The sequence below is a fragment of the Gobius niger genome, assembly GCF_951799975.1.
Source record: "Gobius niger genome assembly, chromosome: 10".
Classification (NCBI taxonomy): domain Eukaryota; kingdom Metazoa; phylum Chordata; class Actinopteri; order Gobiiformes; family Gobiidae; genus Gobius; species Gobius niger.
Window position 1 is genome coordinate 6,106,491 of NC_136861.1, and position 142,363 is coordinate 6,248,853.

The 142,363-nt window shown below is 41.9% G+C and overlaps 8 protein-coding genes across 10 annotated transcripts in view; 5 read left to right on the top strand and 3 right to left on the bottom strand.

The window, feature by feature from the left end:
* foxj1a (forkhead box J1a) overlaps positions 1–5,484 on the bottom strand; it is a 16,804-nt gene extending 11,320 nt beyond the window's left edge. Inside the window, exons 1-2 of one of the 2 annotated variants that reach the window (XM_079564509.1) lie at positions 5,313–5,484; positions 2,087–2,606 (exon numbers count right to left, since the gene is read on the bottom strand). In XM_079564509.1, coding sequence (XP_079420635.1) covers positions 2,087–2,596 — 510 coding nt within the window. In that variant the 5' untranslated portion in view covers positions 2,597–2,606; positions 5,313–5,484. Of the gene's footprint in view, positions 1–2,086; positions 2,607–3,158; positions 3,213–5,312 lie in introns of those variants that run through there. The other variant, XM_079564510.1, reaches the window with a different exon arrangement.
* A 14,072-nt stretch (positions 5,485–19,556) lies between these two features.
* Positions 19,557–27,037, top strand: ubald2 (UBA-like domain containing 2). The gene is made up of 3 exons (XM_079564263.1): positions 19,557–19,830; positions 24,376–24,429; positions 26,274–27,037. Exons 1-3 carry the CDS (start codon positions 19,702–19,704, stop codon positions 26,526–26,528), a joined length of 438 nt encoding a protein of 145 aa, XP_079420389.1. The 5' UTR covers positions 19,557–19,701; the 3' UTR covers positions 26,529–27,037.
* A 3,487-nt stretch (positions 27,038–30,524) lies between these two features.
* On the bottom strand, positions 30,525–58,762 carry LOC306969110 (uncharacterized protein). Its single transcript, XM_079564712.1, has 18 exons — positions 58,373–58,762; positions 49,912–50,019; positions 49,754–49,825; positions 48,662–48,745; positions 48,412–48,571; positions 46,984–47,185; positions 46,932–46,942; positions 46,680–46,765; positions 42,647–42,769; positions 41,834–41,902; positions 40,069–40,233; positions 38,546–38,664; positions 38,405–38,470; positions 37,072–37,173; positions 34,763–34,925; positions 32,057–32,162; positions 31,774–31,866; positions 30,525–30,672 (listed from the first exon to the last, which is right to left on the bottom strand). Exons 1-18 carry the CDS (start codon positions 58,631–58,633, stop codon positions 30,596–30,598), a joined length of 2,067 nt encoding a protein of 688 aa, XP_079420838.1. The 5' UTR covers positions 58,634–58,762; the 3' UTR covers positions 30,525–30,595.
* Positions 58,763–64,997: 6,235 nt separating this feature from the next.
* Positions 64,998–84,177, bottom strand: mfsd11 (major facilitator superfamily domain containing 11). The gene is made up of 14 exons (XM_079564504.1): positions 83,964–84,177; positions 82,033–82,175; positions 80,987–81,042; positions 76,578–76,685; positions 75,193–75,272; positions 75,016–75,112; positions 74,868–74,926; positions 73,448–73,610; positions 71,005–71,048; positions 70,864–70,929; positions 68,753–68,878; positions 67,225–67,399; positions 65,519–65,654; positions 64,998–65,194 (listed from the first exon to the last, which is right to left on the bottom strand). Exons 2-14 carry the CDS (start codon positions 82,126–82,128, stop codon positions 65,033–65,035), a joined length of 1,368 nt encoding a protein of 455 aa, XP_079420630.1. The 5' UTR covers positions 82,129–82,175; positions 83,964–84,177; the 3' UTR covers positions 64,998–65,032.
* A 1,833-nt stretch (positions 84,178–86,010) lies between these two features.
* Positions 86,011–96,188, top strand: srsf2b (serine and arginine rich splicing factor 2b). Of its 2 annotated transcripts, XR_013793298.1 has the most exons (4): positions 86,011–86,666; positions 88,537–88,834; positions 95,314–95,368; positions 96,037–96,188. XR_013793298.1 is itself a non-coding variant. In XM_079564665.1 (3 exons), the coding sequence occupies exons 1-2, from the start codon at positions 86,263–86,265 to the stop codon at positions 88,811–88,813; spliced, it is 681 nt and encodes a 226-aa protein (XP_079420791.1). In that variant the 5' UTR covers positions 86,011–86,262; the 3' UTR covers positions 88,814–88,834; positions 95,314–96,188. The 2 variants fall into 2 exon arrangements, 1 of the variants encoding a protein (XP_079420791.1); XM_079564665.1 differs by having other exon boundaries at positions 95,314–96,188.
* A 2,138-nt stretch (positions 96,189–98,326) lies between these two features.
* Positions 98,327–99,923, top strand: LOC306969030 (eukaryotic translation initiation factor 1b-like). The gene is made up of 4 exons (XM_079564640.1): positions 98,327–98,521; positions 99,292–99,455; positions 99,536–99,637; positions 99,715–99,923. The coding sequence occupies exons 1-4, from the start codon at positions 98,491–98,493 to the stop codon at positions 99,757–99,759; spliced, it is 342 nt and encodes a 113-aa protein (XP_079420766.1). The 5' UTR covers positions 98,327–98,490; the 3' UTR covers positions 99,760–99,923.
* Positions 99,924–102,397: 2,474 nt separating this feature from the next.
* On the top strand, positions 102,398–110,834 carry LOC306968583 (uncharacterized protein). The gene is made up of 4 exons (XM_079564000.1): positions 102,398–102,542; positions 105,600–105,710; positions 109,282–109,419; positions 110,678–110,834. The coding sequence occupies exons 1-4, from the start codon at positions 102,534–102,536 to the stop codon at positions 110,762–110,764; spliced, it is 345 nt and encodes a 114-aa protein (XP_079420126.1). The 5' UTR covers positions 102,398–102,533; the 3' UTR covers positions 110,765–110,834.
* Positions 110,835–135,163: 24,329 nt separating this feature from the next.
* Positions 135,164–136,257, top strand: LOC306969111 (4-galactosyl-N-acetylglucosaminide 3-alpha-L-fucosyltransferase 9-like; the record flags this gene model as incomplete). The annotated part of the gene is made up of 1 exon (XM_079564713.1): positions 135,164–136,257. The coding sequence occupies one exon, from the start codon at positions 135,164–135,166 to the stop codon at positions 136,235–136,237; it is 1,074 nt and encodes a 357-aa protein (XP_079420839.1). The 3' UTR covers positions 136,238–136,257.
* Positions 136,258–142,363: the final 6,106 nt, after the last annotated feature.

The window sequence follows — 142,363 nt, forward strand, 5'->3', positions numbered from 1 at the left end:
CCTGTAGGCCAGTGTAACGCCTCATTTGTAACTTTTTCGTCAAATTTTTCGATTTTTTTTTTGTCAAATTCTTATCACTTTTTTGTCCATTTTTTGTCACTTTTTCGTAAATTTTTTGTCAATTTTTTCTCGCTTTTTTGTCAATTTTTTGTCAATTTTTGTCGTTTTTTTGTAAATTTTTTGTCACTTTTTTGTCAAATTTTTCTCCATTTTTCGTCAAATTTTTCTCACTTTTTTGTCAATTTTTTGTCAAATTTTTGTCGTTTTTTTGTAAATTTTTTGTAAATTTTTTGGCACTTTTTCGTAAATTTTTCCTCACTTTTTTCACATCTTCATCCTTGTTTTCGTCTCAGTTTTGTTGCTATTTTCACACCTTTTTTCCAGAAGCTTTTGGCCTGGGGTAAACCTGGAGAAAATGTGCTCGGTTCAGGCAGAGGTTAAGGGGTTAAACAGTATTTACAGCCTTTTCTGTCAGCGTAGTATTTACTCTCACCGAAAATTAATGAGTAAAAAAAACACAACATGCTACGACACCTGCAGTGGCGCTTATGGCCTCTAGGGGCAAGAGTTACAAACCACAGTCTTTGCATTAGTGACGGATCTATGGTTCTTCACAGATCCAACGTTACAATGGGACAGTGAAGCCGCGGTTCCATAAAACACGCTTATATTCAGCACGGGTTTCCACTTTCAAATGGACCACATGCTGGAATACACATTACTGAAGGAAAAACAGACTTTTGTGAGGCGCGAACAAAACAATGCTCCCACAAATGCTGCCTTTTGGTGGAATTGGAGTTATTCAGAGGCGCAAAGGCAAAAACTAGAGGAAAGAAGCAGCTAAAGGACCATTTTGAAGGAAAGCTACGTGCTAATGTTATGCTAATAGCAGCTAAATCGATGTAGCTTAGTGCTTATTTGAGGTCATTTCCCATTCCTCTGTGCAGTTGTCAGTGTGAACGTCGATTAAAGTTTAAACATTTGAATCAGGGTCTTCTGAAACTGGGATCTTTCTCCCACATGGTTCGTTCTGCCTGAAAAAGCGGCGACCCCTGAACGTCTGTTAAACATTACCGGCCCCACGCGACGCTCGGAGGAAACTAACGGCTTCATCAATCATTGAGCGGACCAAATTAAACTTCTCTGGATTCCTGCGAGGGACCGGGGGGAGCACATGCCAACGTCCGACCAGCGCAGCAGCAGAACCCACAGCCTACTCAGCCTCTCCTCTGCCCGGGACGGTCCAAAACTTAAAACACACGGCTGAAACGAGGTCCCAGGGACGGAGAGCGGGGGGTTTAGCGACCAGCGAACTGTGGGACGACCAAATACACAACTAACCTGAGGCTTTCCTTCGATTAAACTGTCTTGGAATAAAACAGATATTGAGCATCGGCACGAAACAAGATAAACATTGGGTCTAATGAACGGAAACACGACTCAACTGAGCCTGTGTGTCTCTGACTGACTCCTGGTGTTTGTGACTCCTGGTGTTTGTGACTCCTGGTGTTTGTGACTCCTGGTGTTTGTGACTCCTGGTGTTTGTGACTCCTGGTGTGTCTGACCCCTGGTGTTTGTGACTCCTGGTGTTTGTGACTCCTGGTGTTTGTGACTCCTGGTGTGTCTGACTCCTGGTGTGTCTGACTCCTGGTGTTTGTGACTCCTGGTGTTTGTGACTCCTGGTGTTTGTGACTCCTGGTGTTTGTGACTCCTGGTGTTTCTGCCTCCTGGTGTTTCTGACTCCTGGTGTTTCTGACTCCTGGTGTTTCTGACTCCTGGTGTTTGTGACTCCTGGTGTTTGTGACTCTTGGTGTTTGAGACTCCTGGTGTTTGTGACTCCTGATGTTTCTGACTGTGTCCTGGTGTGTCTGTCTCCTGGTGTTTCTGACCCCTGGTGTTTGTTACCCCTGGTGTTTGTGACTCCTGGTGTTTCTGACCCCTGGTGTTTGTGACTCCTGGTGTTTCTCGTGGTGTCTCTGACTCCGGGTGTCTCTGACTCCTGGTGTTTGTGACCCCTGGTGTCTCTAACTCCTGGTGTGTCTGTCTCCTGGTGTGTCTGTCTCCTGGTGCTGCTGTGTGGCTGTACCTGCCATGTGGGGTCGGCGTGGCGATAGTAGCAGAAGTTCTCGGTGATCCAGCCGTAGATGGCGGACAGTGTGATCTTGGGCTTCTTGCTGGCGTGCATGGCCATGCAGATGAGCGTGGCGTAGGAGTACGGCGGCTTCACGTGAGGGTTGGTCTTATAGTCCACGTCGTCAGGGCAGTGTCCGTGAGCCACGATCCCAGGGAGGGGCATCCGGCAGTGGGCGGCGGCCGTGGGTTTGCCCGGGGTGAGGGGGGCCCCGACGCAGGCCGGGTCTCCTGCCAGGGGCGACGAGGGGGCGTCGCTGTGGCACCCGGCCGCCGCGTGACCGAACAGCGGCGGCTGTTCCCGCGTCGGGCCCAGGATGGAAAACTCCTGCAGCCACTGGAGGCTGGTGAGGCTGTCGTCCAGGCAGAGAGAGCCGCTGTGGGGCCCCCTCTGGTCCCGCTGCTCCACCAGAGCCGCCGCTCGCACCAGCTCCTCCTCCGGACAGCGCTCAGGGCTGAGGGACATGACGCTGCCACTGGGGCACAGAGGAGAGAGGGTCACACTTCACTTTAAGGACAATAAAAACAAGTTACTTTTCCAGTTAGTCCGAGCTGGACGGTCTCCCCGCTATAGTCAACTATGGACAATTATTGGAGCATTGGGGCAACATAGATGTCTTGCTCAAGGACACAACCACAGCCTGCCACAGCGCTCTGCAGGGCTTTAAGTGTAATCATCAGTTTGTTGGAATAAAGCCTGTGGTAAATATTAATCGTATCTTGCACTGAAGAGGAATTTTTATGAACCAAACTTGAGCCATTTTTTTTTAAACATACCACCTCATGAAATATTTGACCTTCCAAAGAACCACCAGGCCCAGATCAACACCAGGGCTTAACCGGAACCAAAATAGACCTAAACTGTGTCTGAACAGAGTGTCATAAGGCAGCACTACATCTGTCATAAGCACTTCAACAAAAGAACGTGTCAAGGACCTTTGTGCTCATGAATTAGGTTGTTTTCAAAAAGGATGAAAACAAGTCAAACAATAAGTTCCTCCCAAGTCCAGCCTCAGTAATGCTTTTACCTGAACAGATCCTTGTCTTCTGATGACAATCCAACACAAAGCCCTCTCTCTGCTCCTCTGCCTCCTTCGCGTTTCATTTTTTACTTTTAACTGACCCCCAGCGCGCTTTCCCTCCCCGCTGTATCCTCTGATAACCTGCTAACACTTCCACGCCCCTCCATCCCCACAGTCAGCGCGCTGCGTAAAAGTGCCAAAGCGCATTTGAAAACAGAGCCCCTCGTTCCGCTCCAGCGCCTCCTTCCGCGTCCTGGACCGGACCGCGCGAGCGAGGCCAGACGTGTCGAGGCGCAAAGTGAAACCTCCTGGAGCAGTCCATTGTTTTCACGTTAGGACGCCCATTGTCCGCGAAACGCCTCAGACAGAAGTTTCCCGAAAGGAGCTCGTCTCAAATCAACTTTTACTATCGCAGACAGTCTCTCCCCCCCTTCCCAGGGACGCCTTCGTGGGTGGGAGCCATTACGGACAGAACAATCGAACAAATCACCGTATAATGAGTGACAATTTTATAACCCGCACGTTTGTTTTTATCGTTTTATTTAAGGGCGGTAAATATGCAAAGGCGCGGGGCTCAGCGGGAGGCCGTTACGCACGGAAAGGCCGACTCAAAAGTATAAATATAAATCAGTCTTGTTTGTGAACGCTCTACAAACGAACACACATCAATGAATATCTTTTAAAAAAAAGGTTGTTTAATTAATGCGAAATGCTCTGACGATGTAATTAGCGTTTACGCAGCGGGTCGATTGTTACCAAACTGTATAAAGGCAGCACAAATCCTCAGACTTGCTGCGAAATCAAGGACTTGGCGTCATTTTTGTTCACCGACGCTGTTTTGCGTAAAGTCGCGTTTACGCTTGGACTAAAATGACGCTTAAAAGAGATATTACGCAGCTGCGGCGCGCTCTCGTGACACCAAACCGCGCACCTTGAATGTGTTTCTGGTCAAACGAACCGACATAGCCGAAAGCATTTCTCTAGTTCAGCTTTACCCAAATCTAAAATGGCCATACACTACAGGCCAGTGTGACGCCTCATTTGAAAGACCTACAAAACTGATCTGAAAGGATGTTTTTCCTCGCGTCGTCACTTTATCGACACTTTTCTGTATTTTTTTCAAGAAGCTTTTAGATTTGGGTAAAGCCGAACTGGAGAAAATGCTCGGTTCAGGTGGAGGTTAAGAGGTTTTAACCCACAGACCAAACGGATGAGCCTGTATGATTCCACCTGAACCGGTCGACGCTGTGGGCCTTTACGCACCTGACGCGCGGCACGGGCTCCGGTTACGTCCTCTCGGTGACGCGTTGGTGCTTTTCAATTATTTATTTCCCCCAAAGCCTTCGGGAAATTTAACCCTTTATTGTGAGGAGTGAAGAGTTGACTAAGGGCTTACGATAAAGTGTAACTTGGCACGGACGGTCATTACGCACGAAGATCTAGACCACAAAACAAACAGGATAATGCGAAAAAGTGTGACGTGTGTGCCATTTTACGCACAATATATAGTCTCCAGATTGTTTTTCTGTGATATGTTTTACTTTAGATTAAAAGCTACAAACACGACCCCTGGGGTATTTGACAGTGAGCTTCGCGAATATTCCGTGTGAAGGAATGTATAGCCTAACCATTGTCTCAAAACAACCACGAAATCCCACAAACCTTGCCATCTGCTTCTTGGCATCACCTTTTCACTCATGAATCCGTGCAGATACTAGAATAAAGCAGCTTCAGTCCGTTTGTTTGTGAGAGGCAGTTACGCACCTGGCACAGTGATGGAATGTGGCCTTTTACGCACGGAGCGTCGTAAACGGAATACAAAAAAAGGCGCTCGATCTTTCGCTTTTTATGAAACAGCGCGTTTGGTTATTAGTTAGTTCTAGTTCAGCTTTACCCAAATCTAAAATGTTACAGCCTATAGGCCAGGGTACAGCTAAGACCTACAAAGCTGATCTAAAAGGACGTCCAGTTTTCTGCTACTGTTTTGCGTCACTTTTTCTGCCCGGACAGATACAGAGAAAGAGTCACCCAGTTATTTGGCTAGCATGGCTTTCGTATTTTTCTTAATTTAACGAGCTAATTATCTGCTACAATGGCGTCCTACTGCGGCGCTGGATCACATGAGACGTCGTTAATAATAAATGCGTGGTTTTAGCTCACCTTTTATCCACTCGCTGTCAGTTTTTTTTTTTTTTTTTCACTTTTCGCTCGGTGAAAAGTCCGTAAACTCCAGCGTTCGCTCTGCCCTCGCTGAAAGTCTCACTCCGGACGCGTCTCCTCTCGAAGATGCGGCGCGTTCGAGCTGTGCGTAAAAGTGTGACGGCGGCTCGGGTTAATACCTGGAGGAGCGGGACCGTCCGAGCGCGCAGGGGAGGGAGGGAGGGAAGAGGGAGGGAGGTGGGCGCCATGGCGACGACGCAAACAGCTTCCTGTGCGTCCTCTGGCCTCGGCGTATCCACGGAGACGGGACTTTTATCATTCCACAGTTTGGGCTTCTCAACGCGAGGGCCGCGGCCTGGGCAAACAGGAGCGGAGTGGAAGAGTACTGGCTTCATTTGTTCACGGCGGCTTTCATGGTTTATTACTTTGATTTTGGTGTCTTAGTTTCGCACCAGTGACGCTGCGATTTTAGGCAAAAGAGAGGGAAAAAGATGGATTCAAAATAGAAAAGGGACCAATGCATGTCAGTGTTTGTATAATTGGTTTCACGGAGAGAGACATGGGTATGAAGTGGACCCTGCCGAGCCAAAAAGTGTCCTCCAGGATCTAACTAACTTGATCTGGGGCTGCTGTAGTTGGTCAGGTCTAGGCTTATATGCAACATAAAAAGTTCCATAATGCACCTTTAAGGTTGAGAGAAGGGATTTTTGTTTATGGTTAGAAAAATGTAAGGGGTGGGCTCTAGAAAGACGCTTTTCTGATGCACCCAGAAACCTTACAAAACAATTGATCCTGGAACATTCTGGAAGCCTTGAGGGAAAGCAAAGGCACCTCAGACACAGCCGCTGGGTCACTGAGAGAGGACCTTTCACTTAACCTCTTACCACCCACCTTTGAAAGCTAAGATCTTTTTCCTCGATCTTTTCCAGCGTTGTTGCTGTGTTTTGTCACCGTTTTGTTTTGTTTTTTTCAAATTTTTGTCAAATTTTTTGACACATTTTTTTGTCACTTGGTTGAGTTTTTGTAGAATTTTTGTCACTTTTTGGTTGCGTTTTTGTCTCATTTTTGTCTCATTTTTGTCACTTTTTGGTAGAGTTTTTTGTCACTTTTTTGTTGAATTTTTGTCACTTTTTGGTTGCGTTTTTGTCTCATTTTTGTCTCATTTTTGTCTCATTTTTGTCACTTTTTGGTTGAGTTTTTTGTCACTTTTTTGTTGAATTTTTGTCACTTTTTTGTTGAATTTTTGTTGAATTTTTGTTGAATTTTTGTCACATTTGTGTTGAATTTTTGTCTTTTTTTTGTCACATTTGTGTTGAATTTTTGTCATTTTTTTGTTGAGTTTTTGTTGAATTTTTGTCTTTTTTTTGTTGCGTTTTTGTCTCATTTTGTCACATTTTTGTCTCATTTTTGTCACATTTTTGTCTCATTTTTGTCACTTTTTGTTGAATTTTTGTCACATTTTTGTAGAATTTTTGTCACTTTTTTGTTGCGTTTACATCCTTGTTTTCTTCTCATTTTTTGTGGCTGTTTTGGTGCTTTTTCCCCAAGAAGCTTTTGGATTAGGGCAAAGCCTGGAGATAATGGGATCCGTTCAGATGGGGGTTAAGAGGTTAAAATGTGCAAAAGTCATGTGTTCAAAGTTTATAAACCAAACGCCACTTGACATTTAGAAAAGTGTTGTTATCATAAAACAAAGGAGCAGGAAAAAAATGCCTCAAAGCACAAGTATTGGAAGTATTGCGATTGCCTACTTGATAAATTATCGGTATTGCAGGATAAAGTATTACAATCCGATATTTTGTCCCAGCTCTACAGATGAACAGAGGCCGTTCACAAGTTTGGATCGATCCGAGCCACTCCTTTAAGCGTCTGTGTCGGCTCTCAGTCGTACAGGAGTCGTCCATCTTCAAAGAGGGTTCTTGAGTCATCATCTGTACTCTGTAGTTGAAGTGTGAGACGTTTCGACTCTCATCCGAAAGGCTTCGTCAGCAACACTAACGCTTCCAGCTCAGATTGTGGGTTAGTAAGGCTTCCCAGTGGTCTTTTCTGCTGAAACGTTGATTATAATGTATTGACCTAATTAATATGAATTAATAACATGCGTGAAAGTAAAAATGTGTTTGTCACAATCACATATTAAAAAGGAGCCAAGTTGTGGGATGTTCTGATGAGGGAAAGAATTCAGAAAGTGTGACAACCAGCCCCGGCGTCCCCCAAGTCTACAAATCAGCCCCCCTCCTCTTTCCCTCTCAGATTTACTGTTTGACGGTCTTTGTTTGAGCTAATGCAAGTCTATGGACCGCAGCAGCTTTGTGTCTGACACATTCTTCCACGACAGAGGACGGACTTCACCGGGAGAAGCCATTTTCCTTCTGCATTTGACCCGTCCTTCAGGAACACGTCAGCAAACCAACATCCACGTTAACAAGTTTGCAATAATCTGGCACATTCCATTGTTCTTTAAAGTGCGCTTGCATGTTTTCTAAGACGCTGTAACTCTTGGATTTAAGACTAGGCTCTAAGTGTTCCTCTTAAGTTCAGGTCAGTGAGGAGCAGCTCTGACCCACAGCCCGACGCTGGGGGAAGTACGGTACACTGAGACGTATCCTCCAGCTCTTCTTACTGCATAATATACTTAAGCGTTTAACTATGATACAATATGTCCTGTATCTGCTGTGAGGCTCCAGCAACAACTGACTGACCGGACGTTAGTATCACACTCTTCAGCCCTATCCACAGTGCAACCCCTCCCCAACAGGGGAACTGGACCTTCTTACACTGTCACTAGTGGTTAGAGTCGGCATAATCTACATTTCCAGAGCGGAAGTGTGAACTGAATTTCAAAAATCTCTACAGTAGCCAAATTTCCCTGTATGGTAGACAATCTGGAGAAGACTGGCTGGAGCATTTGTGCTTACAGGAGGAGGTAAGTGAAGCCAGGTGTGCTCCATAATCTCCGCCCACACATACAGTACTAGGGAAACACTGATGCTGCGTCCGAAACGAGCAGATTGGTAAGAGGAATAACACCAAACCGGATGTGCGTCAGCGTCCGCCATGATAAGAAGCTTCCGAATTGGGCTGTCAGTTAGGAAGTAGTTAGGAAAAGGAGCCTCAATGTTAACTGTCATAGCCACTTTAGCATAGGGACCTCTGATGCTAACTAACCGGCGATTAGGAGCTATGTGCCATCCCATAAGCCACTGCGCCAATCCCCCCACCCCCCTCGCCCCACCCTCGAGTGATTCAAGCGCAACTGTTGATTGACAGAAGCACATTTAATAATACAAATAATAATAATTAAACATAAGATTCTGCACAAGCCAAACTTATGACAAAATCCATGTTGTCGTCCCCACAGCTCAGTCACATGTCAGTGTTAAAGAGGAAACTCAGGAAACGGACTAAATGCTTTTGTTTTCATTTAGTAGAAACTTAAGCCACATGGCTCATTTGCTGTTGTAGCTTTATGAAACAGCTGTTGAAATAAAATAACACTAAAGGGAAATGTATGGCTCATTTGGATTTTTTTTTTCTTTGTTTGGACACTATGTTGTTGTTGTTGGACACTGTACAGTAGGGGGCGACATGCGCTTTTGTTTGGCCTGCACTCCACCAATAACTTTAAAGAAGAAGAAAAACAGCTGTTGGTGATGTCACGTCCCTTTCCCTGTTTAAGGACGAATGGATTGTTCAAAATGCTGCTGAAGCTCTAGTTCACTAACTGCACAGATCTAACAGTCGACCCCATGAAAGGTTAAGGATCAGGAGCTAGTGTTAGCGCATAGAGGCTATAATTTGATGGTTTTCGGACGCAGCCCCACCAAAAATACTTCTCTTTCCTTTGCTCAGCTTGTTCTACTTCCTTTCTCGCACAGGTGTCAGTCAGATCTTGTCCTGTGGCTCTGTATTTGCATTAAGTTGGATTGATTTCAGTCTTGGCCCTGTTTGTTTAGAGACTCCCATCAGCCCTATCATGGGAGTGGATCTCTCTCTCGTTCCTGTGGTTCTCTCCTCGAGGTTTTATGTTGTAAACATAGTGAAGCAATGTCATGATCTTTCAAAAAAGTTACATTTAATCCCAGTTGATTTGAAATGTATGCTTTTATATTTAGAAGACAGAGACAGAGTTCAGAGAGAGAGAGTTCCTGGACGAGTGTGATTTGTTTTGCTCCTGGTCGGTCTGCGTTTAGTCCGACCTTAAGTCCCCGCAGACGATCGGCTGACGTGACCTCTGGCCTTTGACCCCGTGGCATCGCGCCGTTGCTACATGACCGTGACCAACAGAGGAGGCAACAAACGTTTGGACAAAACACGACACGGCTCCATTGTCCCGACGTCAGATTAAAGTCAGACCCAGGAGCCAGAGTCAGGGAGAATCAGGAACACAGTTTGAGAACCACCGATCTTAATAACACAGGCTTTACACGGGTAGCAAGAAGTCAAAGGTCATATCTGTAATGCCACAAAATCAGGGACATTTTGACAATACCTCTAAAAACATGTGCAATAGGCCCGGATGAATGATGTGAGTGAATGGAGGTGGTCAGAGGGACCGTTGGCTTCTGTCAGTCTCCCCCAGGGGAAACTGAAGCTACACATGTAGTTTACCACCACCGGGTATGGAGTGAATGTAGCTTTATGACCCTGTCTGTGAAGGCGCTATATAAATATAGCTCTACTTCTTCTTCTTCTTCTTCAACAACAAAACCAATACATTGATCTTATTGTGGAGACGCCGGCTAGAGAGCAAAGGTTCTTTCAAAAGTTTGTTAAAGGGATATTACAGGATTTTTGACATAGGGCCTCATTTCCTAGTTATCCAGAGTGTTGCTGATACCTGGAGATATAGTTTGTTATTCATGCAGTTCTTATATTTGAAGAGTTTCGTGGCGCTAGGCTAATGCAAGGCTGGCGCATTTCTATGGTATCAGCTAGCCTGCATTAAAGACGGGGTATTATGCTTTTTTCAATCACACAGCACCAGTCTATATCACACTACAATGATGACCAAACCTTCTGTTGGTCTGTAAATGCAGTAAATTAGAATAACTGCCTTGTATAAAATTGCTCTCTCAAAATGGCTGTAGTGAATGTCTTGAAATAGGCCTCTGTCTCTTTAAGAACCTCTGAGCCTTTCCGACACGCCCCCTCCACACGCTGTCTGTGGCATCAGTGGGGAGGGGGTTCTGCTGAGGAGCAGTGGTTGGTTACTCGGCTGGTGACGAAAGCTCGGAGGCGTCTCCAGGAGGTGGGGGCGTTCCTAGGAGGACTCAGGCAAACCTATCCCTAAAATGGCCGCCATCAGAGTATTTACAGATTACTCAAAAATACGTGAATGTGCCAAGGCAACACTTCAGGCATGTTTTTAATGAGGGAGTGACATAATAACATGATGTAAAGCTTGAAAAAGTCAATTTTGCATAATACCCCCCCTTTAAGAAAAGTGTGACCCGCTCCACAGAGCACCTGAGGCAAATCACTTATAACACCAGACTAACCATATAAATGCCTGTGTCCATGGAATAATTTTAACCATTTTGCATTTAAAATACCTTTTATTTGAGCAGCATCAGCTTTGTGGTTGTATAAGCTACGCAGCGGCAGAGTGATCTGCTAGAAAATAGTCCCTCAAAATGCGATCATGTTTCTATGGACACAGACATTTATATGGTTAATCTGGCGTTATAAGTGATTTGCCTCAGGTGCACTGTGGAGCGGGTCACAGTTTTTAATGCAGGCTAGCTGATACCATAGAAATGCACTAGCCTTGCATTAGCCTAGCACCACGAAACTCAAGAACTGCATGAATTACAAAAAACATATCTCCAGGTATCAGCAACACTCTGGATAACTAGGAAATGAGGCCCTATATGTCAAAAATCCTGAAATACCCCTTTAAAAGTCACTTTCGCTGAAGCTTTGGTGATCTCTCACATACTTAGAGAATAATTTTGCCGAACTTATGGAGTAAAAATAGCCCATGTTATTATTGCCAGGGAGCCAGTTTGACTCCGAGGGGTCAGTACTGAGGTAAATCTACTCAAGTAACACCTCTACAGCAAATACTTCAGTACTTTCACTTCAGAAAAACTTGACTGAGCGACTTTGATCTTTTGGAGAAGTACTTTGCCCTTTCCTGTGACCCCGGCTGTGTGTGTTTATTTACTGTGGTTACAAAGTGCAGGACAATGGAAGGCGAAACTCCGCGAGCTTCTATTGTTCCGCTGTCGGATTAAACTCAGGTTTAAGTTTCTGCGATGGATTCCACACAGGCAGGAGATAAAAGCCCGTCCATCCTCCTAAACCCCGGCACTGAAATGAGGAAATGAGGAAGAAATATATAGAAACCATCCCCCAAATGTTTGATTAAAATGAGCAAAGTCTTCAAAATTATACGGAGCCCTGGAAGTGACATCAGATAAAAAACATTTTGGGGGTGAAAAGAATATTACGATAATTATCTCGGGGGAACGAGATAATTGAGAGATATTTTTCTCATTCCCTGAGATAATTTGTGGTGTAAAAAAATTGTGAGCATAACTGATTTCAAAGGGTTGGTTTATGGAGAACCAGAGCTGCGAGCATTAGCTCCAAATGCTGTTGTTAAATTGTAAGTAAAATGTATATTATGTTTATGCACTTTTATGATCAGGACACAATGTATATCCCTATATGGACTTGTTGAGAAATAAACTATTTCATACATGAATGTACGTGTTTGTGTGCTACTTTTACCATAGACTGAAATCCGTTTTACACCTTTGAACTGGATTAAAAACAGATTCTGTGACACATGGCCAGATCCAGATAGGATCCGTCCCAAATATGCTAAAATCAACACTCATTTCACGAATCTGCGCCAGACCGGTCCCGGATCTATATAAAAATAGCCTCCGTTTTGAACATCTGCACCGGAACTGTACCGGATGAAGCAAGTTTTTGAACGATCTGGGGCAGCTCTGGCCCGGCTTCTCTCCGGATCCGTAAAACGGATCCATGCCAGTATTGGGCCATTGGAAAAAAAGACAAAGGTCCAGGTTGGGATAACGGAGTTGGGCCAGATCTACTGCTAGGTCTGGCCCGGATCCGGTCTGAATGTATTTTGCTGTCTGGGTATGTACGGGTGAGAATATTGCTGTGTGGCTTTTACATGATGATTGTGATGATGATCATCTTTGCTCTCTCTGATAAATAAATAAACAAACAAACAAGCAAAAAAAAATTATATATTTTTTTTACACCACAAATTATCTCGGGGTAAAAATAATATTTTACTTTTTTTTTTTTTTGATGTCACTTGTTAACCTCTTAACTCCCACCTGAACCGAGCACATCTTCTCCAGTTCGACTTTAACCAAATCTAAAAGCTTCTTTAGAAAAACGACAAAAACTGGCACAAAAAAGTGACAAAAAAGTGATAAAAAGTGACAAAAAAGTGAGAAAAAAAATGATAAAAAAGTGATAAAAATCAACAAAAATGTGACAAAAAAGTGATTTCAAAAAGTGATAAAAAGCAACAATTATCTGACAAAAAATGAATGAAAAAGTGTTTAAAAAGTGAGAAAAATCTCGTGAAAAATGCAACAAAAAAGCTATGAAACAAAATGTCAAACATGTGAATAAAAAGATCCTTCCAGATGAGTTGTGTAGGTCTTGGCTTTCAAATGAGCTGTTACTCTGGCCTATTGACTGCAACCTTTTAGATTTGGGTAAAGCTGAACTGGAGAAAATGCACTTGGTTAAGGCGGGGGTTTTAATAACGGGCTCCTGCTGAATCCTGCGGGTGTGCAGCAGCAGCTCACGCGCAGCAGAGGGCGCTGTACAACACTGAATATAGAGCTTAGAGTGAAACACAAAAACGTAAAGATTGGCTCAAGAAAACTTTAATTTGGAACTTATTAATTGGATTTCTTCCCAAAGGATAAACAGAGCAGTCATTTATGTGTATCCCGCAGCCTGATGATAGAGCTCATATCAAACAGAAGAGGTTTTACAGCCACACTGGAGGACCCTGTGTGTGTTATAGTTACTGAACATCAAGTTTAACCTCTTAACTCCCGCCTGAACCGAGAGGATCTTTTTCCTCACGTCATCAGATTTTTTTTCCATAATTTTTTTGTTGGGTATTCAACTCATTTTTGTAACTTTTTTGTCATTTTTTTGCCATTTTTTGTCAGATTTTTGTCATTTTAAGTCACATTTTAATCACTTTTTTTGTCAAATTTTTGTCATGTTTTTGTCATTTTTTGTCACATTTTAATCACTTTTTGTCATTTTTTAAAATCAAATTTTTGTCATTTTTTTTCACAATTTTGTCACATTTTTGTCATTTTTGTCATCAATTTTTTGTCATTTTTTGTCACATTTTTATCATTTTTTCGTCAATTTTTTATCCAATTTTTGTCATTTTTTGTCACATTTTTGTATTTTTTTGTCACATATTGTCATTTTTTTGTGTCAATTTTTTGAGACATTTTTGCCACTTTTTCATCAATTCTTCGTCACTTTTTTGTCACATTTCCATCATTGTTTTCGTCTCAGTTTTGTTGCTATTTTCACAGCTTTTCTCCAGAAGCTTTTGGACTGGGGTAAAGCCAAACTGGAGAAAATGTGCTCGGTTCAGGTGGGAGTTAAGGGTTTAAGGAAATATTTAAGACATAAAAAGTCAGGTCAGTGTTTAACCTTTGCGTATGAGTGACTCTTGCTGAGTTTATACAGCAGCAAGTCAGATTTAATGTAATGCGAAACGACCTGCACATGTTTTTGTCCCCTGAAGATTTGTGGGCTGTAAATGTAAAGACTGGACACGAGGGGAAGTAAAACAGAAACAAAATGTCAATCAAACCGGCAGCTGAACTTGTACTGGGCTTTACATGTTCTACATTCACTGAATTTATGAAGTAAAGTCGATTAGTCACATTATTTTCAAAGGAAATATAGATACTGGATTCTACTGTAATGTTTTCACGACATTAAGTATTAATATCGGGGCAGTTCATTAACAGAACAAACCGAAAGTGAAGAATAGAAGAGTAAAAGGTTGAATGAAGCGCGAGGCCTGGCTCTGATCCTTCCAGTTTCTCTGCGCCTCCATTTTCTGTTCATGGCGCTGACACATGTGCTCTGTAATGGCTCTGTTTACTAATATCGGCTCGTAAAAACCGACCTCCAATCCGCTGTATGAATCACCTCCAGCCAATCACAATCTGCGCTTTGGTTTACGGCCCCTCGGTGCGTGCGCGCGGGTTTCTACCACCCGCACCTCTCGGCCGGGCGGTGTCACTGCAGCCAAACAGCAGACGAGTGTCACTTTTAGCTTCGCTTGAGCACACAAAGGTGTCTTTTTCACTTGCTGGAGGATGAACCTTTCGTACATGATTGTGGTGGTACGGGAAACCAAGAGCACCCTGAAGAAACCTACACAGAACTGGCCTTGTTTAACCTTTGAACTGTCCCCGCGCCGCCGTGACACTGTGCTTTCCCTTCAACAACCAAAACATATAGTGTTTAGAAACTAGGGCTGGGACAATACATATCACGATACTCCGGGGGAAATCTGATACATATTAGAGGACAGTAAGTAACTATGATGTGTTTGCCATACAATCATGGCCGCTGCAAGCCATTTTGGTGCCCTAAGAGAATGTTTAATGGTGGGGGTCTCATGCATTTTAACAGAACAATAGGTACATATTTATTCCCAGTGTCAACTCAATGAAAACGGTGCAAACCTTGTTTAGTCCTGGTTTAGTTTCGGGCAGGGGCGGACTGGGACTGAAAAACAGCCCTGGACTCGGACCAGCCTAAAATGTATATGTGCATTTTCTCCAGTTCGGCTTTACCCAAATCTGAAAGCTTCTCGGCTGGAGAGCAACAATAGGTGTGTTTAAGATGCCGTTGGGGCTCGCCTGGATGATCGGCGAGAGTAGCCGACGCAACGGGGGCGGAGAAAAAAAGTCTGATGCCAATCCGACCGCTCCACATCCAGAGAACAGCGAGAGCCTCAGATCACGCAGCGTCTCGTTCAGATATCGCGTTCATTTAAAGTTTATCCTAAATAAAAGTCATTCACCTCCTGCTCTGTTTCCTTCACTCCAGAGACATCGTTCTTCATCAGAGAAAACTTTCCCATTTGTTTGTTTGTTCAAGTTTGTGAGATAAAACACGTCCTTTTAAATCATTCGTTTGTTCTGAAAAGCATCAAACATGAGCTCTATTTTAGGGGCGATGCAGAACTTTAATAGTTTCAGTCATAGTTTATTTGTTCAGATCTAAAGAGGAGAGAGGAGGGGGAGGAGCATGTTTCTGATCATACCGGACTGGTATCCAATCACCTGAGCGTGAGGACAGGTGGGCGTTTTCCCATCATGCACGGGGCCGTGGAGCCGCTGCAGTTGCCTCTGGAGAGATGCAGCGGCTGATCCAGTCGGCTGCTCTCGTTGGGGTCTCACGATCTTTCCGTGCCCCACGTGCCCGTGACGTCAGAGCCCGTCTGGAGCAAGTCGGACAGAAATCTAACCGGCACCGAGAGTCTGCAGTCGGCTGTAAAACTGCGTCCGTCTGGCTCATCTCAAACACACCTAATGTCACGCCTCATTTGAAAGCTGAGACCTACAAGAGTGATTGCAACTTTTTGTCAAGTCGCCGCATTTTTTGTCATAGTTTTTTCATTACTTTTTGTGGCTTTTTGTTGTGTTTTTGTCACATTTTTTCTATCATTTTTTTGCTATGGTTTTGTCACGTTTTTGTGGCCTTTCCGTTGCTTTGTTGTCGTGTTTTTGTTGACTTTTCATCACATTTTTTGTCACTTTCTTTGATGCTTTTCCGGCACATTTTTGTTTTGTTTTAATCCTCTTTTTTGTCACTATTTTGATGCTTTTCTTTTTAGCTTTTAGATTTGGGTAAAGCTCGGTTAAGGCGGGACCGGTGGCCCGAGAGCCAGTGGCCCTTCTGTGCTCTTCCAGAATGGACATGTGGCCAGTCCGCCCCTGGTCTCGAGTACAAAGTCATCTGATAAAGCCTTACATGTGAGGGAGTCTCCTTATGCCCATGGGCCCCTCAACCTGCTGGGCCCCTGGGCTTAGCCTCTGTAAGCCCCTGCATAAATCCGGCCTTACAAGTGTTTAGATTGAAAAATGCATTAACACACAATGTAACAAAGTGCTGTGCAGGTGTTGAAAATAATGCGATACTGGTATTGTGATCCAATCCGATATTTTATCCAAGCCCTGTTAGATCTTTTTTTTGTGCTCAAAGTACTAACAAAGGACACTTTTTATGGAGTGAATCGGACACTATGAGTTAAGTTAACACACAAGGAAAAAGCACACAAACAAATATCTTATGTCTACTTTCACAATGTACTAATTTCAACCCAGGTACATGACCTTTAAGTTGAAAGCAAAGAGTGTGTTTAAATATACTATAACGCTCTTATGTACATCTAAATCTAACTGTTGTCTGCCTTATTAGAGAGAACCGCAGCCTCACAGTGTTTAGTCCTAACTCTGAGTACCAGCAGAAGACCATTACCAAAGGTCTAAACCAGTGGCAGGCAACGTCAGGCCCGGGGGCCAAATCTGGCCCTCCAGGACAGAACCTCTGGCCCCTAAGATGATTTTGAGAAATATTATTATACAAATCAGAACTTTAATCGTTTTAGAGTTTAATCTTAACCTCTTACCACCCGCCTAAACCAAATGCATTCTGTCCTCTTTGGCTGTTATATAGGCCTGTGTTACACCTCATTTGAAAGCTAAGACCCACAAAACTGATCTTTTTCCTTGTGTTGTTGCTGTGTTGTGTCACCCTTTTCATGTTTTTTTTTCTTTTTCTTTTCTTTTTTGTGACATTTTTGTTGGATTTTTGTCATTTTTTGTTGGATTTTTGTCATTTTTTGTTCAATTTTTGTCACTTTTTGGTTGAATTTTTGTCACTTTTTGTTGGATTTTTGTCATTTTTTGTTGAATTTTTGTCACTTTTTGTTGAAATTTTGTCACTTTTTGTTGGATTTTTGTCACTTTTTGTTGAATTTTTGTCACTTTTTGTTGAATTTTTGTCACTTTTTGTTGGATTTTTGTCATTTTTGGTTGAATTTTTGTCATTTTTGTTGGATTTTTGTCATTTTTGGTTGAATTTTTGTCACTTTTTGGTTGAATTTTTGTCACTTTTTGTTGAATTTTTGTCACTTTTTGTTGATTTTTTGTCATTTTTTGTTGAAATTTTGTCACTTTTTGTTGGATTTTTGTCACTTTTTGTTGAATTTTTGTCACTTTTTGTTGAATTTTTGTCACTTTTTGTTGAATTTTTGTCACTTTTTGTTGAATTTTTGTCACTTTTTGTTGGATTTTTGTCATTTTTGGTTGAATTTTTGTCACTTTTTGGTTGAATTTTTGTCACTTTTTGTTGAATTTTTGTCACTTTTTGTTGATTTTTTGTCACTTTTTGTTGAATTTTTTCACTTTTTGTTGAATTTTTGTCACTTTTTGTTGGATTTTTGTCATTTTTTGTTGAATTTTTGTCATTTTTTGTTGAATTTTTGTCACTTTTTGTTGAATTTTTGTCACTTTTTGTTGGATTTTTGTCACTTTTTGTTGAATTTTTGTCACTTTTTGTTGAATTTTTGTCACTTTTTTGCTGAGTTTTTGTCACATTTTTGTTGAATTTTTGTCACATTTTTGTTGAATTTTTGTCACTTTTTGGTTGAATTTTTGTCACTTTTTGTTGATTTTTTGTCACTTTTTGTTGAATTTTTGTCACTTTTTGTTGATTTTTTGTCACTTTTTGTTGGATTTTTGTCACTTTTTGTTGATTTTTTGTCACTTTTTGTTGAATTTTTTCACTTTTTGTTGAATTTTTGTCACTTTTTGTTGGATTTTTGTCATTTTTTGTTGGATTTTTGTCATTTTTTGTTCAATTTTTGTCACTTTTTGGTTGAATTTTTGTCACTTTTTGTTGGATTTTTGTCATTTTTTGTTGAATTTTTGTCACTTTTTGTTGAAATTTTGTCACTTTTTGTTGGATTTTTGTCACTTTTTGTTGAATTTTTGTCACTTTTTGTTGAATTTTTGTCACTTTTTGTTGGATTTTTGTCATTTTTGGTTGAATTTTTGTCACTTTTTGGTTGAATTTTTGTCACTTTTTGTTGATTTTTTGTCACTTTTTGTTGAATTTTTGTCACTTTTTGTTGAATTTTTGTCACTTTTTGTTGAATTTTTGTCACTTTTTGTTGATTTTTTGTCACTTTTTGTTGAATTTTTGTCACTTTTTGTTGAATTTTTGTCACTTTTTGTTGGATTTTTGTCATTTTTTGTTGAATTTTTGTCATTTTTTGTTGGATTTTTGTCATTTTTTGTTGAATTTTTGTCATTTTTTGTTGAATTTTTGTCACTTTTTGTTGAATTTTTGTCACTTTTTGTTGGATTTTTGTCACTTTTTGTTGAATTTTTGTCACTTTTTGTTGAATTTTTGTCACTTTTTTGCTGAGTTTTTGTCACATTTTTGTTGAATTTTTGTCACATTTTTGTTGAATTTTTGTCACTTTTTGGTTGAATTTTTGTCACTTTTTGTTGATTTTTTGTCACTTTTTGTTGAATTTGTGTCACGTTTTGTTGATTTTTTGTCACTTTTTGTTGGATTTTTGTCATTTTTGGTTGGTCACGTTTACATACTTGTTTTCTTCTCATTTTTTTGTGGCTATTTTGGTGCTTTTTTCCCAAAGAAGCTTTCTGATTAGGGTAAAGCCAAACTGGAGAAAATGGGATCCGTTCAGGTGGGAGTTAAGAGGTTAAATGAGGCGTTACACCTATAGGCTGTAAGCTCCAGTTGAGAAGCTTTTAGTTTTAGGTAAAGCTGAACTGGAGAAGATGTGCTTGTTTAAGGCAGGGGGTTAAGTACTGTAAAAATGTGAGAAACTGTCAATTACTTAAAACTTTCCAAACAGGAAACACCAAATGAGGTCATAAATGATGCACAGCACTGGCAATTGTAGAAAATGGTGCTTTACTTTAGGTTCGGTCCTTGGTCCTTTTACAATAAAGAAAATCGGCCTCCACGACGCAAACTTGCCTACACATGGTCTAAACTCACCACTGTAGTCTTTCCCCCATAACTCCGCCCGCCCCTGCGCTCCGGGACCCGAAAACAAACCCCCCCCATCGTATTTTTGAACGCTCTCCCTCTGTGGCCAATGCGCGCTCTCGTAGTAGCCTTCCAGGAGCCAATCAGCCCTCGCCCTGCGCTTTGTTGTTGGTGACGGCGACATGAAAATATTTTGTTTGTAGACGACGCACCGTGAAGAGCAGCTCCGCAGGCGCCTGGAGCAGGGGTTCCGTGTGTGCCAGACGCCGCGCAGGGTGACGCCGATCTCGGGATTCGCAGCAGCCGAATGGAGAACATGTCCGTGGATATGGAGGAGCTGAAGCGCCAGGTCATGGTTAACCAGTTCGTGTTGACGGCCGGCTGCGCTGCGGACCAGGCGCAGCAGCTGCTCCAAGCGGCCCACTGGCAGTTCGAGGTGAGCTCTTTATGCGCCTGATTTAGCCCCTAATCTCCGCCCGTGATCCCCTCGCTCCGTCTGTGCGCGTCCCCCGTGGGCCCGGCCGCCCTAAACTTTGTTTAATTCGGGTTATTGTGGGTCGCGGGTTCATGTTTCCCTCGATCACGACTAGCTCTGTGCGTTAGCGGACACCACAACAACACACGGACATCACAAACGGGAAACACGGCTCAGACTCGCTCCTCGTGCGGCAGCGTGAAGCAGGACCGCACGATATATCGCTTAAAAAAAGTCGTATCGCAATTTTAGGGCATTCCGCAAAATCACAAAAGTCTTCCATCCGACAGAGATCGGCACTTTTTTTTTGCAAACTCACCCCAAAACAAACATGGGTGGAACTTGAGTGATGAGTAAAAGTTCTCGTTTTAGTGTTTTTTGAAGTCTTGACTTACGATTTGTTCAAATTACATGGATGAGTTGAAAAAGTTTAGAGAAATATCGCAAATAATATCGTTCTAGCAAATGTTTTGTTTGTGAGTCACGTGAAAGAGCGCCACCCAGGCGGCTGCCATATACGTTTGTTAAGTGGTGACGTCACAGCTCGACTTCCGGGTCCCGAGATGTCCGAGAAACTACAAAAAACTCTTAAAAACAACCATCAATATTTGTGAAACTCACCAGAGAGTTACTGAACAGACTTATTTATCAGGATGAGCCAAAAATGCTGCTATGAAAGTAATATTCACCAAAATCGGTACTTCCGGGTTCCGAGATGTGCGAGAAACTACAAAAAACTCTTCAATACCACAATCAATATTTGTGAAACTCACCAGAGAGTTACTTAACAGACTTATTTATCAGGCCCATGAGCCAAAAATGCTGCTATGAAAGTAATATTTACAAAATCGGTACATCTGGGTTAGCGGAGATAAATGCTAGCGGTGCAGCAGCTACGCTAACCCCGGAAGTAGTGAGTAAAAGTTAGTAAATAATACTTTAAAAAGTAGGTGTGGCATTTTTGGTTAATGAGTCTCAGAAATAAGTAGGTTCAGTCACTCTCCGCTGAGTTTGAGAAATATTGAGGGTTGTTTTTAAGAGTTTTACATGATTTTTTTTCTCGCATATTTGCCGGTCTGTGAGGACCCGGAAGTCGTGACGTCACACTTAACAAACGTATAGATTCTGAACTTTCTAGTGTGTTTACAGTGAATAACGGAACTTAAACCACAATTAAACCAAGTGTAAACTGTCACTAAACAATTTTACATTAACAAAGCTTGTGTAATACGTTCTGTTTCAGTCGTAAAGGCAACGATGTAGAACTGGGGCCTATAACTCACCACTATGGACGGTTGTCTGTGTCTACAAATGTTGAACCGTATGATTTAATCTCGTGGCTTTTGAAACTACTACAATGGTGTTGGAGAATAATACCACAGACTCGCAGACTCTGGGGTTCAGATTTAATGTGTGTTTATGTAGAGTCGAGCTGACGCACACCTGACGTACGCCTCAGCCGACGTGTTTACACCGGCCTGTGCGCCTCAGCCGATCCTCACAGGGAGGGAACTGCTGCCTAATGTCAAAACTATGAGGCTCCAAAGTAAAAACTCAATGTGTTTTGTTTATTTTTAAGGCCTTATCGTGCACACTATGATTACGATATGATTTTTTTGGTGTATATTTGAAGCTACAAACACTTCTTAAACAGGTTTCCATTCGCTTTTGTTGTCGTCTGAGTCAGATCGAAGACGTCAGTGACTTTTGCAATAGTGTCTTGCAATGTAGATATTGCATCATACAATATTCCAGCAACAATAATCTGGTGAAACTATATATATGATCGTATTTACTAATCTAAATAAACTCATAAAGTGGTGTAAGTGTTGCCAACTCTGCTCTATGATATCTGTACCTTTTAAAAAAAACTAATTGATTTGAGGATTTGCTACATAAACGAACTCTTTTGTCCGAGAAGGAAATCCGAGTTCACAAAAACACATGTGACACAATGAAGGCGTCGAATGTGGAGAAAGTGCGAGAACGATGATTTGAGGAAACCCCTGGGCGTGCGGTGGAGGAGCTTGTGCCGAAGTAAACATCCCGAGGCCCTGTTCATGCGTGTCACGTGTGGGAGACATTCCTTCCCCGCTGGGGGAGGGGCCCCAGGATCTGGGAGAGGAGGATGTATTATATTTGTCTTTCAAAGGTAGTGGAGTCAGAGTAATACGGTCTCAATAAAAGCACTGCTCAAGTTAAGTATAGATCCTCAAAAACTCAGTGTTTTAGGGGAGGCACTGCAGGCAGAGTCAGGTCATCCATTTTCAGGTTTCAGGCTAATTTGATCTTTTAACATGTAACACTTTCACTTGGAAACAAAAACTACACTGCACATTCCTTGTTCCTTGATTTATTGTCTTAAATCCAGCCAAATTACTTGTTTTGAGCATTATAAGCTAGTTTACAGTTTCATGTGTTAGATGATTAGACTTGTTTCAATTAAATATAACTTTTTGTTCTCCTGTAGTCTATAAGTTTGCCATTTTACTTTATTTCAAGCAAAAATAGTTTTCAGATGGCATTTAGAACAAAAGTCTTTCTTCATCTTTCTTTACCTTGAAATAAGACAGTCAATCCCATATCATAAATTTATTTTAAGTTTTTAAAGCAATGACATCTTCAAGGTTGTATTTTGTCATAACATAGACCAGGGGTAGGCAACGTCAGGCCCGGGGGCCAAATCCGGCCCTCTAGCACGGAACCTCTGGCCCTCAAGATGATTTTGAGAAACATGATTACCCAAATTAGACAGTACTTTTAACATTATTAGAGTTAAATGGGAGAAAGAAAGGTAGAAATACTGTCAATGCACCCAGTTAGCTCATATATTATGTACAACACTGGCATTTGAAGGAAGTGCTCTGGAAAAAGAATAATCGTTTTAAGGAAGAAATGGCATAAATCCACTTGAATTAACAGATTAAATCTAAGGTTTGAGTAGATTTGGTCTGGTCTTGGAGGAGATAAAACCTCTAGTCGTAGTTATTCTCTTAATTCAGATAATTTTGTGTCATTTCAAGTGAAAAACAATTATTTGTCTGATTTCAAGTCGGTCTTATTCTTGTTTTATGGCGCTAGCGTTTGTATCTTGGATTAGTTCAAACCGACTCAAATTCAACATAGAAGAACTTTAATTCAAGCAATTTTAAATCATTTATCTCATTGAAGATAGTAATTTTTCCAGTGTTGTGCTTTACTTTGGGCTAATAATCAGCGGCTTCGGCCCTCGGTCTATTTACAATAAAGAAAATCGTCCCTCCGCCAAGAAAACTTGCCCACCCCGACATAGACACTGTTTCTGAAATTGACTGGGTAGTATGACGTATAATCAAGTAGGTTTTCAACATCAGCCAGTTCAGTTGCTTGGGAAAGGTCAGATATCGCAACTTCATAAGCAAGAAAGTCTTAAATACACCTGGTATTCAAAGCAATACAGCACACGATTAACAACGATAGTGTTTTTATAAGTCTAAAGGTAGGGTTTGAACCATTTGCTGAAAGGAGAATCAGAAACCTGTCACAGATGTATTTTCTACCATGTAAAATAAAAACTTTACTCTAACAGCATCTTCAGTCCCCCAAAAATCTACAACCTTTGATTGTAAATGCTCAATATTAGCGACCTCTGATACAGGACCGAGTTCTTTCTCATGCAAAAAAAATCGGAATCTCAGTTCCTGCTTCACTTTGACAAGACTCCAGCAGCTGATTGTGGTTTTCACTAGGGTTGAGTTCCATTAAACAAAACCAGAAAAAGAGTTTAGGTAATACTGGTATCATAGTTTTGATGCTGTAGGTTTCAGCTCAAATAAACGATTTTTTCTTCCATTTTCCCCCTTTGTTTTTGTTTTTTTGCCCAATCTTTGCCACATTTTTTGCACACAATTTATTTAAAAAAATCCTTACTTTTCCCCAATTTTTTTCTCCTCATTTTTATTACTAATATTTTTCCATTTCCCCCACAATTTAGTCCCCATTTTCCCCTGTTGTTGCCCAATTTATATTTTCCTGACATTTAGATGAACCCAATATTGTAAATTAGCATTTCTTCCACACATTATTGTTCTGTTTTCTGGTTCTAAATGACAAATATTTTCGTATAGGTATCGGTAAAAAGCATCGTTCAGGTATCGGTGTCGAAAACCACATATCGTTACAGTATTACTATCAGAAAAATGTAACGGTGCCCAGTCTTTCTCTTCACATTAACATGTTTAATTATGTTGCAACAATATCTCCACATATCATACAGACTAACCTTTCCATACATCAACAAAATAAACCTGTAGATTTAACCTGTCTCGATCTATTATTCAGATTTTGTTGTTGAAGATATGGGCATAAATAAGAAATGTCTTATCCCTCTTGACCTGCAGTGTCTGGCCTTAGTTAATTCACCTTCACTGACCGGCTCTGGGGTTTATTTGTAATAAGATCTCATGGAGACACAGTGACTCATAATATAGTCTCTGCAGGTTGTGACTCTTGTTTGTTTCTTTGCAGACGGCGCTTAGTTCATTTTTCCAGGAGACGAACATCCCGAGTCCTCACCAAATGGTCAGTTCATCATCATCACTCCTGCACCACAGTTCAAATGAAAGACCTAATCTTCAGTTTCACTTTGTGGCCACACTATCTCCACTTTAGAAGCTCCTACAGGCGCCACCTTTTCCAGTCTTGTATATACATATTGTATATTGTATATTTCTTGTATATACATTTAAACACGGCTCTGCCCATTTTGTACATTCTGGTAATTTGGGTCATTTTAACATATAAAATACCTTATTGTAAATGAAAAATAATTACAGAAAACGTCATTGGTCATTTACACATTTACACATTTATTATTAACCCCTCACCACCCGCCTTAAACGAATGCATTTTCTCCAGTTTTACCCGGCTCTAAAAGCTTCTGAACAGGAGCTCACAGCCTATAGGCCAGTGCGGCGCCACATTTGAAAAAAAACTGACCTAAACAGAACTTTTTCCTTACGTTGTTGCCATGTTGTCATTGCTCTTGTCACGTTTTTTTTCCATCCATCTTTTTTTTGCATATTTGTCATATTTTTGCGACCATGACCATATATGGGCGATTCCAGAGATGATGAATTAAGGCTCATTCACACTTCACAAGACGCAAGAACTTCTTGTTCTTGCACCCTGAGCTGCAGAACAAAGTGTGAATGAGCCTTAATTCATCATCTCTGGAATCGCCCATATATGGTCATGTTTGAACACGGTTAAGGGGGAAAACAATTCTAAAAAAATAAATAAAAAAATAAAAAATAAATCTAAGCTTTCTCTAATTATTCCAAAACTACTTCAAACGCTGAATTATGAATATAGTTTTCTACTAAATAAAAATACAAAGACATGGAGAGGAGCAAAGTGGTTCAACAGCCCATAAATACATAAACAACAGAGAATGCTAACATGATGCTACATGATAGCATGCTGACGACTGCAGTTTTTTCACTTCTACTGAACAATCCGCTGTGAATAAACATCCATAGACTTGATTAGACTTGATTTTATTTGTATCTGATAAATAAGTTTATATTTCGGCTAAAAAGAGTGAAATTGTGTTTCCCAAATGATTCTGTTTTCCCCACTCGGCGAGGCCACGCCCCCTTCAATGACGCGACGCCGTCCATATCTATAGTAATATTTTGTACTAGTAAATGTGTACATGTTTATTTCATAAAGGCATGAGCACCTTTTCCACTTAATCATTATCCAATGATTTGTTTCTAAGATTGCCATTTGAGCTACTTGTTTAATCCTCATATTTCTGTCAGTAATCTACAGCAAGTTTTCAAATAGATGGTTAATAGGAAGCTAATCTAAAAAGTCCGTATTCACCGACATCATGTTATTGTGTCATTCCCTCATTAAAAACATGCCTGAAGTGTTGCCTTGGCACATTCACGTATTTTTGAGTAATCTGTAAAAACTCTGATGGCGGCCATTTTAGGGATAGGTTTGCCTGAGTCCTCCTAGGAACGCCCCCACCTCCTGGAGACGCCTCCGAGCTTTCGTCACCAGCCGAGTAACCAACCCCTGCTCCTCAGCAGAACCCCCTCCCCACTGATGCCACAGACAGCGTGTGGAGGGGGCGTGTTGGAAAGGGTCAGAGGTTCTTAAAAAGACAGAGGCCTATTTCAAGACATTCACTACAGCCATTTTGAGAGAGCAATTTTATACAAGGCAGTTATTCTAATTTACTGCATTTACAGACCAACAGAAGGTTTGGTCATCATTGTAGTGTGATATAGACTGGTGCTATGTGATTGAAAAAAGCATAATACCCCCTCTTTAACACAACACGAGCATAGATGGAAGGGCATCTGACACAAAGCATTTCTAATCATAACGTCCCTCTGTGTTTCTCGCCGCAGTTGCCCAGGAACACTCCGGCCACTCCGCCCAGCTTCCCCGACGCCATGGCCATGTTCTCCAACCTGCGGGCGTCGGACTGCGGCTCCCCTCCCCCCCTGCACGTGCGCGCCCCTCCTCACACGCTCGTGCACGCCCCTGCCCACCGCCACGTGCACGCCCCTGCCCACCTCCACGTGCACTGCTGCCAGCCCCAGTGGCCGCCCGTCGCCACGCAGAGCGGCCCCACACAGCAGCCTGTTCACGGGCAGAGATGAGACACGCCCCCTGCTGGTACGCGCCGGGAACGGACTGCACTTAACGCTGAAGCAGAGGATCATGGGAGGAGCGGGAAACCGAAGCCGTGACGGGAAAGGCGGCGTTTTTTTCGAACTTGGATTTTGAAAATATTCTGGGAGTTTATCAGGAGTGAAGACGACGCACTGGTTTCTCCGAGTGGGCACTTGTGGTACTGCAACTGAGTTTTTCTTTTCTATGGGAATAGAATATGAATTACTTAAGCTTTAAACATTTATCAGGTTTTTTGGGTAAAGAACCATTTTGGAAACAATTTCTATAAAGCACTAATGGACTTCTTTGTTTCTTAAATCAGCAATAAATCATTTAAGCAGTGAATTGTCACTATCATGGGGCCTAGAGCGAACAAAAGCATCTTAATAAGGCTTTAACCAAGATGATGTGAGACTTTTCAACATTCTTTAGAGCCTTTGGGTTTCAGTCAGATGTGTTTCTGTTGAGGACGCCATTTTGTAGACTTTTCAACCATTCAAAACGATATAAATATTTTTAAAATTTAATTTTTCTGCCACATATTTCATCATTTTGTTCTCAACAAAGACAGGCTCCAGGTTTAATGCTTCTTCTGTCTAGTCAAATAATCTGAGGTGATATCGACATTTTACCACTGATCTACTGAACCGTGAAGCATTTATACTGAACAAGGAGCCACTTTGGGTGTATATTTTCACTTTTAAATTGGAACAAACGGCAACTAATGCTGGAAAATGATTTTTTATTCAAAATACTCTGACTTTAGCCATTCAAAATCACTTTACTTTGAATTGTAAACCATCTTGGTTAAGCTAAACTGGAGGCTGCTTGTCATAAGGAACAATGGTTTTGAATGGAAGAGGCTACAACTTCACTTTTGCACATTTTTCAGTACAGGTGTGTTTTGGTTTTAGGCTGTGTTGGCAAAAAAAAAGGTTTTGTGACATTGTGGATTCACCGACTACTGCAATAATGTTCAACACTGCCAGAGTGAAAATAACAACTTTCACAACCATCCACACCACCACTACTTTAAGAAAAATATTGAATTATGGATGTATTTTCTACCAGATAAAAGATACAGAAACATGGAGAGGCAAAAAGTGGTTCAGAAGCCCATAAATACACAAATAACAGGGAATGCTAACCATGATGCTAACTTTAGTTCCATGCTACAATGCTAACCGCTGCTTGCATCGAGTTTTTCCACTTCTACTTGACTATATTCTTGATTTTTTGACAAAACAAATCACAATACCCTACTTTGACTTGACTTTATTTGTGTGTTAAATATGTTTATGGTTCGCAAGAAAGTGTCTAAAAAGAGTACAAAATTGTGATTCCCATAACAAGCCGACTTTCCCCTTGTCTGTATCGAGCCCATCAGGATGTATGGATGTTATTTTTAGTCAGACTTGTTAAAATACTTGAATTTCTCTGTTTCATCTTGCTGCTGTGCGAGATTCGACTCTTTACAAGGTGTTTCTGTTTGTTTTTTGTGACGGCGGTGTTTGCAGTACCACGAGTGTCCACCGGGGGAGCAGGCATTAAACGGGTGGAGATATCTTTGTAATCTCAGCTGTACCTCACTTGGAGTGGCGTTTGTTTGAGCGAGATGGAGATTCTTCTGTTGCGTTTGGGGACTTTAGTATTTTCTTATTGTCTGTCACTGGAGCCATGTTTAGTTTTGTCTATTTCAGGAAATTTCTCTTTAATAATAATAATGATGATGATGATGATAATAATAAAGCCATGAGGGTTTTTTTGTTTTTGGAATAAATGTTGTTTTGTGTTATTTTTTTCATGCACACACTGTATTTCAGACACGATGATCAGCCCGACACAGACGCCGCCATTTTTTACAACATTTAAATTTGTCTTGGAATCACAGGGAAAAGTTTCAAAATGATGATGTTAAATATAGTGGGTAAATTTCCGTTTGTCAATTTAGTGATCGATAAGCTATGTTGTACCATCAGATCACTCATTTAAAAAAAATACAAATAAAGTTAATTTAGAGGCATAGCCTATGTGTGTACGTGGATCTCTGGACACAATGGGGAAAAAAAGATTTTGTTTACTGTCCACCTCCTTCTTGACAAAAGAAAATGATGTTTTTATTTTTCATTCCAGTTTAAATGTCCTGAATTGACGCCACAGTTTCAGACCCTGGACTTTGTCCAACAGTCGCCTTCAAGGGTCAGAAATGTTTCTCTCACATAGTTATTCCAACTATGTGAACAAGGACTGGTCGTCACTTTTGAAGCAGCTCTACATATGAACGGCCGTTCAGTTCTTTCAGTTTTTTAAATCAACTTTCCAGCAATTAAAACGGTCCAAATCACAGCTTTCTTTGTTGCTTTATGCTAACTATCAATATTGTTTGGTAGCCAAAAAAAATCCATTAACTTATTCTTTTGTGAAAAACCTGGAGCTTCGTTTCGATCCACCTGTGCATCTTTGAGTGATCTTTGGATCTTCCCCAGTGGCTGTTCTTGCAACAGCAGCCGAGAGAAAGCTCCTCCTGAAGTCCTATGTATCCAGGAAATGCTTTTCTCACCTCCCATCTCTTGCTAAGCTTAATCCTTTCATTGTGGAGTAAAAACCATAGACATATTATCAATAGACGGTCATTTCTCACTCCTCCCCCGTTTACCACAATGACCACGGTCAAGGGGGAAACATGGCTGATTTACAGACTCCTGCTCCCCAGCTCTGACGAGGCATGTTCCTAAAAAGGGCATAAGGGCGGGATCTTCACTGTAGACTCCGCCCTTACGTGACGTGTAGCTCACGCAGCTCCAATGCTAACAGTCCGACTCTCATTAGTACGAGATTTCAAAAATTCTTCTTACGAAAACCAGCCTGGTCTTTTTAATTGTAACTAACCCAGCGTCATCACGGGAGGAATATGTAGCTGTAGAAAGTAAAAAAAAGTTAGAAACCAGGCTTTTAAGTTGTTAAGTGTCTAAAGTGCAATGCATTCCAATGGGAGACTAGCGGCGATATGGAGGTACTACAGCAAAGGCAGCCTCTCGTGTCGTCGTCAAAAAGCAGAGCAGCCATTGGGAAAAACACTCGCCATAGCTTCGCTACATCCACACGGGGCGAGAACAGCTGCGCAGCAAAGGGGAGCTAGAGGAGGAAGGTGCGAGGAGCTTACGGTGAGATTGCTTGGAAAGTCAGGGAGTGAAACTACTGGGTAATTTGTTTCAGTTGTTTTAGATCAATATTACATTTTCTACCCAACAAAGTGTAAGATACTGATACAGATGTGTTAGACAGCATTAGCAAAAAGCAGGAAAGTAACATTTTACCATTACTTTATGCCTTTTTTAATTGAATCAAAAGCACAAAACACATTTATTTTCAAAAAGACTCCTTTGTGGACATGCTGTCAGTAAATTTAAAGCTGCAGTAAAGTCGTTCTGTCATTCTGCTTCATATTATTATATTGGTTAAGAGTTTTTTTTAAACTCTATTTTTCACGAGATACTTCTACTTCTTTCTTCCATTATTAGCAGAACATTTCTGAGAATATTTGAAATGCAATTCCAGAAAGGCCTCCACATTAAGACATTTCTTAAAGCGTTATTAACACATTTACCAGGGTGGCTGTGGTACAGGGTGGTGTGTGTTAACACCAGTCGTAGTGAGGGTAATAATAGCAGCAGAAGAAGTTGAAACACAAGTGGTTTTGAGAAAATGAAGGCGCTGTGGTCGAGGAAGGAAGTGGTGAAACTTCATGAGAAAGGAGTTTTCACAGCTTTCACATGAAAACGGGCGAGTTTAAAATTCTCTGAGAATGAACAGAATCTGCCCCAAAAGCTACCAAGATATCATTTTGTATTATTTGTACAAAGAGCTTGTTCAGAACGCTGTGAATTTGACAATTTACAGAATCAGAATTAATAAGATAATACAACATATAAAAAAACACTTTCAACAAATCCAGAGTTGTTTTTAGTTTTATTTTCCCAGGCCAGTCTTTACCTGTCTCTGGTTCTGTTCGTACTGGGTCAGTGGCTCACGGTGAGCCCCCCGCTGCGTTCACTCACATCGGGACAATGGAGCTCTGAGAGGTGCAGCCCAGAGCCGACACGGGCCAGTCCCGCCCCGGAGAGCAGGACCCTGGACATACAGAGGAGCGAGTCTGAATCAGATATACACTCAGCCCTTTACGTCACGGCAAACGCAAATGCTAATTGCTAAAATGCTAAGATAACAGAGAGGCTAAAACCCTTCCAGGTCCACCATGTCAGGGCCGACGTGGTCGCTCACCTCGCAGACTTTAGTGAATATCCCCGCGAGTAAATGTCGTAGAGACTTGCATTTTATTGCATTGGGAAGAAGAGGGTTGGGGCTTTAAGACGAGCCCATCCATGCCCCGCTAAGCCTCTGGGAAGCGATGTAAGGTCGTGTTGAAAATGTGTGCCGTTGCCGTGACAAACTCGCTAATGTTAATATATAGAGTATTTGTCCACGATTTCTATTATACAATTATGTGATCATGTGACTACGATTTGAACAAGCCCATTGGATTCCTAGACACCCAAAACATGGGGTTAGACACCAAAATGACTTGTCTAGGATGAATAATAAAGGAATAATGGGCATTTTAAGGATCTCGCCACCCTCTTGGACGCCATCTTGAAAATTAGACCTTTCCAGTGGTCAGATTTTGGTAGACTTTTAGTATGTCAATAAGCACACCTGATACTACAGAAAACCATTGAAAAACCTTTAGTAGCAATTTTTTTGGGATTAGGCGTTTTTTTTTTTCATATATGCAGCCGCCTAATAGGCATTTGCAGAAAATAGTTCTTCACTTTAGGATTCAATGTTGAGGTTCGGCCCTTGGGTGTTTTGGCAATGATGAGAAGATCGGCCCTTCCACGACGCAAACTTGCCTACCCCTGTTGTAGATTCTCTAGTCTGAAACATCTCTTAAACAGTGTGGAAGCATTAGGTTGTGCACCTTGAACATCACAACTGTGTTAAGATCAAGATATTCGTCTACTAAGAAGTGGATTTGTTGGACTCTAATTGTTCTGTTTTGTAGTAAGAAAATGCCTTAAAGTCGTTTCATCATTTTGAATATTGTCTCCACTTTCGGACGCCTTTATGAGCCAGTCATGTGACCTCAGTTCATATGGGCTGGGAGAGAAGTATATATATATTTCTATGGAGAGAAGATGCTGGACTTCATCGCTGTTACAGAGAGAGTGGTACCTGAGGGGGGGCTGGGCCGCCGCTGGCCTGGGCTCGGAGCGCTCTCTCTGGGGGACGTGGAGCTCCGGGATCGGCCTCTGTTTCTAGAAGAACCTGACGAGACAAAACCAACTGCACTCTATTTACCACGGGGAGTTTTGACATCCTCCTTTCTGCATCTGCTGCTCTTATTTCATTTCTTTAGGCGCTCATCAAACAAACCAATCACGGTCACATGAGTTGCTTAAAACATATCTTTATTAGGCTTTGATTTCCGCTTTATCCGAGGGACGGTGTTATTTACCGTCTCTGGTGGCGATGGTCGGGAGTTTGGACTCTGCGTTTCGTGACGCGTTCAGGCGACCTTTGTAAATGTGACCGTCCAGTCCCACGATGTCCACCTCCTCGGACTGAAACAGAGGGGAAAATGTCCAGTGATGATTAAAGGTTTATGGTTCAGGAGGTGAAAGGTGCAACAGGCAAAGAAACCAGCAGAGGGCAGCAGAGAGAAGAGAACGGAACAGTCATATAGCTGCTTTATTCTGACTGTGGACGCCTTAGCCTTGATCATTTTGCAGTAGTGACTTTTTACTTTCATCATTGCGCGTTTTTCAAATACAGAGGAAAAGGAAATTGGACACAACAAACAATATCAGCCAAAACTGCAGCTGAATGAGTTTTGGTCCATGAATTTAGTCTTTTTTGTTTAACTTGAGCAATATAAATAGTTGTAAAATGTATATTTAAAGATACCTAAGATGGAATTAAATTAGGTTATACACTGTACATAGATACAGACGGCATCTCTGGAATCACCCATATATGGTCATGCTTGAAAACAGTTAAGGGGGAAAACAATTTTGAAAAAATGTAAACTTTCTCCAATTTTTCAAAAACTGCTTTAACAAACGCTGAATTATGAATATAGTTTCTACTAAATAAAGATACAAAGACATGGTGAGGAGCAAAGTGGTTCAACAGCCCATAAATACATTATTAACAGATAATGCTTACAGAACGCTTCATGTTAGCATCTGGCTAATGCTAACGGTTAGCTAGCGCTAGCTACAACTGCCGTTTTTTCACTTCTACTGAACAATCTGCTGTGAGAAAATATCCATTTGGGCCTGATTTACACTTGACTTTATTAGTATGTGATAAATAAGTTCATATTCCACCAAAAAATGGCTAAAAAGGGTGAAAAAATGTGTTTCCCAAAAGATTCTATTTTCCCCCTAGGCGAAGCCACGCCCCCTTCTATGACGAGATGCCGTCTGTATCTATACAACAGCAGAAGTCGATAACTTCCCCATTGTTCTGAGGTGACAAACTCTAGAGCTAATCTGGCGTTTAATCACAAATAAGTTGTTAAAATCATAAGCCCTGCTTTAACACATTTTCTCCAGTTTGGCTTTACCCAAATCTTAAACTTTCTTACAGCCTATAAGCCAGTGCAACGTCTCACTTGAAAGCTAAGACCCGCATAACTGATCTAAACAGATATTTTTCTCACATTGTTGCAGAGTTTTTGTCTCATTTTCGTTGCCTTTATGTTGCATTTTGTGTTTTTTTAGGTGTGTTTTCGTCATATGTTTGTCGCTTTTTCCCTTTTGTTTTGTTGTGTTTTGCATGTTATTGTCGGTAAATTTTCATCTCGTTTTTGTCGCTATTTTGACGTTTTTTCAAGAGGTTTTTATGTGGGTAACGCAAAGCTGGAGAAAATCTGCTCGGGTTAGGAGGGGGTTAAGAGGTTCATTTTAATTCCCAAATTCTACATTTTCAATGCCACAAAAGCAAATATTTCAGTCAAGACTCCAGTTAATAATAATAATAATGTCTTACACTTGTATTGCACTTTACAAGCCTGTATTACCAAGTTTCTCAAAGCGCTAAACTGTCATTATTCATTCACTCTATACTCGGTGGTGGTAACTCAAACTCAAACTTTATCAAACTTTATTTTAAGAGCTTTTCATACTGAAAGGTATCACAAAGTGCTTTACAGATTACAACATTTAAAATAATACGCCTGGCACAACCTCCCATATGTATATTTTATAAATTAGGTTTAAATAAATAGATTAGTCAGTTAAAGGCTAAGCTAAAAAGGTGGGTCTTGAGCTGCTCTTAAAAACATGAACGTTCTCTCCTCCTCCTCCTCCTCCTCCTCAGGTCTGAGCTCCTCCTCAGGTCTGAGCTCCTCCTCAGGTGGTTCCAGAGGCGAGGGCCGTTACATTGAGTCTTTTTGTTGACTTTAGGATTAACTAGGAGACCCCTGCCGGAGGAGCGAAGGGGCCGTGAAGGTTCGTAAGGTAAAAGCAGTTCTGAAAGATCAGAAGGACCAAGACCATTAAGACATTTAAAAAACATTAAAAGAACTTTAAAATCGACCCTGAAACACACGGGGAGCCAATGCAGCAATTCTAAAACCGATGTAATGTGGTCCCGCCTCCTGGTCTTCGTCAGGACACGAACTGCTGAGCTTGTAAGCTACTGCTATAGCCACAGCTGCCCTGGGGTAGACTGACGGAAGCGAGGCAACCAGTCTGTGCCATCGGCCCCTCCAACCACCACCAACCACTCACTCACCACATTCACACAGGCTTCCTGATGTTTCAAAAAGGGTCTCCCATCCAAGCACCAACCAGGCCCTTCCCGGATTGGGCAGAGCACAGGTGGTAGGGCGGTGTGTTGTAGAGCATAATCTGCATTTTTGATTGACTTTATACAGTAAAAGAAAGTGAGCAATGTCGTTATTTAATTTAATGGCAGCTTGAACCCAGCTGAATTTGAATTTGAGCACAGCGAATTTAATGACGTATAAAAAGTGCTTTTGACTTAAAACAACAAGGGCAAAACATTATAACATGGCTCAAATCTTTTACATAATGTAGGGCCTTTAAATTTGCCGTGGGGCTTTACAGATACAGATAGTGCAGGTCCGGACTCCTGAGCTGCAGCGTGTGGTTCTGTGGAGTCCAGAGTGTGGAAGGTAAATGTGAGTCCGCACCTGTCCGAGGGCGTGGTCGAGCTGGGCGTGCAGGCGGCTCTGGGGGGCCGTGTGCTGCACTGTGCTGCGGTGGCGCTGGGTGAAGGGGGTGGTGGTGTGGCTGCCCCCACAGCTGCGGGACACGGAGTACAGGCTGTAGTCGGCCACCTCCACCAGGCGCTCACTGCACACAGACCAAAGGCAAAGGTTAAACAGAGTAAGGATATCTGACGATATTTGGTCACATTATTACACTTTATTAGTTAGAAAATGCTTTATTGATCTAAAACTTACACAGCCTTTCCCTTGGCAATACTCCCTGGTTCAACAAGCCCTCCCCCTCCCTCCACTCGCTCCTCTTCACAACTAACCTCTATAGCTTACTTATGTTCACCCCTCAACCAGCACTCACATCCCAGTGGGTACAGGTTATCCCCATCACCAAAACATGTACAATAGGGAAAAAAGAGTAAGCGTTTGTTTGAGATGGATGGCTATAAGTGGTTACATGCACTTTGTCTTTATTTCTTCAGAAATATCAGAAATATATAACACTTTAGATTATCGTCCGCAACTTCCATGTGTAGGTACAGGTAACAAGAAAGTAATTACACATTTAACCTCTCAACTCCCACCTGAACATTTTCTCCAGTTTGGCTTTACCCAAATCTAAAAGCTTCTTAAAAATAAGCGCCAAATTAGAGATGAAAACGAGATGTAAACAAGGATGAAAAAGACAAAACACTTACATTAAAGCTAGAAAAAATGGTCTATAAAGCAGGAAAAAATGGTTAAAAAAGCAGAAAAAATGGTTAAAAAAAGCAGAAAAAATGGTCTAAAAAGCAGGGGAAAAAATGGTTAAAAAAGCAGAAAAAATGGTCTAAAAAGCAGAAAAAACTGGTTAAAAAAGCTGAAAAAATTGGTTTAAAAAAAGCTGAAAAAATTGTCCTAAAAAAATAAGAAAAAGGGTCAAAAAAGCAACTAAAACCCAACAAAAAAGCTGCAAAAATGTGACATAAACAGAGCAAAAAAAGTGACACTGTGAAAACGACGCAGTCTAGCTTACAAATAAGGCAAAGAAGCCTATAGACTGTGAACTCTCCAGTCTAGAAGCTTTCATATTTGGGGAAAGCTGAACATGGAGAAAATGTGCTCAGTTAAGGCGGGAGATAAGAGGTTAAGTACAGGTAATATTAAAGTGCAAGGTTAAATAACGAGTACAAAGAGTAATAAATATGTGTAGGTGTCTGTGCAACAAAGAGCTACGGCAACTCCATGTACACCTTTGTTACTCCTTGCACTTCAATGTGTCTGAATATAAAACATATTTTGAGTTATTTCACCCTTTTTCTGTTTCCTGCGTAATCCCATGTGTTTATTTAATGTCTGCAATGAGAATCACACAAAGTGAATAGTGTTGAGAAAAGCCGATACAGAAGAAGCGGCTCCAAACCTCTTTCTCCTACACAGGGAAATCAAAAGTGTTGCCAAAATATCTAAACGCAAAAGCCTGATTATCCCACTAACATTTTTCAACCACATCTAAAAACCTGCAGATGAACAATAAGTTAACTTCCCCCACGTCATAACTCTGTCTCCTGACCCACATGTTGCCCCTGACTGCTGGGTCTGTCCCTGACTCACGGCGGGCTCTGGCCCTGGTGCGGCCCCTGGCTCTGGCCCTCGCTCCTGACGCTCCTGTGGTCCCCTCTCAGCCTGTCTATCTGCCGGCACATGGCGTGGTAGCTCCTCTGCAGCTGCTCCCTCCTGCGGCTGCTGCTGGTCAGGTTGAACATGAGCCGGTTGGTCCCTGGAGTCAGGCTGAGGCAGAGACACGGGTTTCTTTTTATACGATTAAAAAAAAGTTGATATTTGTACGTATTTGACCTTGTAGTGACCCAGCGGCTGTAGGAGTGTTTATATTAGCTCCAGGATCAATTGTTTTGTAGGGTTTCTGGTGAGAGGCTTCGTCATCAGTGAAAACCTTGCAAACACATGATCCTGGAGCGTTTTAGAGACAACTGTGACCACTCAAACAGCCGCAGGGTCATTACAAGGTCAAATATACACAAATATCAACTTTTTTTTTCTGCATAAAAAGTTGCATAATGCACCTTTAAGCACAGTGCTTAAAGGTGAGTAAACGGAAGTAAATTTACATTGTCACTGATCACTTCTGGTAATGAGTCTTTAGATCTGAAAATGTAATAATGTCTGACAACAATGTTCGCTTTTGGCTCCCCCTGCTGGAAATAATGGGTATGTTTTATATATTCACATATATGTTCACAGAATGATAATGTAGTTTGTAGAGTAATAAGGGGATCGACCTCCTGTAGTGCTGTCGGATCTGCTCCAGCGCGAACACAGAGAACGGCCTCATGGATCTGTGCGGCTGCAAACCCGGAGAGGACGGCAGCGTCAGCAACTGCCTGTAACAGAAAACAAGACGTCGCTTCACAGGAGAAACTCACTCCAGAACACCAAAAACCGAATTATTCATCAGGATTTTGAAGCCATCCCTCATTATGACAGGATGAAAAAGTTGTAATAAAAACTAACTATGTTTCTGAGCACGGGCTGAACTCCTCTCAAAAAGGCGCACCACTGCAGAGCTCACCTGATACTCACTCACTCTGGGGCAGAGAACTTTGACTTAGATTATAAGATGCACAGAGAGAGAGGAGAGACGCTGTGCAAAAAGGTCACGGACCTCATGGACGTCATGTTTTTTAAACATGAAATTAAAACTGAGCAAATGCATTAAGAAAAATTATTCATATTATGATACATTTATTAAAGGGATCTCCTGTTGCCAAAAGAAAACATGCTCCTAATGAGCAGCGCGACACAGAAACGTCTAGTTTGGCGCTAGGTTATCAAAGAATGGATTTGGATGAGGACCTTCCATCCATTTTCTTCCACTTGTCCGTTGCCGGGTCGGGCAGCTGTTGGAGCTGCCTGCCCCTTATGGCTCCTCCTGCAGGTGGTGGGTCCACAGAAGGACGGTCTCATGGTTCAAACCGGGCCTGTTGGTCTCTCATAAGGGGCTTCTGAACTGCTCTTTGTCTGACCCGTCACTTAGGACCTGTTTACCATGGGAGACCCTACAGGGGCACGAAGTCCCCGACAACAGAGCTCCCAGGATCATTCGGGCTCAAACCTCTCCACCACGATAAGGTGGCGGTTCCAGGAGCGGTGCATGAGGACCTAAACTATTTTAATCTGATATGTGGCTGCCTTAGTCACAGTAACAGTTACAGTCAGGTCTGAGGAGCTGAGCCGCTCACAGCAAACACACGTTTGTTTGGGTAGTTATTAGGGATTTTTCAACAATACAAATATCTGTAAGAATTTAAATACTTGTACTTCATTCTATTTATTAAGTGAAATGTCACGCGGTGTGGTTTTAATGACAAAACAGTTCATGACTGCAACAACGTACAACCCTGTCCATCAAAATCAAGGAGATAAATGATCCAAAACCACTGAGGGAGGGTTTCCATCTGCTCCGTCGGCCCCTCCCATCACCAGTCACTCATTCACACACTGCACTCATTCTCAGGGAGGGTGAAGTGTCGGCTTTGGGTCTGCGGCTCAAAGTAACCGGACAGTGGGCATTCCTTTGTGCAGTGAATAGTTGCAGTGTTTGTGGAGACTCACGGTCCAGGGGTGTGTTTGAGCACCGGCCGGTCACAGGACAAACAGTGGAAGCGCTCCACCAGCTGCCTGCAACAGCAACACCACAGTTAAAGACTGAAGAACACGCTCACTGAGCTCATGTGTAAAGCACTGGAGTCATACTTTCGAATCCCGGCGGCGTCATCCTCCTGCAGCGCCCCCTCGCTCTTCATCCGCTCCTGGATGGACTTCCACCGAGCCTCCAGCTGCTTCTTCACCGAGTCCAGCTCGATCCGGTTCAACTGAACACACACACCAGGTTTGGATGATAGATATAACGCTTTTAAAGATAAGAAGCCATGGTTTGTAAAGCACTATCCCTCCTCTGCAACATTTATATCGAGTTCTCCACGAAACAGCAGGTCACATTTAAAGCATTTTTAAAATTACGTTTGAGTGAAAACTACTGTACACAAATACCCAAAATTCTAGGGGTATTACAATTTAGCCTTTAACCTCTTAACTTCCGCCTTAACCGAGAGGATCTTTTTCCTCATGTCATCAGATTTTTTTTCCATCATTTTTTTGTTGGGTGTTCAACTCATTTTTGTAACTTTTTTGTCATTTTTTGTCAATTTTTTGTAATTTTTTCGTACATTTTTCATCATATTTTTGTCAATTTTTTTGTCATTTTTTTGTCAAATATTTGTCAAATTTTTGTAATTTTTTTTGTCCATTTTTTGTCAATTTCATGTGACATTTTTGCCACTTTTTCATAAATTTTTCGTCACTTTTTTGTCAAACTTTTCTCACTCTTTTGTCACATTTTCATCATTGTTTTCGTTTCAGTTTTGTCGCTATTTTCACACCTTTTTTTCCAGAAGTTTTTGGATTGGGGTAAAGCCAAACTGGAGAAAATGTGCTCGGTTCAGGTGGGAGTTAAGGGGTTAAAGGGGTATTACAATTTAGCCTTTAACCATGTTACGATTTTGTTTTCTCATCAAAAAAAAGACCAGGAGTTGTATGTGCACTCGCACATCTTTGAGATATCTCTGAATCTTCCCCAGTGGCTGTTCTTTGCAGCACGGCAGCAGCTCAGAGAAAACTCCTCCAGAAAACGCTTTCCTCACCTCTCCTTTGCTTGCTATATCACAGTGCACTCACCATGGCTTCACTACAGCCACAAAGGTCACAGTTATATACAACATTTCCTCTTTATTGAAATAGCTGCGCAGCGAAGGAGAACAAGAGGAGAGGGTGTGATGCACTTATAGTTAGATCGCTTGAAATCCAGGAAGTGGCGTTTTAGATTAATACTGCATCTTGTAACAGAGTAAGATTGTGAGTTAGTTTGAGATTAATAACAAATACTTGCAAAAAGCAGAATACCCACGCTTTAGGATAACATTTCTTCAAACAGAGAAATGAGGTGAAGCTTCGATATTCTAAAGCAAACTGGACAAAACAGACCCTCAGGTGAACCTGGAGGAGGACAAAGATGCAGATGAGAAGGAGCGAGAGGAGGTGGCAGAACGAGGAAAAGGAAGGAGGAGGAGCTGACCTGAAGGCAGTGACTGAATCCTTCCAATGATATAATGTTCAAACTTTCTCAATCTGGCCTCACATGAAGTGAAGTCGTCCTTTTCATCATGTCCACATCATTCCCAAAGACAAACACAAACCTCTCTGCTTTGAGCCGCTGTTACCTTGCAGTCCATCTCGCTGGACAGCTTCTCCATGACTTTGCCCCAGTCCTGCTCCTGGTCCGTGATCTTGGTGAGGAGCTCGTTGAACATGTTGCTGAGCTGCTCCGTCACCGAGTCGAACTGCATCCGGCTCACTTTGCTGTCCAGGGCGCTCTTGTCCGCGCGCTGCAAAAAACACATTTCATTTACACACGGCTCTGCTTTTGGAGGTTTCGGGAGGATTTTGAGGTCTCGTATTTGATGATAACAGAACGTCCCAAAAGGGAAATCATAACAGAAGCAATATCTTGTATAGTCATCTCTGCACAGTCAAGACATTTGTATGAAAACTGCTTCTTTATTTGACACATAATGGGAAAACCAAGCAGATTTAGAAATTGTGGTTTGAAAATGCAGGTTACATGATGAAAGTCTGGTCATATAGAGAATGATAATCAAGTATGGACAAACCTTTGATGCAACAAAAGTCTGTCCATACTTTTGAATTTGCAAGGAGGAAAAGGCAATTTTTAATGCCCAAATACTATATTTTAAAGCCACAAACAACCAAAAAATAGGGAGAAAATTCAGCCAAAACTGCAGCTGAACATTTTTTAAGACCATCATTTTGGTATTTTCGATGAACTTAAACAGTAAAACTTGTTGAGCAATGTCAGAATTTTCCATAGAATCAAATTGAATGCTTTTTAATGGCATTTAAGGCCTTGATTTCTTTGTATTTAATGACTTTTAGTGTTTTTTAATCAAAAACAGCATTAAAAGTGCAAGCAACCCTGGCCTGGGGGCGTTTTAAAGTACAGTGACCGGCAAAAGTTTGGAAACGCTTTGTTATGTATTGATTTTTGGCTTAGACGAGTTGATGTGTACCTGTCTGATCTTTGTGTGTTCGCTCAGTCACGCAAAAAGACCAAAGATGTTGTTAGCATTTGGCCTCTCCCAATGTATTTCTATAGCTCCAAACGGGGTGAAGTTAGAAGCGACCACGCTCTTCCGCGGGCACAAAGATCAGACCGACAGGTACAGATCAACTCGTCTGAGCTCAGGTAAGAACATATCTCAGTATGGAAAAACGGTGGCCTGTTCATTTGATTCAAGACAATTTCCATTGTAGATTCTCATTGAAGGCGTTCATTTTGGAATTAATATATATGGAATTATGTTTTAAACAAGGTTACCTCTTCTAAAATCACCTACTTTTGCTTTGATTATGATATTTTTTCAATAAGCTTCAGGATGTGGTCACATGTTTTTCACTTCACTGACGGTTAAACCATTTCAGCTCATTGAGAAAAGGCCAAGAATAAAGGGAATCTAAAATATAAAACATAATCCCACATGTTCATTCATAGTTTAATGTCTTCAATGAGAATCCTACAATGTAAATAGTGTTGAAAATAAAGAAAAGCCGATGCATAAAAAGTTTTTCCAAACTTTTGTCGGGTACTGTACAAATCTCTAACAGACTAATTGCTTAAACACATTACACAAAAATAGCAGCAGTTAAGTATTATTTTTCATTATGTCAGTGAATGCATTGGTGTTGTTCACCCTATTTAGAGGGTTCCTATTGGGCAAAAATGTTGTTTACCGATCACTGGAATAAAGGGCTTTCATTGTTTGTTCCACACTCGTCACAGAAGCACACTCATGAAGTCTGTACTGATTGACTGGGCAGAAAAATGGTCTGCACACTGTGGGTGAGTGAATACTTTTGGTAATGGCTGGAGCTTTAAAGTGAAGAACAATGTAGTGTCACGACACTTACGATCTCCGTTTCCACCATGTTTTTGTCGGCTTTCTTCAACTCAAGCTCCTCTGTCGTCTTGTACAGCTCCTGTCAAACAAACTCGAGTATATTAATGCATGTGTAGCAGAGTGCTAACTACTCTGCCAGTCTCCTGAATCTGTCCAGTCGACCCTCGTGCTCTTTGTTTTCATTAACCCCTTACCTCCCACCTGAACCGAGCACATTTTCTCCACTTTGGCTTTACCCTAGTCCAAAAGCTTCTGGGAAAAAAGCTGTGAAAATAGCAACAAAACTGAGACGAAAACAATGATGGAAATGTGACAAAAAAGTGAGAAAACACTGACAAAAAAGTGACGAAAAATTGATGAAAAAGTGGCAAAAATGTCACAAGAAATTGACAAAAAATTGAAGAAAAAATGACAAAAATGTGGCAAAAAAATTACAAAAAAAATGACAAAAATGTGACAAAAAAATGACAAATATTTGATAAAAAAATTGATGATAAAATGACAAAAATGTGAAAAAAAAAGACAAAAAAAATGACAAAAATGTGACAAAAAAATTACAAAAAATTGATAAAAATTTGGAAAAAAAAATACAAAAAATTAATGAAAAAATGACAAAAATGTGACAAAAAATGACAAAAAAGTTACAAAAATGAGTTGAACACCCAACAAAAAAATGATTGAAAATAAATCGGATGTCGTGAGGAAAAAGATCCTCTCGGTTCAGGCGGGACTTAAGAGGTTAAAGGTACATTGAAATCTCTGACCCCGTGAGCATCATCTCCTCAGTGAAGCTCCTCTTGTTGCAGCTGCTGTAGTGAAATACCTCGATGTGTGTCTGCTTCTGCCGGTTGTCCTCGTGTAAACATCTGGTGGTGTCGTGCAGTTTCTGGCACTCGCTCTGAAGATGGAGGATGGCCTTCTGCACGCCGCTGACCAGCTGAGCGCTCTGACAAAACAAGGCCCAGGCAAAATCAAACATGGCTGACTGTACAGACCTTCCTGCAGAGGGTAATTTGAGTCAACATCCGCATGGAGTTGAGCAGGAGACGTCCCGTCAAAAAAATAAACCTAGATTTGTAATAAAATAAAATGTATTTTGATCTATTCATTGGGTGAAATGGTGCACGGTGTAGTTTTAAGTCCCCTTATTATTTCCCTTAGACGGCACTTTGACGAACCGCTGTCACATACAAATACTATTCACCTAGTTCAGACCTCTAAATCCCTCTCCCTCAGCCCTGCTTGTCCCTGTGCCTTGCCTGGCCTTCGCTCCCTGTGGCAGACTGTTGCTGCAGAAGTGCGTTGACAGCGTCCTGTATCTGCTCGTGTTCCTGGAAGAGCAGGCTGAGTCGGGAGCCCAGGCTGAGCGCCGAGTGTCTGAACCCGGACAGCTCGGAGCCCTCCTCCGCGGGGCCCTCCTGGAGGCTCAGCTGAGACGTCAGCGACACCATCATCTGCTGCAGCATCCCGCGCAGAGCGTCCAACTGGGGCAAGAACACACCGCACTGTCTACACTGCACTTTACATCCGAGTTTAACTGGTCATAACACGGATCAAGACAAAGCAGCAACTACAGCAGCATCTGACACTGATGTGCATTCATCTTAACTCTGGAAAATGATCTAATTTTAGTTTTCCTGCATCCTTGTCTGTAACTCTGTTTGTCTCTGGTCAGACCTGGTCCTGCAGGCTCTGGTTGGTGCCCTCAGCCGCTGCCTGCACTCTGTCCCTGAGCTCGTTCACACTGGCCTCTACAGACTGGAGCCGCGCCCTGAGACAGATACAACACATTCTCCAAGGTGAACACAATCAATGCATAAAAGGAAAATGGAACTCGAAATTAATCTATCCATTTGCTCCAGCTTTATCCAGGGCCCCAGGCATTTCTTCCAGCTCTTGTTTGTTTATTTGTATACTTTATTGTCCCCATAGGGAAATTTGTCCTCTGCATTTAACCCATCCTTCAATGCCGCTGGGGCAACCCGCAAGGAGCAGTGGTCGACGGCAGTGCCGCGCCCGGGGACCCATCTCCATGATGTGGAGCCAGACTGATGGTCAGAATCACCTGGCAGGAGGATTCACCTATTGCACATGTTTTTAGTGGTAGGGGAAACCGGAATACCCGGAGGAAACCTACTCAGACACGGGGAGAACATGCAAACTCCACACAGAAAGGCCCCGTCCTGGTGGGAATTGAACCCAGGACCTTCTAGCTGTGAAGCAGAGGCGCTAACCGCTGCACTACCGTGTCTGCTGGGGGGTCCTGGTGCGTTTTCAGGCCACAGAGAGACACAGGCTCTCCTATGTGTCCTGGGTCTCCATGGGGGCCTCATCCCAATAAGACATGACTGGAGCCCCTCTCCAGGGAGGCATCCGGAACAGATAACTGAGCCACCTCATCTGGCTCCTTGATGTAAAGGAGCAGCAGCTCTACTCTGAGCTCCTCACCCTGTGTGTCACCCTATGAAGGTGAGTAAGTGCAACCGGTAGATCCACGTTCTTGTTCTTTCGGTCATGACCCAGATCTCATAACCATAGGTGAGGGTCAAGAGCTTAACCTTCTGACTCAGGTCCCCCTTCACCACAACAGTCAGTTACAGCAACCGCATCACAGACAGTGAGGGGATGAGGCGGCGAGGAAGCACCGGGACGCACGGAGGGGAATCCAAAACCAACACAGCTGTCATGGTGACAGCTATCGCCACAAACTATCGCCACTAACTCTCCTCCGTCCGCCGTTTGTTTCCTCTGAAGGCGAGATTTCCCGTCTGACCTGGGATTGTTGGTGAGTGACATGGGTTTTGTGTGTGATGTGTTGATTTTGTCGTATGTGGCTGCACACCACACACTGTACGATCAAAACTGTTAGACCCTTGATTTTTTTTCGCTATGTGTGGTATCTCTAAGGTATGGAAAAATGTCTTCCCACAAAGATCCACAAACTCCTGTGACCCCTGAAGCACCCGATGGAGAGTGTAGAGCTCTTCGTGGCTTCTAATTCTTTTAAATGTAAACTACTCCTCTGGGCCTGTGCGTTACCTGAGCTGGCTGACCACCTTTTTGAGTCCGTTCACTTCGGTCCGGAGCAGATCCGGGCCTGCGCTCCACTGTCGTTCCATCTGTGGCTCATGACCCGAGTCCAGACTTGGATCTTTCTCGAGGCCTCTCTCTGACTTCTTCTTCTGGTCCATCCCTTGGCGACTCTCCAAACCGCTCTTTACCTTCTTCTGGTCCAGCACCGGGCTCTTTTCAGTGTCCGTCTGCAGATCCTGACCTGAGACCAGACCTTCCTGTTCCTCCTGGTCAGTCTCCTGGCCTGAACTCCCCTCTGGGTCGCTCTGTTGGTCTGACTCTGTCTCTTCTGTCCACTCTGCTCCCTGCTCCTCCTCCTCACTGTCCCTCCACTCTGAGCCCTCACTCTTAGACACAACGAGAACAAAAATCACTCAACCTCAATGTGACTAAAATGGCTACAAGTTTTGCTTTGTTGAGACTAAATAACTTTCACATTTGCTGTTACCGGTAGTGGAACTGGGCAATATTCACAACTATTTGCCTATTTATTTTTGATTACTTTGTAGACATCGGATACTCATTTTTTACATAATTAAAGCAGAAATATGTAACTTATGTAACTTTAGTACGTTAATAAATCCTTTTCGTTGTCACTTTGAGGGTAATACAAGTGTTAATGGTATGATTGGGTGGTCTTTCACCTCCTCCAGTGTCTCTGGACAGAAAACCACACTTGCAACTTTCCCTGTCTCCGACCTGGCAGCCCCAGTACACACTAATGAAAAACATCTCCCTCGCTGCACTGTTGCAATTGTCTACAAAATCATTTTTGGCTCAAATCTCTGAGGCCATGGCGGACAGGTAAGTCCTGACTGTATTCTGTCTACAGCAGGAGTGCCCAAAGTGGGACAGCGGGCCAAATATGGCCCGACGGGACAATTCCATTGGCCTGCCAGAGAGAGACCTACTTTTGCGCCACATCTGGTGAATACTAATACTAATACTAATACTAACGCTCTCCCATTCATTCTCAATGGTAAATATGGATGCAGTACACTTTTTGGCCACCAGCGTCAAATCTTTTCGCAAAGTTAAGGTAACACTGTTGTGGTTTCTGGGTGTTGTAACACATCAACTTTCCCAGTTTTCAACTTTTACTGGAAAAAAAAAAACTTATAATTGAATTTATGCTGAACTGACACTTCCAAAATTATCAAATGTGGCATTTTCTTTGAGTTAACAAATGAATGAGGTAAAGTCACTACTTAAGGCTACTGTAAAACTTGTCTACATTTTGCCCTATATTGCTACAATTGTTGATTTTATTCAACTAAAACTAGGATTTTGCCATAGTTATTTGTGTAGATATGATCAAAAGCAAATATATAGCAAAACATTTAAATAAAGTAACTATTATAATTTGCAGTTATTGTGTTTCACGCTGGACATCGCTGTGCTTGCCCCGTGACCCACAAGCACGTTTTTATTTTGGCCCTCAAAAGAGACAAAAGTTTGGGCACCCCTGGTCTACAGCTTTCAGGTTTTATTTGGCAAACAAGCAAAGCTAACTGTGGGCTAGCGCTACTTTAGCAGTATTTACAGCCAAGTTTGCGTGAAAAAAAAAAATCTCCATTGTATAATTGGGACACCTGCAGTGGAGCTTGTGGCAAAAGTTACTTAGTTCTGCTTTAAATTTGATCATTTTCCCAAGCCAACTGCATTGTCAGCGTTTTAGTTAGCGGACACCGTCTCCCCCCAGAGGTGAAGCACCCACGGGACCTCACAGACCTCTGGGACAGTCCGGAGGTACAGGAGTCTGTAGAGCGTCTCCTCTGACTGACCTTGTCACGCTCGCTGAGCAGGTCTCGCACCAGCGCCAACTGCTCGTCCAACTTCTCCTGCACTTCGTCAAACCTCTGCTCAGATCCTGCAGGAGACAAAACGACGGTGCTCATGACAATCTGGAAGACTTTTGACCCAACTGACGCCATTTAGAAATTTTACAAATCCTGAGAACTTTAGGGAAGAGAATACCTCTGTTATGGAGCAGCATTGTGAGTGAATACCTCTGTTACAGTATTGTGAGTGAATACCTCTGTCGTGGAGCAGTATTGTGAGTGAGTACCTCTGTCGTGGAGCAGGTGCTTGAGCTGCTGCAGCTCCTGATGCTCCCGGTTCCTCTCCAGGTCGAGGGCTGTGAGGCGCTCCTCCAGCTCGTCACAGCGCTGCTTCAGGCGGCCGATGTCCCTGAGCGCCTCCATGGTCTCCTGGCGCATCGAGGAGCTCCAGGCCATCCGGGACAGGCTGTGCAGGGGCGGGACAGGGGCGGGGCCGGAGGCCTGTGAGGCTGAAGGACAATCACAGTCACACAGATGACGTTCCTCAGGGGTCGGCAACATCAGGCCCGGGGGCCAAATCCGGCCCTCCAGCATAGAACCTTTGGCCCTCAAGATGATTTGGAGAAATATTATTATACAAATCAGAAGTACTTTAATCGTTTTAGAGTTTAATCTTAACCTCTTACCACCCGCCTAAACCAAATGCATTCTGTCCTCTTTGGCTATTATATAGGCCTGTGTAACACCTCATTTGAAAGCTAAGACCCACAAAACTGATCTTTTTCCTCGCGTTGTTGCTGTGTTGTCACCTTTTGTATGTTTTTTTTTTCTTTCTTATTTTTCATTTCGTTTTTGTCACTTTTTGTTGAGTTTTTGTCACATTTTTGTTGAGTTTTTTGTCACATTTTTGTTGAATTTTTGTCACATTTATGTTGAATTTTTGTCACATTTTTGTTGAATTTTTGTCACTTTTTGGTTGAGTTTTTTGTCACATTTATGTTGAATTTTTGTCACTTTTTAGTTGAGTTTTTTGTCACATTTTTGTTGAATTTTTGTCACATTTTTGTTGAATTTTTGTCACATTTTTGTTGAATTTTTGTCACTTTTTGGTTGAGTTTTTTGTCACATTTATGTTGAATTTTTGTCACATTTTTGTTGAATTTTTGTCACATTTTTGTTGAATTTTTGTCACATTTTTGTTGAATTTTTGTCATATTTTTGTTGAATTTTTGTCACTTTTTGGTTGAGTTTTTGTCACATTTTTAAAAAATGTTGTCACATTTTTTGTTGAATTTTTGTCACATTTTTGTTGCGTTTACATCCTTGTTTTCTTCTCATTTTTTGTGGCTATTTTGGTGCTTTTTTCCCCAAAAAGCTTTTTGATTAGGGTAAAGCCAAACTGGAGGAAATGGGATCCGTTCAGGTGGGAGTTAAGAGGTTAAATGAGGCGTTACACCTATAGGCTGTAAGCTCCAGTTGAGAAGCTTCTAGATTTAGGTAAAGCTGAACTGGAGAAGATGTGCTTGTTTAAGGCAGGGGTTAAGCACTGTAAAAATGTGAGAAACTCTGTCAATTACTTACAACTTTCCAAACAGGAAACACCAAATGAGGTCATAAATTATCCACAGCACTGGCAATTGTAGAAAATGGTGCTTTACTTTAGGTTCGGCCCTTGGGCCTTTTACAATAAAGAAAATCGGCCTCCACCAAGCAAACCTGCCGACCCCTGCCCTACCTTCTTGGGTTATTTCCGCTGCTGCCACCGAGTCGTCAGCAGATCGTGTTTTTGATGGAGAAGAAGAGGAGGAGAAGGAAGTGTCTGAAGAATCCAGAACCGTATTTGGGTCGTCTCCATCTTTCTTTTCTCTCTTTACGTCTTTGGTCAAAACGAGGCCCTGGAGAAGCGACATTCACAACATGAAAGACGACCTTCCACATCTGGAAAAACCACAGATCCAACAGGGTCTGATAAACTCCCTCCAAACCTGTTGTAGGTTCTCTCGCTCTGTGATCAGGGCAGACTTCATGGCCTCCCACGTCACGTAGCGCTCGTCCTCCTCTGAGCCCTTCTGCGCGGAAAGAGCAAGAACATGAGCGGATATAACAGTTTATTTATGTCTTCTGATGCTACTTTACACATATGAGGGATGATATTTTAACCTCTTAACTCCCGCCTGAAACGAGAGGATCTTTTTCCTCACGTCATCAGATTTTTTTTTCCATCATTTTTTTGTTGGGTGTTCAACTCCTTTTTGTAGCTTTGTCATTTTTTTTGTAATCTTTTGTCACATCTTTGTCATTTTTTCGTCAATTTTTATCACAGTTTTGTCACATTTTTTTGGTCATTTTTTGTCACATTTTTTTCATTTTGTCGTCAATTTTTTTAATCAAATTTTGGTAATTTTTTTGTCACATTTTTGTGAAGCAGAAGATTGTCAGAATGTCTCTGCTGAAGTCATTTCACTACAGAGCGCCTGATTTTACGATTTAGATTTCCAAATCATTTGTTTTTAAAAGCAAGAATTAATTGAATTAATTTGATTTATCGCCCCCTCCTGGAACCGCCACCTTAACGTGGTGGAGGGTTTGAGCGCCTGAATGATCCTGGAGCTCTGTTGTCGGGGGCTTGGTGCCCCTGGTAGGGTCTCCCATGGCAAACAGGTCCTAGGTGACCTCTCATGAGAGACCCTCATGAGAGGTCCTTGGTCTCTCATGAGGGTCTCTCATCAGAAGCCCCTCATGAGAGACCAACAGGCCCGCTTTGAACCATGAGGCCGTCCTTCTGTGGACCCACCACCTGCAGGAGGAGCCATAGGGGCTGGTGCAATGTGATATGGGCAGCTCCAACTGCTGCCCCCACGACCCGGCAACGGAAAAGTGGAAGAAAATGGATGGATGGATGGTTGGATGATTTATCGCCCAGACCTAGTCCTGAATAAATCAGCCCGTTGCCTCTAAAGCGCCCCCTGCTGTCACAGTTCAACACTGACACATTTTACAGTTTAGAAGCAGTGCATTATGGGCATCGGCCAATCAAAATCCTCTCAGGTGGTGTTTGAGAGTGTGGCTGCACTGACCTGCTCCAGAGCCTCCACTCTTTGGCTGAGAACCTCCACCGTTTTGACGCACTCAGACTGGACGGCAGCCGCCTGCAACACAGCACAGGCTCATGACTGTGAATCTACTGGGATTCCTGTTTGTTTGAATGATGTTGAGGTGAAGTAGCAGTTCTGACCTTGTCCTGTTGGTGGCGCACTTCCTTCACGCTGTCCTGAAGTTGCTCGCTCTCTTTCTGAATCCTGTGAATCAGCTCTGAAAGCTGTCGCTCGTCGCCCACTGTCTCCTGAGCGGGAAAGTCCACACATTATTTATGAGTTATTGGACAAAAGTGAATTATTTAAAGCCTCAGGACGTTCCTGTCGGCAACATCACCCCATTCACACAAAAGGAATTTAAACTTTTTTGTTCAGCTGGGAGAATTTCAATATTCTAAAGCAAATTGAACACAATGGGAAACTTTTGAACAAAAAAAATGAGAAAAATTTAAACCAAAACTGGAGCTGTATTTTTTTACTACTTTCACTGGACTTTTACAGGAAATTTAGGAGGAAAGCCAGTGGGAATCCAATCTAATGTTGGTTTGTTTTTAATTTGATATAGACTTTTTTTCATTGTATGTGATTTTGATGTGATGAAACAGATTAAGTTGTTTATTTAGTAGTAGAAAGTACAAATAAATGTGAGTACGTGCTACTAATAACATAAAAAACGTGATAGATCGTTCCTACCTGTACGGCAACACGGTGGGGGCAAACCCTCTTCTTGGTTGTAAGTCAGTTTTATTGACTGTACATTGATACAGCGCCACCTACTGTTCTGGAGGGTGAGTTATTAGGCTTAAAATGGGACAAAATATGGGGCCAACTTTGTCTTTGGCGCCTTTATCGAAATGTAGTGGAGTAGAAGTAGTAAAGTAGTAAAGTACAGATCCTCAAAAATTATATAGTGAAATTAATATTATTTTATATTATACTATACGTCTTAAAACACTTTGAAATTACGTTGTAAATGACGTAAATGTCCAGACAGGAGCGCTCATTTGCAGACTGCACATGAGAAAAGAGAATTTAAAAAAGAAAATATTTCAAAAAGCTCTTTCATTTCCTCTGCTGTGTGCGGAGTCAATAAACCCTTTTGCCATTTCAGGCTCGTCGTCGTAGAGACTCGCTGACCCCTGACCCCGGTCTCATCTCATTAGCTCAGCGTTAGCTTAGCGTTAATGACAAACCGTGGGCGGGACGTGTCGGGGCTTGTGCGCTCTGGGAATGGCTAACAGAGGGTCAGTGAACGCACCACGGGCCGCGCTACGCAAACACAGGTTCATTCAGTTAAATAACCATCACAGAGGAGTGTGGACAGCTGGGTCTTAGCTTGTTAACCATTCAAAACAGCGATAAAAAAGAAAAAAAGAAAATGAGGATGTAAACACAACAAAAAAGCGCTAAAAAGTGACCAAAAAAAGCGACAAAAATGACAAAAACTCAACAAAAAGGTGAAAAAAGGGAAGCAAAAAAATGACAAAAATCCAGCAGAAAAAGACAAAAATCCAGCAAAAAAATGACAAAAAATCCAGCAAAAAAGTGACAAAAATCCAGCAAAAAAGTGACAAAAATCTAGCAAAAAAAATGACAGAAATCCAGCAAGAAATGACAAAAATCCAACAAAAAAGTGACAAAAATCCAGCAAAAAAGTGACAAAAATCCAACAAAAAAGTGACAAAAATCCAGCAAAAAAATGACAAAAATCCAGCTAAAAAAAGACAAAAATCCAGCAAAAATATGACAAAAATCCAGCAAAAACGTGACAAAAATACAGCAAAAAAAGACAAAAATACAGCAAAAAAAGACAAAAATACAGCAAAAAAGTGACAAAAATACAGCAAAAAAAGACAAAAATACAGCAAAAAAAGACAAAAATACAGCAAAAAAGTGACAAAAATACAGCAAAAAAAGACAAAAACACAGCAAAAAAATGACAAAAATACAGCAAAAAAAGACAAAAATACAGCAAAAAAAGACAAAAATCCAGCAAAAAAAATGACAAAAATCCAGCAAAAAGTGACAAAAATCCAGCAAAAAAATGTCAAAAATCCAGCAAAAAAGTGACAAAAATCCAGCAAAAAAGTAACAAAAATCCAGCAAAAAAGTAACAAAAATCCAGCAAATAAATGACAAAAATCCAGCAAAAAAGTGACAAAAATCCAGCAAAAAAATGACAAAAATAAAGCAAAAGAAAGACAAAAATCCAGCAGAAAAGTAATAAAAAAGTGACAAAAACACATAAGGGAAATAAAAACTGACGACAATGGCAAAGAGGAGAGAATGCATTTGGTTTTGGCGGGTGGTAAGAGGTTAATGGGAATAGTGAAAAGAGAAAAGGTGCTGAATTGTCCCAAAGCTGCCATTCCAAGTGTATGTCCTCTTTCAGGAGGCAGTGAAGAAAAGAAATCTGCAGTGAAAAGATATCAAAAGTGAAAAAGTTGACACCAGTGCGTATTTGATCTTTCAGTGAAACATTTATATGGTTAGTCTGGTAAGTGAGTGATTTTCCTCAGGTGCTCTGTGGAGCGGGTCACACTGTTTTTAACCTCTTAACTCCCTCCTGAACCAAGAGGATCTTTTTCCTCACATCATCAGATTTTTTTGTTGGGTATTCAACACATTTTTGTAACTTTTTTGTCATTTTTTCTGCAATTTTTATCACATTTTTTGTCATTTTTTTGGTAATTTTTTTGCAATTTTTTGTCAATTTTTTTTTACTTTTTTGGTCAATTTTTTATCACGTTTTTTGTCATTTTTTTGTTACATTTTGGTCATTTTTTGGTCCATTTTTTGTCACATTTTGTCACATTTTTGTAATTTTATGGTAATTTTTTTTATCACATCTTTGCCACTTTTTCATCAATTTTTCGTCACTTTTTTCACACTTTTTGTCACATTTCCATCATTGTTTTCGTCTCAGTTTTGTTGCTATTTTCACAGCTTCTTTCCAGAAGCTTTTGGACTGGGGTAAAGCCAAACTGGAGAAAATGTGCTCGGTTCAGGTGGGAGGTAAGGGGTTAATGCAGGCTAGCTGATACCATAGAAATGCACTAGCCTTGCACTAGCCTCGCGCCACGTAGCTCTTCAAACATAAGAACTGCATGAATTACCAAAAAAATATATCTCCAGAATCAGGACTGAACTGAGAGAACACAAGCCATAAGTAACTCCAGGGGGCGCAGTGTTTGATAAATGGAGGAAAGTCCCTGTGGTTCATGACCTGAGTCTGCAGATGATTGACTCACAGCAGGAGGCCGACACTTCACTCACAGTGGCAAGATAATGGGCTTAAGCTAATGCCTCAACCATAAACTAGGAAAGGTTATGCACAGACGGGTAATGGAGCTTCCTAAACTGTTCCCAATATCATTTTGATGATGATGATGTAAGGAACTATCAAACAGCTCGTCTGAGGAGTCTGTGGACTGAGTGAAGGGGGTCGCGTGAGGTCAGGGTTAATCCGCCGCGGTGCCCTGAGTTTTGTCTGACAGGACATGAATGATTCAGGCGGCACCACTGTGGACCTGCGCAGGCTATTCATGCGGCGCTCTGTGGGGGGCGGATTACTCATCTCTGCCCCGACAGTGCCACATCTCTGCTTTGAACTTGTTACTGCCCCAACTATGCCCGGTTAATGCCTCATCTCTTCCCTTGTTACTGCCCCAATCTCTGCCCTGTTACTGCCCCATCTCTGCTCTGTTACAGCCCCATATCTGCCCTGTTACAGCCCCATATCTGCCCTGTTACTGCCCCATCTCTGCCCTGTTACTGCCCCATATCTGCCCTGTTACTGCCACATCTCTGCCCTGTTACTGCCCCATCTCTGCCCTGTTACTGTCCCATATCTGCCCTGTTACAGCCCCATATCTGCCCTGTTACTGCCCCATCTCTGCCCTGTTACTGCCCCATATCTGCCCTGTTACTGCCACATCTCTGCCCTGTTACTGCCCCATCTCTGCCCTGTTACTGCCTCATCTCTGCCCTGTTACTGCCCCATCTCTGCCCTGTTACTGCCCCATATCTGCCCTGTTACTGCCCCATATCTGCCCTGTTACTGCCCCATCTCTGCCCTGTTACTGCCCCATATCTGCCCTGTTACTGCCCCATCTCTGCCCTGTTACTGCCTCATCTCTGCCCTGTTACTGCCCCATCTCTGCCCTGTTACTGCCCCATATCTGCCCTGTTACTGCCCCATATCTGCCCTGTTACTGCCCCATCTCTGCCCTGTTACTGCCTTATATCTGCCCTGTTACTGCCCCATCTCTGCCCTGTTACTGCCCCATCTCTGCCCTGTTACTGCCTCATCTCTGCTCTGTTACTGCCTCATCTCTGCCCTGTTACTGCCCCATCTCTGCCCTGTTACTGTCCCATATCCGCCCTGTTACTGCCCCATATCTGCCCTGTTACTGCCCCATCTCTGCCCTGTTACTGCCTCATCTCTGCTCTGTTACTGCCTCATCTCTGCCCTGTTACTGCCCCATCTCTGCCCTGTTACTGTCCCATATCCGCCCTGTTACTGCCCCATATCTGCTCTGTTACTGCCCCATCTCTGCTCTGTTACTGCCCCATATCTGCTCTGTTACTGCCCCATCTCTGCCCTGTTACTGCCCCATATCTGCTCTGTTACTGCCCCATCTCTGCCCTGTTACTGTCCCATATCCGCCCTGTTACTGCCCCATATCCGCCCTGTTACTGCCCCATATCTGCCCTGTTACTGCCCCATATCTGCTCTGTTACTGCCCCATCTCTGCCCTGTTACTGCCCCATTTCTGCCCTTTTACTGCCCCATATCTGCCCTGTTACTGCCCCATATCTGCTCTGTTACTGCCCCATCTCTGCCCTGTTACTGCCTCATCTCTGCCCCATTACAACCCCATCTCTGCCCTGTTACTGCCTCATCTCTGCTCTGTTACTGCCTCATCTCTGCCCTGTTACTGCCCCATCTCTGCCCTGTTACTGTCCCATATCTGCCCTGTTACTGCCCCATCTCTGCCCTGTTACTGCCCCATCTCTGCCCTGTTACAGCCCCATATCTGCTCTGTTACTGTCCCATCTCTGCCCTGTTACTGCCCCATCTCTGCCCTGTTACTGCCTCATCTCTGCCCTGTTACTGCCCCATCTCTGCCCTGTTACTGTCCAATCTCTGCCCTGTTACTGCCCCATTTCTGCCCCATTAAAACCCCATTTCTGCCCCATTAAAACCCCATTTCTGCTCTGTTACAGCCCCATCTCTGCCCTGTTACAGCCCCATCTCTGCCTCATCTCTGCCCTGTTACAGCCCCATCTCTGCCCTGTTACTGCCCCATTTCTGCCCTGTTACAGCCCCATTTCTGCCCTTTTACTGCCCCATCTCTGCCCTGTTACAGCCCCATCTCTGCCCCGTTACTGCCCCATTTCTGCCCTGTTACAGCCCCATCTCTGCCTCATCTCTGCCCTGTTACTGCCTCATCTCTTCCCTTTTACTGTCCCATTTCTGCCCTGTTACTGCCCCATTTCTGCCCTTTTACAGCCCCATTTCTGCCCTTTTACTGCCCCATTTCTGCCCTTTTACAGCCCCATTTCTGCCCCATTACAACCCCATCTCTGCCCTGTTACTGCCCCATCTCTGCCCTGTTACTGCCTCATCTCTGCCCTGTTACTGCCCCATCTCTGCCCTGTTACTGTCCAATCTCTGCCCTGTTACTGCCCCATCTCTGCCCTGTTACTGCCCCATTTCTGCCCCATTAAAACCCCATTTCTGCTCTGTTACAGCCCCATCTCTGCCCTGTTACAGCCCCATCTCTGCCCTGTTACAGCCCCATCTCTGCCTCATCTCTGCCCTGTTACAGCCCCATCTCTGCCCTGTTACAGCCCCATCTCTGCCCTGTTACTGCCCCATTTCTGCCCTGTTACAGCCCCATTTCTGCCCTTTTACTGCCCCATCTCTGCCCTGTTACAGCCCCATCTCTGCCCCATCTCTGCCCTGTTACTGCCCCATTTCTGCCCTGTTACAGCCCCATCTCTGCCTCATCTCTGCCCTGTTACTGCCTCATCTCTTCCCTTTTACTGTCCCATTTCTGCCCTGTTACTGCCCCATTTCTGCCCTTTTACAGCCCCATTTCTGCCCTTTTACAGCCCCATTTCTGCCCTTTTACTGCCCCATATATGGATTGATCCTGACCCTGGACCGGCGTCAGCTCAAACGGACCAGTTTAAACGTGAGTAATTATCTTTTATCTTTGTGAGTGAAACCTGAACGTGGCCCAGGGGCGATCTGAGAGAGGCCTTTGTGCTGTCATCAGCGGCTTAACACCGCCATGACACGTCTAGAGCTTCAAAGACCGAGACGAGAGAGGACAGGGACCGGACGGGGGACAACAACTCCATGACACTCCACACACTACTGGGACAATCCGCAAAACGGTAAAAATGTTCAGCATAATCTCTGTGCGTAAAGTCAAATTATTGTCCTCCATAAAGGTGTGCAAAACAGCTGATATTACACAGTGGAATGCATAAGTACACCACTTTAACTTTTCCACATTTTGCCATACTATGGACCATAAATTTAAATACATTTAATTGAGTGGCTAGAGCAAGACATTTTTTAAAGAAAGCCATGAGAAATCCCGTTTTGCTGTTTGCAAGCAACAGAAAACAGGACTTCTTATGGTTTTCTTTTAAAAATGTCACTCTGCCATGAGGCCAGATGTGTGCAGTGTAATAGTTTCCCCCACCTGAGCTGTGTCTCTCTGCAGTTCATCCAGGGTCATCAGAGGCTTCTTGGTAACAGCTGTGATCAGTGCTGTCCTTGTTCGGTCAGTGAGTTTAGGAGGACGGCCGGGTCTTGGTAGGTTTGCAGTGATGTCATACTCTTTATGGTCCATAATGTGGCAAAATGTCGAAAACCACTGTATATAAAATCATGTGTGTGATGTTGGTCAATGGAAATATCCGGTTTGTGAATCCATAAGTACAGCATTTGTCAATTTTCTCAAGTTTCTCTCCCTATAGAGTAACAAAGGTTGGGTTAGCGTCATTCTCTAATGTAGGTGATGATTTCAGTTGGTAGAAACACAGTTTCAGACAGATATTGTATGTCCAAAAATAAAATGTCCAAAAGTGATTGGATTCACAAACCTGACACATTCATCTTATGGCTAAAAATAATTTAGTCAATTTGAACATGTCTGCACTGGACGCCTTTAGGACTGTTTCTGTCTCTTGTAATAATAATGATGCATCGGTTTTATATAGCGCATTTCTGGACACTCAAAGACACTTTACATTGCATTAGTCATTCACTCCATACTTGGTGGTTGTAAGCTACTATTGTAGCCACAGCTGCCCTGGGGTAGACTGATGGAAGCGAGGCAACCGGTCTGCGCCATCAGCCCCTCCAACCACCACCACCACTCACTACATTGGCCAGGCTTCCTGGTGTTACCAAACGGTCTCCCATCCAAGCACCGACCAGGCCCTTCCCTTCCAAAGGCGGTGTGGTTCTTGTGGACAGGTCCAGCCGTTACAGAGATATTTCTGAGTAAATCTGCTTTAAGAAGAGTTTTTGAAGATCTCTAGTTTACTTGAATAATATTTGTGTAGATATCTCACTCTAATTCATTTTAAAGACAAATATAATACTGTCTACTCCACTACATTACATTAGTAATGTGTTTTGTTCATTGTAAAAGTCTTAAAATGCACACTCCAGAACAAGAGGTGGCGCTGTGCTGATGCACTGCCAATGTCGTGGATCACCAACAAGGAAGAAGGTTCGTCCCCGCCGCGGTGCCGTACGAGCAGTGAATTCGGGCGAATTTGACAACTTTTTACTTTTCACCAGTAGCATCTGTACTTTTACTCAAGTAATAAAATCAAGTACTTTGACAGTACTTTGGTTAGAGCCTATTTTTGTTTGGTTTGATTCTCTTTTAATACAATTTTAGTCATGATTTTTCCCTTTTAGACAAGTTTCAGCCCGGTCATGTTATAAATCTGGTTTTACTCAGAGAGCTGTTTTCTAAGGCGTTTGACCAAGATAGAAGTGAAAATCGAGTGCTGTATAAACCTCTTAACTCCCGCCTGAACCGAGACGATCTTTTTCCTCACGTTATCAGATTTTTTTCCATAATTTTTTTGTTGGATATTCAACTCATTTTTGTAACTTTTTTGTCATTTTTTAATGATTTTTTCTCATGTTTTTGTCATTTTTTTTGGTCAAATTTTAATCACATTTTTGTAAAAAAATTTGTCACTTTTTTGTCACATTTTTGTCTTTTTTTAATTTTTAGTCTTTTTTTGTCAAATTTTAATGACATTTTTGTAAAAAATGTTGTCACATTTTGTCACATTTTTGTATTTTTTGGGTCATTTTTTGTCAATTTCTTGCGACATTTTTGTGACATTTTTGCCACTTTTTCATCCATTTTTCGTCACTTTTTGTCAATGTTTTCTCACTTTTTTGTCACATTTCCATCATTGTTTTCGTCTCAGTTTTGTTGCTTTTTCACAGCTTTTTTCCAGGAGCTTTTGGACTGGGGTAAAGCCAAACTGGAGAAAATGTGCTCGGTTCAGGTGGGAGTTAAGGGGTTAAACACCTGGTTGAGCACCTACCTGAGCAGCGCCTGGCCCGGTCCCGCGGCTCTCCCTGCCCTCTGGGTCTCCTGTGGCGGGCTGACCCTCCGCTCTCGGCCGCTCCAGGCTGCTCTCCTCCGGGTTCGTGTCGCTCCAGCACACGGTGACGTCGCGGAGGTCCATCTGCCTCAGGAGGCTGAGGAGCAGGGTGTACATGGCCCTGAAGTTCACCGCCCCCTGCCCGGGAGAACTGATGGACAAGTTTAACAACTCGTACAGGGTGATATTTTCAGTCGCCATTTTGGTATTTACGGGGAAAAAACTGTAATAACTGAAATAAAGCGATGTAACGGCCGGGCGGTCACCGGTTACTCCCTGTAAATGTCCGCAACTCTCCAGGAAATCAGCAGAAAAATCACAAAAACGATCACGCAAAATTAAAATAAAGTGATGAATGTTCAGTTATTCTTCAAAAAGGGTTGATAAACACTTCAGCATCTTAACTTCTCGCTGTTCTTTCTCCAGTGTTTGAAAAATTGTGTCCAAACTAGGAAAGAAAATGTTCTCAGTAGCCGCGGTCAAGCTAACTGTTGCTACCGGAAGTGAACGCTTCACAATAAAAGCCCGATTCAAAATCACTAAAACTAATATAAACCGATGTAATTTCACTATTGCAGCTCTTGTGCGAGTTTTGCACCAAAATGAAGGTGATATTTATATTATATATATACATATTGTAGTCGATCCAAGCTTCAAAGAAAAAAAAGGAAAAAAAAAAGAAACCAAAAAACTAAAATTTCATGTTGCATTATTCTACAAACGAAAATTGCTAGTTTTTGAACCCTCTTGGCTTATAACTCCACATGAGTTTTACTGTCTTCGATATCTTATTTGAACTCATTTTATTTAATAATTTTTCTATCTGAAGTGGGCTTTGTTGAAGGCAGCTGTATATATTGGGTTTATTTTATTTTTTGTTGCGATTACTGTTTTGACTTTAACTTTTTTTTTAACTAGTTTTATGTTTCAACTGCTTTTCTTTTAAGTTATTGCCTTGGAAACTATTTCTGTACCCTAGAGCACGTTGGAAATTGCGTGTTTATGAAATGTGTGTTTTTAAGATTTGGAATTCACTGCACATTAAAATTGGTTGAAATAAAAAAAAAGCGGTCATTATTGATTAAAGTTCTGTTATTTCTTTGGGTTCACCATTACCCCAGTGTCGACGGCAGCGCTGAAGACCTTTGTGCTTTTATTTTGTCTCTCTGCACAGGAAACAGCGGGGGCGATGTCGTCACCTTGACGGAGCGTTTCCGCGAAATCCCACGTTGAGTCTCGGCGTTGTGCGTCTCCAGGCGACGGCTGTCAGTGGGACTTCAGGATCTGAGCAGCCAAAGAGGAACAAAACCTGAGGAAGGAAAGTAGACTCTCACCAGGGGAGGAGAAAAACCCGAATCCCTCTTTCAAGGAGACTAACATTACACTGACATAAAGCAGAGGTTTGCAAACTTTTCACACTAAACACCACAAAATACTGACCTTCCAAATTATTTTACTCAAGTAGAAGTAAAAAGTTATGACCCGTATATCTAGGCGACTCAAGTAAAAGAGTACATGGAAAAAATGTGAGTATCGAGAAACTGTTTGAGGTCGATTCATGTTTCAGTCGTGACAAATTCTGAAAAACAAAACATTAAAAAATATAAAAATTTGGATAAAATTCCATAAACACGCACAAAAAGCAATCAACAATTAAGTAAAGACACAAACCGAAAATACATTTATTTTACACGTCAAAATGAAGATTTTAAAAGTAAAAGTTTTAAAGTAAAAGTACAGATACTCCTTTTTTATATTAGTCAATAGACGTAAAAAGCACAACGGCTGCTCACTGGCCTCTCTAAATGAGCTATCAGACAGCTACAGTACATCCAGAACGCTGCTGCTCGAGTCCTGACAAGAACCAGGAAATACGACCATATTAGTCCAGTGCTCCGGTCTCTGCACTGGCTTCCTGTCACTCAGAGAATAGACTTCAAAACAGCTCTGCTTGTCTACAAGTCTTTTCATGGTTTAGCACCAAAGTACATCTCTGACATGTTAGAGCCGTATGAACCATATTGGGCCCTGAGAACGTCAGGGAGGGGTCTTCTGGTGGGTCACAGAGTCAGGACTAAACACGCTGAGGCTAAAGCTAAAATCTGGAACAGTCTCATGAGGATGTGAGACAGGCCTCAACTCTGACAATGTTCAAATCCAGGCTAAAAACAGTTCTTTTTACCCATGCATATGACTGAAAGTATTTTATCTGCACTCTTGCCTTTTACTATAATTGATTAATTTTATGTTGATGTTTTTATTGATTCTATTTCCTTTCTTGTATTTATACAACTGTGAAGCACTTTGAATTGCCTTGTGTATGAATTGTGCTCTACAAATATACTTGCCTTGCCTTGCCACAATATGAAAAAAGTACTTGCAAAAGTAAGTTTACTTTACTTAAGTACATGGACTTGAGGAAATATAACTGAGTACCATCCACCTCTGCCGTCCAAGTCACACCACGTTAGATCAAGATCAAAGCAGGACTGAATCAGGTCAAAGACGGCTCTAAAGTTTGTCTAAAATTGACCAAATTTTAGTTTAATTTATATATCTATTCATCCATACAAAATGAATGATAAAGTCACATTTATATACTATATATTTATTTATATTTAGTAACTTCATTAGGCACTCAAAGCACTTTACATCAAGGAACCGCTCGCCCATTCTCTCTCTCGTTCCAAACCAGGGTCTGACACTGGAGGCAAGGAAGGTGAAGTGTCTTGCCCAAGGACACAGCGGCAGTGTGCACCTGCGGGATTCGAACCGCCGACCCCCCAGTCACAAGATCTGATTCTTGAGCTTTACTTTTCTGTTTCAGCCTCATAAAAAGATCGTTTGGTCACGCTGTTTGCAAAATCATACAACAAAAGGAAAACATGGGCACTTGGAGAATAATAAAGCCAACAACTGTCATGTTCAAAATAACTTTATTCACAATAAAACGTGCATCATTCAAGTATAAAATCACTTTAAGTTTCCAGCTCCCTTTTGATCCTTAGGTTTAAATGAATAACCCTTACATACATTATTATTATCAATCATTTTACACAGGTTTCCGTCCAGCAACATTCTGTTTACGGCTGCACAATATGAGGAGAAAGTCGTTTTCCATTCCTTTGGGAAAACGAACTTACCCAGAGAGTAAGCCAAGACTTAAAGTGATTGATGAAGCTCATTCGTTTCCGGTTAAGCTTGGGGTAATAGTGTAAATTTCCTCCTTTCAGTAATATAACGTATATTTTTGCCATATATTGTGCAGCCCTTACACGTGTCTTACATTATTTAAGGCTTGTATAGGCTCATGGTGGCTCTACGTAGAAAAAAACAACAACAATATAATATAATAATAATATAGTACAGTAAAATGTGGAGCAGTGGGTGAGAGTCGGGGAATATTGGGGAATATTGGCTTTAAATTGTGCAACCTAACACATGCACTACAGGGGAAATACTGTCAATCTTTCCCTTAGTGTGTGGTTTTGGCGACATCTAGAGGTACAAAAGCTGATTGCAAGTGCATTTGTTGCATGTTTCAGGAGTAGGAGAAAGCTGCAGACCCAAATGTACCGTGAAGCGAATCCACCGTGAGAGTGCGCCCTCTGCTGGAGAAGGCGGATCTAGACCGATCAGCTTTTAGGACGATCTACTTCACGCATGTGAGGAGTTAGTGGGCAATTTTTCATTTTTTTTTTTCATGAAAACATAACAAAATTCTTATGAACAAATTTGGAAGGTGTAATTAGATGCTTCTGTATAAATAAAAATAAAAAAGATAAAGAACCCTAACCCTAACCCAAACAGCACCCTAATTGCTTCTTATTTTCATTCCTAAACGATCATAATCTTAACCTAATCCTAACAACTCTAATTTTAGCCTAATCCTAACAACCTAACCCTAATCTTAATTTAACCCTAACCTAAACCTAACAACTCTAACCTAATCTAACCTAACCCTAACAACCTAAACCTAATCCTAACCTAACCCTAACAACCCTAACCTAAACCTAATCTTAACCTAATCCCAACAACCCTAACCCGTCGTGGATCTGCTCCTACCAGCAGAGGGCGCCCTATCACAGCGGCTCCGCCTCACCGTCATGGATCTGTCTCGGCTCCGGGTCTGCAGTGAACTATTATTATGCTTCACCCTTCCAAAAACAAAAGATCCCAAACTAAGGCAAAAGTGTCAAAAAAAATAAAAAATAAAACAGGAAACAGAAAATTGCATCAGTGTTACATGTATTTTGACTTATTTTGGCCGAGGCTTTTAACGTATCATAATTTTTTTAATCTTAAATGTCCTCAGAACAGTTCATAATCTGATGCAATGAAGCAACACCGGCGGCGACGCTAGTGTTCAGTTCCAAACAATAAACATGGAATGAAGCGATGAGGTGTTTTCACAATAAATAACATCAGGTTAAAACGGGGGCTGGGACGATGTATCGCTTTGTGAAATATCGTGATAATATTATCGTATCGCAAAATGCAAGTAAAGAAAGTGCATGTGATATTTTTCCGACTGTGGAGTGAAATCCCTTTTCATTGTGTTCCCTCATATTATAAACCCTCTCTTAGCCATAGCAAACCTGCAGGTGGCGCTGTTCACCCAGAGTCGTGAATGTTACACTTAAACTCCTTCCTGTCAAGAATCGTGGCATTAGTAGGGATGAACCGATACCACTTTTAATAAAACCGATACGAGTACTTTGTACTTGCCGATACCCAATACCGATACAAGTACAAGGCATTTTCTTCAACAGACTTTTTGAACTGAACAGACGGTTTATAGACTGAAACAGCAGATTTGTTAGTAATTAATTAATTTACTCATTTACATTTTCTTGTTTCTCGTGTGTTTGTAGTAACTTCTTCAGTAGCTTCAGCATTTTGATATAAACATGCTGCATCTCTTTAATTTGGATTTCCTGAGGACTTTTTAGTCGCTGGGTTATTTTTTCAGATGAATAAGACCCTGGGCATAAAACGGCGTAAGAATCGTCAGAGCTGTTAGCCGCAAGTTAGCGGCTAGTTAGCATCACTAGCATCATTAGCAACATTAGCAACATTAGCCTGTGTCTTGTAAACACTGCAGACGCTGCAGCACTAACAACATTTAGCTCTGGTTAAATACAGCACAGACTCTGATTTAGGGAGTGTCGTCTGCAATAAAGTCAGCTCTATGTGGAATATTGGATTTACACTATTCTCTCCTCAGCCGAGAGGAGCGTTCAGTAGGAGCGCCGGCCACACGTCAAGTGTTATCGGTTTCTGGCATCAGGAGTACAAGTACAAGCATGTGGTATCAGCCCAATACCCGACACTGGGATCGGTGCATCGCTATACTTGAGTAACTGAATCATTATTTGATTTAGATTTAAAATGTGCATCTTGTCTATATTCACAGTATTGTTATACTGGGTTTCTGATACGACACAAGTTTCCCTTCTGTAAAACCCAAGAGCACCTGGTGTCAGCGCTCTGTACCGGCCGCTACGCTGGAAGAAGAAGAAGAATTTTAAGGAAGAAATTACATAAATTTTCTTGAATTAAGAGAATAAATCTGAAGTGTGAGTTGGTTTGGTCTAGTCTTACATCAGATAAAAACTCTTCTTGCCAATGGAACAAGCACATTTTTATCTTACATGAGATCATTCAAGTGAAAAAGAATTATTTTTAAATGTAAAGGTTGATGTGTCAGATTTCAAGTGGGATATCTTAGATCAGGGCTGGACTGGCCATCGGGAGCAACAAGTTCTGCTCACGTTCAGTTCATTATTTGGATGCAATTACACAATTCCTCCATTACGGTTTCCAGATAATCTCGTACATAATGAGCAAAGGGCCTCTCGGATATAACATTACTCATGCCCCATATCATACTGGCCAATATAAGTGAAAAGAGTTTATTTTAACACTCTCCAGGGCCCACAGAATCTCAGAGCCCCTATTTGTGTGGCTAATGTCCTGCTTTTATAGCTTGTACTGTTTTATTTCAAAGGCTTATTGTTTTGCTAATGGCCTCGACTATTGCACTGAATATGACTGACTTTTTAGAGATTCAAAAAGTCCCGGACGATTTTTTTCTGCCAGTCCAACCCTGTCTTAGATTAGTTCAAACCGACTCAACTTAAAGTACCTTAATTCAAGCAATTTTTAGTCATTTATGCCCTTCAAGATGGTAATTTTTCAGTGTAGATGAATTATGTGCTAAATGTCTGTTAATAATTAGATTTTTCACAGATTTTCTCCTCCTTCAAGTCCCTATACGCTTGAATAATAGTCCACACGTGTTCACAGTGTACGGATAACAAAAGATCAGAGGTTTTATACATAAATAAGTGTAAAGAGGCTCAATCTGATCTTCATAAACGACCCCCATAGGGCACAGCGAAACCATATATTGCAAAATGTAAAATATAAGATGTTAGTTGACGAGTGAGTCAGTGGCTGAAATGATACATTGTCCCAGCCCTGATATCGAGTCAGCATTGTTCCCTGACACAAACATTTAACCTATTTTAACTTCATAACAGAACTCTTTGCTCTTTGTTTGTTTCCGTTTGTGAAACCTGAGGCCGCACGTGTCCGTCAGATGCTGTCGTAGTCCGAGTCGCTGCGGCTCGACTCTGCGATCCACTCGGCCCCGAAGAAGGTGACGGTGCCCAGGAACCCGGACACCACCAGGATCAGCAGCTGCCAGTGGAGCAGGAAGTAGTTACTGTAGAAGAAGGCGACGGCGGCCGTGATGGACTGAGGGGACACAGAGCGAGCAGGGAGTTACATTAAGTCCTGTAAAAGTTGCTCCGTCAAATATTATCTAAAGGGCTAGATGCAAGTTGGTCATTTTATACTCACTACTGCCACCTCAGGTCTTACACGTAACTGCAGGTTCTATATTAAGCTTGTGCATGGATGAATGGATGAATGGATGAATGAATGAATGGATGAATGGATGAATGAATGAATGGATGGATGGATGGATGGATGGATGGATGGATGGATGGATGGATGGATGGATGGAGTACTGAAGTATCTACTGTGGAGTAACAGTTGAGAGGAGTAAAGAGCTCTGACCTGGATGAACTTGAAGACAGCGAAGGCCGGAGCGCTGTTGTCTTTGAACAAGAAGCCGACGATGCTCAGGAGCTGAGTGTTAAAGCAGCTGTCGCCCAAACCCAGGAGGAAACTGCACAGCAACGCCACGCCAACACTGTAACGAGAGGAAACGTTACGCCAACGCTGTAACGAGAGGAAACGTTAGGCCAACACTGTAACGAGAGGAAACGTTACGCCAACGCTGCAACGAGAGGAAACGTTACGCCAACGCTGCAACGAGAGGAAACGTTACGCCTACGCTGTAACGAGAGGAAACGTTAGGCCAACGCTGTAACGAGAGGAAACGTTAGGCCAACGCTGTAACGAGAGGAAACGTTAAGCCAACGCTGTAACGAGAGGAAACGTTACGCCAACGCTGCAACGAGAGGAAACGTTACGCCAACGCTGTAACGGGAGGAAACGTTACGCCAACGCTGTAACGAGAGGAAACGTTACGCCTACGCTGTAACGGGAGGAAACGTTACGCCTACGCTGTAACGAGAGGAAACGTTACGCCAACGCTGTAACGGGAGGAAACGTTACGCCTACGCTGTAACGAGAGGAAACGTTACGCCAACGCTGTAACGAGAGGAAACGTTAAGCCAACGCTGTAACGAGAGGAAACGTTAAGCCAACGCTGTAACGAGAGGAAACGTTACGCCAACGCTGTAACGAGAGGAAACGTTACGCCAACGCTGTAACGAGAGGAAACGTTAAGCCAACGCTGTAACGAGAGGAAACGTTACGCCTACGCTGTAACGGGAGGAAACGTTACGCCTACGCTGTAACGAGAGGAAACGTTACGCCAACGCTGTAACGAGAGGAAACGTTACGCCAACGCTGTAACGAGAGGAAACGTTACGCCAACGCTGTAACGGGAGGAAACGTTACGCCAACGCTGTAACGAGAGGAAACGTTACGCCAACGCTGTAACGGGAGGAAACGTTACGCCAACGCTGTAACGAGAGGAAACGTTACGCCAACGCTGTAACGAGAGGAAACGTTACGCCTACGCTGTAACGAGAGGAAACGTTACGCCAACGCTGTAACGAGAGGAAACGTTACGCCAACGCTGTAACGGGAGGAAACGTTAAGCCAACGCTGTAACGAGAGGAAACGTTACGCCAACGCTGTAACGGGAGGAAACGTTACGCCAACGCTGTAACGAGAGGAAACGTTACGCCAACGCTGTAACGGGAGGAAACGTTACGCCAACGCTGTAACGAGAGGAAACGTTACGCCAACGCTGTAACGAGAGGAAACGTTACGCCTACGCTGTAACGAGAGGAAACGTTACGCCAACGCTGTAACGAGAGGAAACGTTACGCCAACGCTGTAACGGGAGGAAACGTTACGCCAACGCTGTAACGGGAGGAAACGTTACGCCTACGCTGTAACGAGAGGAAACGTTACGCCTACGCTGTAACGAGAGGAAACGCCAATGCTGCAACGAGAGGAAACGTTACGCCAACGCTGTAACGGGAGGAAACGCCAACGCTGAAATGAGAGGAACCGTTAAAAACTAAATCAAAATGAAGAGAAGGGACTAAAATCATCTTCAGTGACAGTTTGAAAGAGCCTCATATCATTTAAATTCACTGCCAAAGGAACCGGTCTGAGCTTTGTCCATATTCATCAATAATCGAAATGTAGAGTTGCCCGAAGTCGTTGGCGCCGGGACGTACTTGGGCGTGATGAAAGCCTGCAGGTCGGTGCCCGCCTGCGTCGCCACCGGAGCGTCTTTTGCGATGTTCAGAAAGATCAGGTAAAAGGCGATGTAGTGAGTGACCAGCCCCAGCAGCACCACGGGGTTCCTCCCAAAACGGCTGCACTTGTTCAGCATCCCGAACACGCCGCCCCCTGCAGGACAAACCAGAGACAGCGCTTTCACAGACAGCTCTGAGGTGAATGAGGGAAACTTGATAATAATGTAGAGATATGAGTCTGAAACTTCTGCTGTAGATTGTTGACAAAAATATGAAGAAAAATGGCTTCCAAGTTTGCTGTCTTTTTATGTTTTCATATAGAACTAAGGCCTTTCAGTGAAGATATCTAAATTATGGATAGAGCCAGGTTTAAATGTATGGTTTTGTTTTGTATATGTATTAGTGACAAAGATTTGGTCTGAAGGGATTTTGAATCTTAAATCAGGCAAGGATTGGATATTTAAAAACCTGTGATAAAACCATAAAAATCTAGAGAGTTTGGTCTTTTTTTTTACGCTGAGATTACATTAAAGATGTTAACTTAAAATAAAGTGGGTCATTTTTTTCCCATATTTATCTCAGTGCACAAAGGTGTGTCAGTCACACCCTTCCCCCTAAACAAAATGGCCGCCTTGTTTACTCAGAAAAGAGCTTTTACATGTCTTCATTCACTGTTGATATGGACTATGGCATATTGTTGGAGACAATGGACGTCTACTCAGATGTACCACTGTCACCTGTGAAATCAATGGCCCTGTGGACATTTTTAACAAGTTTGTGCCTCAATGCTAATGTGGCTAACATGTGGCTAACATGTGGCTGCTCAAATATCAATGGATTTCTTTGGGAAATGGCTAATTTTGAAGAGAATAGTCAATAGGAATAAGGGACCAGAAGTGGAATTGCCTAAAAGTTTGTTCACAAGAAGATTTTCTCATTTGTGGAGTAATTTTAGGTAATTTCTGACCGTGAAAGTTGAAAATAATGAGCCATTTTCCCAAAAGAGTACTTTGTTGAAAAATTTGTTGAATTATATTTTACTTGATTATTTTGGACCAAAAAAAGAAAAAAAAAAAACATCCAGCCTGTGATTGGACCACAAATAATAATGTAATATGGATAAGAAATGCTTAATTTTAATGCTCAATTTGCATTTTTATTTTTCTGTACTTGGTTAATGTTTTGAGGTATTTGATGGTGTTCCATGACTGGGATAGATGTTTTGGGGAAAAGTTTAAAAATCTGTGCCACATGTCTATATTGGTCGAAATATAATTTGCCTAAATACTGTATGCAAGTAAATGGAACTGGAGTCATTCCCTGATCAGGGACAGTGGTCCTAAACAGGTTTTAAGGGAGAAACTCAGCCAAAAAGCTCCAATTAACCAGGAGGATGCTTTCACTTCTCGACTTAAGGGCCCTACGTTAAGCTTTTTCCAGGCTTAGCAGTTCGATCTTTTGTGATTCGAGCTTGTGCAGCCTGAAAGCGAGTCGTGTTGCTCCTGACCCAGTATCTCTCCGGCGCCGATGCAGATTCCCGACAGCCCGATGAGGCTCTTGGCGTCTTGTCCAAACTGTGTCATGGCGCCGATGCTGGTCCCATAGACGCCACTGTAAAACGTCAGCTCCAGCCCTAAGACACACAGGACGGATGATCATTTAAAGGCAAATTAAACCACCAAATTATCTGAAGATTATAGATGTGGTTCTCAACAGGGTTAAACTGGTAGCTTTAAAGTCAAACTCAACGCTTTTTAATGCTCAAATACTATTTTATTTAATGAACACATGCCGACCTTCTTCAGGGAATTTACAACAGCTAGAGCACAGGTGACAAGCACAGACTGTAAAATTAAGAATGGACTTGTGGCCGACTTCTTCCTGTAACTGTAAGGAAATGGCGGCTCCTATCTCTTGCCCCTAGAGGCCATAAGTGCAACTGCAGGTGTCGTCGAGGGTGCGATTTTGGCCCTTTTGGCTCTAACACTGGCGTTTAAAGTTTTTTTTTTTTTTTTTATAATGTTACCAGACATGTTTCTGTCCAATGAAATCAGGGGCTGAAATAGGTGCGAGCATTTGTGTAGGGGGTGGAGCAGTCCTTTCAGGAAGAAAATTCACAGCTGGCACAGGTGCCAGAAAACGGTAACATAATGATCACTTTACTACAGGTTAAATATGTGCATGAATATGTCAGGAAGCCTATAAGATTGTTCACATATGTTTTTTGTTTGTATTTATTTCCTAAAACTGTGCTTTTTCAGTTTTGCAGTTGGAAAATCAAAAACAAAACTAATGTTAGAGATACCGCAAATGCTCTAATATAGGCCGGGGCCTTTATTTACTCAAGGGCATCTAGGACCAGGCCTTTATTGGAACCAGGCCACAATTAGAGACAGGCCTTTATTTCTATTTGAGCAAAACGGACGACCAGGAAAACGAAGAAAAACAATATTTGTGTCCATTTGCACCTAAAATATTAGGTTCATTTATTAATTAACATTTCAAACCCTCTCCCAGCGGCTGGAACATTGACGACTTTTATTTTGTCGGGACAACAGGAAGTGTTTCGTTGCTGTTAGCGGAGCTTTGACATCAATGTCACTGCAGGTTTCTGTTTCGTTTTTACCGGACTGGATTATTTGTTGTTATCTTGTGTAAAGGCGAGTTTAGACGGAGCGTTTGTGTTTGTGATCGATCATGAGACTGACCCGAGAGAAGACGAGACGCTCGCGCTGATGGGAGGAGTTATTTTGAGGCGTGGGACTGACCTGCACACGGAGCAGCTGGACGTGCTTTGAAGACGCGATGGAGACTTTATTAAAACCCTGGAGGGTCACACAACATTTGTTGTTTGCCCTGTTTCCAAATATCGTCACAGGAGGTTTGAAAAGTGGCTAAATCTGTGTCAAAGTTAAGCTCGGATCAGCTCCTCCGCAGCGTCCCCCTCGGCCCGGGTTCCCGTTTGTTACTTCCTGCATGTGAGTTTTCATTTACACGAGTATGAGACAAATTCCTAACATGGGAAATATTTCTACCGCTATAGTTTCTAATAAAAGCCCCGGCCTGTTTTAAAGACCGGCTTTAATTTGCCTCCGCCAGCCGCGAACCCGGCCTCTGTCAGAGACCCGGCCGCTAATGGAATACAGGCCAGTATTAGAGAATTTACGGTATGGATGAGCTAGAATGGAAACATTTCGCCCAAAAAAGTAATTTCTGTGTTCTGTGCTGTCAACCCAAAAAGATATCTGTTGTAAATTCCTGAAGAAGGTCGGCACGCAAGAGAAACAAGCCGACTTGTGTCCTGTTAAATAAAAGACTTTTCATACGTATTATCGGAGTGACTTGGAGCTCCTGCTGTTTTGGCCAGGTTTCATGGATGAACTCCACTGGATCCTGAAGACCAGGCCTTTTCACTTTTCAGGCTTATTTATCTCTCACTGACACACTCACTTTCCCCACTTCTGAACAATATTTTTAAAGCTACATGTCTCAAAGCACACTGGTCACATTTGAATGACCTTTACAACCTACTTTTTGTACTTTTCATGAACTGCAGTAATAACAGTCGACCAAAAAACTGCTTTTTAATGACATACAAATCCATTCTTTATGACTGACCTGTGTAGGCGATGCACAGGCTGAGCAGCAGCATTTCTTTGGTCACGAACAGTTTACAAGATTTCACTGGAAAGCAAGAATCATAAGTTATTATTATATTTTCTCTGCATAGACACATTAAATATCGTTTGTCTAATTTACCAAAAGCGTCCAGCGCCTTTGAGCCGACTCCAGACTCCGGAGAACTGCAGACAGAAAACAAAAAGCAGATTTATTTGCTGGTATTTTCATGAGGAACGTCCAAAAGGAAATGTTGCGTTTCTGCTGCGGGCTCGTCCTTCGTCATCGTCCTCTCGGTTCCCGCGGCGACCGTGCGGCGGCGTCGGGGTGAAAAATGTGGAAAAGTTCACAAAGCGGTAACATTTACAGTCGCGAGCCGCTCCCGTGGGAAGACTGATGGGAGCGGCGTCGTCGTGGGAAGAGCGAGACTCCCATCGCTCTTTTCCTACGACACTTTCAACAAACTCACTTCCAATCTGAGGCACCGAGAGAGGACATAACTTTACCTCGAGCGGCTGATTCTGCGGAAATGAGATCGACGGCTCACCCGAAACGCGCTACTGGAAAGTGTAAATATGTGGGAGCAGGTGAGTAAAGGCACTCGGCTCAGAAACATATAAAGGAGAGAGAATCCCAGGCAGAACGTCAGATTTTAGTTAATTATAGCCTTTGTAATGAACCTCTTACCCCCGCCTGAAACAAGCACTTTTGTTCCTATTCGACTTTACCCAAATCTAAAAGCCTCTCGACTGGAGAGCAACAGTGAACTTTTGAAAGCTAAGGCCCACAAAAACTGATTGTAACTTTGTCGTCGCATTGTGGCCGCGTTTTTGTCACATTTTTTAAGCGTATTTAATACTTTTTCATTGCTTTTTATGTCACTTATGTTTTCTACACGTTTTTTGTCGCTCTTTTGTTGCGTTTTAATCCTCGTTGCATTGTTTTTGATCCTTTTTTTGAAGCGTTTAAATTTGGGTAAAGCCAAACTGGAGAAAATGTGCTCTTGAGCCCTGTTTGTTTTGTAAAGAGCATCTCATTTACCCTAGAACACTATTTCAAATACATTTATGTGATTTTCATGATGCTGAGTTTATCTGAGTGTCCTGGGTCTCTGTGTAGCTTCAGCTTTGTCTTTGACATCTTTGATGGCCTGGGTGTTTTCCTCCAAAACAAACTTTTTCCTACAGGCACATGTTTGGGTGAGTTTCACCCAGTAATAGTGACAGAAAGTAGGCCAGGGTTAGTGTATTTAATCAGGCTCTTGCCCCTTTCAAGGTTGACATTCAGGGCTGCCACATTTATTTTGCGACTTCAACTCCAGCTTTGCTCCTGTCACAGAGTTCGGTGTCTCTGGCCTCACAGTAAGTGAGTAACACATAGTTATTTCAGTCAGCTGCTCATTTATACCCATTCAAATAGAAGAAGAAGAAGAAGAAACTTTATTTATATAGCACCTCTCACAGATAAAATCACAAAGTGCTTCACAGAGAGTCACAGAAAACATTACAGAATTTACATAGGAACAATCACAGCATTGTCAACTAAAAGCTCGTCTAAAAAGCAACGTCTTCAGCTCCTTTTTGAAGGAATCAACAGAGTCGGCTGTACGCAGCGACAAAGGAAGGTCATTCCACAATTTAGGAGCAACGGCTTCAAAGGACAGATCACCTCTGGTTTTAAAGCGGGTTCTTGGGACAGTGAGGAGGTTCTGGCCCGAGGACCTAAGGGTGCGACCCGAGGAGTAAGGGCACAGCAGGTCAGATACATATCTGGGAGCCTGACCATGCAGCGCTCTAAAAGTCAAAACTAAAATTTTAAATTCAATTCGAAATTTGACGGAGAGCCAGTGCAACGAGGATAAAATGGGAGTAATGTGTGACCGTCTGCTAGTTCCTGTTAAAAGCCGCGCTGCAGCATTTTGAACCATTTGAAGACGATTCAAAGCAGGTTTGTTAAAACAAGTAAAAAGGGAGTTACAATAATCTAAACGAGACGAGATAAAAGCATGAATCAACAATTCTAGATCAGAGTTGGATAAAATTGGTCTCAACTTGGCAATGTTTCTCAAATGGAAGAAACAGTTTTTCACCAGGTGCCTCGAGTGGCTGTCAAGAGACAAAGACTGGTCAAACCAAACACCAAACACCAAATATGACATATTTAGTTTCTCTCTCCTGTAGCTGTTTGTGCCGATGACACTGAGCTTCACCAGAGAAGTCTCACATATCCAGGAATGGATGGACCAAAAACCAAGTTTCCACCTTCATTATTTTATTTTTTAGTATTTTTGTTCCCAAATTCCTCATTTTCCAGTACTTGTGTTACAGTATCACTTTTTGGGTTCATTTTTTCAGACACTAGGGTTAGAGATGTTGAAAATGTAAAACCTTTACATGTTTCAGCAGATGGCGGCTGAAACATGTAAAGGTAAAAGATTTTCAACATCTTTTTTTTTTTTTTATTGGGTGGATTATCTCGGGTAAAAATCCCCCGGCGTTAGTGATGGTGTTATGAATTTGAGCGATGGTGTTCTAGGGTTAAACCTTTGCATAGACTGTGGGTGGAGCTGTGTGCAGTCACTGACCTGTAGGAGGCGCTGCTGTCGGACTCGGCCTGTAGCAGAGACTCCGTGACGTCTCCTGCAGAGGGGGAGGGCTCTGAGTCCGGTTTTCGGATCAGGAAGAACAGGAAGCAGCCGACGAGGCTGATGACGGTGAGCGAGATGAACACGGTCTTACGATCCTTATCTGGAAACAACAAACACTTATTCAGCCCAAACGCTCAGTTCCACCTGCTGATGTCACGAGGTGGGGCCCCTCATTACTTCAGCACTCAAATTTCCTTTACAATAAAGAATGAGTGGTCAACAGCTGAGGACTATTAAGTTAGGGTTTTATTAAATAGGTTGTGTTCATGTGACATCACCACATGCTTTTCAGTCATGTGACTTTCGTTGTTATGGCCGCCATCTTCTGTCTACTGTATATCAGCGGTTCTCAACTGGTGGGTCGGGACTCGGTGGGTCGTGGAAACGTTTTAAGTAGGCTGCGAGCCTTTCCCAGAAAACATTTATTTACATATTTATGTACAGAAAAGTATAGAATCACTACAGTCTGTTAAAATTACTCATCAGGTTGTTTTGATCATGATTTCAGGAAAAGTTAATATTTTACGTACAAGTAAAAGTCGTATTTGGGTTGCGACTTGTCATCCCAGGGTGATGGTGGGTCCCGACGCCAAACCAGTTGATCATATTAAGTAAGTAAGTGCTTTATTGTCATTGTACAAGTGTACAAGCTAATAAGATGCTAACGTTATGAACGCTTTTTCACAGCAGACATAATGTAAGAAATGCAAAATAACTTGATATTGAAAAAAGCTGTGACATAAAAAATATCACTTGCATCACTGATGTTTTTGTTGAAGTTTTATCATTAGTGGCACTTCTCCACTGGGGGGCGCCATTGCTGTCGTCACTTCACCCTCCTTGCCTCCAGTGTCTGCTTACACTGTGTATGAATGAGAGAGTGACTGGTTCCTCACTGTAAAGCGCTTTGGGCCTGATAAAGGTAGAAAAGCGCTATAAACGCTATACACATCTGCACCTGAACTCGGAGCAGTCTGATCATTGCACAGCTGTAATTACCAGTTCAAGCAACATTCCAAGACGTTGTTCCTAATCGGAGGTCAGAAATTTACCAGATGCCTGGATTTAAAAGTTAGACTTGTTTGAAACTCCCCAAAACTACGACTGGTTCAGCTCCCGGCCAGTTCAAATGTGGCTGTTGCTTCAAAAACTCTTCCCAAAACTGCCTTAACCTCTAACCCCCAACCATGAGTGCATTTTCTCCAGTTCGACTTTCCCCAAATCTAAAAGCTTCTTGAAAGAAAGCGACAAAAATGAGGATGGAAAAACGCTACAAAAGAGCGACCAAACCGTGCCGGAAAAGCAACAAAAGCGGCGACCACGCAATAAAAAAATTTATTTAAAAAAAGGTTCTCACCGGTGATCACGTCGTGTCCTCGCCAGGCGCAGTAAATGTACAAGTTCCCGAAGAATAAACTGAAACGACAGAGATCAGAGACATTACACTGACTATTATGTTCAAACACAATAATCATGGCTGCTAAACCGGTGCCTCTCTTTCCCACCTGAACTGGAGCAGAGCCCAGAAGATGCCGCTGTTCCTCCCGATGGTCCTCTCACTCGAGTTCGTGGCCAGAACGTTCCCCTGAGCCGTCCACAAAACTGCCACAGATGCAAACATTTAGAATAAGGAGCATTTTCCAAAAGCAGCATTTGAATTGTCTTTTTGAGTAGTTTCAAACCTGCAGCTCCCACTCCCACCAGCACCGAGGCCGTGTAGAAGCTCCACGTGAACGGGTAAATGAACATGGCGATGTAGGCGCTGGAAAGACAGGGTTTCTCGAGAATTAATAAGAAGATAAAGACACAGAACTCAGTGTTTTTCTTCCGTCTCTGTATTTGAGTGATCAACGTCACTGTAGTGGAGCCTCTGATCTCAGGTTCAGCTGCAACAGATAAAGGTTTGTCTGAGTTTCCGTGAGCAGATTCTAAAGATGGACGCTCTGTGATTCCATCCCGGATTCCCGGAAGTCTCGTGGCTGTCCCCCGGAGGTACTGTCCACATACACCCAAATATTTTTGAAAGTAGATTATTGTGTTTAAAAATTAATGTGGGAAAATTTAATCACGAATATGTTGTTTATGCATTTGAATGTGGCAAATATAGCAATGGCAAATAATACATTTCTGCGACAACCAACCAACCAAACCAAACTCGGGGACAGTGGAATATTTATGGATAAATATGAGTCAGATATGTTTTATTTAACATGGATTTTACATGAATGGCTTGGATTATTCGCCTTTTGGTCCGAGTGAGGAAGCTGTCGGTCATTTAAAGCAGGACTAAGTAACTCTTCCCCCTAGAAGCCATAAGCGCAACTGCAGGTGGAGTTGCAAGTTACGAGTTTTTAACTTATTAATTGTCTTGGAGAGTAAATACTACGCTGACAGGAAAGGCGAAGGGAGAGAGGGTTACTGTGCATCCAATTATACAACGGAAATATTTTTTTTCACTCAAACTTGGCTGTAAATACTGTTTACAGTGACGTTAGCCCGCAGTTAGCTTTGCCCGTTAACATGCCAGCTTCTTCTTCGTGATTCTATTAGTGTGTATTGGTGACTCCGGACCGGTGGCAGTCAAGTTGCAAACATGGTTTTCTGGCCAGAGACACCAGGGGGAGATGACAGACTCTCCAATCATCCCATAAACACTTGTATTACGCCCACAGGGACTACAGGGAGGGTTTATTAAGGTAAACACGTTACTTAGTACGGCTTTAACAGCTCGAGCTAAAGGTTAGCAGCTAAGTAACCAACCACTGCTCCTCAGCAGAACCCCCTCCCCACTGATGCCACAGACAGCGTGTGGAGGGGGCGTGTCTAAAGGCTCAGAGGTTCTTAAAGAGACAGAGGCCTATTTCAAGACATTCACTACAGACATTTTATACAAGGCAGTTATTCTAATTTACTGCATTTACAGACCAACAGAAGGTTTGGTCATCATTGTAGTGTGATATAGACTGGTGCTATGTGACTGAAAAAAGCATAATACCCCCTCTTTAATGAATTGAGCTCTGCTCAGGTGGATACTTGCTCAGGCAGAGTTAGTTTGTGTCAGTTTCACCTGTAGAGCAGCCCGCTGCAGAACATGGAGAGCTGGGGCCCGATCACCGTCACCACCGATGGAGCGATGAGGTTCGAGGCTGAGAAGACGCCGTAAATGATCGCCATGCTGCCAAACACAACAACAACTACGTTCACAAAGTTTTCACATCTTTATTTGTTTGTTAAGTGTTTTCTATTGGAAGAAACCGACTCCACAAACTACAGTGATTGTGGGCTTTTGATCAGAATTGTCATGTGACTTTGTCATGTTTTTACCTTTTTACCGTTTGCCCGGCTCTGTGTGTCCTGCACTTTGGTCAACGGTGGCGTTTTTAAAGTGCAATATAAATAAAGTTGGATTGGATCCTACAATGTTCTTCCCATAGAAACACCTTTACCTGAGCCTGTTCCTACAAATGTGTACTTTTGTAGCCATGGTATTAACCAGCATACTGTATTACTCGTTAATTCTTCTGTATTTCCTGTATTGTATTGAAATTTGGGGTAACAATTATAAAACTGCATTAAATTCATTATTTAATTAGAATCATCCATAAGGTAGGATACAGGGAACATACACATGTGTTATTCTTACAATCTAATATACTTAAATCTTATGACCTTGTAAATCAGGGGTCGGCAAGTTTGCGTTGAGGTGGGCCGATTTTCATCATCGCCAAAACACCAACGGCCGACCTCAACATTGTCGCCTAAAGTAAAGAACTTTTTTCATCAGTGGTTCCCAAGTCGGGACCCAACGTTACCCTCGGATGACAGGCCCAAATAACCCAAATGAAGCCTAAATTCGTCATAAATCGTATAAAATATTGTTTTCCCACACGCTTTTATTGAACAGGCAGTAGATGTGCCTTTAAAACTGAAATTCCATACCGTTTCAGATGGAACATATTGAAAAGGTTCCCCATAGACTCGCGACCCACTGAAAAGGGTTCCATGACCCACTTTTGGGCCTGACCCACCAGTTGAGAATCACTGTTTTACATTACATACTGTAGGACCAAGTGGGTTATTCTGGACATTTTTAAAATACTAACACTATTTCTTGCATGCTTAGAGTACGGTAAAAGTAATTTGATCTTTTATTTGCATAATAATGTTTCTCAAAATCATCTTGAGGGCCAGAGGTTCTATGCTGGAGGGCCGGATTTGGCCCGCGGGCCTGACGTTGCCTATCCCTGTTGTAAATCTTCAAACAGCCCAAAATATGTATCAAGCACATGCACTTTCGCACTATTTAATCTTCAAAAAATGTTCCGTAATAATAGAGAAGGAGGCTACAAGCTCATAAGGAACTAAGAGATTCAACCCCAGATTCATGAAACCAAAAAAAGCTTTTGTGTATCGTTATGTGGAGTTAAACCAGGGGCGGACTGGGACTGAAAAACAGCCCTGGACTCTGACTAGCCTGGCCCAAATTAGCGTAATTGTGGCTTCCACAAATACATATTTTAGCCTCTAACCACCTGCCTTAACATTAACGAGTGCATTTTATTTATTTATTTATTTATTTTATTGGTATCATCAGCAAAAAGAACTGGAAAGGTGGTCATAGAAACAGAAGCAAAGTCATTAATATAAATAATAAATAATAATGGTCCCAAAATTGAACCTTGTGGTGCTCCATACTCCACGGAATTCTTTTTAGATTCATATTTTTTTTACACTGGGCTTTACCCAAATCTAAAAGCTTCTCGACTGGAGATCAACAATGTAACGCCTCATTTGAAAGCTGAGACTTACAAAAGTGATGGTAACTTTTTGTCTCGTAATTTTTGTCATATTTTTGTTTTTGTTGGGTTTTTTTTCATTATTTTTTCTATCATTTTTTGTTGTGTTTTTCTCACGTTTTTGTATTTTTTTTTTGTCCGTGTTTTTTGCCTTTTCATCAAATTTTTTGTCACTTCTTTGTTGCTTTTCCAGCACATTTTTGTTTTGTTTTCATCCTCTTTTTCTCGCTATTGTGATGCTTTTCTTTTTAACTTTTAGATTATTAGATCTTCCAGAATGGACATATGGCCAGTCCGCCCCTGAGTTAAACTATGGAATAACTTGACCTCAAGGAACACAGACGTTCATCACTTTAAAATGCTTTACAAAAAGAAACTTTTGAATGAGTCCAAAGCCAAAGAAGGAGTTACTAATATATATATAGGATGTACTGAAGTAGATTTATTTGAAAAGTATACTATTTTGGTTCTGTGGCACATTAATTCAATTGTTTTGTTGTAGAGATTACACAGTAAGTTGTTGTGTTATAGTAAGCAATAATCAGTGAAAGTGGGAAATAAAAAAAAAAAGGTTACATTTCATCCCAGTCCTTTTCAAACACGTCTTGATCAACACATGCTCAGGTTTTTGCTCGATTTTGCTCTGTTCCTACTTTGTACTGCAAATGATTTCTGTCTTTTGCTCTATCCCCACACAAACAGTGCAGCAGCCTCTATATTAAAGTATGACGAGGTTTGGTTTGTCCTTTTCATGGCATTTATATAATTTCTGTGGTGTCTCCATCATTATCATTATCCGACGCCACAAAAAGCAGGAACTTCACAGAATACGAGTCAGCGTTTTGCTCAGAGGACACTTTGATGCACCAATACTTCTCTAAAGTAAAATATCAAAAGGTCTGTACGTTCATTAATGATTTCTAACTAGGCTTTGATATCGCCTTATTGTGGTTGCTGGTTGACAACAGCTGGAAACATCAGGATTGTTTACAATTTGCGATGTTTGATGGCTAATGCTAACAGCTATAGGAAAAATACACAGGCTAACGGACTCTGAAAGGCTTCCCCTCTACAAGCCTGTGTGTGGAATAATTTTAACATTTACAGTATCAAAGCTCAACATAATATACAGCCATGTCCATAAATATTGGGACATCGACTCAGTTCTCATGTTTTTGGCTCTATATTTGAGATGATGATGATGAATCAGATGAACGGTGTAGGAATTACAAGCGTTTGAATGTGAGCCTCACAGTTTTTAAGGGACCATAAGTAATGGAACATGTGGCTGCTCAGCTGATCCATGGTCTGGTGTTTGCTCTTCTCTCATTATCCAATTTATAAGGAACAGGTGAGGCGTTCATTTCAATTGTGATTTGCCTTTTGGATATTGTTCGGAAGAGCTGTCACTGTCAGGGAAGCAAGCTGAAAAATCAACACAAACCCATCAGAGAGAGCAAACATATTAGGCGTGGCTAAATCAACAGTTTGGAACATTATTAAAAAGAAAGAACACACCGGTGAGCTCAACAACACCATAAGACCTGGAGGACCACGGTTGGCAAATGTGGTGGACGACTGAAGAAGAAGAAAACTCCTTCACAACAATAGGTCAGATCAAAAACAGTCTCCAGGAGGTGGTGTATGTGAGTCAAAGTCAACAATCAAGAGAAGATTCACCAGAGAGAAAACAGACGATTAACCAGGAGGTGTGAACCACTGGTGAGCCTCAAAAACAGGAGGTCTTTACAGTTCTGAAACAACATCCCAGGACAGATGAGACAAAGATCAGCTTGTACCAGAGTGATGGGAAGAGAAAAGTCTGGAGCAATAAAGGAACTGCTCATGATCCAAAACATCCACCTTCTCAGTGAAACATGGTGGTGCAGCATCAGGGCCTGGGCTTGTCTGGGCCAATGGAACTGGTTCCCTTGTATTTAGTGATGATGTGAATGTTGACAAAAGCAGCAGGATGAATTTTGAAGAGTTTCAGACAACATTATGAGCTCATATTCAGCCAAATGCTTGGACGCCGCTTCACAGTGTAGACGGACAATGACCCAAAGCTACTGCGAAAAACACCAAAGAGCTTTTGAAGGCAAAGAAGTGAAATATTATTCAGTGGTCAAGTCAGTCAGTATACTTTTCTAGTGTAACACTCCACGTAGCCATAATTAAATAGGGAAAACGTGGAAGAGCTTGGTAGCTTCTATCTTGACCTGGTTTGGAGCTATAGAGGAGGAGAGGCTAAATGCTAACGCCGTCTGTGCTGTGTTTACGTGACTGAGGACACGCGTGAAGACAGAGGTACAAATGAACTCGTCGAAGCTCAAGAAAGAACATTTCTCAGTATGTAAAAACTGTGGCCTGTTCCTTTAAGGCTGTCATTAACTGCAAAGGATTTACAACCACATATTAAAAAGGAAAAGTTTGATTGTTACTTTGTCCCATTACTTTTGGTCCCTTGAAAACTGTGAGGCTCAAATACAAACACTTGTAATTCCTACACCGTTCATCCGATTTGAATGTAAATAGTCTCAAATTAAAGCTGAAAGTCTGCAGTTGTGGTGGTTTATAGAGCCAAAAACATAAGAAATGAGTCGATGTCCCAATATTTATGGGCCTGACTGTAGAACTTCCTAAACCCACCGTCTGCGACAGGAAAGCACATGAATGTTACCTCGTGTATCCAGTGCCGTGGAAGTCAGTGCTGTTGAAGCTGATCAGAACAGTTTGCTGTGGAGGAGGGAAAAAGATATTAGTTTCAATGCAATTATGTTTTCAATTAAAGATGTACCAGACATTTTTCTGTGGGAAAAACTGTACATCTATCTATAAAGCATCAGGACCGTTCGGAATGACTTTGAAGTTTATATTCACCCCTTTCATTGATTGTAAACCACAAATATAACCAGGAAGGGCCTCTAATACAGTTGGAGGCAAAAGTATGTGTACACTTTGGAATTTCTCATATTTCTGCCGAAATTAGTCATACAATGTGGTTTGGTCTTCATCAAAATCATAAGAACGAATAAACAGTGTCTGCTTAAACTAACACCACCCAAACATTTACAAATTATCATATTTTAATGGCCACAACATGTAAACAATCACAGGACATTGGGGAAAAGTAAGTGAACCCAGGAATCTGGCTTAACTGCAACAGTTCAACACTATTCAACTTTGGGTTAATCAGTCCACAGAATATGTGTCCTGTAGTGCTGTGGAGCATCCAAGAGCTCTTTCACAAACTAAAGTTGAACAGTTTGGGAGGAACAGACAACGTCATGTGTGAAGGGAAAATGTGAAGTCTGGAGCAGGAGGATCGTGGTGTGGGGCTGTTTTGTTGCCTCAGGGCCTGGAAAACTTGAAATCATCAAAGAAAAAATGAATTCACAAGTTTATCAAGATATTTTACAGACAAATCTGAGACATTCACGACAGCGTTGAATAAGTAAGTGAACCCTTGTAGTTGCAGATTAGACGCTCACAACGATCAGGCTGAATCTTGGACCATTCTTTACAAAACCACCGCAGTTCAGTGAGATTCCTGGGTTCACTTACTTTTCCCCCACTGTCCTGTGAATGTTACCATGTTATGGCCATTAAAAACATGATAAAATGTAAATGTTTGGGTGTTATTAGTTCAAGCCAAAGTGTTCATGTACATGTTCCTATACCTCTGTGTTCTTTCAGAATAAAGAGAGTCGGTATGGGGGAACTGACCTCGATGTTGCCGCATGTTTGAAACGCGGTGAACATGAACATAAAGGCGAAGCCCAGGATGACGATGTTGAGCAGCCTCTTCCCCTCAGGAGTCATTCTGACCGATGTGTGTGAGGAACTGAGCGCTAAAAATACAGAGCAGTCTAGAAACAACAGAAGAGGAGTCACATCAGAGACGTGCAGGGACTCTTTTACAAACAACGTTTTCTATTGTGATAAAGGACGATGAAAAGGGATGAAAAAGCAAAGAAGAGAAACTAAAAAGCCAAAAGATTGTCAAAGAAGCAACAGAAAAGTGACAAAAACGTGCCGGTAATTAAGAAGTAACAAAAACACGACTACAAAGTGATAAAAACATGACAAAAACACAACAAGAAAGCGTCAAAAAACCTACGAAAGCAAGACAGAAAAACTACAAAAACCGGGCCAAAAAAATGACAAAAACATGGCGACAACGCAACAAAAAAAGTCCTGATTAGTTTGGTAGTTCTTAGCTTTCAAATGAGGCGTTACTCTGGCCTACAGCTCCAATGGAGAGATTTGTGTAAAGCTGAACTAGAGAAAATGTGCTCGGTTCAGGTGGGGTGAAGAGGTTAAGTGCTTTCTTTACCTTTGGGACATTTGGTTGTCTGTGGTCGGGCTGAAGGATACATCGTTATCGTATCGAGATATGAAGGTTCAAGATATTAATATAAAAAAAGCAACGATATATCTGAAACGATTAATCGATGACAAATCGATTATTGAAATAGTCGACAACTATTTTAGTAATCGATTCATCGTTTTCTGGTTCACACAGACTAAAATGGAGCAAAAATTACATTACAACATTAAAAATGTAGTATTTTTGATAAAAACCTACTTTGATTTTATATTCAGGGTCTGTAGTGTTTTGTACATTGTAAATTTCATTAATAGAGCCTTCAAAAAACATTTCCCTTTGGTTTACTCCATCAACACATCCTCAAACAGCGCCACTTAAGCTATAATGTGATAAAAAAAAAATTAAAAAAAAATGTTCCTACACAATTCACAGCCAAGTGATTAATCGATTACAAAATAATCGTTAGTTGCAGCCCTATTATCGTATTGATATCGAGATATCAACATTCAAAACATTAAAATCGAAAAAGCAAGATATAAGCGAAATAGATTTTCACCAATAAAACTGCACTCGTTTCTAAAAAATGCTTGGTTTTCACCAAATCCGTAGTTATATCGTATCGTATCGATATCGAGATATCTGGCATGAATATCGAGGTATGAAATCTTGTTCATATCGTTCAGCCCTAGTCTGTGTGGATTATATTTTCTAAATAATTTCTTTGATTTCTTTGCTTATTTACTTTTGCTTTTATTCGATGACCATGATCTCACAGCCGTTATTTTTGATCAGGCGAAGGCAAAACAAATTTACTTTTATTGTTGCCGATTCATCAAAAGACATTGAAGTGAAAACTTGTGTAAAATAAGTCACATATGGAGTTTTAGAACAAACAATAAACACTAAAATTTTCAGATTTTAGAATTTATAAATTAATTAAACATAAATAAATGTTTGCCAAAACTTTAGATGTAAATATAGCACATTATAAGCTTTTTATTATGATTATACTTATTATTGCACTTTTTACCCAAGAGGAAAATGTCTAAAATAACTACACAAACACTTATTTTATTGTATAATAGCGCTTTAAAACATCTGGAAATGATTCAGCAGATATACAGTTTGTAACTTCTCGGCTTGAGCCCTAGCTTGTAAAAATACTCGTTGTTTACTGTAGTTTAGGTTTGATCAGGGTCAAGATTCCCCTGTGAATATTTCAGGAAGGAGGAAATAAATCAGAAACATAAGAACTCTTTAACGTGAAAAGGTTTTGGTGTCAACATAAACAACGACAGTAAAATGAAATGAAATAAAACCAACTCACCAACAACTGTGTCCGAGCTTTGCTAACATTAGCTGTGGTCAGATTGTTGTTTTTACGCGTCTTTTCCTGCTCAAACTGTTTTCTAATCCGACAAGTAACATGCTGTACTTTGAGATATTAAACCGCTCCTGGGGAACTGCATTGAATGTGATTCTTGGCCGAAACTGGAAAAGCTACTTGTCATGTGAATCGCTCAGCTGACTGCAGACGTTAGCAGCTAGCGGCGAAAGTTAGCATCGTCTGCAGATGTATAAAAACATGGATAGTGCGGCGTCTACAACAGACAGCGTGTCCAGGTGATTTTTACTTCAGCGGGTGACATTTCCGGGTTTTTCATTTATTTTGTCTCCGAAAAAAGACGTATAAAATAATAATAATAATAATAATAATAATAATAATAATAATCATAATAATCATAATAATCATAATAATAATAATTAATTAATGAATATTTTTTTATTCGGACCATAAACAAAACATCAAAACACAAACTTATATGAACTTATGATTAAGGTCTACATGTAGTTTATTCATTAAAATTATAAAACAATATAATAATAATAATAATTTCGATAAACAATACCGCCAAAGGGAAACTTTATTTGACTTAGAGTTGAAAAGGAATGATACAGAAAGACAACAATAAGTGAATGAATGAATAGTATATAACAAAGCTGAAGCTGAAAGTATCCATTGGGCTGAGTGTCCTGGGTCTCTTTGACATCTTTGATGGCCTGGGTGTTTTCCTCCAAAACACACTTTTTCCCGCAGGCTCATGTTTGGGTGATTTTCACCCAGCAATAGTGATAGAAGGTAGGGCAGGGTTAGTGTATTTAATCAGGCAATCTCGCCCCTTTCAAGATTGACATCAGGGATGCCACATTTATTTTGCGACTTCAACTCCAGCTTTGCTCCTGTCACCGAGTTCGGTGTCTCTGGCCTCACAGTAAGTGAGTAACACATAGTTATTTCAATCAGCTGCTCATTTATACCCATTCAAAATATAACATGTTTAGTTTCTCTCTCCTGTAGCTGTTTGTGCCGAGGACACTGAGCTTCACCAGAGAAGTCTCACATATCCCAGGAACGGATGGACCAAAAACCAAGTTTCCATCTTCATTATTTTATTTTTTAGGAATTTTTTTGTTCCCAAATTCCTAATTTTCCTAACCTGGCTAACGCCATGCTGCTGTGTGTGCTCGAATTATTTCGAACTGCACAACAGCCTGGGGACCATGGCCCAAATTTTCCGGTGGATTTGGGAACCAATCACAGAACGAGGAGGGACGGCAAGACGATGACGCGCTATTCGATATATGGAAGCTTGTAGTTTATTTACGGATAATAAAAAAAAAGTTTATTTACTGATCCAACGTGACAGCAGCAGACACGATGGTATTTTTTGATCAAGCTTTAGACCTTGTTCTAAATAATTTATCTCAAAAGTTTACAGCGGGTACGTCATACGTCATCTCATACGATGATACGATTGGCCATGGCTACGTGCAGACGCATGATAGACTTTTTTTTTTTTTTTTCGTATCGCCCAATAAACGAGCATGGACGATCATAAACCACACCTCTCCTACGAGAAAATGAATTGGTGGTCCCCAGACTAAATATCACTTGTGATTTTAGTCTGGTGTTAACCAGGCTATAATTTTCCAGTAATTTTGGAGCCTTTTTATCTGGTCCTCTCATGATGCTTTTCTTTAATTTTATCAGACATGACACAGTTCAATATAAAAGAACACGACTCAAATGTGTCATGTATTGTCACGCTTTCATAGATTTTAATGAAGTACTTTTCATCCGGTGGATTATCTCGGGTTTGTGGTGTTATGAATTTGAGCAATATTGTTCTAGGGTTAAGAGTAATTTGATGTACCTTAAAGTTTAAACAAACCCTTTCACATACCATAAACCTCTATGAATTCACCTTTGTGCCACTGTCTGGTGATAAATAAAGTTGCCTTGTCCCGCTGTGTATAATATCAAGTCTGTGCCCCTCCTCTGCAGCAGGGGGCGCTGTGTCGCTTTGAAAGAAAGAAAACACGCCTCCCTCCAAACGGCACAGAAACAGCGGAAGCGTGAGCGCGAGCTGCATGGTTTCTGCGGGTTTCTCTTTTCCTCGTATTTCTTTTGAACCATTTCGATCGATTGGGGGAAACAAATCATCAAATATCGCCGCGAACCGCATCTACGCTTTGAATTCACCACCGCGCCCGGGCTTCGTTTCGCCGCCGCGGCCCGTCTTGTTGTTGTTTTTAGCTAGCTAGTAAAGTCAAAGGCCTCAGCCATGAGCAACTACGGCAGGCCTCCGCCAGACGTGGACGGTATGACTTCCCTCAAAGTGGACAACCTCACGTACCGCACCTCCCCGGAGACCCTGCGACGGGTCTTCGAGAAGTACGGCCGCGTGGGGGACGTGTACATCCCGCGGGACCGATACACGAAGGAGAGCCGCGGCTTCGCGTTCGTGCGCTTCCACGACAAGCGCGACGCGGAAGACGCCATGGACGCGATGGACGGCGCGCTGCTTGACGGGCGCGAACTGCGGGTGCAGATGGCGCGCTACGGCAGACCCCCGGACGCGTACTACGGCGGCGGAGGCGGCGGAGGAGGAGGCGGCGGCGGGGGAAGGAGAGGTGGAGCGCCATCGCGGAGGTCCGGAGGAGGCTACGGCGGCCGACGGAGCAGGAGGTGAGCGCGGGGGAATGGCCCCTGCACCGCGCTAAGTCAGAGATGGTCAAACTACTTGGCTACTTGATTAAAAGCACTGATGCTACTGAGGAAGTATTACCCCAATCGGTCACAAGAAAAAAAAAAAAATATTAAACACGTCACCATTGTGCAGGACGTTGATATTAGCCTATCAACATGCTATCAACACACGCCATTGATACAGCGTGGTGTTGCTAGCAATGGCGACGTGTTTGTTTACTGTAGAAAGTACAAGTACAATTCTAATCAAATAAGTGCTTAGAAAAATAACTTTGCAGCTTCCTTTATTTGGTTTTGTTATTAAAGAAGCAAATAGAAAATAATAAGGTGCAATGTAAAAGAGACTTATGAAATACATTAATTAAAAGAACAAAAGAAGGCAAAGAAAATGGAGAAACAGGGCAATTTTTTATGAGATTGTCTATAAAAGAAGCCATTTTCTCAGCATTCTTGGTGTGAATCAGTAATAGTTTCAACTCTTTCCTCCAATGAGTAATGTAAGATTAGGTCTTAAAGGAATAGGCCACCGTTTTTACATACTGAGATATGTTCTTACCTGAGCTTTGACGAGTTCTTTAGGACCTGTCTGATCTTCACCCGTGCCTTCAGTCACGTAAACACAGCGCAGACGGCGTTAGCATTTAGCCTCTCCCTCTCTCCTCTATAGCTCCAAAACTGGTCAAGATAGAAGCTACCAAGCTCTTCCACGTTTTCACTATTTAAATATGGTTACGTGAAGTGTTCCACTACAAAGTATAATACACAAAATTAAACAATGTGGATTTTCTAAGCGGATAAAAGGGGTAATAATACCAGGAGTAGTTCGAAATCCGCGCAGTAATCTTCACTTTACTGTGCGGATGCCAAATTACTCCTGGTATTGTTACGCCTTACAATATAGTCCCCCTTTTATCCGCTTAGAAAATCCACATTGTTTAGTTTTGTGTAGTTATACTTTGTAGTGGAACACTTCACGTAACCATATTTAAATAGGGAAAACGTGGAAGAGCTTGGTAGCTTCTATCTTGACCTGTTTTGGAGCTATAGAGGAGAGAGGGAGAGGCTAAATGCTAACGCCGTCTGCGCTGTGTTTACGTGACTGAAGGCACGGGTGAAGATCAGACAGGTCCTAAAGAACTCGTCAAAGCTCAGGTAAGAACATATCTCAGTATGTAAAAACGGTGGCCTATTCCTTTAAAGGGATGTGTCAGGATTTTTCAACACATGGCCTCATTTTCTAGTTATCCAGAGTGTTGATTTCTGGAGATATTTTTTTTGTAATTCATGCAGTTTCGTTGCGCTAGGCTAGTGCAAGGCTAGCGCATTTCTATGGTATCAGCTAGCCTGCATTAAAAACAGTGTGACCCGCTCCACAGAGCACCTGAGGCAAATCACTTATAACTCCAGACTAACCATATAAATGTCTGTGCCGATGGAATTTTGAGGGACTATTTTCTAGCAGATCACTCCGCCGCCGCGTAGCTTATACATCCACGAAGCTGATGCTGCTCAAATATAGGACACAGACATTTATATGGTTAGTCTGGTGTTATAAGTGATTTGCCTCAGGTGTTTTTAATGCAGGCTAGCTGATACCATAGAAATGCACTAGCCTAGCACCACAAAGCTCTTCAAATATAAGAACTGCATGAATTCCAAAAAAAAACTTCTCAACAACACTCTGGATAACTAGGAAATGAGGCCCTATGTCAAAAACCCTTTAAGCCGAGTTTATAGCCGTGATTCATTACGCCTATTGTTGCGCTAGGACATTTTAGTGCGATATATCGTACTAAAACGTCCTCTGTAAAAGTGATGCTGATGATGTTTTCTCCGTCTCTTGTTTCAGCTCGTCACGCAGCCCCAGGCACCGGCGCCGCAGCAGGTCCAGGTCTCGCTCCCGGTCCCGCTCCAGGTCCCGCTCCAGGTCTTACTCGCGCTCCCGCAGTCCCTCTCGCTCCCGCTCCCGCTCCCCCCGGACCAAGACCAAGGCCAAGGCCTCGTCCCGGTCCAGGAGCCGCTCCAGGTCCAGGAGCCGCTCGCCGTCCTCCAAACGCGCCTCCAGGTCCAAGTCCAAGAGCCCGGACAAGTCCACGGCCGAGAACGGCGCCGCGGGATCCCCTTAAGCCGCACGCAGGGGGATAAAGGTGAGCGTTGGTCCGTGGATGCTGATAATAAGGCTGCTGGGACAGGGCTGGGCAAAAATAATACATCAGTTTATTGAAAATGTGACAAAATATAAATAATCATCGCACGGAGCATTTTCACGTTGACCATACACAACAAAACAAATCATAATGCAATGCAAACTTTATTTATCAGGCTAGTTATATTACTTTTACAACATACTTTATGAGGCAAAGCAGAATGTTACCAAGGTTGCGTTCATGGCGTTCCAGATTGTCATGTAATATTTTGAGCTAGAGCCGGAGGAGGAGAGACAGTTTCAGAAACAAATGTACGAACAGAAAAGGTCCAGTTTTCCTTGATCTTTATTTGGAAGTGATTGGATTCACAAACCTGCCACATTCGTCTAGTGCTCAAAGTCCTTTCATCTGACTAACATTAAACACATCCTTCTGAATATCGTCTCCATGTTTGGACGCCATTACGTGACCGTAGTTCATCTGTGCTGAGGTTCCCCAGGGGTCAATTATGGGGCTCCTCTTGTTCAATTTGTACATGCCTCCATTAGGTCAATTTTTACCCAACAACCTGTCCTATTTAAACAGGCGATACTGAACACGGTAGATGCATTGTGTCATTGTATCAAACAGATCAGTTTATGGATGTAAAACAACTTCCTCCAGTTAAATAATTGTCTTCGGCCCACAAAGACTAAGAGGTTGTTATTAGTCATCTTAAGCTCTTTCACTAGAACCTAAAAATCAAGTTAGACATCTAGGGATAGGGTTGGGCGTTGTCACCTTACTTGGCAGTTCACAATGTTAATAGTAAATCATTGTGATTTCAAATTTAAAGGTACTTTTCACAGACTTGCACGTCGTGTTTCTGGCAGGCTACTTAAACTAGCACGCGTATGTTCAGACTGCAGGCTGAAACGACCCAATTCCGATTTTTTTTTTTTGCCCCTGTGTCTGGTCTTTTCACGGCGGTCTGAACAACACAGATCCGATCTTTTAAAATGACATAATCCTGAGCGGCCGGGTCGCATTTATCCGACCTTTACGCCATCAATGCGCCACAAATACCGTTTATTCTGCTTAAAGTGGACGGGAGCGGGCAGGGGAACTACACGTCCACTTACAAGTTAGCGAGAGTGAAGTTGCTCTCTCCTCCCTGTCCTAACCTCTCCGCCCTCTCCTCCCTCTCCTCCCTCTCTTCCCTCTCCTCCCTCTCTCCACCCTCTCTTCCCCCTCTCTTCCCTCTCCTTCCTCTCCACTCTCTCCTCCCTCTCCTTCCTCTCTTCCCCCTCTCTTCCCTCTCCTCCCTCTCCACTCTCTCCTCCCTCTCTTCCCTCTCTTCCCTCTCTTCCCTCTCCTCCCTCTCTTCCCTCTCTTCCCTCTCTTCCCTCTCTTCCCTCTCTTCCCTCTCTTCCCTCTCCTCCCTCTCTTCCCTCTCTTCCCTCTCTTCCCTCTCCTCCCTCTCCACTCTCTCCTCCCTCTCCTCCCTCTCTTCCTCTCTTCCCTCTCCTCCCTCTCCTCCCTCTCCACTCTCTCCTCCCTCTCCTCCCTCTCCACTCTCTCCTCCCTCTCTTCCCTCTCCTCCCTTCCCTCTCCTCCCTCTCCTCCCTCTCTTCCCTCTCTTCCCTCTCCTCCCTCTCCTCCCTCTTCCCTCTCTTCTCTCTCCTTCCTCTCCTCCCTCTCCTTCCTCTCTTCCCTCTCTTCTCTCTCCTTCCTCTCCTCCCTCTCCTCCCTCTCCTCCCTCTCTTCCCTCTCCTTCCTCTCCACTCTCTCCTCCCTCTCTTCCCTCTCTTCTCTCTCCTTCCTCTCCTCCCTCTCTTCCCTCTCCTTCCTCTCCACTCTCTCCTCCCTCTCCTCCCTCTCTTCCCTCTCCTTCCTCTCCACTCTCTCCTCCCTCTCTTCCCTCTCTTCCCTCTCCTCCCTCTCCTCCCTCTCTTCCCTCTCTTCCCTCTCCTTCCTCTCCACTCTCTCCTCCCTCTCTTCCCTCTCTTCCCTCTCTTCTCTCTCCTTCCTCTCCTCCCTCTCCTCCCTCTCCTTCCTCTCTTCCCTCTCCTTCCTCTCCTCCCTCTCCTTCCTCTCTTCCCTCTCTTCCCTCTCCTTCCTCTCCACTCTCTCCTCCCTCTCTTCCCTCTCTTCTCTCTCCTTCCTCTCCACTCTCTCCTCCCTCTCTTCTCTCTCCTTCCTCTCCTCCCTCTCCTCCCTCTCTTCCCTCTCTTCCCTCTCCACTCTCTCCTCCCTCTCTTCCCTCTCTTCTCTCTCCTTCCTCTCCTCCCTCTCCTTCCTCTCCACTCTCTCCTCCCTCTCCTCCCTCTCCTCCCTCTCTTCCCTCTCCTTCCTCTCCACTCTCTCCTCCCTCTCTTCCCTCTCCTCCCTCTCTTCCCTCTCCTCCCTCTCCTCCCTCTCTTCCCTCTCTTCTCTCTCCTTCCTCTCCTCCCTCTCCTTCCTCTCTTCCCTCTCCTCCTTCTCTACCCTCTCCTCCCTCTCTTCCCTCTCTTCCCTCTCTTCTCTCTCCTCCCTCTCCTTCCTCTCTTCCCCCTCTCTTCCCTCTCTTCTCTCTCCTCCCTCTCCTCCCTCTCCTCCCTCCTCCTTCTCTACCCTCTCCTCCATCTCCACCTTCTCCTCCCTCTCCTCCCTCTCCTCCCTCTCTTCTCTCTCCTCCCTCTCCTCCCTCTCCGCCCTCTCTACCCTCTCCTCCATCTCCACCCTCTCCTCCCTCTCCTCCATCTCCACCCTCTCCTCCCTCTCCCTCCCTCTCTTCCCTCTCTTCTCTCTCCTTCCTCTCCTCCCTCTCCTCCCTCTCTTCTCTCTCCTTCCTCTCCTCCCTCTCCTCCCTCTCTTCCCTCTCTTCTCTCTCCTCCCTCTCCTCCCTCTCTTCCCTCTCTTCTCTCTCCTTCCTCTCCTCCCTCTCCTCCCTCTCTTCCCTCTCTTCTCTCTCCTCCCTCTCCTTCCTCTCTTCCCTCTCCTCCCTCTCCTCCCTCTTCCCTCTCTTCTCTCTCCTTCCTCTCCTCCCTCTCCTTCCTCTCTTCCCTCTCTTCCCTCTCTTCTCTCTCCTTCCTCTCCTCCCTCTCCTCCCTCTCCTTCCTCTCTTCCCTCTCCTTCCTCTCCACTCTCTCCTCCCTCTCTTCCCTCTCTTCTCTCTCCTTCCTCTCCTCCCTCTCCTCCCTCTCTTCCCTCTCCTTCCTCTCCACTCTCTCCTCCCTCTCTTCCCTCTCTTCTCTCTCCTTCCTCTCCTCCCTCTCTTCCCTCTCCTTCCTCTCCACTCTCTCCTCCCTCTCCTCCCTCTCTTCCCTCTCCTTCCTCTCCACTCTCTCCTCCCTCTCTTCCCTCTCTTCCCTCTCCTCCCTCTCCTCCCTCTCTTCCCTCTCTTCCCTCTCCTTCCTCTCCACTCTCTCCTCCCTCTCTTCCCTCTCTTCTCTCTCCTTCCTCTCCTCCCTCTCCTCCCTCTCCTCCCTCTCTTCCCTCTCTTCCCTCTCCTTCCTCTCCTCCCTCTCCTTCCTCTCTTCCCTCTCTTCCCTCTCCTTCCTCTCCACTCTCTCCTCCCTCTCTTCCCTCTCTTCTCTCTCCTTCCTCTCCACTCTCTCCTCCCTCTCTTCTCTCTCCTTCCTCTCCTCCCTCTCCTCCCTCTCTTCCCTCTCTTCCCTCTCCACTCTCTCCTCCCTCTCTTCCCTCTCTTCTCTCTCCTTCCTCTCCTCCCTCTCTTCCCTCTCCTTCCTCTCCACTCTCTCCTCCCTCTCCTCCCTCTCCTCCCTCTCTTCCCTCTCCTTCCTCTCCACTCTCTCCTCCCTCTCTTCCCTCTCCTCCCTCTCTTCCCTCTCCTCCCTCTCCTCCCTCTCTTCCCTCTCTTCTCTCTCCTTCCTCTCCTCCCTCTCCTTCCTCTCTTCCCTCTCCTCCTTCTCTACCCTCTCCTCCCTCTCTTCCCTCTCCTTCCTCTCCACTCTCTCCTCCCTCTCTTCCCTCTCTTCCCTCTCCTTCCTCTTCACTCTCTCCTCCCTCTCTTCCCTCTCTTCTCTCTCCTTCCTCTCCTCCCTCTCTTCCCTCTCCTTCCTCTCCACTCTCTCCTCCCTCTCCTCCCTCTCTTCCCTCTCTTCCCTCTCCTTCCTCTCCACTCTCTCCTCCCTCTCTTCCCTCTCCTCCCTCTCCTCCCTCTCCTCCCTCTCTTCCCTCTCTTCCCTCTCCTCCCTCTCCTCCCTCTCTTCCCTCTCTTCTCTCTCCTTCCTCTCTTCCCTCTCCTCCTTCTCTACCCTCTCCTCCCTCTCTTCCCTCTCTTCCCTCTCCTCCCTCTCCTTCCTCTCTTCCCTCTCTTCCCTCTCTTCCCTCTCCTTCCTCTCTTCCCTCTCTTCCCTCTCCTTCCTCTCCACTCTCTCCTCCCTCTCTTCCCTCTTCCCTATCTTCTCTCTCCTTCCTCTCCTCCCTCTCCTCCCTCTCCTTCCTCTCTTCCCTCTCTTCCCTCTTCTTCCTCTCCACTCTCTCCTCCCTCTCTTCCCTCTCTTCCCTCTCCTTCCTCTCCACTCTCTCCACTCTCTCCTCCCTCTCTACCCTCTCCTCCCTCTCTTCTCTCTCCTTCCTCTCCTCCCTCTCCTTCCTCTCTTCCCTCTCTTCCCTCTCTTCCCTCTCCTTCCTCTCCTCCCTCTCCTTCCTCTCTTCCCCCTCTCTTCCCTCTCCTCCCTCTCTTCCCTCTCCTCCCTCTCCTCCCTCTCTTCCCTCTCTTCCCTCTCCTCCCTCTCTTCCCTCTCTCCTCCCTCTCTTCCCTCTCTTCCCTCTCCTCCCTCTCTTCCCTCTCCTCCCTCTCCTCCCTCTCTTCTCTCTCCTTCCTCTCCTCCCTCTCCTTCCTCTCTTCCCCCTCTCTTCCCTCTCCTCCCTCTCTTCCCTCTCCTCCCTCTCCTCCCTCTCCTCCCTCTCTTCCCTCTCCTCCCTCTCCTCCCTCTCCTCCCTCTCCTCCCTCTCTTCCCTCTCTTCTCTCTCCTTCCTCTCCTCCCTCTCCTCCCTCTCCTCCCTCTCTTCTCTCTCCTTCCTCTCCTCCCTCTCCTCCCTCTCTTCTCTCTCCTCCCTCTCCTTCCTCTCTTCCCCCTCTCTTCCCTCTCTTCTCTCTCCTCCCTCTCCTCCCTCTCCTCCCTCCTCCTTCTCTACCCTCTCCTCCATCTCCACCTTCTCCTCCCTCTCCTCCCTCTCTTCTCTCTCCTCCCTCTCCTCCCTCTCCGCCCTCTCTACCCTCTCCTCCATCTCCACCCTCTCCTCCATCTCCACCCTCTCCTCCCTCTCCCTCCCTCTCTTCCCTCTCTTCTCTCTCCTTCCTCTCCTCCCTCTCCTCCCTCTCTTCCCTCTCTCCACTCTCTCCTCCCTCTCCCTCCCTCTCTTCCCTCTCTTCTCTCTCCTTCCTCTCCTCCCTCTCCTCCCTCTCTTCCCTCTCTCCACTCTCTCCACCCTCTCCTCCCTCTCCCTCCCTCTCTTCCCTCTCTTCTCTCTCCTTCCTCTCCTCCCTCTTCTCTCTCCTTCCTCTCCTCCCTCTCCTTCCTCTCTTCCCTCTCCTCCATCTCCTCCTTCTCCACCCTCTCCTCCCTCTCCTCCTTCTCTACCCTCTCCTCCATCTCCACCTTCTCCTCCTTCTCCTCCTTCTCTTCCCTCTCTTCCCTCTCTTCTCTCTCCTTCCTCTCCTCCCTCTCCTTCCTCTCTTCCCTCTCCTCCTTCTCTACCCTCTCCTCCCTCTCCACCCTCTCCTCCTTCTCCACCCTCTCCTCCTTCTCCACCCTCTCCTCCCTCTCTTCCCTCTCTTCCCTCTCTTCTCTCTCCTTCCTCTCCTTCCTCTCTTCCCTCTCCTCCCTCTCCTTCCTCTCTTCCCTCTCCTCCTTCTCTACCCTCTCCTCCCTCTCCACCCTCTCCTCCTTCTCTACCCTCTCCTCCATCTCCACCCTCTCTTCCCTCTCCACCCTCTCCACCCTCTCCACCCTCTCCTCCCTCTCTTCCCTCTCCGCCCTCTCCTCCCTCTCCTCCCTCTCCTCCCTCTCCACCCTCTCTTCCCTCTCCACCCTCTCCACCCTCTCCACCCTCTCCTCCCTCTCCACCCTCTCTTCCCTCTCCTCCCTCTCTTCCCTCTCCTCCTTCTCCACCCTCTCCTCCTTCTCCACCCTCTCCTCCCTCTCCTCCCTCATCGCTTCCTCTGCTCCACAAAAGTCCATAGTAAAAAAAAACGGCCTCTTCCTTCTGTACTCGCTCCGTTCGCTTCCTAAAACGTCTACATTGCCAGATCTTTGGCGCCATTTCCTGTTTACTCCCTCAAACAGCAGAGCGTGTGCCGTTTCCTGTGACTATGTCTTAAATCCAGGCTGAAAGCAGGTTATTTACTGCAGCGCCTGGTAATTGACAGTATATTTGTGTTTTTTTTTATATACTTTCAAGAGTTGTATGGGTTGATTTGTTGCACATGGAGTTGCCTTGTGCATGAAACGCGCTGTATTAATAACCCCGCCTCGCCTCTTTTGTTCCAGATGGAGCCGGACGTCGAGGCTGAAGCCGCTTGAGCCGCAGTACCCCGTGTCAAAGGTCATTATTGTGTCTCCCTCGCTCGGTTTTGCTCCATCACCGTCGCCTCCAAAACGCTTGTTCTTTATGTCTGCCCAATAATACTCCAGAATCTGCCAGCGGTCTCTTCCTCCTACTGTTTCATTCTTAAGGGAAAACGCACCAAAAAAAAAATAAACATGTACAACTTACGATATATGAAAGTCCACATCGGGATACTTTTAAAAGCCGTCACATTTATGTAGTGTGTGTATAAGATCAGATCAAATAAATCCTTAACGAGGGGGCGCCGGATTTAGACCTAGAAGTGTTTCTGTAAGTGGCGCCCACACATTTTGTTTCATTTTTTTTAATTTCTTGGACATACACAGATCTATTTGAAACGAAATAAAGATTGATTTTTTACAATTTGTGTTGCATTCCCTGCGTCAAATTGACTAGTGTACTAAATATACGTTTTATCCTCATGAATAAATTCTACTAACTTCAATTGAAGCCCCTTTTGGTTAAATCATGTTTTTATTTTTGTCAGGTCTGAACTGTTCTCTGTAATGTAATCATAAACTGTAAATAGGGTTGGTTTTCCTTTCCTTTTTTTTTTTTTTTTGCATTTGTTCCCTATTTTACATGTGGAAATGTCCTTGATGCCCCAGGTTCTAATCCTGCTTGTGTGTTTCTTTGTGCACTAGGCGCAGTTTGTAGCAGTTTGTTGCTGGTTAGCTGTGTGCCGTTTGCTGCTGTGGCTGCCTCCGGTTTGGGCCTAAACTTTCACTTTTGTACAATAAAAATCTCTTGTAGGTAGATGAGGAACTTTCTTGAATAAACCTGTTGTTTTGTCTAACGAGCTCATGGGTTTTTTGTTGTTCTTCCTGCTTTTCTAGTTTCTGCACATTCACCTTTTCTGTAAAGAGTTTCATGTGGCAGGGTTCTTATCCTAGTTTTCAGGAACTCCCGCCTGAACCGAGAGCATTTTCTCCAGTTCAGCTTTGCTCAAATCCTGTAGGCCAGTGTAACACCTCATTTGAAAGCTAAGATCTACAGAACTCATCTAAATGGATCTTTTTCCTCACGTCGTCAGATTTTTTTTTCAATTTTTTGGGGGGGTATTCAACTCATTTTTGTAACTTTTTTGGTCATTTTTTTTCTTTCTTTTTTTTGTCACATTTTTGTCGTTTTTTCGTCATTTTTTTCTTTAATTTTTGTTTGTTTTTCCCTTCATTTTTTGTCATTTTTTTGGTCATTTGTTTGTCTTTTTTTGGTCATTTTTTGTCATTTTGTTGTGTTTTTTTGTCACATTTTTTTTCGTCATTTTGTGTCATTTTTTTGTCACTTTTTTGTCATTTTTTTGTCACTTTTTTGTCACATCATCATTGTTTTCATCTCAGTTCTGTCGTTATTTTCACACCTTTTTTCCAGAAGCTTTTGGATTGGGGTAAAGCCAAACAGGAGAAAATGTGCTCGGTTCAGGTGGGAGTTAAGGGGTTAAAGCTGCATTATGCAACTTTTTTTGTGGAGGAAAAAGTTGATATTTGTGCGTATTTGACCTTGCAGTGGCTGCATGAGTGGTCATGACTTTCCATCACAGTCGTCTCTGGGAAGCTCCAGGATCAATTGTTTGGAAGGTTGGAGCGTTGTAGAGACCACTCATGCAGCCGCTGGGTCACTACAAGGTCAAACACGCACAAATATCATTTTTTCCACATAAAAAGTTGCACAATGCAGCTTTAAAGGGGCTAGATACAAGACACAAATTTCAATTTTGTCAAAAATATGTCAAAATTAACATCTTTTTTATGCTCTTTTGTCACTTATTGTTATTTTGTCGCGTTTTCATCTTAAAGGGACACTGTGTAACATTTTTGACTATACTGTTGCCCTCAGAGCAAAACATGCTCCTATTGACCCACTCAACACAGAAAATTCTATTACTGCAGTGAATAAACTAAGAACGGATTCAGATGAGGACCGAACCTGTATAAATCTCAAATTCTCCTGACTTTAGTGAACATCTCCATGGAGACGAGCTGGAGACGTCCCCACCCTCGGTAAAGATAGTCATGTCTTAGGAGAGCTGAGCCGCTCGCAGCAAAAAAACACGTTTGTTTGTACTTTCATGACATATTTTTTCGATGATGAAATGATCTATCATAAATTAAATGCTAGTATTTCCATTATATGTATGAGTGAAAATCCTACGCGGTGTGGCTTTAATTTTTGTCGCCATTTCGACACATTTTTTCATGAAACTTTTAGATTTGGGTAAAGCCAAACTGGAGAAAATGTGCTTGGTTAAGGCGGGGATTATGAGGTTAATTTGTCTTTTGATGAAAGTATCGTTTAGTTTTAGTTAAAATTTAGTCAAATAGTTATTTTCTATTTATTAGTGTAGTTCTCTGGATAAGAAGAACATTGATAGAGGATTGTTGGTTATTGTTATTTGTTTCTTAGAAAAGTAACAGAATCACAGTAGTATTAGTATTATTACAACAATAAAGTGACAAAAAAGTGATGATAAAAGCAAGTCAAAAAGGTGACTGCAACACGGCAACAATGTGAGCAAAAAGATCAGTTTAGATCAATTTTGTAGCTTTCAAATGAGGCGTTACCCTGGCCTCTGTAAGCTCCAGTAAAGACGATTTTAGATTTGGGTAAAGTCGGAGGAAATGTGCTCGGTTAATAAATAAATAAATAACTAAACAACTAAAAGTGGGGAAAAGTTTTGTCGAGCCCGAGTCCTTCCTGCTGGATAAAGCAGGGACTTCATGACAGACACGGACCACTGATCATGCCGGAAGTTCCTGTAGTTCACACAAATTAAAGCTAAATACCAGAATATGTTTGATTATTGTTGTTCAGTGTTTACACTTTTGTAAATCTCACATTTGTAATTTTCCGGTTTCGACAATGACGTAAGGCTTCCAGAAACGGGCGTCGTGCGTCAGCTGCGTCATAGCGTCACGGAGGGATATAAAAGCTTGTTTTCGGCGCAGAGGAGGAGCAGGAGGCCATTTTGTGAGAGCTCTGAGCCAGAGACGACCCGCTCTACCCCGACAAAAACTAACAAAATCTGCTACAGTCGTCAAAAACCGACGAACCACCAGACAACCAAGTTATTATCCGAGAGGAAATCCGACTCTTATCGTATGTCCACTATCCAGAACCTCAAAACTTTTGGTAAGTCTTTATGGACATAAGCCGCGGTGGGGGAGGGTGAGCCGAGCACTAGCCGTTAGCTTAGCGTTTTGTTGGGTTTTCTTTTCCCTGGCACTGTCAGGGTTTCCTTTATGTTATCTTATTGTTATGGTGTATTATCAAATTGAAGTGTTTTTGATGTTATTATTCTTTGGATCGGTCTCTATAGTAACGTTAATTAATGTTCCTGAGCCGAGCGTATGGCCTGTCCTGAGGCCTTGATGGCCTCCTGAGGCCTGGCCGGAACCGTTATTCTCTAATATTTGCTAAAGGTGAACTTTGATCAAAGTGATCATACTATAGACACCCAGCTGTCACTTGATACTTGTCGCGTTGATGTTGCTGTTGAAGCTGTGCGTTTGGATAACAGTCGTGTTGTTGTTTGAGTGTCGGTCACAGGCCGAGCCTAAGCGCTTTAGCCTCGCGCTGCGCAGAGCCTGAAATCTGACTCTGAGACATGGCCAGACAACACTCAGATGTGGCACTTACTCTGTTGTCGTGCCGCCACTTCAGGCTTAATCCTGATTTCCGGTGTACTTCATGGCCATCCTTTTTTAATACTGGTCATTCCTCCAACTTTTTACTTGGATCGGCTTTTTTTTTTTTTTTTTTCTTTTTTATTACCTTACGCTCTTGATAAACAAGGGTGTTGGCATATTCACTGAGGAGACCGGACAGTTAATGTGCTTCACTACACCGTTATATTGCCTTTTTTAGTCATATCTCTCAACTTATTACTTTCTCTTCCCCAGACCCCTTTGATGATGCAACTAAGGGTGAAGACAGCCTCCCGGCAGGCACTGACGAGTGCATCCACATAAGAATCCAGCAAAGAAACGGCAGGAAGACCCTGACTACGGTGCAGGGCATCTCCGAGCATTATGACAAGAAGGCGATTATGAAGTATTTCAAAAAGGTAACGTTTTGTTGCACTTGTTTAGGGAGCATCTGAATAGTTTCCATCCTTGTCTGAACGACTTTACCTGTGTGTTGTAGAATTTTGCTTGCAACGGGACTGTGATTGAACATCCAGAGTATGGTGAAGTGATTCAGGTGCAGGGTGACCAGCGCCGCAATATCTCCCAATTCCTCGCTGAAGTAAGAAACTCGCACTAAACATTCTAACCAGTGTTGCTCGTTTGTATTCTTATCTTGTGTTTTTGTTTGTGTTGCAGTCCGGCCTGGCCAGGAAGGAGCAGGTCAAAGTCCACGGCTTTTAAAAGCTGCCCCCTCCCCATTATTTCTTTCTTGACGACCATTTGGAGCCCCTCCCCCACCTCTTCATCTTATGTGTTGTCCTTCCCCCTCCCCTGTTTCCTAACCTCCCTTTGCCCCTTTTTACATCAACTCCTGCTCCTCGCACGGAAATTACCTCCTACAAACATGAGACTCTGTAACACCTCAACCCCCCTCCGCCACCGGGGGGCGCACTCACAAAAAGAAATCAGGGACGACCGATGATGCCCCTCCTGCACGCTACCTTTTTAACCCTTTATCCCGTTTGAGTTTATTTTAATTTTTTTCTTAAAGGTCCTGTGCCACGACCAGGCGCTGTTTCATGTAACTTTGTTTTGTATTTGACGGTGGTTCAATAAAAGCGATGAGTCTCAAAGTGTCGGTGTTTGGATGATTCATTTCGGGTTTGTGACGCATCATGATGTCAGTCCTGTGCAATGACCAACAAAACCGGTTTCAGTTTTTACCCATTTCTGTGGAGATATTGAATTATTATTGAACGTAAAGCCCTGGTTTTTCAATTTTCTACAAAAGTAAATGTGACATGTCTTGCATCAGTTCAGTGCTTTTATAAACGGCACTTGCGTTAACGTTTTAATGACTGTAAAATTAGATGAATATTTTACTATGGCATATGTTTTTTACAAAATACTAGGTTCACTGGTATTAACAAAACATTCGACATGAAACTAGGGCTGCAACTAACGATTTTGTAATCTATTTTTACGATTAATCGCTTTGCTGTGAATGGTGCAGGAAAATTGTATCTTAGCATTTTTTTTTTTTTAAATCACATATAGCTTAAGTGGCGCTTGAAGTAAACTGAAGGGAAATGTTTGGAGGCTCTATTCGTGAAATGTACAAAACACTACAGACCCCAACTATAAAAAAGGTTTTCTTTTTTTTTTGTCATTTTTGCTCCATTCCATATCTGTGATCCAGGAAACGATTAATTGATTACTAAAATAGTCAACTATTTCAATAATCAATTAGTCGTCGATTAATTGATTAGTCGTTTCAGCCCTACATGAAACTAGGGCTGCAACTAACGATCATTTTGTAATCTATTTTTACGATTAATAGCTCGGTTGTGAATGGTGTAGGAATTTTTTTTTTTTTTTTTAATCACATATTTAGCTATATAGGTTGTAGCATATAGCACTTATAGCTGCTTGAGGATGGAGTAAACTAAAGGGAGATGTTTGTTGGAAGCTCTATTCATGACTAACTAACCTAACTATAAAAACAAAGGTTTTCATCAAACATACACCATTTTTTAATGTCATTTTTGCTCCATTTAAGTCTGTGTGAACCAGAAAACGATTAATCCATGACTAAAATAGTTGCCGACTATTTCAATAATTGATTAGTCGTTTCAGCCCGACACGAAACTAGTTGAGGCATCACGTGAAGTAAAAACTACAAAGTCAGGTCAACTAATGGAATTTATTTATTATTTATATTTATTTATTTATTTAAGTTATTGTTCTGTCTGCTGAGAGTGGAAGGATTTTGTTTTACCAGATTTTTAAACTTTTTACTTCCGCCTTTTCCTCGCGGGCATCCGTCCTCCTGGTGACTCCATGGCAACGCAACTAGCGCTCAGGCTAACGCTAACCCGCTAATGTTTTTATTTTTTTTGGCTCGAAACAAACTTCTCTTTCTTGCGAAACTTGGATTTACTTTGAAATAAATCCTTCCGTCGCGTTTGTAACTCATTCTCCGCGTGACTGTGACCATCGCCGGACGAAGGGGCAAGTTTTCCACCGCGTTAGCAGCAACTCTCCGCATCTTTGTGAAGAATAGTTCGCCTCCTGGAAAAAACAAACTGCCAGATTCAATGAGAAGCGTCCTGTTAAATGAATGCATGTTTTTTCCTAAATGGAGACTCATGTATTTCCATTAGAGACTCGTAAATATCGGCGGTGTTTTAATTTCTTTATGCATAACCGTTAGCTTTAGTCAGACATAAATCCACATGTCCACATTTACTATTCTATCTCGTGACGCTAAACTCATTATCTATAATTAACTAAACTAAATCGAGAATAGGGCCTTTAAAGCCCTTAACTCCCACCGGAACCGAGCACATTTTCTCCAGTTTGGCTTTACCCCAGTCCAAAAGCTTCTGGAAAAAAGCTGTGAAAATAGCAACAAAACTGAGACGAAAACAATGCTGGAAATGTGACAAAAACAGTGAGAAAACATTGACAAAAAAGTGATGAAAAAGTGGCAAAAATGTCACAAGAAATTGACCAAAATTGACAAAAAAAAATGACAAAAAATGTGACAAAAAAAATTACAAAAATTTGACAAAAATTTGACGAAAAAATGACAAAATGTGACCAAAAAAAAAACCAAAATGTGACATAAAATGACAAAAAAAATGACCAAAATGTGACAAATAAATAACAAAAATATGATAAAATTTTGACCAAAAAATTACAAAAAAATGTGATAAAAAAATTGACGAAAAAATGACAATAAAATGACAAAAATGAGTTGAATACCCAACAAAAAAATGATGGAAAAAAAATCTGATGACGTGAGGAAAAAGATCCTCTCGGTTCAGGCGGGAGTTAAAAGGTTAAGCAGACTGTAACACATGAACCAGCGATGCTGATGAGAGCTGAGGACGTCCATTAAAATGTGTGTTTGCTCCGTTTTTCCAGATGTAACAGAAACGCTGTGCTAAGACTGTTCCAGAAGAGGGCGCTGTTCTCCAGGCTGTTTCTGACAGATGTGAAGAGACCGTGACATGACGCAGGTGAGATTTTATTTAATTTTTACATATTTCCAAGCAGGACATGCATTTCATTTGAAAAAGAGAAATCATTTCACATTAAATTAGTTGAGTCGATTTGGCAGAGAGAGAAGAAAACAACAACAAAACGGATAAAAGGGGAACATTGTTTTCTATTGGTAACATTAGTAAGTGAGTTTTCTGTAGTTAGAGGTTTTGCAGAATGTATTTTATTATTTATTTATTTATTTTTAGAGAAACAGTGACAGTTTACAATAAACATTAACCTCAAGGGGAGAGATGCATTGTACCAGGCTATAGAGCTCCACAGTCCCGCCTCCTCTCCGGTCCGGAAGTAAAATAACCGCAAAGTCAGACGCAGGTGAAAAAAGCACGTATGAGATCGATCTAGTTTACGAAAAAATACAGTTGAACTGCGAGCCTTCGTCCTAGAACTACATTACCCAGGATGCTCGGGAGTCCCATGATCTACTACGAGGCTTTTGATTGGTGGAGCTTCACGTTCCCACACGTATTTATTTATTGTAATGTAAACAACATATTATAAACAATGTATTAAAACATAATGCAGGCAGATAGGTGACGTTTCATGTCTAACACTGATAGTAAGAAAAACGTCAGATGGATAAAAAAAAAATTCCCAACGATCCAATTAAACGAACCACCGATCATTTTTATTCCAATTAGCAGGATTCAGATTGTTTAATAGTGAAATAATATAGAACTTTTGTCTGCAAAGTAAAAGAAACTGGCCGTGTTTGCTGAAAACCTGGTTGCCTTGACCAGCGGGCGCGATGTCGCAATGGTTCTTGGGATACGGAGTTTCTATAGTCAGGAAGTGAATGATGTCACAGCCTTGTACCTTTGCCTTTTCTTCAACATGTCGTCTTCTTTTTGGATTGAAATGAAACATTTTACGGTCACGAATTGCTACAGAGCTGATTAGCTTTTGCGCTGACGTTAAACTCTTAATATTTGAATTTTTGGAAATCGACGGTCGTGTAGACGGGGATTTTTTGCTTCCGGATCGGAGCAACAAGACCGCAAGGGGCGGGACTGTGGAGCTCTATAGCTCAAGTGCTAATATCCACCCATAGTCCCTGGGCAGGCTGATGTTGCAATAAAATACATAAAACATCATATGTACACACATGGATAATGGCATTTACATCGACCAAATTCATAATTTAAAAAATCTAATCTTTACACACAACAATCAGATAAAACAAAAAACTCTTTCACACCTTTCATTTACTCAGGTCTACTCTTATAGACCTCAGAACACACACACACGCACACACATATAGGTCCAAGTTTGATTTGATAAGAGCCATATCTTTGTCAGACGTGAGAACGTGTAAGAGTTTGCACTTCTTATCAGCTCTGTAGATAACATGTTCCACTATTTCATTCATTATGCTTAAATCGACTTTTTCAAGCTTTACATCATGTTATTATGTTATTCCCTCATTAAAAACATGCCTGAAGTGTTGCTTTGGCACATTCATGTATTTCTGAGTAATCAGTAAAAACTCTGATGGCGGCCATTTTAGGGATAGGTTTGCCTGAGTCCTCCTAGGAACGCCCCCACCTCCTGGAGACGCCTCCGAGCTTTCGTCACCAGCCGAGTTACCAACCACTGCTCCTCAGCAGAACCCCCTCCCCACTGATGCCACAGACAGCGTGTGGAGGGGGCGTGTCGGAAAGGGTCAGAGGTTCTTAAAGAGACAGAGGCCTAATTCAAGACATTCACTACAGCCATTTTGAGAGAGCAATTTTATACAAGGCAGTTATTCTAATTTACTGCATTTACAGACCAACAGAAGGTTTGGTCATCATTGTAGTGTGATATAGACGGGTGCCATGTTATTGAAAAAAGCAGAATACCCCCTCTTTAAAAGGGACATAAAAACGTTAAAATGAAGTATTTTCCTCCCCCTACATGTTCCAGCCATGTCCTAATGTGTAGAATGAGCTCAGACCTGTTCACCACAACTGCCTCTAAAATCCACTTTCACTCAAAAAGTTGTTACTGAAGTGCCGTCATACACGAGCTTAATATAGAAGAAGTATAGTAGTGAGTATAAAATGGCCAACTTGCATCTGCATCTTTTAAAAAAATCTTGGATATTGAAAACATTTCTTTATGGATAAGGTATTTCCCAAATAATACAAAAGGTTTGTCTTTCCATCATTTTATTCTGATGTTTAAAGCCACTCAGCGTCGCATTTCTCCCAATAAATAGAATATAAGACAAGCATTTATTTCATTTCTTTATTGTTGGTAAATATCCAAAAAATGACCAAATAAATAAGTGTTTGTGGGAGGCAGCTCGGTTTCCCTCAGATCTGACTGTAGCTGAACTGGGAGGGGGATGTCTCCAGCTCGTCTCCATGGAGATGTGACCTAAGGCAGCCAAATGTGAAATTAAACAGGTTAGGTCCTCATCCAAATGCATTCTCCAATTATCCGCGGCTTTTCCTATGTGTAGCTAGTCTTTACTCCAAAATGTTATGCAGTGTCCCTTTAAAAAACGTAAACGCCTTTTTAAATATTACTTTATTGTGGTAGAATCATCAAAAATTCTGTTCAAAAATTGCGCAACGTAAACCTACTGTAAATCAAGACTGAAAACATAAGGGACTTTTCAGAATGGGATTAATCTTGTAACTTCAGCAGAGACCTTTGACATCAACACACTCGCTCCACTTTTGAAGCATTCATAGTTTTCAGGTGACACATGGGAGCACTCGCTGTTGTTGTGGTTTTTTCACCTGATGTTTTGGTGAATGGTTGGCGAACAGCTGATCGATCCAGGCGTGTGGCTCAAGGGGTGTAACTGTGCATTCCAGTTCAGTTCAACTATTTAGATGGCACTTTTTCTTCTTTTTTTTTAATAAATAAAAGACAAAATTGTACTGCAACAGTTCACAGGTGGACCAAACCGAATCGTTACACCCCTATGTGAGCATTGTTTTTGCCTGTCTGCAGCCTTTAGCTTGGAGAAATGTCCCTGAAAACTATGCCCTGTTAAACAGCGACATGTTTGTTCTGCTCAGGTGCTGTCGGTGTGGCAGCTGGCGCTCCCGTTACCCGCCGTCCTCCTCATCACCGTGGGGCTGTACATGCTGCTGTTGGGGGCCGCGCTCTGGGTCCGCTACTGCCTCAAGGTCCCAGCAACACACGCACACACACAATCTTGTACTTTTATCTTAGTGAGGACAGTCATAGACATAATGTATTACTCAGGCCCTAACCCTAATCTAAACCCAATTCTAACCCTAAGACCACACCTTGACCCTCAAACAGTCTTTCAAATAAGTGAGGCCCTCCCAAAATGTCCTCACTTTACAAAAATGTCCTCACTCTGTGGGTTAAGTACTCAAACTGATCCTCACAATGTCGTAGTTATAAGAACACACACACAGACAATCTTGTAATTCTATCTCAGTGAGGACACCCATAGGCATAATGCATTGCCCTAACCCTAACCTTAATCCTAACGCTAATCTAAACCCAATTCTAACCCTAACCCTAAAACCACACCTTGACCCTCAAACAGTCCTTCAAATAAGTGAGGCCCACCCAAAATGTCCTCACTTTACAAAAATGTCCATACTCTGTGGGTTAAACTGGTCCTCACAATAAAGGAAAAAGAGGATCTGAGGCACCCTGACTTACAAATTGAACATTGGACATGCCGACGCATTTCGACCTAGAGATGGTCTTCCTCAGGTCCTGGTCCTCACAATGTCCTAAGTACAAAAACACACACACACACACACAATCGTATACTTCTATCTTAGTGAGGACACTCGTAGACATAATGTCCTACCCAAACCCCTAACCCCCTAATCCTAACCCTAATCTTAACCCAATTCTAAAACCACATCTTGACCTTCAAACAGTCCTTCAAATAAGTGAGGCCCTCCCAAAATGTCCTCACTTTACAAAAATGTCCTCTGCGGGTTAAAAATTCAAACTGGTCCTCACAATGTCGTAGTTACAAGAACACAGACAATCTTGTACTTCTATCTTAGTGAGGACACCCATAGACATAATGCATTACCCAGACCCTAACCCTAACCTTAATCCTAACGCTAATCTAAACCCAATTCTAACCCTAACCCTAAAACCACATCATGACCCTCAAACAGTCCTTTCCAAAAATGTCCTCACTCTGTTGGTTAAAAGTCAAACTGGTCCCTGCAATGTCAAAAGCACATGAACACACACAGAGACACACACACACACTTCAAGTGGCACAAAACAGGGCAGGACTGTCCTTCAGTGTTCCTACATGTGCCACTAATGCATTCACGCCTGACTTGGTTTAAGGTTGACAACAAAATTAAACTAAGACTAATCTTACTAATGTAGTTACTTATTCTTTTCTGAGCAGCTCGTGTTTGTAGGAAGCAGCCACCGATCTGCGTCTCGACGGGCACTGGGCGGCGACTTAACACTTCCTCATTTCAAAGCTAATTCCCTGAAGTCCACAGTGCTTTACCGAGCAATATTTACCTGGAATCAGCTCTCAGTCAGCAGAGTTAAAGATACATACACATTAAAATCATGTTTACACAAGGACTACTGTGTTTCACTATATTTCTGTAGACACTTTAAATCAGGAGTAGGCAACGTCAGGCCCGGGGGCCAAATCCGGCCCTCCAGCATAGAACCTTTGGCCCTCAAGATGATTTTGAGAAATATTATTATACAAATCAGAAGTACTTTAATTGTTTTAGAGTTTAATCTTAACCTCTTACCACCCGCCTAAACCAAATGCATTCTGTCCTCTTTGGCTATTATATATACTATTGTATAACACCTCATTTGAAAGCTAAGACCCATAAAACTGATATTTTTCCTCGCGTTGTTGCTGTGTTTTGTCACCTATTGTATGCTTTTTTTTTCTTTCTTTTTTTTTTCATTTTTGTGAAAATTGTTTTGAGTTTTTGTCACTTTTTGGTTGAATTTTTGTCATTTTTTGTTGAGTTTTCATCACATTTTTGTCACATTTTTGTTGAATTTTTGTCACTTTGTTGAATTTTTTGTCATTTTTTGTTGAGTTTTAGTTGTTTTTGTCACATTTTTATATTTTTGTTGAATTTTTGTCACTTTTTGTTGACTTTTTGTCACTTTTTGTTGAATTTTTGTCATGTTTGTCGCGTTTACATCCTTGTTTTCTTCTCATTTTCTGTGGCTGTTTTGGTGCTTTTTCCCCAAAAAGCTTTTTGATTAGGGTAAAGCCAAACTGGAGGAAATGGGATCCGTTCAGGTGGGAGTTAAGAGGTTAAATGAGGCGTTACACCTATAGGCTGTAAGCTCCAGTTGAGAAGCTTTTAGTTTTAGGTAAAGCTGAACTGGAGAAGATGTGCTTGTTTAAGGCAGGGGGTTAAGTACTGTAAAAATGTGAGAAACTTTGTCAATTACTTCAAACTTTCCAAACAGGAAACACCAAACATGAGGTCATAAATTATGCACAGCACTGGCAATTGTAGAAAATGGTGCTTTACTTTAGGTTCGGTCCTTGGTCCTTTTACAATAAAGAAAATCGGCCTCCACCAAGCAAACCAGCCGACCTCTGCTTTAAATCATGTTGTGCAAATTAATTCCATCTTGTAAAGTATGTAATTGTAATCTTTCAAAGGGGTCGAGGAAGACTAGCTGCCAGTAACATTTAATGGGCAGCTAATGGGGATCATAATTAAACAATAAACAGCTCATTACCAGAGAGGTCAGTAACTACGGTAATGTAGGATCTGTACTTCATTTGCGTAGCATTCGTGTGGAGAGCTTGTAATGACACGGCCCTTTTGTGTCTCACGAGAACTGATATTTGGATATAGCCAAAGTATACACTGGAGTTACACGCCACCTCAAAGCCTAGTTACAAAGAAGTATAACCAGCTGGGGAAGTCCAACCTCCTGTGACAGGCCCAGAGAATATTTAATGGCATGTGCAGAATGGCTATGGTGATTGTCCATCAACTAGTCTCTCATTGATTTGGTTTTCGTGTTCTGTAGCGCGTAAGCAAAGCACGAGTCAAGATTTTTAAGATTTATTTCTTAAAGAGGGGGTATTGTGCTTTTTTCAATCCCATAGCACCAGTCTATATCACACTACAATGATGACCAAACCTTCTGTTGGTCTGTAAATGCAGTAAATTAGAATAACTGCCTTGTATAAAATGTCTCTCTCAAAATGGCTGTAGTGAATGACTTGAAATAGGCCTCTGTCTCTTTAAGAACCTCTGACCCTTTCAGACACGCCCCCTCCACACGCTGTCTGTGGCATCAGTGGGGAGGGGGTTCTGCTGAGGAGCAGTGGTTGGTTACTCGGCTGGTGACGAAAGCTCGGAGGCGTCTCCAGGAGGTGGGGGCGTTCCTAGGAGGACTCAGGCAAACCTATCCCTAAAATGGCCGCCATCAGAGTTTTTACAGATTACTCAAAAATATGTGAATGTGCCAAGGCAACACTTCAGGCATGTTTTTAATGAGGGAATGAGATAATAACATGATGGAAAGATGCGGACCATGATGCGGACAAAACGTACCTCGCCGTACTTTAGTATTGTGCCTGGCTATTCATTTGTATGTGGATGGAACAAATCAATTTAAATCTGCGACTTTAATGGTTTGATAACGGAGTAAATTTATTTTGTCACTCATCCAGAAAACGAAAAACTAAATTGACAAAGACTAAAACGTGATAATATTTGTTGTCTCTCTCCTCAGGACCGCTGCTCTGTGTCCTGCGGCGACTGCTGTCCCAACGTGTCTCTGTGTGACCAGTGTTTCAGAATGGCCGAAGTGTGTGACTGTGGCCCCCCCTCTGTGCGCTCCTGCCTCCCCCAGCCCTGCCCCGCCCCCTCTGTGAGTAGCGGTGTTGAACATGTCTCGCCTCCATTGTTGTTTATGTTTGTGCTGTCGTCTTCAGGAAAGCAGAAAGAAATATAGATTTAACTTCCACCTGAACGGATCCCATTTTCTCCAGTTTGGCTTTACCCTAATCAAAAAGCTTCTTGGGGAAAAAAGCACCAAAACAGCCACAAAAAATGAGAAGAAAACAAGGATGTAAACGCAACAAAAAAAGTGACAAAAATCCAACAAAAATGTGACAAAAATCCAACAAAAATGTGACAAAAACTCAACAAAAAAATGACAAAATTCAATAAAAGTGACAAAAATTAAACAAAAATGTGACAAATTCAATAAAAAGTGGCAAAAGCTCAACAAAAATGTGACAAAAATGTGACAAAAATCCAACAAAAATGTGACAAAAATTCAATAAAAATGTGACAAAAATCCAACAAAAATGTGACAAAAATTCAATAAAAATGTGACAAAAACTCGACAAAAAAATGACAAAAAATCAACAAAAATGTGACAAAAATTCAACAAAAATGTGACAAAAACTCAACAAAAATGTGACAGAAATTCAAAAATTCAACAAAAATTCAACAAAAATGTGACAAGAATTAAACAAAAATGTGACAAAAACTCGACAAAAAAAATGTGACAAAAATTCAACAAAAAGTGACAAAAACTCAACAAAAATGTGACAAAAATATAACAAATATTCAACAAAAATTCAACAAAAATGTGACAAAAATTCTACAAAAAGTGACAAAAACTCGACAAAAAGTGACAAAAATTCAACAAAAATGTGACAAAAGCTCAACAAAAATGTGACAAAAATTCAACAAAAATGTGACAAAAATGTGACAAAAACTCAACAAAAATGTGACAAAAATTCAACAAAAATGTGACAAAAACTCGACAAAAATTCAATAAAAAGTGACAAAAACTCAACTAAAATGTGACAAAAATTCAACAAAAAAATGACAAAAATGTGACAAAAATGAAAAAGAAAAAAAAAGAAAGCATACAAATGGGGACACAACACAGCAACAATGCGAGGAAAAAGATCAGTTTTGTGGGTATTTCAAATGAGGTCTTACACAGGCCTATATAACAGCCAAAGAGGACAGAGGCGGGTGGTAAGAGGTTAAAGGGACCATGCGGAGTTTAAAAATGTTTAACGAAGTATTTTCCTCCCCTCTCACGGACCCACGTTTTACTCAAAAACACTGTGTCCTGAGTGTAATTCCTGCTGTGTTCTCTCCCACAGTGTTCCAAACTGGACTGTGCCTGCACCTGTCAGCCGCCCGAGTGCGACACCTGCAACTGCCTCTGCTTCGAGATCCGCATCAAATAAACCAGACTCGCCTAAACCCGGACTGAACCAACTCAAACCCACTCAAACCCGTTTGTACGAGGCCTTGAAACACACTTTGCCTTTTCGACTGTCATTTTGAGCCTCTGGTGTGTGTTTTGTGTATCGTAGAGACATGTCTTTGAAAAATAAACTTTTATTTTGTATTCTTAAACCTTCCTCTGTTGTTTACCACGTCCTACATCTGTCTGTCGCTGTCGTCCAATCAGAGCCTGTTATGTTTGTTCTTAACCCCTTAACTCCCACCTGAACCGAGCACATTTTCTCCAGTTTGGCTTTACCCCAGTCCAAAAGCTTCTGGACAAAAGCTGTGAAAATAGCAACAAAACTGAGACGAAAACAATGATGGAAATGTGACAAAAAAGTGACAAAAAAATGACAAAAATGTGATAAAAATTTGACAAAAAAATTACAAAAATGTGACAAAAAAACGACAAAAAATGTGACAAAAATGTGACAAAAATTCAACAAAAATGTGACAAAAATTCAACAAAAATGTGACAAAAATTCAACAAAAATGTGACAAAAATTCAACAAAAATGTGACAAAAATTCAACAAAAATGTGACAAAAATGGAAAAAAAAAAGAGAGAAAAAAACACATACAAAAGGTGACACAACACAGCAACAATGCGTGGAAAAAGATCAGTTTTGTGGGTCTTAGCTTTCAAATGAGGTGGACCAAAGGGACCATGCGGAGTTTAAAAATGTTAAACTAAGTATTTTCCTCCCCACATTTTCTCCAGTTTGGCTTTACCCCAGTCCAAAAGCTGTGAAAATAGCAATAAAACTGAGACAAAAACAATGATGGAAATGTGACAAAAAAGTGCTAAAACATTGACAAAAAATTGATGAAAAAATGACAAAAATTTGATAAAAATTTGAAAAAAAAAAATACAAAGAATGGACAAAAAAATGACAAAAATGTGACAAAAATTGACCAAAAAATGACACCCAACAAAAAAATTATGGGAAAAACAATCTGATGACGTGAGGAAAAAGATCCTCCCGGTTCAGGCGGGAGTTAAGAGGTTAAAGGAACAGGCCACCATTTTTCCAGACTGAGATATGTTCTTACCTGAGCTTAGACGAGTTGATGTGTACCTGTCTGGTCTTTGTGCGTGCCCTCAGTCACGCAAAACGACCAAAGATATTGTTAGCATTTGGCCTCTCCCAATGTATTCCTATGGCTCCAAACGGGGGGAAGTTGAAACGATCACTCTCTTCCACGGGCACAAAGACCAGACAGGTACGGATCAACTCGTCTAAAGCTCAGGTAAGAACATATCTCAGTCTGGAGAACCTTGGGCCTGTTCCTTTAACCAATCACGTCCTTGATACTTGGCAAAACCTTATTTTGGTGCCTCAGCTTTGCTATTTTACATTTTATCATTTGAAAATATGATTTAAATAGCAACAATGAAATGAAATCCAGGTTGTTCCTCCGCCCCATGAGCCTTTGCGTGGGAGGGTTTTCTGCCGTAGACCGTTCGCTCTAATCAGCTTTTCATGAGCGTCGGAGACTTAAAGTATGTGGGAAACCAAACTGCGAGCCGTAGTTTCATGCTGAAAATGGCACCGTCGAAGAGTCTTCTGACCCGAGGGCGTGTTGGTCAAGTTGTCTCCACTTAAAGTGCAACTAAACGGGCGTGGCAGAGCCTTTCCCCACCCACAAACACAAGTCAAAAAGTGCTGAGAAAGGGGTGGTCTCGGAGGCTTTGGGGGAGGCGAGGGGGGTGAGTGTGTGGGCGGGGTCTGCTCTGTTGACAGTCTCAGACCACGCCCCTCGATCTGACAGGACTGACAGACTGCCGGTGTCACGACTGTGCGCAAGCTTTATTTTTTCGTAGGAGAGTTGGTACATTCTCATGACTTGTGATTGCTTGATGTAGCAACTAGTGATGCGGGTCAGGGTTTTTTTCAACCCGCGGGTCCTGCATTTGGAGCAGGTTCTAACCCGACCCAGCCCGCCCCGCAACGTTGTTCTATTTTTACAACCCGCCCCGCACCCGCAACCATTAAATATTACGCGTTACAAATATGATCCGTATGAACAGCACCGGCGTGTCATCGCGCGCTCTCTCTCTCTCCCTCCGAAAAGCGCTGGGCAAGAGGGAGAGAGGAAGAGAGCAGAGGTCGGCCTAACGCGAAGTCACACACAGTCACACATACGGTGGAAAACAGGAGACATGAGCTCCACAAAAGCGTTCTCTGGATCACGAGCTGCAAAACGCTGCTTGTTTTATGAAAATCCGACGTATATTTACGCCAAAAACCTGCTGTAAAGACGACGGTGGAACCGCAACCCGCATCACTAGTAGCAACTATCCTACGAAAAAAAAAAAAGATGGCCGCTGATAGACGACTCGCTCGCTGTCAGTGACTGCGAACAGAAAGAGAGCATCGCACAGTAGCTTTTCTAAGGGATTTATTCCTCTACACCACCTCAGCCCAAGTGTGAGCATCGCAGGGGCGCCATCTACTGGTTTGACTCATGAGCTCAGGCGGTGTGTGCGCGACGCGTGTCCTGGTTGCTACGTGACGGAGGCAGAGGCGTGTGTGGGCGGGGCCACAGAGGCGTGTGTGGGCGGGGCCAAAGAGGCACAGAGGCAGAACCACGGGCAGAACTGATGACGTTTTGTGGACGCCGTGGACACACTCTCCTCCAACCACAAAATATCAAATGTAGTTTTGCGTGAAACCAGTAGGGGGCGCGAACCATGCGGTTTTTAGACACAAAAGTGAGATTTTGAACAAGTTTGCACCAAATGTCAACATATTGACTGGGACATGTAGCTAACTCTATTCAACAACCATTTAGACCGTTTATCAGCAAAAAAAAAGTGGATTTGGTGTTTAGTTACTCTTTAACCTCTGGAAGTTTTCTAATTCTGCGATCTTTCACAAAGGCTCTGGTACTTTAGGCTTAGAGAGTGGGCTGTCAGAAAAAAAACAAGGTATCGCTTTAGATTAGATGGGCTAATTAAGTATTAAAAAGCATTAGTGATCATTTAGGGCAAGGGTAGGCAACGTCATCAACTCTGGCCCTCGACATGATTTTGAGAAATATTACGACCCAAATCTGTTTAAAGTACTGTTAAAGTACTCTAGAAATGTGAAAAATACTGTCTATTCCTTCAAATGTCTTAGCAGAGCACCCTTTTAGACTATAATCCTGAAAGAACACTCATCTATAGGTAGAAATGACTTAAATCTACTTAAATTAACAGATTAAATCTAAAGTTGGAGTAGATTTGGTCTGGCCTTTGAGCAGATAAAACGTATTCTTGCCTTCTTCAGATTATTTTGTATCATTTCAAGTGAAGAATTAATCATTATCACAGCAAAAAGTTAATCTGTTTGATTTCCAGTGGGATTTCGATTTGTTCCATTGGCATTAGCGTTTTCATCTGATCTTAGGTTAGTTCAAACCGACTCAAATTTAACATAAAATCACTTGAATTAAGTTTTTTTTAAGTAATTTATCTAATTTAAGATGGACATTTTTACAGTGATGTACAACACTGGCATATGTAGAAAGTGATGCTTGACTTCACTTTTTAAGGGTCCGGGCCTTGGTCTGTTGACGATGAAGAAAACCGGCCCTCCACCGAGCAAACTCGCCGACCCCTGATTCAGGGTTAGGGTAAGGCTTTTCGTATGTTCTCGGCCCCAGAGTATCGGCCCTGGGTCTGCAGCCTGTCCCGTCCATGGGAGTGGATCTCTCCTTCTCCCCGAGGTTTCTCTTTTCTCCCACACGGCTCGTCACCACCGGCTGACGACGCTTATCTGGATGTTTTCCTGGACACTTAATTTGCCTGAACTTTACATTGTCTTATTTACTGTTTTGCTTAATTGCCTTCATGTTTGGTGCAGCCCTGAGGAAACTCTTGTTGTGATATTGGGATATACAAAAGAAGAAGAAGGTCTTTATTTATATAGTGCCTTTCACAGACATGGGCACAAAGCGCTTTTACATCAGACAACTTTACATTCGCTCAATAATCGGTGGTGGTAAAGATTTTAATACATTTTATTGGTAAAGTGAACCTAAAACACAATACAGTGGTTTCCAGCATTATGAATATACTATCAATGTAAAATTTGATATCTCTCTTTTACTAATTCTCGTTATTTTAATCATTTGAGAACACTAAGCGTTGTAGAAAAAAACAAAAAGCCCCAATACAAAAATATAGGCCTTTTTTTTAATGTTACACTGCAAAAAGTGCCCTACCAAAAACAAGGGGAAAAATCTTAAAATAAGACGTTTTGTCTTGTTTTAAGAAAAACATTCTGCCAATGGGGTCAGCATTTAAGAATTCTTATTTCTAGAATATTTTTCTCATCATAAAACAAGAAAGAAACACTAAATTTAAGCAAATAAGTAGCTAGAATTAAGCAAAATGTCCTCAGAAAATGGAATAATTTAAGGAAAACATTCTTAGTTAGTGAAAAATTGTGGGTATTTTACTTAAATGTTGCTTGATTTAAGCAAAATGTTCTAAATTACACAAATTTTTGAGCAAAATGTTCTTAATAAATACTAATATTTAAGGGACCCGCCTCCATGATGTGGAGCCAGGCTGATGGTCAGAATCACCTGCTGGAGAATTCACCTATTGCACATGTTTTTAGTGGTAGGGGAAACGCACACAGGTGGGAATCGAACCCGGGACCTTCGAGCTGTGAAGCGGAGGCTCTAACCGCTGTGCCATCCACTTTAAAGCATGGAATGTATTATCTCTCTGTGAGAATCAGTTCTTAAATTAAGAGTTGTATTCTTTGTCTAAAGCTGAAGAATATTCAAAAAGTTTTTCTTTCTTGTTACAAGAAAAATTAGCATGATTTTAGCAAATATATCTGAATAAGAAATGACTAGATTTTACTTCCTAAAACAGGAATTTTTTTCTCAAGAAATCTTTGCTCGGCAAGACATAATTACTTTTAGGGAAAAAATAAGAACTTATTTCTTAAAGTAAGACATTTTTTACTTGCTTAGAATCAACTTTTTGCAGTGTAGAGATTTGTAATTTGTCTTTTAAGCTCACTTCAAAAATGTCCAGCAGCTATTTTCTAAACCACCTGTGTCGAGGTCAAGGCCCGATTTAATGTGGCCCTTTGAGGGGGATGAATTCCTCAGCGTGTCAAAAAAAAAAAAAGTAAGTCTGTAGCCCAGGGATCGGCAAGTTTGTGTCATGGAGGGACAATTTTCTTCATTGCTAAAACACCAAGGGCCGAAAATCACAATTGTAGCCCAAGGTAAAGCACCTTTTCTCTACAAATATAAGCTTTGCTCATAATATATGACCTAATGGGGTGTTTTGCTGCACGAAAACATGACAAAAATGTGACAAAAATTTGATAAAAAATGGACAAAAAAAGACAAAAAAATGACAAAAATTTGACAAAAATTTGACTAAAAAATGACAAAAATTGGATAAAAAAATGACCAAAAAATTACAAAAAATTACAAAAAATGACAAAAAAATTACAAAAATGTGACAAAAATTTGACAAAAAAATGACAAAAAATGGACAAAAAAATGACAAAAATTTGACTAAAAAATGACAAAAATTGGACAAAAAAAATGACAAAAAAATGACAAAAATGTACAAAAAATTGACAAAAAATGACAAAAAAATGACAAAAAAGTTACAAAAATGAGTTGAATACCCAACAAAAAAATGATGGGAAAAAAATCTGATGACGTGAGGAAAAAGATCCTCTCGGTTCAGGCGGGAGTTAAGAGGTTATTTGGTACATTCTCAGTGGAAAATGAAGCTATAAATGTTCACTTGCATTTGTGTTCACTCAAATTAATCCTGTGAATGAGACTGTTTTAGGAGCTCATTGCGTCGTAGCTTTATGCAAATGCTCACTGAGGAGCGGAGAGGACTTTGGACGAGGGAAACTCGCGCCGTGACCTCACCTGCACCGTGTGAACCCGCCGGTTACAGGTGTGCCCGGGCAGGTGCCAGGGCCATAAACAGCAGCGCCACAGAACTGGACTACAGTTCACGCGGGGGCGGAGCTAACCCGAGCTAACCTTGGACTCCACAGAGGTTTTATAATAACATTCACTGATCCGTGGTCCAAACATCACAGATATTTCCCACACGAAAGCCCGTATCAGGGTTCATTATGACAACATGTTTTCATTTAGTTATAGTCTTAGTCTTGTAGTTGTAGTTGTAGTTCAATTTTAGTCTCACTACAGAACCATATCACACAGTCCGGGCCGACACATTCAGACAACACACCCTGGTCCTCTTTTATCTCCTTCCTACATTCATAGCTTACTTACTTTACTCATTTATCTATTCTCTCATCTAATTTTCTAGTCACTATTATGATTATGCTATTAACTATTATTATTATCATTTGCTTCTTCCTTCCTTCGGACACTAAAATTGAATCTGTTCCTGTTAATGTGTTTATGAATTATTTGATTTTGTCACCGTTCACCATCATTACTGCTCTCGTTCTTTTAATTGTATATATTTTTCTCCTCCTTCTATTAGTATTATTTCACTTGAGTAACAAATCCTGAGGTTGAGACGGGTCGGTCATGGTGGAAAACACAAATCTTATACAACGTTTCGCAATATCAAAGCATCAGTCAACCTATGGCACAGTCACGCGCCTACCAGTAAGTCCTGTAATGACAACGGAAACAACAGTCACGAACAAAAGAAAGCAAAATATTAGGAGTGGAGCGTCTCTCAACTGCTGCACACGCCTTGTTTTTTTTTTAAATGTATCAAAGCTCGAGGACACACAAACACAATCTTGTGAATTCATGAACTACTAAACACGGTCTCTCTTCCTCAATAGATGAACAATAACACCGCCCGACAGACCAATATGGACTGTAAAACATGCCCACACTCACCACTCTCTACAACAGACACTCAATCCTCACACCTGAACTGTAAAACATGCCCACACTCACCACTCTCTACAACAGACACTCAATCCTCAAACCTGAACTGTAAAACATGCCCACACTCACCACTCTCTACAACAGACACTCAATCCTCAAACCTGAACTGTAAAACATGCCCACACTCACCACTCTCTATACAACAGACACTCAAACCTGAACTGTAAAACATGCCCACACTCACCACTCTCTATACAACAGACACTCAAACCTGAACTGTAAAACATGCCCACACTCACCACTCTCTACAACAGACACTCAATCCTCAAACCTGAACTGTAAAACATGCCCACACTCACCACTCTCTACAACAGACACTCAATCCTCAAACCTGAACTGTAAAACATGCCCACACTCACCACTCTCTACAACAGACACTCAATCCTCACACCTGAACTGTAAAACATGCCCACACTCACCACTCTCTATACAACAGACACTCAAACCTGAACTGTAAAACATGCCCACACTCACCACTCAATCACTCTTTATATGCTTGCGTTTTTTCCCCCTTTATTTTGTCTTTGTTGTGTGTTTCTTTTCTTTGTCTGTTTGTTTCTTAGCTATTTTTACCACTGTCATTTCCACTATCATTATTATAATCATTGTTATTATTATTACTACTACTATTATTATTATATATGTATGTACTCACTGTAAATACCTGACACCTGATGCCTACATAAAAAAAAAAGAAAAATGTAAAAAACATCACGGCTAATCAGTGCAAAGTCATGGACATGAAACATACAAGGTAAAATTGAAGATTTGTCTAAAACGTTATAAACTGCAAAATTATCAAAGTAATTTTGTGGTATTTTTAAGTGTTGTTTGTTTGTTTCTTGTAAAATACCTGCACAAGTGTCTGTAATTAGCACATGGCTGATTAACCGGCGTCGTGCCTTTAAAGTCTTGATAATTAATACCTGGGCTTTGTTGCTGAGGCTCGATTAGACCAGGGGTTCCCAAACCTTTTTGGATGGGACCCCAAAAATTGACACATAAACAATTAAGGACCCCCTTGTATAAAGTGATTGCGTCATATGCTACTTTAGGGCAGGGAAAAAAACATTTTAAAATTAAGTTAATCTCTTAACTCCCGCCTGAACCGAGAGGATCTTTTTCCTCACGTCATCAGATTTATTTATTTTTTTCAGATCATTTTTTTGTTGGGTATTCAACTCATTTTTGTAACTTTTTTGTCATTTTTTTTGTCATTTTTTTGTTAATTTTTCTATCACATTTTTGTCATTTTTTGTCAATTTTTTAATCACATTTTTGTCATTTTTTTGGTCATTTTTTATCACATTTTTGTCATTTTTTCGTCAATTTTTCATCAAATTTTTGTCATTTTTTCGTTAATTTTTCTAGCACATTTTTGTCATTTTTTGGTCAATTTTTTATCTTTTTTTTTCACATTTTGTCACATTTTTGTCATTTTTTTGTCACATTTTTGTCATTTTTTCGTCAATTTTTTTTTAATCAATTTTTTGTCCTTTTTCCGTCCATTTTTTGTCAATTTCTTGTAACATTTTTGCCACTTTTTCATCAATATTTCGTCACTTTTTTGTCAATGTTTTCTCACTTTTTTGTCACATTTCCATCATTGTTTTCGTCTCCGTTTTCTTGCTATTTTCACAGCTTTTTTCCAGAAGCTTTTGGACTGGGATAATGTTAGAGAAATAACAATGGTGTTCGAGAGGATAGATGAATGACAGGCAGCAGTCTGGATGTCTTATGCAGGAGAAGTTTATTTACCATCGGTGCGGGACCCGGAGACATGAACTCGAGACATTGCGCTAGTCCCACCATTCAAGTCTGTCTGTGCTTCCACAGAAGAGGGATAAACATCCTCTCAGAGCGTCAGACTGATACGCAAGCATTCAGTGGCAGAGAGTGGCGCCTGAGCACCACAGTCAAGGCTATGACAGAGATAGTACGACTGTACAGCCTGACCCAGTATGATAAATAGCGATTTAATGTTATCCTCTAACAGATAAAGCCAAACTGGAGAAAATGTGCTCGGTTCAGGTGGGAGTTAAGGGGTTAATATGTATTTAAACTCTTTATTTTGGATATTTAAAAGGATTTCACAAATGATATTCTGTTACACTCAAAATATACTAAAAATAGGAGCATTTTTATTTGGGCTTTTTTACAAGCTGAGCCACAATCATGAAAATAATAAGAAATAAAGGCGAGTAGTTGTTGAGTAACAGGAATGACGGCACGTTTTAGTGAGATTCTAAATATATGACGAGAACTGGTCTATTGTTCAACTTTTGAACTCGATCCAATAAATTGTTGACTGTTTATTTATCGCGTCGAGCCTGATTGGTCCTGCCGCTCCATCCGAGGCATTATTAAAGTGATAACCACGCCCACACGGCACCTGCCCCAGTCTGCTCTGCGCCGTGGCTCAGAATCAGGTAAGACTCTCACACTCTCCACTTTTACACTTTCATTTGGAAAAATCAGAAGACGGTCCAGCAATGTGTTTCTGGGAAAGATTCATGGGTGAAATTTGGTGCCAGTTTTATTCGTTTTTCAGCAGAGAAATTTCTTTTATATAGAAATTTCAGCAGATTTAAAATATATTGATACCTGTACATCACAGTAGGGGGTTGTTGTGTTGTATAACTATAGTCTTAGTATAAATGAACTCATACAAATGTGTAGTTACTAAGTGACGAATGAATCAACAAGGTTATAAAGTGTTGCTTTATGGACAGACCTCTTGAAACGAGTCGCTCAGATCAGGAGCAAATTGACTTATTCCAAAAAAATGTAACTTGTTTCTTCTAGATTTGTTTTGTGATGGAGCGAAGTATTGAATGAATTTGTGAGTGTGAGTGTTTGAACAGTCAAAGAAAGCAAAAAAGAAAAAGAAAAGGTATTTTCATTTCCTGGTTTAGGGTTAGATAAGGCAGGCTTGAGTCTGATAAGGTCTGTTATTCCATCTGAACGGGGTGGTTTATGTCTTGACATTTGACTCTCAAATATACTCATAATATAAGACTTTTCTTACATAGAACAAATCGAATAAAACTCTTAGCGACACTGTGCGATGGAGGAACTGCATCTGCACAATAATTAATCTGCAAATGCATAAGAGCAAAGACATTTGAGTCCTGGTTTAGGGAAGTGACTAAAGCCCTTTGCTCTGGAACTCTATCCCCTCACATACTAGGTAATAAGGTCATTGACGTCAATAAAGGTACATGCTAAAAATTGACTTGCATTTTCTTTGAGTTAACAAATCAATGAGGTAAAGTCACTGTAGGAGCTGCAGATAAAGGTGTTGTTGTTTTTTACATTTTGCACTATATTGCTACAATTGTTGATGTTGTTGTACTAAAACTAGGCTTTTGCCATAGTTAGCATTTGTTTCAACCTCTTAACTCCCGCCTGAACCGAGAGGATCTTTTTCCTCACGTCATCTCGTCATTCCATCATTTTTTTGTTGGGTGTTCAACTCATTTTTGTAACTTTTTTGTCATTTTTTGGTGAAATGTTTATCACATTTTCGTAATTTTTTCGTCCATTTTTTAAAATACATTTTTTGTCATTTTCTTGTCACCTTTTTGTCACATTTTAGTCATTTGTTCGTTAATTTTTTGTCAATTTCTTGGGACATTTTTGGGACAATTTTGCCACTTTTTCCATCAATTTTTCGTCACTTTTTTGTCACATTTCCATCAAAAAGTAGGTTAAATCCTGGTTACTTGAGAATCAAACTTGTGTGCATCATTGTTAATGTAATTTGTTCTTCCTGCTTTTGTGCTGCCTGCCTGCTGTCTGTGTTTGTCTATGGTGTAGTGTTGATGTAGTAGTGTTGGTCATGTGTGACATCACATTAATGAATGATCGTTTTACAGGTTCATAATGATATTTGATACTGTTGTATAGTGTTGTTCAAATAAACTAATAAACTAAGTAAAATGAATAAAATAAAATACAATAAACAATCATTCGGCCTCCACTCTCGCTGCTCACTTGCAGTTGCTTTAATTGCACCTATCGTAAAGGATTCTCTAGTAAACCTCTTCAACCCTAACGGCACCTGATCGGGGGCCAGTGTTGCTCCAGGCAGTTGGACGCCACTGGACACAAAGGGGCGCCCTTCCAACCTTCTCAGTGTAAATGTGAGGTGACTTTCTTCAGAGTGAGACTTCAGGTCATACACCATGAGTGACAGTGACATGACACTAAATACAGTGAGCTCTTTGTTTGCAGTAAAAAGGCCTCATTGCTCTTCAGTCACAGACTGAGAAGTGAAGAAGGAAGTCATGGAGCTTCTGCTTCTGACAGAACTTCAGACTTCTGCTGCATGTAAGAGATATATAATATTCTGAAACTTGCATATGTAGGAAAACACAATATATGGAAAATTATTATTACAATTGCAAAAAGAAATATTTGAAAATCCTGTATCTAATCAAAAAATGAGTTTATTATATACTCTCATTCTAAAAAAAAAAAAACCCAAACAAACCAAGTTCATTTGTATCTGCTGTAGAGTCATGTCGGTCCCGGTTCCTCTGAGTCATGGTGGGTCCTGGACCATGACAGATGTGGACAGGATGTGGTAGATGTACTTTTACTTTGGAGAAAATAGTTACTATAGTAACTGTTGAAGAAATGAACCTCATGAGCTTCTTGTTGGGTTTGTTTTTGTAGAATGAGAGTCAATAATTAACTCATATTCACACCTCTTACTGAGGAATATGTGAATTTCAATCTTTCATTGTTACATCCCGCAGAAGTGTATTGTTCTAATGCAGCAGCTCCATGACTTCCTTCTTCACTTCCCAGTCTGTGACTGAAGAGCAATGAGGCCTTTTAACTGAAAACAAAGAGCTCACTATTTATGGTCATGTTACTGTGACTCATGGTGTCTGACCTACAGTGAAACTCTGTAGCCAATCAGATCACAGAGACACAGAGTGGGCGGGGCTCAAATGCGACCAAATTCCAAGATCTGAGACTAAAATAATGAAACCTAGGGCTTACCAGGTTAAAGAGACTAGATGCAAGTTAGTCATTTTATACTCACTACTGCCACCTCAGGTCAAACGTGTAACTGCAGCTTCTATATTAAGCTCGTGCACGACGGCACTTCAGACCCGAATTAACACCTTTCTGAGTGACAGTGCAGGATTTTAGAGGCAGTTGTGGTGAACAGGTCTGGGCTCATTCTACACATTAGGACATGGCTGGAACATGTAGGGGAAAAATACATAATTTCAACATTTTTAAACTCTGTATAATCCCTTTAATACAATACAGATGCACTTGGGAACTGCAGCGCATGCTTCACGTAGAATAAAACTATTAGCAACAACCCCCCCACTGTGCTCTAAAGGTATGAATATATGTCGAGTGTGACGATATGTGCAAAAGCAGCGCAAAAACTATAGAAATATGGTCACTTTTTCAGTAAATTTGTTTTTGATTTGAGCAACTCATTTACAGTCCAGGCCAGTTTTTTACACTTAAATTAAGACAAAAAAAACAATCTACAACAATCTAATACACACGTGTGAAGGTCAAGGCCCAGATGATTTAATGTGGGCCTAAATTCCTGAGCATGTCGGGGAAAAAAGTAAGTCTCCAGCCCATTCCTGTGCGGAGTTATAGATTTTTAAAGAAATAACCCATTTGCTCACTCCAGCCACTAGGGGGCAGCTTAAATTTAAAAAAGGAAAGAATTCCACAAGTGTCCAGCAGAGGGCACTGACATAAGAGATCAGGATATAAACAGCATATCATTGCCACGTGGTAAATGGTCAGTCTGCCCCAGGGCGGCTGTGGCTGCAATAGTAACTTACTGCCATCGAGTGTGGAGAGAGTGAATAATGACTACATGTAGCTCTTTGAGGAACATGTGACACAGGCTGAAGAAGCACAATACGTTCGTTAAGTGGTGACGTCACAGCTTTACTTCCGGGTTCGCAGATGTGCGAGAAACTAAAAAGAACTCTTTAATACAACTTCCACTTCCGGGTACTAGCAAACCGGCAAATATGTGAGAATTAAACATTAAAAACTCTTAAAAACAACCATCAATATTTCTGTAACTTGGAAATATAGTAAAGTTGATGCTACAACGTTCTGTGATTGATAATTACCAAGACACCACAACAGTGTTTCCTCAACTTTGTGAAAGGAGTGAAACAGCGCCCCCAATTTGACGCTAGTGGCCAAAAAGTGTACTGCATCCATATTTACCATTGAGCATGAATGGAAGAGAGCTAGTAGTAATCGTACGCAAAAGTAGCTCACCCTCTGGCGGGCCAAAACTTTGGGCACCCTTGCAAATATTTGAGAAAAAAAACATTAAAAACTCATAAAAAACCTACTGCTATAAAAGTAATATCTACCAAAATCGATACATCCGGGTTAGTGGCGATAAATGCTAACGGTGCAGCAGCTACGCTAACCCTGGAAGTAGTGTTTTTTTCTCAAATATTTGCCAGGGTGCCCAAAGTTTTGGCCCGCCAGAGGGTGAGCTACTTTTGCGTACAATTAATACTAGCTCTCTTCCATTCATGCTCAATGATAAATATGGATGCAGTACACTTTTTGGCCACTAGCGTCAAATTGGGGGCGCTGTATCACTCCTTTAACAAAGTTAAAGAGGGGTATTATGCAAAATCGACTTTTTCAAGCTTTACATCATGTTATTATGTCGTTCCCTCATTAAAAACATGCCTGAAGTGTTGCCTTGGCACATTCACGTATTTTTGAGTAATCTGTAAAAACTCTGATGGCGGCCATTTTAGGGATAGCTTTGCCTGAGTCCTCCTAGGAACGCCCCCACCTCCTGGAGACGCCTCCGAGCTTTCGTCACCAGCCGAGTAACCGACCACTGCTCCTCAGCAGAAGCCCCTCCCCACTGATGCCACAGACAGCGTGTGGAGGGGGCGTGTCTGAAAGGCTCAGAGGTTCTTAAAGGAATAGGCCACCGTTTTTACATACTGAGATATGTTCTTACCTCACTTTAGCCGAGTTAATATATCCCCGTCTGGTCTTTGTCCGTGCGCTCTGCCAGGCAAACGGAGCACATACGCAGCCTCTCCCACATGTCACATAGCTCCAAAAAAGCTCACGATAGAAGCTACCAAGCTCTTCCACGTGTTCCCTATTTACATTTCTGTGTAAATATACTTCGCATGAAAACACTTCACGTAACTTTATTTAAATAGGGAGCACGTGGAAGAGCTTGGTAGCTTCTATCGTGAGCTTTTTTGGAGCTATGTGACATGTGGGAGAGGCTGCGTATGTGCTCCGTTTGCCTGGCAGAGCGCACGGACAAAGACCAGACGGGAATATATTAACTCGGCTAAAGTGAGGTAAGAACATATCTCAGTATGTAAAAACGGTGGCCTATTCCTTTAAACAGACAGAGGCCTATTTCAAGACATTCATTCATTCATTCATTCATTTATTAATTTATTTGAATGGGAAAGTGCATATTGATGAACAGACAACTAGTGCTGTAAATATGCCGGATTTAGCTCAAGGCTAATTTCCATCCGCAGTCCCATAAAAAACAAGACAAGAACATACAAAATATAAAACATATAATCCACAACACACAGCAGTACATTACAGACAAAACAGGCAACAACTACACAATACATAAAGTGCATCTCTTTCATACGCCACTCCCCTCGTCCCGCCCACTCACACACCTGTACCTGCAAATATTTGAAATACAGTCCTGTCTAATGCCTTTTAATGGTTACACCTTTGTTGACAGAAGAGCCGTTCTTTCAGTTGTCTCTTAAATGAGACATAGGTGCTGCTTTCTCTAACTGTCAAAGGTAGAGTGTTCCATCTAGAACAGGGGGGCCCAAACTTTTTGTCTCCGAGGGCCAAAATGAAAAAGTGCCTCTGAGTCACGGGCCAAACACGGTGATGTCAAGCAAGAAAAACACATATAACTGCAAATTATAAATTTACTTTAGTTTATTTACTTTTAATGTTTTCGATAGCCCTTGCATTTGTTTCTATCTATGCAAATAACATGCTACATTAAAACAAATGGTACTATGGCAAAAGCCTAGTTTTAGAAAAACAAAATCACCTATTGTTGCAATTTAGTGCAAAAAAAAAAACACCTGTATCTACAGCACAGTTCCGCATCAATTAGTTTATAAGTCATTTTTTAACATATACTGTTGTTGATGTAACAACCTTGCAACAAAAAATTTAAAAACTGTGAAAGTTGATGCTACAACGCTCTGATAAACACCAAGACACCACAACAGTGTTTCCTTAACTTTGTGAAAGGAGTGAAACAGCGCCCCCAATTTGACGCTGGTGGTCAACAAAGTGTACTGCATCCATATTTACCTTTGAGAATGAATGGAAGAGAGTTAGTATTAACCACACGCAGCGCAAAAGTAGGTCACTCTCTGGCGGGCCAACAGAATGTTTTTGGCGGGCCAAATTTGGCCCGCGGGCCCCACTTTGGGCACCCCTGATCTAGAACAAGCCTCCGGAACTTCACTACAGCCATTTTGAGAGAGCAATTTTATACAAGGCAGTTTGTCTAATTTACTGCATTTACAGACCAACAGAAGGTTTGGTCATCATTGTAGTGTGATATAGACTGGTGCTATGTGACTGAAAAAAGCATAATACCCCCTCTTTAAGGAAACACTGTTGTAGTGTCTGGTTATTTATCAATCACAGAGCGTTGTAGCATCAACTTGACTATATTTCCAACTTTTATTGCAAACGTTGTTGACATGATCAGAGGTACATGTTGTGACTTATAAAATAATTCATGCTATGACACATTAAAAATGATCTAATGTGGCATTTTCTTTAAGTTAACAAATGAATGAGGTCAGGTCAGAGTCGGTGCTGCAGCTGGAGGCAGGAAGTGATCAAGAGAAATAAGATTAAACTAAAACTAGTGATTATAAGTGTAAAATTACAACTAAGAAATGTGGTCCTGTTGTGGCTTAAGGGGCAAGAACAAGAGGATTGACATTTGAGACGATAAAATAGGGTTTATCTGATATTTCCAACAGCAGTTAGACATTTGTGTATCGTTTCTATGACAACATCTGCAATGGAAATAGATAGGAATCTGGCTTCCTGCCTCCAGCGGCGCCCGGAATGATTACAAACAATTAAAGGGTCTATTGTAATGTGATAACTGATATCTGTGGTATCTGGTGAACTGCACACTTTTCTTTCAGACCACACACGTATTTGTGAACGAATTGATGAGTGAATCAGTCCCGTTAAAGCAATTTCACGTCCAATCATATACTTGGAATACATACGATTTTTTTTTTATTACGCTTAAAGGAACAGGCCACTGTTTTTACATCTTAAGATCTGTTCTTACCTGAGCTACACTGCGTTCCAAATTATTATGCAAATGACATTTTTCTAAGAATTTCTAAAACTCAAACGAGAGTCGGCATCATTTTCATGTGTTTAACTGGTAGAGGATCATTTAAATGTGGTGGAAAAAATCTCCAAGTGATAACAGGATTTTTTTCAAAAATAAATATTGTAAAAAAAACTCAAAATCCACTGTTCCAAATTATTATGCAACTCATCGTTTCAATACATTTTAAAGCTTGTAATTAACTGAAAATGGTCATTTGTTGAACTTGTAGCAATAGGAGGTCATATTTACTGAAATCAAAATATATTTCAATCAAAAAAGTATTAACAGGTCAAGTTATATTTTACCAAAGGACCTTCTTTGAGCAGCTTCAAAATTCTTAAATCCATTAAACTTGTGAGTTTTTGAACAGTTTCTGCTTGGATTTCTTTGCAGGATGTCAGAATAGCCTCCCAGAGCTGCTGTTTGGATGAAAACTGCCTCCCACCCTCATAGAAGTTTTTTTTTTTGTTGAGGCTCCGAAGGTTCTCAATAGGGTTGAGGTCAGGGGAGGAGGGGGTCCACATCATGAAAGGTATTCTTTACAGCAGGACATGGTGCGTTGTCATGCATGAGGATGATCTTGTTCGGGAAAGCACGGCTCTTCTTTTTGTAGCATAGAAGACAGTGGTCAGTCAGAAAGAGGTCATTTTCACACCGTCAGGGATCCTAAAAGGGCCGACCAGCTCTCTCCTCATGATTCTGGCCTAAAACATGACTCCGCCCCCTCGTTACTGACGTCACAGCCTTTTTGGGACATTGTGGCCATTGACCAACCCTTCACTACTCCATTGATCTGACCATCCAGGGCTACACGGCCTCATCAGTGAACAAGACTGTTTGAAAATGAGTCCTCATGTATTTCTGAGCCACTGCAGCCGTTTCTGATTACTCACTTATTGCTGCGAACGTTGTAATGAGGAAATTCTGCATTAGTTATTTCATTTCATTTATTTCAAGGATCGCCCCGTTGAGATGAACCATCTCTTTTTCAAGGGGGTCCTGAACACAAAATAACAAAACATTGCAAGTATTGTCACATACATACAACAGTCACATACACAAAACAACATAACATAACATCACAAGGTCTCATGTCTTGTTCCCATCCCCGCCCACCCCACCAATGCCCCCACTTTCAATACAAAACAATATTATTAACAATAGGTATAAAGAGAAAATAAATTAACATAAGAAGAGGGATAATAGAAAAGAAATTGGACATTAGGAAAAATGCTAGTAACATTGACATTGACATTTTAGATTATTGTACAAGGATGTTTTGAATATATGTAAAGATGTCATTGATCTGAGTTCTATTGATAAGTGATTCCAGTCAGATGGGGCTTTATAACGAAAGGCTCTCTTGCCGGCCTCCTTTTTTACATGTGGCACTCGATAGAACGGTTGGTCCAGATCTCTAAGTGCATATGATGACGTAAAAAGAACCAGATGCTGTTTTAAATATGTGAATAATCCAGTGGAGCCTGTCCTGTCTTTGGGTTGTAGCCAGTCAAGTGTGTTGTACATAGTACAGTGATGAGTCAAATAATTACATCGAAGCACAAATCTTAGTTACACATTAACCGTGCTCAACCTAATTCATTCTGTGGAATGTCAGGAGTAATTGAAGGTTCCTTTGCCCTGGAGTTATTGTCTTGGCCCAACCCAGTTACACCCATATTACACAATGATGAGACTCTTAATGGAAAAACTGCTTTCACCAACTCCTGCTGCCACAAACATTTCAACTGCGCTTTCTCGTTCGAGCGTAACGTGGTTGGAACGTAGATGACAACGACTTTAAAGGAACAGGCCACCGTTTTTACACACTGAGATATGTTCCTACCTTAGCTTTGACGACTTCATGTGTACCTGCATTAGCATTTAGCATTTAGCCTCTCCTCCTCTATAGCTCCAAAACAGGGGAAGAGAGAAGCTACCGAGCTCTTCCACGTTTTCCCTACTTAACTATGGTTACGTTGAGGCTCCTTTTCCTAACTCCTTGCTAACAGACCAATTCGGAAGCTTCTTGTCATGGCGGATGCTGACGCACATCCGGTTTGGCGTTAGACCTCTTACCGATCTGCTCGTTTCAGACGCAGCACGAGTCTCATTTCTCTGCTAGCCTCCCAATGCACCCTGGTTTTCCTTTTGTCAACTATGAGCTCATCGTAGACCTGCTTTATTTCATGATACCAGCCAACCCCGTTGTCAAATCTGTTCGATGCCACTTTTCTTTGCATTTTACTGCAGTTCAAACCAAAAGGGGCTTTGATGAATAACAAAGTCACCTTTTTTGCCGCACCAGTTTGACAGCTTTGTAACTCCTTGAAATCTACGTTGCAAGAAAGCACTTAGGCTAACACGAAGTCGCACCAAAATCACAGCGATCTCCCTGCACCAGCAGCGTTTACCTGTCAGATTAAAGCTGCCGGACCCTGGAGAAACCATGGGAACACCAGCCAAGACATGAGACTCAGAAACAGGCTTCCCCGTAAAGTCAGACCCGATATTTTTTTCACGATATTCTCAATGATCCGTAACCCAAACAATTAGACCGGGGGTGTCCAAACATTTTTTCATTCAGGGCCACATTCAGAAAATTATACAAACAGCTGGGCCGCACTCAGTCGAGGTCAGATATAAATCTTCACCTCTATTTTATTAAAGTTATCAAATTCAATAAAATGTTAAAGCAGTACTAAGTAACTCTTCCCCCTAGAGGCCATAAGCGCAACTGCAGGTGTAGTAGCAAGTTACGACTTTTTAATTTATTAATTGTCTTGGAGAGTAAATACGACGCTGACAGGAAAGGCGAAGGGAGAGAGGGTTACTGTGCATCCAATTATACAACGGAAATATTTTTTTTTCACTCAAACTTGGCTGTAAATACTGTTTAAAGTGACGTTAGCCCGCAGTTAGCATGTTAGCTTCTTCTTCGTGATTCCATTAGTGTGTATTGCTTTCTCCGCACCGGTGGCAGTCAAATTGCAAACATGGTTTTCTGGCCAGAGACACCAGGGGGAGATGAAAGACCCTCCAATCATCCCATAAACACTTGTATTACCCCCACAGGGACTACGGGAAGGATTTATTAAGGTAAATAAGTTACTTAGTACTGCTTTAATATGCTCAATGTTTCCTACAGATTTCAAGGGGACTGTGGTGGGAGAGAGCGCCCCCTTTAGGGTCTGTGGGACCGCCCCCGGGATATTTTTTTTAAATTTGGATTTGTTTTCCTGCATTCTGGTGCGTTTTAAGCAATAAATAATAACTGTTTTTGGCTATTATGCTGCTATGAAAAGAATAATTTCTGGTTAATATACACACTTTTTTTTTAGTACAATCTAATGCATTAGTGGGAAACCCTGATGCTTTTTAATTAAACATGCTTAAAGGAAAACAAAACAGCCTTCATCACAGGTTTCTATTTATGGATTTTCATTTATTTCATATGTATTCAATTAAAGCAAAAAAAATATATATATATAATACTTTTTTCAAAATTATATATATATTTTTTCAATTATATTTTTAGAATATGCCGCGGGGCCATTAAAAGTGGGCCGTGGGCCGCAGTTGGCCCGCAGGCCGTAGTTTGGACACCCCTGAATTAGACCTTTGACACACAAGATGGCGCCATATGGAACTGTGCGAGAAGTGTGACGTCAATGGAAATGTACCTATAGCTAACAGCTAATTCACAGACCTGGTCCCTCCGACATAAAAATACATCATACATTTACATAACTAATAATGAATCTAATACATAATACAAAATACAAAGGTTTGCCATTAAATATTATAAACTGCTGTTGTGTCCACTTGTTCAGGTCTGTTAAAGATTTCAGATCAGCAGGTCATTTGTTCCAGATCTGTGGCAATTTTATCTGTCTGGTCTGCAGTCTCCACTCACTGACAGCGCCCCCAGTGGTGACCCCGCGAGCTGCACATTTTTTCAATCCTCCCTGCGGCGATATCGGGAGCGAGGTCATTGACACATTTAAAAACACATTTTCAAACATCTCCAGCACGGGCGCCATGTTCAGCCACGAGAACGGTATAATTCTCACATGACTGAAAGGCATGTATAGCTGCTTCTTTCCTCTAGTATATGCCTTGGCACCTCCGGATAAATCCATTAACTCCACCAAAAGGCAGCATTGTTCTCATCGCGCCTCACAGAAGTTTCCATCGCCACAAAAATGTGACAAAAAATTACAAAAATTTGACCAAAAAAATTACAAAATTTTGACGAATAAATTATGAAAAAGTGGCAAAAATGTCACAAAAATGTTGCAAGAAATTGACCAAAAATTTAAGAAAAAATGACAAAATGTGACAAAAAAATTACAAAAATGTGATAAAAATTTGACAAAAAAATAACAAAAATGTGACAAAAGTTACAAAATGTGACAAAAAATTACAAAAATCTGATAAAAAAATTACAAAAATTTGATAAAAATCTGACAAAAAAAATACAAAAATTTGACGAAAAATTATGAAAAAGTGGCAAAAATGTCACAAAAATGTCACAAGAAATTGACAAAAAATTGAAGAAAAAATGACAAAAATGTGACAAAAAAATTACAAAAATGTGACAAAATATGACAAAAAAAATACAAAAATGTGATAAAAATTTGACTAAAAAAATACAAAAATGTGACAAAAAATGACAAAAAATTGATAAAAATGTGACAAAAACAAAACAAAAAAATGACGAAAAAATTACAAAAATGTGACGAAAAATGACAAAAAAACGACAAAAAAGTTACAAAAAACATGCAACAAAAAAATGATGGGGAAAAAATCTGATCACGTGAGGAAAAAGATCCTCTCGGTTCAGGCGGGAGTTAAGAGATTAAATTAGTTAAACGTTCTCAACACAAGTTATTTTCCGCGTTTATATCATAGCGATTTGAATTTGCCAGAGAAAGCAGCAGCAGCACATGGAGGCCTGCCAGACGTTTGAATTTGAATTTGTTTTGCAAACGACCGATACAAAACTATACAAGTCCTAATTTGCATAAAACCACAAACTTCTATATAAAACAAACCCCACCTCTCCAACAGACTTCATCCACTTTTCATATGAATGTTTGGAATCACTTGAAATTCATTTTCAAAGTTATTTTTTAAAGTTTCCTGTCAGTACATTTACTACAGTACTGCACTTCAGTAAAGTTAAGGAGAATCTGTATTTAGAGTATTTTTGTTGACAACTTTCTACTTCTACCCCACTACACTTGAAAGATCAATATAATACTTTCTACCCCTCTCTATAAAGTAAAAAGCAAAAATACTACACCATCAAACTAATGCCCTCATCCCAGCAAACTAATGCCCTCATCCCATCAAACTAATGCCCTCATCCCAGCAAACTAATGCCCTCACCTTAGCAAAGTAATGCCCTCATCCCAGCAAACAAAGAACAGGACAAGGTTGGGTATTGTTGTGACAATTTTATTCAGAGTTTCTATCACTAAAAGCCCCCCTGGAACCGCCACCTTAAGGTGTTGGGGGGGTTTGAGCGCCTGAATGATCCTGGAGTTCTGTTGTCGGGGGCTTCGGGGGCTTCTTACCCCTGGTAGGGTCTCCCATGAGTGGTTCAGAAGCCCCTTATGAGAGACCAACAGGCCCGGTTAGAACCATGAGCCCGTCTTTCTGTGGATCCACCACCTGCTCATTACAATTCAATCACCCACTCATTCATCTAAGTTAATTCTACTTTCCTTACCATGGTCATGGGCCGGTAGTGCTCAATTACATTAACTCAATTACCAATACATTAGCAATTTATTAAGAGATTGTAATTTTGTAAGAAGATTTATAATAAGGTAGGCTACTTTATTTCTACTTAAGTAAGATTATGAGCATCATCACTCTTGCGTGAGTTGAAGTAAATATGTGACTGTTTAAGCATTGACCTGTATCACTGTCCTGTTTCATGCTGTTCCCCGCCTTTCATGTGTTTGTCTTTATAACCTGGAGAGAAAGCTGCACTGTGACTGTGTTATGTTCTCCGCATGTGAAGAAACTTCACACGTGATCAGAAAACATCTCTTAATGTTTCCTTTTGATAGAAAATCCCACAAGAGTATATACTTTTTAACCTCTTAACTCCCGCCTGAACCGAAAGGATCTTTTTCCTCACGTCATCAGATTTTTTTTCCATCAGTTTTTTGTTGGGTGTTCAACTAATTTTTGTAACTTTATTTGTCATTTTTTTCGTCAATTTTGTATCACTTTTTTGTCATTTTTTGTCCTTTTTTTTTTGTCCATTTTTTATCCATTTTTTGTCATTTTTTGTTCATTTTTTGTGACATTTTTAACATTTTTTTCGTCAATTTTTCATCCAATTTTTGTCATTTTTTTTTCATTTTGATCATTTTTTTGTCACACTTCTGTAATTTTTTTGTAATTTTTTTCTCACATTTTGTAACATTTTTGTCCTTTTTTTTGGTCATTTTTTGTCAATTTCTTGTGACATTTTTGCGACATTTTTGCCTCTTTTTTATACATTTTTCGTCACTTTTTTGTCAATGTTTTCTCACTTTTTTGTCACATTTCCATCATTGTTTCCGTCTCAGTTTTGTTGCTATTTTCACAGCTTTTTCCCACAAGCTTTTGGACTGGGGTAAAGCCAAACTGGAGAAAAAGGTGGTCGGTTCAGGTGGGAGTTAAGGGGTTAACCCATTATTCTAAAAACAGAAAGGCTAAACATGCAAATGTAGCTGTGCTCCCAACTTTTAGCCCAAGAAGTTGATTTGTTGCTAATAAGTCAATGAGTCTCCAAATGATTAGGCGGGGGTGTCAAACTCATTTTGGGTCGTGGGCCGAAACTCAGGTCCCACTGCGGGTCACGGGCCACATATAAAATACTATAGAGAACATTTTCCCAATAAATGAATAATAATAATGAGCTGTGATTTGGTCAAAGCCCCAACTTGACTGTCACCTAATCACTAACAACGGCTTTCACTTGTATTGCACTTTACAAGCCTGTGTCACTCACGCTCAAGTTCAACGTCTTCTCTCTCAGCACGTATCAACGAAGGTCACATGACTGTCACGCAAAGGCGTCGAAAAGTGTGTGTGCTTGTATGTGTGTGCGATGAATGGACTCTAAGATGAATATGGCAGGTTTGTGAATCCAGTCCTTCCAAACAACGATCAGGGGAAACGTTTGTACATTTTCTCTTTGTACATTTCTTTCCAAAACTGTGTCTCTGCATTGAGCTGTGTCGACTCCTGCTCAAGTCACATTACGACTTGACACTCTAGAATGTCGTGAACGCCACCTATGTCTGAATAAACTCTGATAACTGTTAGCATGCTACCGGTTAGCAACTGTCGACAACTGTCAATGGCTTCAACACGATAAACACATGTGTGGCTCATCTATGAAGCCACTGCAAAAAGTGAATATCAAGCTTTGGCTTAAATTACTTGAATTGAGGAAATGTATCTTGTTTTGAGCGGTTTTCACTCATTTAGACACTTTTCCTGAGCGGATCAAGTTTACTTTGCTTGTTTGAGGACATTTCAGACCAGTTCTGAGGTAGATATCGCTTGAAATAAGAAAGTAAAATTGCCAATGAGATAAGACCAATTTTCTTACCCCATTGGCAAAGAAAATTACCTGAAATAAGGACGAAATGTATCGAAACGAGTCAGAAACATCTCAGAACAAGTGAAATAATCTAGGACAAATGCCCAAGAACTTCTTAACTAGTCAAAACAACTAAAATTTGGATTATTATTGTCAAATTGAGATGTTTATACTGATCTAGTTAATTACTTTTTGCAGTGTGAGGAAATATTACAGTAACAGCTCTGACCTATGACCTCTGTCACGTGTTGTATCCAAGGCTAGATGTTTGTGGCTCAGGGCTTTCTCTTGGACAGGTCAGAGCTGAGCTGTTGAAGCTAAATGCTAACCAGTAGCATGCTAGCGTCTTAATCACTGACTAAATATGTTCTAATGTAAACGTTTTGGTTTGTTTCAGGCCCCGGCCATGTCCTCGTCCGTGTGGCAGTCCGTGTACGTGCGGATCGTTGTGGGCGTCCTGGGCGTGGCGATGTTTTTGATGCTTGTGTTTTTAGCCTACAACTCGGAGAACCTCCCGACGTACGGCCTTTCCATGATCACGTCAAAACCGGCCGGCAACTGCTCACGCGAGGAGAGAAAGGAACAAGTCGAAGAGCTGATCATTCTCATCTGGATGTGGCCTTTCGGGTCCAAGTTCGGCTTCAGCTGCGCCCATTACGACATCACCGGCTGCCGCCTGACCGACGACAAAGCCCTGTACCCCAAAGCGCACGCCGTGATGTTCCACCACCGCAACATCGATCTAAACGCAATGCCCAAAGAGCCGCGCCCCTCTTTCCAGAAATGGGTCTGGTACAACATGGAGTCGCCTTCGAACACGGGGAAGAACCCGGCTCTCAACGACCTCTTCAACCTGACGTGCAGCTACCGCCGCGACTCGGACGTCCTCACGCCGTACGGAAGCCTGGCGCCCATTTCGGAGGAAGACGGGCTTTTCACGCGGGTCCCTACGAAGGAGAGGCTGGTCTGCTGGATCGTCAGCAACTGGAACTCGCGCTTCAAAAGGGTCCAATACTACAACGAGCTGAAGAAGCACATCGAGATCAACACGTTCGGCCGGGCGTTCGGGCAGTACATCAGCAACGAGAAGTACGTCGAGATCATGAGGAGCTGCAAGTTCTACCTGTCGTTTGAGAACTCCATCCACACGGACTACATCACGGAGAAGTTCTTCCGGCCGATGGAGTACGGGGCGGTGCCGGTGGTTCTCGGGCCGCCCCGGCAGAACTACGAGGTTCACGCTCCGGGACACGCCTTCCTTCACGTGGACGACTTCCCCTCCCCCAAAGAGCTGGCCGAGAGACTCAAGCACTTTGACCAGCATCCGGACGAGTACATGGACTTCTTCGAGTGGCGGAACAGCTTCAAGGCCGTGTCCGGGATGTTTGGACTGGAGCACACCTGCAGGGCTTGCCACTACCTGCAGAAGCAAAAACGATACCAGGTGTTTCACGATTTAAATAAGTGGTTCTGGGAGTAAGTCACTGTTTCACGAGATCCTTCTACTCAGGATGGAAAATGAAGGACCGGCGACTGTAGCATTTTTGTACGTGATCGTAATCATTGCCCAAGAAGATAACTGTAAAAAGACCCAGAGATCACAAGTTTATGAGTAGCCAGAGTTTACAAGTCAAAGACGTGGCAGCGCTGTCAGTTTAGGGCTGGGACCGTTACTTCTGTTTCAACACTGGTTAGAGATTCACCGATCCAGCTGTTTTGCTTCTGTTTGAGTATCTTCCGATATCCGATATTAACCGATACCAAGAGACTTCCTTAAAAGTGTCTTTCTCTGAGTGAAAAAGTGAATGTCCTTTTCTCTCCAGTGTGAGATCTATAATGTCTTATCTTTTCTTGTCATGATGGATCGTGACCAAAAGGAACACTGGATTTTTTGACAGGCTATTTTATATTAATATAAACAACTGATAAATGATCTGATCATTAAAACGTGTGCATTATCAGTTATTCTTTAAAAGCATTTCATAAACTAAAATACAAACACACCTATTTGATTTCATTACGCTACTTTAGGTATTTCTGTTACAGTTTCTGATCCAGTTTTGATTAGCATGCTCCTGCTAGCATTAGCATAGATACAGACGGCATCTCGTCATAGAAGGGGGCGTGGCCTCGACAAGGGGAAAACAGAATCTTTTGGGAAACACAATTTTTCACTCTTTTTAGTATTTTCCTGGTGAAATATAAACTTATTTTTCACACATAAATAAAGTCAAGTGTAAATCGGGCCCATATGGATGTTTATTAACAGCAGATTGTTCAGTAGAGGCGAAAATAGCAGTCATAGCAAGCGCTAGCTAATGTTAGCAATAGCACGGTGCTAACATGTAGCATCATGTTAGCATTCTCCGTTATTTATGTATTTATGGGCTGTTGAACAACTTTGCTCGTCTCAATGTCTTTGTATCTTTATTTAGTAGAAAACTATATTCACAATTCAGCATTTATTAAAGTAGTTTTTGAATAATTAGAGAAAGTTTAGATTTTTCTCCAAATTGTTTTCCCCCTTGACTGTTTTCAAACATGACCATATATGGGCGATTCCAGAGATGCCGTCTGTATCTATGCTGTTGCTAGCCGTGGTATTTTGCGTATTTTGTAATAAAAAATACGTTTGCGGAAGTTAAAACCAACTCAGCTCTTTATTTATAAAGCGCTTTTCATACATTTCATGCAACACAAACCACACAAGCACACAAGCACACAACCACAACCACACACCCACACAAGCACACTCAAGATAAACCAAGACACTCAGTGAAAATGCAGCATGTTCATATTCACTGAGAAAGTTGTGTCTTTAAGGCGCTGAGAACCAAAACTGGTATCGGTTCAGTATCAGATATTTGTAATATTTTTATTTTTAGTATCGGCTCCGATATCCGATACCAGTATCGGATTGGTGCATCCCTAATACCGATACCCTCTGCCTCTGGGCTCTGAGTGCCTCTGGGCTCTGAGAGCCTCTGGGCTCTGAGAGCCTCTGGGCTCTGAGAGCCTCTGGGCTCTGAGTGCCTCTGGGCTCTGAGTGCCTCTGGGCTCTGAGTGTCTCTGCCTCTGGGCTCTGAGAGCCTCTGGGCTCTGAGAGCCTCTGGGCTCTGAGTGTCTCTGCCTCTGGGCTCTGAGAGCCTCTGGGCTCTGAGTGCCTCTGGGCTCTGAGTGCCTCTGGGCTCTGAGTGTCTCTGCCTCTGGGCTCTGAGAGCGTCTGCCTCTGGGCTCTGAGAGCCTCTGGGCTCTGAGAGCGTCTGCCTCTGGGCTCTGAGAGCCTCTGGGCTCTGAGAGCGTCTGCCTCTGGGCTCTGAGAGCCTCTGGGCTCTGAGAGCCTCTGGGCTCCGAGTGCCTCTGGGCTCCGAGTGCCTCTGGGCTCCGAGAGCCTCTGGGCTCCGAGAGCCTCTGGGCTCCGAGAGCCTCTGGGCTCCGAGAGCCTCTGGGCTCCGAGAGCCTCTGGGCTCCGAGTGCCTCTGGGCTCCGAGAGCCTCTGGGCTCCGAGAGCCTCTGGGCTCCGAGAGCCTCTGGGCTCCGAGTGCCTCTGGGCTCCGAGAGCCTCTGGGCTCCGAGAGCCTCTGGGCTCTGAGTGCCTCTGCCTCTGGGCTCCGAGTGCCACGGTGCCAGACTCACAGGCACAAAAAGCTTTGTCCCTGTTGCTGTGACTCTCTCGAATAAGCAATAGATTGTTTTTTATGTATTTTTTTATTTAAACATATTTATTGATCTGATTATGGGGTGGAATAGAATCGGTGATTGTGACCTTCTCTTGATTTTATTTAATGTTTGATCATGTAATCAAGTCCAGCTTTTTTCAGATGAGGACTTAAACGTCATCGAGATGGTTTTGGATCCATGCCTGAGGCGTGAGGAGCAGCACCTTACACTGAATCCCTGTCAACGTTCATGTTAAATTTAAGGTTTTGTTGATTGTTTTGAAATGTCTGCGCCCTTTGGACCCGCCTTACTTGAGTGATCTTTTACTTACACTCCATCCAGAACCTTGAGGTCAGAAAACGAGAGGCGATGGAGCAGGGGTGGGCAAACTAAGACAAAGGGCCAAATGCGGCCCGAGTAGCCCTTCAGTATTCTGCATGAATGAAAACAGGGGAAAGACCTATGTTTTCATTAACATGAAAAAAGATAACACAAAACTGCAGCTGTTTTGTTGCTTTATAAAATGTGTTTCAGCAATTACAGTCTATCTGAGAATTATACTTGTTTGAAACAACCCAATTCTAGCTCTGATCTGGCTCTTGGTGCATCATAAACCCGATGTGGCCCGTGCATGGAAAGGTTTGCCCATATCTGCCTCAGTCTGCCGGGTCTCAGGTCAGGACAGTTCAAGGCCAGGCTGGAAACACTTCCTCTGGAGTTGAGTATCTTGACCTGTTGTTTTTAAATGAGCCGTTCAAACAGTGTTGGGGAGAATACTTTGATATCGTATTTAGTCACAGAATACTGAATCCTTGCCTTAAAGTGTATTTTGTAACTTATTCCGTTACTTTGTCCAATCAGAGTACTGTACTCTGAACACTCTGAATACTTGTTGACTTTCATTATATTCATGCATAAAAGCGGTGTATGATTAAAAACATGCAGCTACACAACAACACATGTAATTTTATTTTCCACTAACTCGGACGCCCACAGCCCGGAATGAAAAGCTGAACTTTTCCTTTGACCTTCTCTTTCTGATTGTGATGAATATGAAAGTGAAATGTAATGATTGAGCACTTCAGTGTCTTCCTTTGATATTTGGAAAGTAACTGTAAATACGTATTCAGTTACTACCCAACACTGTACAAATAAACTTGAATTGAAGTTGAATTGAATATAGAGTGATGTAATTTGAGCACGTTTACTGTAGGACGGTGTTTGTTAACCGAGCATATTCTCTCAAGCTTTACCCAAATCTAAAAGGCTATATCCACACGAAGACAAGATGCTTCTGTTTTCAGAAACTTTCTTTGTCAGCATGAAGCAGCTCAGTAAACGTGTGCGTCCACATGGGTCGACTCAGGTCTGTGGAAACGGCGTAATTCATCTTCCAGGCCTGTGTGAGGCGCTGTGACGCTAACACAGATAATAGAACAAGATGTAGTGGAGCATGCGCAGTAAACTTTGGTAGTCCTATGCCAAACCGGATGTGCGTCAGCGTCCGCCATGACAAGAAGCTTCCGAATTGGGCTGTCAGTTAAGAAGGGAAAGGAGCCTCAGTGCTAACTATCATAGCCACTTTAGCATAGGGACCTCTGGTGCTAACTAACCGGTTAACCCCTTAACTCCCACCTGAACTGAGCACATTTTCTCCAGCTTTACCCCAGTTCAAAAGCTTCTGGAAAAAAGGTGTGAAAATAGCAACAAAACTCAGACGAAAACAAGGATGAAAATGTCAAAAAAGTGAGAAAAAATTGACGAAAAAGTGACAAAAAATGGACAAAAAAGTGATAAGAATTTGACAAAAAAATGCGAATAATTTAACGAAAAAGTGACAAAAAAGTCACGAAAATTTGACAAAAATGGGATGACTGCCCAACAAAAAAAGGGATGAAAAAAAATCTGATGATGTGAGGAAAAAGATCAATTTAGTTTTGTAGGTCTTTCAAATGAGGCATTGCACTGGCCTACAGGATTTGGGTGAAGCTGAACTGGAGAAAATGCTCTTGGTTCAGGCGGGAGGTAAGAGGTTAAGAGCTATGTGTATAAAAGTGACAAAATCCATGTTGTCATCACCACATGTCAGTGTGTTAAAGAGCCGCCTCAGGAAACTTGTGCTTTTGCTTTCATTTAGTAGAAACTTAGTTCACATGGCTAATTTGCTACTGCAGCTTTATGAGAAAGGTGTTGAGATAAAATAGCACTAAAGGGAAATGTGTGGCTCATTTGGACACTTTGTTATTGCTTAATGCAAGACAGTAGGGGGCAACATGCGTTTTTGTTTACCTGAAGTCTGCCAATAACCTTAAAGAAGAAGAAGAATAGCAGCTGTTGGTTATGTCCCTTCCCCTGGGTAAGGACGGTCGAATTCTGCAAATTCTGCTGAAGCTCCAGTTCACTAACTGCATAGATCGAACAGTCGACCCCATGAAAGGTTAAGGATCAGTTGCTCGTGTTCGTGCTTAGACTTAGAGGCTATAATTTGATGGTTTCGGACGCAGCCTGATTCAAGGATTTAGGATCTACAGAAGAGACGAGGAGGAGAGTTTATTCTTCAGACGAAACTGGACTAAAGCAGAAAAACCTGTCAGTGACTTTTACTGTCAAACACAGACTGACTGGTTTTTCTACTTGTCACCTGTGGCATGTGGACGGCAGTGGAGCAAAGAGGAGCGGAGTCAAACCATCACAGATCCATGAGGAAAACTCATTATAAGGTCAGTAGATTATGGATCACAGACTCTGGAGCTGGGATGTCATCGTTTTAGTAAAAGCTGCGGAGACGTAACGCAAACGGCGTTTTGAGATCTTTCCACTCTGGGACCTGGTTTGGAAAATGTTCATTTACAGACCCCCAAAACGCCGGGCTCGTTTGGTCCTCAGCTTGTCTTCGTATGGACAGGGCCTCAGTCGACCCCATTGACAAAATATGCCGTCGCTGCTCGACCCCGCCTTCTAAGCCACGCCCCCGCGCTCAGGCCACGCATGATGTCACACTGATCTGCTCTAACGCTGCTGCTGTGCCAGGTGGATCGTCTTTTATAGTGACCTTTGGGACAAAGATAAGAGGAGCCTTTATTGATCTCTGTAGCACCAGCTCAGTCTCACAGTTAAATGTTAATGGACCTGCTGTGTCCACATAATAAAACCCTGGATGATCAGCCTTAGCTTGTTCACTTTTTAACATGTTTCCTTTAAACCAGACAATAGCTTCACTGTCACAAAGTCCAGGACGGTTTGTAGAGGCCTCGAGATGGGCATTCGGATTATTGTCTATTATTGTGCTGGGCTGATGAATCTTTTAAAACATAATTCTGGTTTTCTTTCATGCGTAAACAAGACGAGTTGATGCACTCTTTGAGTGGTATATGTGAGAACAGTGGAACTCAGTCTTTCAGGGTCACAGACTTTCGCCTGAAGTGCTGCAGTAAATGCTTATATTTAGGTTTAAAGTTGCATTTTAATAAAATACTTCCCCATTCTATACTTTCTTTAATTTCGGAGGCGGGTAGAGGAGCGTTTTATTTCAAACCCCAAGAATAACTTTACTTGATTTTGGTAAGAATGACCTCATGGTGGAAAAAAAGCGTGTCAGGGCGTTAGTTTGAAGCCTCAAGGTTCAGAAAATAGTTTGAAATTACATTTTGTTTGAGTTTGAAATTACATTTTGAATTCCTTTTATAGTTGTGGGATTACAATGTAAGTCTATGGGTGACTATGTAAATGAATGGGCCCACAATGGCAAATACATTTCAAAAGTGACTTTCAAAAAATGTTAATTTTTCATTTATTTCATCCAAAAGTGATGTCATACAATCACAATAAAACACAATAAAATGTTGCCTCTGTGGTGTAAAAATGTTCAAAATATCCAGAGGAACAAGATGGAACGAGAATTATCTTGGGGAGAATTAAAAATAAATAAACATTTTTTTTTTTCTTC

What these genes read in the sequence shown, in the direction of transcription:
- ubald2 (XM_079564263.1), top strand. Translation starts at nt 19,702, where the DNA reads ATGGAGAACATGTCCGTGGATATGGAGGAGCTGAAGCGCCAGGTCATG. An exon ending in CGGCCCACTGGCAGTTCGAG is followed by an intron (nt 19,831 to 24,375) that starts GTGAGCTCTTTA and finishes GTTTCTTTGCAG; the next exon opens with ACGGCGCTTAGTTCATTTTT. An exon ending in TCCCGAGTCCTCACCAAATG is followed by an intron (nt 24,430 to 26,273) that starts GTCAGTTCATCA and finishes TTCTCGCCGCAG; the next exon opens with TTGCCCAGGAACACTCCGGC.
- LOC306969110 (XM_079564712.1), bottom strand. Translation starts at nt 58,633, where the DNA reads ATGGCGACTGAAAATATCACCCTGTACGAGTTGTTAAACTTGTCCATC. An exon ending in TGCTCAGCGAGCGTGACAAG is followed by an intron (nt 42,770 to 46,679) that starts GTCAGTCAGAGG and finishes TTGTTTTGTCAG; the next exon opens with AGCGCTCAGCTGGTCAGCGG. An exon ending in TCGACCACGCCCTCGGACAG is followed by an intron (nt 32,163 to 34,762) that starts GTGCGGACTCAC and finishes CCTCTGTTTCAG; the next exon opens with TCCGAGGAGGTGGACATCGT.
- mfsd11 (XM_079564504.1), bottom strand. Translation starts at nt 82,128, where the DNA reads ATGACTCCTGAGGGGAAGAGGCTGCTCAACATCGTCATCCTGGGCTTC. An exon ending in GACAGCAGCGCCTCCTACAG is followed by an intron (nt 71,049 to 73,447) that starts GTCAGTGACTGC and finishes TTCTGTCTGCAG; the next exon opens with TTCTCCGGAGTCTGGAGTCG. An exon ending in AAAGGCGCTGGACGCTTTTG is followed by an intron (nt 70,930 to 71,004) that starts GTAAATTAGACA and finishes CTTGCTTTCCAG; the next exon opens with TGAAATCTTGTAAACTGTTC.
- srsf2b (XM_079564665.1), top strand. Translation starts at nt 86,263, where the DNA reads ATGAGCAACTACGGCAGGCCTCCGCCAGACGTGGACGGTATGACTTCC. An exon ending in GGCGGCCGACGGAGCAGGAG is followed by an intron (nt 86,667 to 88,536) that starts GTGAGCGCGGGG and finishes CTCTTGTTTCAG; the next exon opens with CTCGTCACGCAGCCCCAGGC.
- LOC306969030 (XM_079564640.1), top strand. Translation starts at nt 98,491, where the DNA reads ATGTCCACTATCCAGAACCTCAAAACTTTTG. An exon ending in CCAGAACCTCAAAACTTTTG is followed by an intron (nt 98,522 to 99,291) that starts GTAAGTCTTTAT and finishes TCTCTTCCCCAG; the next exon opens with ACCCCTTTGATGATGCAACT. An exon ending in TCTCCCAATTCCTCGCTGAA is followed by an intron (nt 99,638 to 99,714) that starts GTAAGAAACTCG and finishes TTTGTGTTGCAG; the next exon opens with TCCGGCCTGGCCAGGAAGGA.
- LOC306968583 (XM_079564000.1), top strand. An exon ending in GGGTCCGCTACTGCCTCAAG is followed by an intron (nt 105,711 to 109,281) that starts GTCCCAGCAACA and finishes CTCTCTCCTCAG; the next exon opens with GACCGCTGCTCTGTGTCCTG. An exon ending in AGCCCTGCCCCGCCCCCTCT is followed by an intron (nt 109,420 to 110,677) that starts GTGAGTAGCGGT and finishes TCTCTCCCACAG; the next exon opens with TGTTCCAAACTGGACTGTGC.